Source organism: Pelmatolapia mariae, linkage group LG5, assembly GCF_036321145.2.
Source record: "Pelmatolapia mariae isolate MD_Pm_ZW linkage group LG5, Pm_UMD_F_2, whole genome shotgun sequence".
Classification (NCBI taxonomy): domain Eukaryota; kingdom Metazoa; phylum Chordata; class Actinopteri; order Cichliformes; family Cichlidae; genus Pelmatolapia; species Pelmatolapia mariae.
In genome coordinates, this window is record NC_086231.1 from 5,856,412 (window position 1) to 5,997,678 (window position 141,267).

The window sequence follows — 141,267 nt, forward strand, 5'->3', positions numbered from 1 at the left end:
AAGAAAAGCCATGCACGAACTGGTAAATGGCACCCAGCAAGTAGGCCAGCAACTTTTGATTGTTTTACATTTTTGGTTATTCTGATATTTCTTATTTTTCCCAAATTATTCTCTTCTAAAATGTCAGTAAGCAACCCAAGATGATGCTTTCTGGAATAAATCCCAGATGTATATTGAGGCGCAGGATGAAACCATCAGCGTGTCTTAGCTGACCCCCCAAGTAGATTACATGTGCAGGACACAGCAGGAGTCAGAGTCGAGAGCCCTGAAACAACAGCCGTGACGGCACATCTGCCAATCTGTGGTAGAGCTCGAGCAACGTCAGACTACATTTGTACAAGCACACTTGAATTCCTGAGACTTTAAAAACGACTGAAAGTCAGTAGGAAGATCAAAGCATTGGAACATTCCTGCGCATTAGGTTCACCTGTCAGGGCACCTAAAGATATCATCCATGGCTTCAGAGGAGGGTGGTCTGCTGGGAGCTTCATGGTGCTGTCTAACCCCCCAAAAAGTTCTCCATGTGTCATGCTGAAATATTCAGCATTTCTGGGATCATTTGGATGAGTTCTCAAACTTTTCCAGCCTTAGTCACTTAATCACATGAGAGTGTGCAGTGAGTAATTCTATAGATTGATGATACTGCTGAGTAATCAAACTAAAATATTAAAATTAGAAGTCTGAACAGTAATTCTAATATTTGCATAAATGGTAAGTTTGAATGTTGAGACTGTACAATACAAACGTAATATTTACCTGCAAAAATATGTGTTTATGTATATATCACTTCCACTGCATGTTATGTACATATGTACAATTCTTTGAGTGTATTTATAATACATAGGAACATAGTCATTAGTAGAAAGTGATTTGTATACTTGTGAATTCCCCCACTCACTGTGCGTACAATGAAATTGTAGGTGTAGCAGTGCTGTGTGAACTATCTTGGAAAAAGTGGGTGATTAATAAAGTCTATGTCCACGTCTCCAGTTATTCCACATTAAAAGGTGTCAAAATTAATTTTGAACCAGTCTTTGCATCTAATAAATATTAATATTTGACATTTTTGTTTGAGCAGTGACTAAAACGTCAAACTATAGACATTGTTTCTACAACATCTGCTAAAATGAATACTTCTCATTTCAGACTGATAAATTGTTTGAAAATTGTAAATTCAGATTTTTATCTGTACTACTCCTAACTTACTAACTTACTTGATCACCCTATATCCTTAACAATAACTTTATATGTATCTACTTGAACATGCACTTGAAAGTCAAGGAGAAGATTGAAAGCATATGCTCATTTGCACATTTAAAGACTGAGTGCTACCTTCTGAAGTGTTATGAATGCACTTTTTGAGTAATATGGTTCCTCTAGCACAAACCCGTGTTAATAATGTTTAATGCAACATCATTTCATGCCTGTGAAGTTCCACTTTGCATGCATTAGCAGACTAAGAGAGGGCAAGACTTATCTTCAGCTATAAGCGCTGCACTGCAAAGGGGCCAGATGTTAAATCCCTAATAATTCGCCCTAGATTTAACTCTTGCATTTATCTCTCTGCCAAATCTGGCTCTGCTTTGTGGCTTTAAGATGTAGTCTTTCATTTCCAAAAGTTCGGGGTGTTTATGTGCTACTACAAATGACCGAGGGTTTCACTAGCTTCAGCATGTGTGACTGTGTATATAAAGAAGTCTCGTGTTTCTTGTGGGAACCTGCGGATAGCTGCACTGAGTGACGATTCTGGACTTTTAGTTGCTGACGATTATAAAAAGTGAAACGTGAGCGCATTCCTGAGGGTCGAGGTAGAGTTGTGGGGCTGCACAGCTGAGGGGTTATTGAAAGACAAGTGCTCAGCAGGAAATTAGCCTGCAGTAGGATGCAGAGAGGTCACAGAAACAAGCATGCACACGCTAAAGTTCATGGTCCACACTGCCTTCCCAATTCACCTCCCCCACTCATAAAACCATCCACTTATCTCTTAATGTGATCATCATGCATGCCATTATATTGAGCATTAAATCACAGTTGACTGTTGAGTTGTAACATGACCCCGTCTTTGTGTTCTGACCCCTCCTGAATCTAAGCGCTGCACACTCTCTGATTTGTAACGTTGCAACGTTACTGTGCTGCACTGCATTGTGTGCCCCAGATTTGGGGTAGGAGCTGTGTTGTGAGGCTGTGAAAGAGCGACAGCTGACTATCTGGGACCAGAAATAAGAGGGGGGGGGGGGGGGGGGGGTGAGTGGGACTTGGGCAAGAGGAGGAGGAGGTGGTGGTCAGATAGTAAGCGTCCACTGCTGGGATCCCTGAGGAAGACATGGACTACATCTGCAGCTGTTGCATGAGCACATGCACACGTGTTTGTGCACGCACACGCTAACACACAGAGATTATTCTTTTATTTCAAATGTACCTGATGTCCCTTTTTTTTAAAATCTATGATGCTCACTGACCTGTTTGTAGAGTGTTGTGTAATGTTCTAATGTGTTTTGGGAGATGGCACTAAAAGAAGAGAGAGATAATATTTATTTAAACAAATGGCAGCAGATTAACTGGATTTCACTTTTATAGATTTCAATCAGACATAAAGATCAGAGAATAGCTTTTTTTTTATTAAGAAAAAACGTGATGAGAAGAAATTTCAAATGGAAAAAAAATCGTGTTAGTGCTACATAGTAATTTAAATTAAAGCAAGGATTAATTTAATAAATTGCGTCATAAAATTACCAAAGAAATTGGTGAAAATGCCGACAACCAATGATGATTTCTTGAATTAGGTTTTGACCAGTTGGGAGTTCAAAAATAAGCACAGTAAATTCAATTTAATTCAGTTCAATTCAGCTTATTTATCTAGCACCAAATCACAACAACAGCTGCCTCAAGGCACTTTATATCAGGGGTCTCGAACTCCAGGCCTCGAGGGCCGGTGTCCTGCAGGTTTTAGATCTCACCCTGGGTCAACACACCTGAATCAAATGACTAGTTTATCACCAGGCCTCTGGAGAACCTCAAGACATGTTGAGGAGGTAATTTAGCCATTTAAATCAGCTGTGTTGGATCAAGCACACATCTTAAACCTGCAGGACATCGGCTCTTGAGGCCTGGAGTTGGACACCCCTCCCCTACAGTAATACAGAGAAAACCCCTACAATCAGATGACCTCCCTATGAACAAGCACATTGGCAACAGCTGTGTAAAAAGCTAAAAGTGTCATATTTAAGAAGGTGTAACTAGTAACAATTTTGCCATTTTAGTTTAACATCTGACTCATTTAAAACTTTCAGTGTTTAAATCCGTTCTGCTCTGTGCTCATAATGGTGCATCAGGGCTATTACAACACTTTCTCAGTTTTCTAGGATTACAGTGAGGAAAAATGTAATATTCTATAAGATAATGAAGTGGAAAAAATGCTTAATAAAACAGAAGCGGTCATTTGTTTGGCTTGAATCAACAGAATAATGTTCAGCCACAGAATATCATGTAAGAGAGTTATACTCTATAAATAGGATATAAAAGCCCAGGACCACAGTCGCAGTAAGAACTGCTTTCTTTTCTTGGACAGAGTGCTCGGGGACAGAAAGATAAACTGATTGATGCAGTTTGATGTGCGTCTCATAAAAAGCATCTCAGGGATTGAGCGTCGTGAAGTGCAGAGCAGCAGAGTTCATGTTGACTTTGCTTATTTATTGAACAGGCTGATGGAGTTATGGTCCGAATTTAGAATCAGTTTGGTGAGGAGTTGATGCTCTGGCTGGAAGTGACTTGCCGGCTTTCCCCTTAGTGAACCTGTTAGACACACAGCACCAACTTACTGTAGTGCAGATGTAGAGGTAAATAAAACCAAATCCCAGAAAATCAGTTCTGTTAATCTTAATGTACCATTTTCAGTGGGAGAAACATTTCATCACTCATATGACGTCTTCAGCCTACATTTTCAGACTTTCCTTACTCACATTATTGAACATGCATCAAGAACTGTTTTCTTCAGAAAATGGACATATAAATAAAATAAAATAAACATATATTTTAATGGTAGCAACAATCAGAGTTAACGTGATGCTGTTAGAACTCACTCAGGTGAGCAGACAACGCATATCCCAAAAGGCCATTGCAGGGACCCGTGTTTGAGTCAAGCATTTACAGAAATATAAAGAATGCTAACTATTTTTTTTTTAACATCAAAACATATTGTTTTAATATAAAATAATATATTAAGGGGTTCTATAATATGATGTTATACAAGATTATATGACATATTTTATCAGATGTTAATTGTCATGGACCCTGTGTTCTTTGTCTCAGTTATTTTATGTTAATATTTGGGTTCTTGAATCAGTTTCATTGTTCTTATTTCAGTCAAGTTTGGGTTCCTGCCTCATGGTGTTGGTTGATTTCCTTTTCATATATTTATATAACGCAGATATTTCCTAGTTGATTTCTTTATGACTATATTCTCAGATTTTGTCATTGTTAACCTTTGATGTCCAGTTTGTAATTTTACTTTAAATCTGATTGTGTGAGTTTTAGTTTATTTCGCCTCCCCGTGTTTCCTTATTGTTAACTTTCTGTCTCTCTGGTTTCCTGTTTTTATTTTGGTAGTCATTTTTCTCTCGTGTCCTCTATTTTAGTTTTTATTGTGTGCCATTACCCTAATTAATTTCAGCTGTATCTAGTTTCCAAGTTGTCTCCGCTTCCATTGTTGCCTATTGTGTCTTTACAGATCGAGCTGGTTAGTGTTCTTGTGCAGAATGTCTGTAAACTTGATCATGTTTACCTTTCATTATTTTGATTTCTGCTGTTTGCTTTATGTTTTGGACAAATTAATGCCTCTTGAATCTTCCATTTGTTTTCTCTTCCTGCGACACACCCTTTCATTAATTGCCTTGAATATATTATAACTACTGTGTCATAATGTATTAGTTAGCATTACAAGAAAAGATTTACATGGACTGTAATTATATTGCCCAAACATGTCTAGTTTCCGTGTCAGTTCTACAGTAGAGAAAGATGTTGCGCAAACGAACACACTGATGCACAAAAGCAGCATTTCATTCTGAAAACAGATTTAATTTACAAAGAGTCAGTGACAGTTTTACAGTGCACATGACACAAGATCACCACTGAAGGTTCGCAGAACCTCGATGAAAAATATCAACAACAGTGCTGAGAATTACACTCAGAAGACAGCTTTAATAGGAAGAAATAAATGTTACAGTTACATATATGTACTACGTGTCATGACATCTCAGACTGCACTTTATGGCAGAAGAAACTGTCTGTGTGTGTTGAACCCTCAGACTGTGCAGTATATGTATTGACCTGATTACTGAAACAGAGACAGCACCATATGGATCAACCGGCCAAGACACTCAAAACCACCTCTGAGGCCTAATCCCTGCTGGCTAAGATTATTGGTCTGGTATCACATCAAAAACTGAGTGAAAATAATGTTTTTTTCCTTTAATATTAAGTTAAGAATATCAGATTGTCCTTGCATATCAGTGGTCCCTTAATAATAATAACAATAAAAAAACACGAATCAAGAGTGGGCAGTGTCGTCTGTGACCTGAGGGAGTTTGTGAAGGAAGCTGTAGTTTGATTTGAACTGTTATGGTTCTGCTTGAAATGAAAAATACTGAAACTGTTTATTATGGTACAATAGAATAAATAATGTAGATTAAATATGACCTCACTGGTTTGTAGTTTAAGTACAAGAGCTGTAGCAATGTTTACACAATCAGCTGTTATGGTGACATTTATCTGTGCAGAATAATGAAAATCATGCGATGGGATATTACAGTAAATGAGTCTTATTGCTGCTGTTTGATGACAAATATGTACAATGTTCTGTACATTTAGCCTGTTCGGTTTGTTGTACCTTTCACAGATTATGGGTCCTATATCTGTTACAGCCCTGTAATGCATTCGCCTGCATATATACAGTATATAACACAGTCAGTTAATTCACAAAGCTCTGGGATTAAAGAAGCCCATTTTGCATCTTTAAGCTTGTGGCGAACATACTTTACATAATGTCTGAGTACCAGATGGCTGTCAGTTAGTCAGTACTTGGGGTTGGCTGTGCCATCTTTACCCCCTCCTCTCTCTGCATAGCAGCCCACGAGGACTTTGGTTGACTCAACATTTGCCATGTCTACATAGCAGAGAACTAAAGAGAGCGCTTCCAACATGACAGCAACCACAGCATTTCTGATTACGAGGGACAGATCTCAAAGTTTAATGTACAAAGTTTGAACTAGTCATGCACCGTATTGCTGTTATGCTTTTAAAGCAAGATAAAATCAAATATACTGGAAACGCATTCTGAATGTGGCAGTGCTTTCTCCTGTGTGGCATTCGCTCCCTGAGCAAAGGTGAACAAGACGAGTTCATGTAGTCATGAGTTTCCAGGTTGTTACAGCCATTTTGGAAATAAAAAGGAAGCTGAGGACTCTATGGTGGCAGTGCGTTCAGTAACAGCTGTTTGTAGCATCATTTATAAAAACAGTAACCATGCAATTCAACAGTTGGTGTTGCTATTTATAGATGCAAAGGAGTGCAAAGAAGTGTGTCCTGTAGAGCAGAAGTGGAAAAAGTCTGCATTAAAAAGATTTAAATTGATAGTGACATTCTGAGAATGGTGTACCGTCTTTTAGGAGAACATGAAAATCCAGTCATACATGCACACGTGTGAAGGAGTTTGAATAATACAAAAGTTGCAGCATAAACCCTAAAAAAGTCTCATTCTTTCTCAGACGCGTCGCAGCATACACTCACACGGACACATCAAACGAGGTCTGGGTTTTTGGATTGTCAGACGAAATGTTGCCCTGATAATCTCTCAGTCGCAGGAGAAACACGATGTGGGTGTGAATTTAGTGGTTCATTTTTGGAAGATAACTGTGTCCAAGCCTCTCGTTCATTCACGCTCCTTTATCACAGCCAAAATCCTACAGCACCTGTCACACGCTCAGTCTGGCGTCACTGGCAGTCTGTTGGCCAGAGACTCGCTGTCAGACCCACACAGCTGTGTTGTAGTCAAACAAGGGCTGCATTTTCTCCAGACCAGTCTCTGGCTGCCTTCTGTCTAAATAAATCCCTGCAAATGGCTGCTGGTAAAACTGGTGCAAGTGTTGGTGGTGGTTCCTCTCTGTCTCCGGAAGATGCATACATGTGCTGCTTTTGCCCTGCTGTCCATTCGCCCAGAACGGCAGGTAAAAGCTGCCTTTTGAACTTTTGGGAAGCAATTTCTTCTGCCTTTTAAAGAGGTCACCCTCTGGAAGCTCAGGAGCCACCCAGCCTGGCCTCTCCTTGAGCAGCTTGTCCCGGTCAGGCCGGACACTTCGCAGGAACTTCTTGAAGATGTTTGTGGTGAATGAGAACTTTTTGCAGATCTCCTGTGAGCGGCTGAGGCGTAGAGGGTGAGCTGGGGTGTCTGGTCTTTCTGTCCCACCATCCATTCTCTCCTCTCTCCTCTTTGCCCTTTCTTCTTCTTCTCCTTCCTCCCTGTCCACCTCAGGCAGGTCTAGCCAGTTGCCCACAAGGTCTGCAAATACATTGTCCCCCAAAACTAAAGGTTGACGGTTGCGACAGCGGCTCATGAGCGAAGAAGTCCAGTCACCGGCGTCATCTGTGCTGTCTTGGGAGTAGTCGCTATCTAAGGAAGGACCCTCTCTTGAGAGACTGTACAGGATTCCAGGCAGGTCCACTATCTGTGCACGACGGGGACGGGGATGGCTAGGGTAGGGCTCTGGTGGAGGATTTCCCACAACTGGTCCACAGAAATCCACTTGAGGGGCAGTATATCCTGACCACCTTCTCGGTATAGACTCCAGGTCAGTTTCGCTTCTTGCATTTCTTGCATTTCTTGAGCTCCGTGCACTTCTTTGACTTCTTTCACTCTCGCTCAATAGGCTGGATGACGAGGAGGATGAGGTTTCCAGACTGCTTCTGTTTTCTGATAGACTAGTCGAGTTTCTGCTTTCCAAAGACTGCCTTGAACTCGGCATGTGATTCGGGCTGGGCTCCTCAGACATGGTTTGTCTGATACAGCAGCTCTGATCCTCTCCTGAAGCTGATGCTGCTGCAGCTGGTGGCTCTGCAGCAGCAGTTGAAGCCGTGTGGGGCATACCCCGGTTAATAGGCCGCCCTGAAATGTCAAGATTTTCTAGTGCCGTCTGGACCTGAAGGAGCTTGAGTTCCTGAAGGGCTCCCATCATTGAATTCATCTGAGCATGGAGGCCATCTCCAGCTTCTTTCATGGATAACTGCAGAAAGACAGAGAGAGAAATAAAGATAAAGGACTGATAGCGGTATTCACATTTACATTTGTGTTTCACACACACAGACAAAAAAAATTTCATTGCACAAGAGCAACTGACAATAGTCATTCATTCCAGCAAATATTAACAGTTATTATCCCTGATAAAAAATGTGCCAAATCCAACATGGATCTATCTGCTGCGATGACCCCCTTATGAATAATGGAGCAGCGTAAAGAAGCTTATTAAAAAGATAAGTTATTGTACTAAGCCTGTTTTTTGTCTCTTCACTTGTGGGTTTCAGGGTATGCACCTTGTTTAATTATGTGGTCATGTGACCTAGTTTTGGATGACAGGCTGGGGTCCCATATGGCCAGCGTATGAGAGAGAATCCAACTAGTGACAGCTGTAAAACACACTTGCTTTCATCTAAAAAAAACCATCTATAATTTCCTTTTTACTTCCTTTCATTTGATTTATCATATCTGCTTTCTCCTCTGAGCCCATTGTATTTGTGTGTTCTACTCTCTGTGCAGCAGTAATCATCCTCTCTGCTTTTAACCTCCTCCGCCTCTCTTCCTGTTCTCATCTGTTTGAAAGCCTGCGTCATGTGACCTGGACTAACTGTCTTCTCCTGAAGGCAGCCACACAACCCAGAGCCAGCATCCTAACCCGTGTCTTAACTTGCAGCCTTGAATCACTGCATGCCCTCTGAATAACTGTCTTAGATATTATAGGTTTCTCTGCTATGATTTCATAACATGCTACTGATTGACGAATGAAAAATAAAGCATCTGTGAAAAGACATGAGGAAGCATGCAAGGAATTTTGAAAAATTAGTTCACGAGAAATTTTGGTGAAAATCTTGCAGAGCACACCTTCAGATGAACATGACTACATTTCCATAGAAGATGCTCTTAGTCAACCAACAAAAACAAATACCTCTAAACTAAACTTAACTTATAGTAAAATATGTTTACAGGAAATATTTCCTTCAAATAAAATAAATTGCTACTATGAGAATAAACAGGCAGCTGTAATAAAAACCTACACCTTACCTTAAAATAAAATTTTTAAAAAAGCAGCAGGTTTTGATCCTCCTGTCTGCACCTCAGTCAGCCCGTCACTGTCTCTCACCTTTCAAATGGATCAGTCTGACTGCCTCTATATGTATCCCTCTCCAATGGAGGAACACCACTGGGTGTGACAGCCAATCACCACTGCCCATCTAGACTATAATCCCCAAATACAGTGTGTGTGTGTGAGGGGGTGGATGGGGGGACTCACTCAGGCGGAAATGGAATAACAATGAAAGGAGCAAGAGGGGTGGTGAGAGTCAGCCATATGAGCAGAGATGGAAAGGGTGGGGGCAAACGGGGAGGAATCCTTTGCCATATGTTTAGATGTCGAAGAGAAAACTGTTGATGGATTCAATTATGAATGACACCATTAGAACATAAGAAGGGGATGCAGAGGGCAGGAGGTTGGATGTAGGTGCAACAAAATTAGGCTGCGATACTTAGATCTCCAGGGAACAGTGATTATGCTGATCCTGGGTGGGAAAAGTTGCTGCATAGTGCAGTTGGCATTACAGCATCGTAATCAAAGCTTCTTATTACCGTGTGAGAAGGGATATGAGTTTTTTTTTAATGTGGGAAAATTGACAAATGTGACAAATTCTTAGACAACATTTTGATTTAAAAAGTAAAACACAAGGCATAAAAAAATGTGTGAAATGTATGGAAAAGTCAGAATTGCTAGCTCACAATATGCTAAAGTTTTGCCTTTTTTAAGGCATATAGTGTTGCTCACTTTGTTAGTCGACTACTTCATCCCAGAATGTGACATCAATTCCTGGCCATTCCTCTGGCACCATGTTTACATTTAGAGAAATGTCTCAGCAACTATTGGATTGATTGTCATTAAATCTGGCACAGGCATTTACTTCACAGGATGAAGTTAATTACTTGCAGAGCTACCAACATGTCAAATTTTTAACATGCCCTGGTTTTATAACCAAACATGCCACGCTGTTCACATCAGCCTCAGCTTTATAGAGTATGTTCACTGTTAATTAAAAGCTTCAGAAAACATTTTGAATGCGATTAACATTTAAACCTACTGAACATCAGCATGTTGTCACAGAGTGCTTGTCCGCATGCCCCATTTAGCTTAGACACCACTGTGTCCAAGTGCAGCATCTTGGAGTTCCAGTGACCGTGCAGAACCTTAAAGGAAGTTCATGGTTTCTGCATGTCTGTAAATGTCTGCAACACAGGAATTTTGCTGTCTGCTCAAGCAGAATCGGAGCAAGTTCACCAAAGTGCACGTGCTAGACATTTTTTATGCACAGAATAAATACAGGGCAGCATGGTGGCATGGGGGTCAGAACTGTTGCCTAACAGTAAGAGGGAGCTGGATTCGAATCTACCATCTGGCTGGGCCCTTTGTGTCTCCACGAGTTCTCTCCGAGCCCTCCAGTAATTTTAAATTGGACCTATGTGAGTCTGAGTTAGCCCTGCGACAGATTGGCGACCTGTCCAGGGTGTACCCCACCTCTATAATCAGAAGAAAATGAATGGATGGATTATAAATATGACAACATCTGCTCTGCTTTCATTTAGCACTTGCACAACTTCAATAATGAATTTACAAAATTTAACCATATCAAAACATTTTTGGAGAAATTTCATGTGTCACACAGATGCAGTGATTTAATTATTGCAAACTATTCTGCATATTATGTTCTTAAATTATTAATGAATATATAAAATAGACAATCTTTCCTTTTCTTTCTTTTCTAATATACATAGAACTCATATTAGCTCACAGTGTCATAAAGTTTAAAGAGCAAAAAAAATCTCTTCATTGAAAACACTGGTTTATTACATGTTTGTCATTCATCCAGTTTGGACAGTCTACGTACACTTGAAGCACAGTGACCTGGCTTTGACACCAATACACTATCCTTTACCATCAGCAGTAAATCTCTGCATTAAAACACTTGGCTTATCACTGACATATGGCTGAGTAGATGCATGCGGGCGTGAATAACCTCTAAGATCAGATAATAGGCCTATCAATGCACATGCGGGGATGACAGGCCTCTGAGCTTCCCGCTGGCTCGCTAAATTAGGAAGTGAAGGTACATGTAATTAGCACAATCAGGTTGTCTCTTGTCTTTGTGCCTTTCACATATGGCTGACTTCATTAGCTGTAATTGTCTGCGTCCTGGGAAAGGCTGGGAAAGGGTGCATAATTATGGTTTACTTTCTTACACAAGAAAAGTCAACAAGACTTGAGGCAAAAAGGGAGTTATGTATTTATCATTGCATTTTTGGAGCCTTCAGTAAAGTTTATCCCAGGATCAGGATTGCTTTAATGTATTAAATTTGCTTTTGTAATATCATCTTCTAGGTATGCAGACTCAAAGAGCTGCACCTGTTTACACACGCTAACCTCAAACACTGCAGTTTAACATTCACGTGCAACTTTTCCATTATCCCTAAAATGCAGACACTCCCCACAGTTATTTAAAAACACAGTGTTGTTTACTGGCATTTCTATTCTAAGGCAATATTAATAATTCATACTATGCTCTGGGGAACAAACAGGGGAACAGCAGTAAACCAAACCCTATTATTCTACCTTTAACATGCCAACTAACTCCAGGCACTCCGCTGCCATTTCAAAGCTGAACTTTGTGGCCCAAATATGTCAGCCTTTTCATCCCTCATCCGATATCTTACTCAGAATGCCAAAAGTGACTTAAAAATGTTGTCCTGCGGCGGTTTCTTGTTTAGACACAGATGTTACGGAAATCCTAAGATGTCTCACTTTTACAATGTATGAATCAGCCCAGGGCTTGGCAGACCTGAGAGGACCTACATGTGCACCTTAAGGGTTTAAGGACAAAAACGGAGATGAGAAATAATGTCTGTCTAATCTAATTTAACAAGAGAACTGGGATGAAATTGGCGCTGCAGGGAATTGTTGTACTGCCCAGAAACACTTTAATCATTAATGCAGTCTTGTGAAGTTTGGTTAAATCTTCTTTTTTTCCCCTTATTTAATCGAGAAAGTATGCATTTCTTTGAGAATTTGAAAAATCTGAAAGAAATAAGACAAACATTTAATCCCCCCCAAACCCCCTAAACCCTCTACTTTCTCTTCTGGCTGCAGTGATGTTAGCCAAGGAGACATAATTGCCAATCAAGGGCTGAATGCTTCAGAGTTTAAGAACAAAGGCTGGCAGCCTTTATTTAATACTGAATAGAGGCTTATTAAAAAGTGCTGGGCTATTTAATTAAGAGCTTTAAAAAAAAAGTTTATAGGTGATTCTTTATTTCAGAGCCACATGTCAGATCTTTCTAACTGTGAAGACGCTTCTAGAAAACCATTCAATATACATGCAAGTGAATTAAATACCGCAAAGTATAAATAAATCAGTGCTCCTGCTCTGCTGTCTGTCAAGATCAAGTTCTGCCTTGATCATGGTTTCGGTATTACCTCATGTCAGTTATGGAGGGAAAAATAAATGCGCTGTGCAAACACACTGAGCTCACACATCCACGCAAGTCCAGACTTGCCTCAGTAGAACGAAGTCAGTGTACTTTTTTAGAGCATGGATGCTGTGTTCAGATTATTAGGAGGAAAATAAACCCAAACAAGGAATCAAAAACAAACTAGTGCTCTATTCTGCCTACAAAATGCAGGCCATTCACTGTTGTTGTTTGTTAGTAGCTGAAGGGGGGAGGCCAAGGTTATCAGACCCAAAAGGTCTTCCTGTTTGGAAGGCGCTGACCAGCAGCGGCATCTATAGTGTGTACTCCCCTTCCTCCACCTCCACCCCTAATTAAATATGAATGGTGATCTGTGTGGGTCAAGGACAGGAATGGGTTCTCTGTCTGGGGGATACACACAAGGTCTCTGTGGCTGAACTGCTGTGGATGGCCCCGAGGTCACGATAAAGAGGGCAATAAATCTGCGCAGCATTTAGTGAAAGAAATAAATTACTATGCACATGGCAATGAATGCCTCTTTGACAAAAAAAAGGTTATATGGTGACTCTGTTTGGCCCGTATGTCCTCTGGGTTGCATTCAGGAGACGAAGAAGTGTGAATGATAAGCATAAAAGCCTTCTTGTACTTTAATTTTAGAAGATGTTCTCATTTTTAGGAAAATGTTTTGCTTCTCCTCCCTACTCAGATAATAGAGCTGTCTGTTTAAGGTTTAGCAAAACTATCTGCAACACTTAGGGGTAAATGAAAATGGGGAACTAGGTGAACCACAACTTTTAAAATGAACCAGTCGAGAGCAAATATAACTGTTTGTAGGTCCTGCTGGCCAACAAAGACTCCCTGATGACCTTTTCAGAAAAAGGGAGGTGGTTTAATAGCTTGTTTCCTGCTAGAGCTCATTTATGCCATCGCAATTGATGCTGCCGTGGGAGATGTAGGATGATTAGGATCCATATCATCATCTTTGGCAGATGATATTTGGAGACGGTCTGGGACCCAATCTGTTGTTGTCCTGGCGGGAACTCCTCACTGGAAGCAATAATCGTCACGTAGAAGCTCGATAGCGCAGGAGTTGACGTCAGCATCTCGTGTGGGAGCAGTGAAAGTGCTCATCCAATTCTCAGCCCCCCTCTAAGATCAAAAGGAGCGCTAAATCACACAAGCATTTCCTAAAGAAAATAAATGTGGTCGCTGATGCTGGGTTTTTTTTTCTGTGTGCATCATCTAGTACATTTTTCAACTGAAAGTGAACGGCTGTGCAAAACCTTTAATGCAGTGTTTTTTTAAGCCATTTAAAAATGTGCAGCTTATTTACAGTTTTTCAATTTGGACTTTGAAACATTTTGGATATTTATACTTGTACTATATTGGATTGCTAAGTTATAAATGCCTTTTTGATTTAAAGGAATTCATCTTCAGTATTTTTTATATTGTATTTTCATTTTTAAAATACTGGAAATGCTTATAATGACCGACTTCTGTAATATGAAAGTGGATCTAGAGAATTCTCCAAAAGTTGATTCTGTTCATCTGGACGTAGCATATCCAAGTGACTTCTTCAGTGCCTGAAGAAGTCTGAAGAAGTCTTCAGAGACTGAAGAAGTCACTTGGATGAGTGACGAAACGTTTCTCCCACAAAACGCTATGTCCAGATGAACAGAATCAACTTTTGGAGATTTACTTACCTGGATTATTGAGCATGGATCAAGAAGATCTAGAGAAGTATCTCTTAAATCATGTTTTTAGCTTTTGACCACTTTTGACCCAAAACCCTTGGATAAACTTACTCTACTGAATGACTGTCAGCGTTACTGGCTAGACAGTAAACACGGAAAGGCTAATTGCTGCTGAGGGGAAGGTTAAATCCCTCAGGAGATGGTAAAGATCAAAACAGAGCTGAAAGATGAGCGAATTGATTGGAGTTACTTTTATCTGGAGGTCAGAGAAAAACAAAATCTTAAATTCTAAAATTGAGGTGTTGGCTGTTGTTTAAATGAACAGCTGTTTGATAATAGATTTTTCAATTTGTGGTTTGTTCTGAACCCTCAGTGCTGTATATATGTCATTTTAAAAAGAACAAATTTATAAATATAACCTCAACAGATGTAATGCAAAAGTCAGAGCATAGAGAATACTGATCTATACCTCACACATTGTTTCCAGTGAACGTATAAGGTAAGGAGGTCAGGACTCGATCTTACACTAATAGGATTGCACGTGTGGTCACAACAGCAGCATTCACTTAACTTGTTCACTCTGCATCCAAGAAAAAAAAATGGCCAAAATAAATCTGATATCTTGGGCAGTGATTTCATTTTCCATTCTGTGAACCGTGAAAAAGCCGGTTACGTGTGCAGAGTCATAATGATAAACAGGCTTTGTTAAAGGTTTGTAGCTCAGTCTCAAACACAATGATCACTCACACAAACCCCACAGCTGCCACCAAGAGTTGGTCCAATTTTAGCCGAGGGGAAGGAAGGGCAGTTTGGAGAACGGGAACCACAGGGGGAGACACAAAACAAACGGGCTTAAAGTTAAGCCACAACCCTGCTTTGTGTACAGCTTTCGGCTCCAACGCCCAAAAGGTAACAAAGAACTTTCCAGAAGACACAACAGGCTTGGCATTCGGGTGTATTTCTCTCAGATTTCATGACTCCGTGGTTGCTGGCTTTGGTGTTGAATTCCAAGGTGACAGTCATGTTTGAAATTCCCCTCAGGTGTGAAAGAGAAAAAGGGGGCACGCTGCATGTGAAGTCGGCTTCAGCGGCGATGATATGAAACGCTCTGATTTATGTTTTAGTGTCTGACGCTGCTAACCAGGTGTGAACCTTACATTTAGACAATGTGAGTCAAAGACGTGTCACCGTTTGCATTTTCAACATCAAGTAGGCAGGAAGAGCTTATGTTTTCTTTGTCATGACTGTCTGTCTGCTGCACCAATCATGAGTCATGCATAGGCTTAAAATGATTTCATTGTTGTCATTACAGTCTATCCTCAGGATTTCAGAGGACTCTTGTATTTCTTTTAAAGAATAAAGTTAAACGACTGTTTTCAGTTTGAGTCACACAGGAAGACAGATGGTGCTATATTCCTGACTGTCAGGTTTGATATTTAATGCATTTGTTGTGATGGACATGGTCAGCAGCTGAAGAAATTAGACCCCGAGCTTTTCAAGTTTGAGGGTCAAATTTTCAAGTGTGACCTGTCTGTACCTCCCACAAGGACTCACACCCTCAACCGCTGACACAGTGCCCACACTTTCATATCACACTCCTGTAGTAGAGCTGACAGGGCATCAGGGTTTGGGTTTCAGTGTGTCTAGCGTGAAACACTGAAGTCATGCTGGCATTCACGTGACTTTCGTATAGCCTTTGAATGCCACACTCAGGCTTCTGTGTTGCTACAGACACAAACAAACTCAACTATGTAGATTTTCCTGTTTCATTGTAACTTTTTAGTCAGGAGTATTAAAAATATATCAGGTAAAGGTTTAAGGGACTATACTATTATTTTTGCTTCTTCCATTCAGTTGCCATTGTGTGTAACGTTCACTGCATGCCATTTTTCAAGACATGCACAATCAGCTTAAGCTCTTACATGCATTTTTCTACCAGCTTTTGCCTATTTTCATTCATATCTATATGATACGACATACAGCTAGCAGACATTTAAAACTTAGCCTGGTTCCAGCCCTCATACAACTGACATTTGTGCTCCTTACCAACTTTTTTCTTCCAATTCCAGATGGAAAGTAAGAAAAAATGTAAAATGGACACAAAAGGCTGATACTGCTAAACACAACCCAACACAGAGAAAGAGAAATGGCATATTTCTTTGACTTATGTGATAAAAGTAAACTCTGCAAAAATATTACTACTGGCCTCTGCTCTGACTGGACATAATGTTGGCAAGATGGAAAAGTTACTCCCTGCTGAATGGTTGGGATAAAATCTAAACTATCCCAACAGAAAACAGATACCATAAACACAGAGGCTATAATTAAGTGAAAGCGATATCTGGTTTGATTGGAAAGCTACATTACTTTGCTGTTTTTGAGTAAATAGTGTTATAATGCAGTTAAATCAGTCTGGACTGCATTGCATTGCAAACAAATGACAAATGTGAATACGAACTTGATGTTGATTGTGATGGATTGTGTAGCTCGAGTTCTGTTGCTTTTATGCTGCACGGAAATGAATGAAAACACAGCAGGAAAAAACAAAACATCATGCAAAATGGTTTTTGGAATGATTTAAGGTCATGCTGTTTGTAATAAGTGTTCCAAAACATGCGTAACTGGTATGGTCCAAAATTGCTGACTTCAAAGCCACAAATTCGCAAGAGATGTCCAGGAGCCGCTTGACTCGGCATCACAGCTGTAAGTCGGCTGTTAGATGTTTGTGATCTCTGTGTTGCTGATAGAGCCGGTTTTACCACTCTCCACTGAACACTGGATGAAAATCAGTCACAGTGGAAAGGAAAGTGACAACCTTGGCATAGACACCCCTTATTTCTGAACAACAGATTGCATCCCACATGGTCTTGAGAGCAGGGGGAGACTGCCTCAGCTTTTTAACTGGCATCTGCTCCCTGTTCTCCTGTTTGATCCTCGGCATGGCATGACACTTTTTCTATTATGTTACCAAACTGCGATGTGGCAGCCCTAACACAACATGTCCTTCTGGCATCAATGTCAACTCCCCTTAAATCTCAAGTGCCACTTCACAGACGTGTGGCTAATTTGGAGCAGCAAATCATGAAGTCACAGAGCAGATTAAGCTGCAAAACATGCAGCCACGCAAGGCCTTTCTGCAGGCCAGTGGCTGGACAAAAAGGGGGGAAAAAATCAGTCGCTGCTTTGAAGATGATTCCAAATGAAATCTGTGCCAGTTAAGGCTCCTCAGAAAATGGGTCTACAGTGTGTCACTGCCAGATGATTTTGGGCACGAGGGTGAAGCTTACAGATTTTGTTTTCACATTTCAAAGAAGAGGAAAGAAATGGCAGACTAAATGTACTCACATCAAACATGGTAGATGAGAGGAGACATGAAAATATTAAATAACGGAGTCTAACAAATTCATTTAGAGCATGGAAACGTGATGAAACTCAATGTGACTGCCAATTTCACTCACTCCCCTGTGAGAGCTGGAGCTCCGAACAGTCTGTTGCAACACATGATTAAATTTACTACAAGGCACCAAGAATAGTGTAAACCTTAAATCGCTTTCTTTCAAGAATCCATAACCCAGCGCAGAGTATTTATGAGAAGAAAAAAACCGTCTTGAGCTCATTAAGCTTAAAACATCTGTCCCAGATGCGTGGACAGAGAGGAGGGAAGTGTACACATGCCTCTGGTGTGCTCCGAGCTTTAAGCCCACCAAGATTAATGCGATTTAAAAAGACACACATGCTCCCTCAGCTGAAAACTAGACTCCAGAATATTAGACTTGGAAATGTAGAAATGTTTTAGGACACATAGTGCGCAATAAAGCGACATTTCTAAATTTAAAATGTGAAAATTGTTAAATATTTAATGTAAAACGCGTATAAGCGGTAAAAATGCTCAAAATGCACACGAATAAAGTAAAACAGGGGTCCAGGGTAACAACACATGAAGATACAACGGAACCTACCAGCTCTTGCTTCAGTCGCCTCAGACACGCATCCATGTTTTTGCTTTCTTGTTTGGCGAGCCGCTGTTCCATTTTTCTTTCTTTCTTGCTTTTTTCTTGAAAGACAGGAATTCAGCTGAACCGCTTCGCCAGTCCCTGCTCGAACATGACTATAGACGCTTTAAGAAGAGCAGAAAACAATTGGCAATTGAAGATGCGCAGATCCTGCTGAGGAATGCGCGCGCGGCTCAAAATGACGCGAATCCCGTGGTTTAAATCCTGATGACGAAAATCTGTTTACTCCCCAAAAATTAATAAATAATACAAAAATGATAATGAGCTCCTTCTTGTGGCTGCACCAACAGACTGGGTCCGGGTTTCTCTCTTTCAGTGGCCGCTGCTTGGCTGCTGTCAGTGTCGTGTGTGTTGCTCAGCCTGTTTTTTCCCCCTGCTGCTATTTTCTCATTCAAGAGGAGCGCTTACGTTGGCCATCCAATTTCCTCCAATGAGCGAGCCTCTCAGGGCGGACTGAATCTCATTCAAGCCAGGATAAAACGCGGATCCATCATTTACTATGTACGAGCAGAACTGTCCACAGCAGCACAAAAGAGAGACCGACCATCTGGAAATATCCAAATAAAGGCTGAAAGATAAGATAGTTGGGTTTGCTGAAAGAGCGCATTTTCCATAACACAGACAAATATATTCAGCAGTCCTTGTTGCATTACACTGGACTGAAAGAGGATGTGTTTAAGAGAAACCATACGCGTCCATAGGAACAGTTTCCTGGCCACCTTCGCTGCGCAGAGAGGAAACACCTGAGCTGTGGGCTTTTGTTGCAAGACACGGTATGATTAGAATAAGGGAAGGAAGTATTGCACATACAAAGAAGCAAGTTGTTGTAAACATTCCCTGCCTCGCAGTATAGATTGGATTCATCTGAAAGTTTGTACATGCAGCTCGTGTTCCATTTGCAATCTAGAGATGCCAAGAAAACTTGATGAGGTCTCCTTTACTTCAAAATGATTTACTTTATATGACAACTACTATACCAAAGAAAGCAAAAGGAAGAAACTTTAGGTAACTTACATTAACAATAAAAAATAAGATTATTTATAATGAGGAAGAATTACATTCTTCGTAAAATCCCAAGAGGATGCTAAATGGTGCATGGTGTCACCAGCTGTCATTAATTTTATTTTAATTCAGTATTTCCCCCTGTGTGATTTATACTTTCAAACAACTTCCCCCAATGAATAAATGAATAACAATTAGAGAGATACTCCGTGATTTTGAGTTTGCGTGGTTATAATGAGCCAGAATTGAAAGAAAATCACCAGTCACCCGTTTTGTTTTCTGCTTGTTCATCCAGTTTCTCAGCCAGGGATGAGCTTTGCCTGACATTCAGGAAACTTTTTGCCCCCTGACCTGCTTTTGGTCATGTTGAAGGTTCAGTGTCTTGCATGACGTTGGTGATGCTTCCCAGATGGATGCAGAGAGAAAGGGGAGGAAGCAGCTCTATCTCAGATTCCAAAAGCAATGAAACTCGGAAAATAAATAAATCATCTGAGTCTGACTCAACATCTGAGAGAAGAGCTTTAACTGACTTTTATGTTTTATTCTCGTATTCTGTATAAACATTCAGTGTCTGGAAATGATAACAGAGTCTTCTTCTGTGTTTTACAGCAGATTTATTACTCTGTGTCTGTTCAGTGTCATTTTGACAGCAGATTTAGACCTTCATTGATTTTTCAATTAATAATAACAATAAAGAGCAACCTATTCCAGATACAGGATGTGATCCTTGCCGCCCTCACTCTAATCTGGAGGGAGTGTTGAGAAACAGTGTTGAATCCAGTTTCTGTGAGATTACTAAAAGCCTCTTTGTGATTTCACAAACATCTAGCCTGTCTCCTTCTGACCGACATAACGCAAAATATTGTCTAGACAGTCCTGATGACTAACTTTCAAAACACTCTATTGATCTAAAAGTGAACACACGATTGTCCTAACAACACTTTCTAATTCAGTTCAATTAAATTTTATTTTACTATGCCAAATTACAACAACAGCCTCCTCAAGGTGCTATATATTGTAAGGTAGACCCTACAATAACACATACAGAGAAAAACCCAACAATCATATGACCCCCTATGAGCAAGTGCTTTGGTGACAGTGGGAAGGAAAAACTCCCTTTTTAACAGGAAGAAACCTCCAGCAGAACTGGGGTCAGGGAGGGGCGGGGCCATCTGCCATGGGAGAGAGAAGGAAGACAGGATAAAAGACGCTGTGGAAGAGAGACAGAGATTAATAACAAATAATGATTTAATGCAGAGAGGTCTATTAACACATAGTGAGTGAGAAAGGTGACTGAATAAGAAATACTCAATGCATCATGGGAATCCCCCAGCAGCCTACACCTATTGCAGCATAACTAAGGGAGGATTCAGGGTCACCTGATCCAGCCCTAACTATATGCTTTAGCAAAAAGGAAAGTTTTAAGCCTAATCTTAAAAGTAGAGATAGTGTCTGTCTCCCGAATTTGAACTGGAAGCTGGTCCCACAGAAGAGGGACCTGAAAACTGAAGGCTCTGCCTCCCATTCTACTTTTAAATACTCTAGGAACAACAAGTAAGCCTGCAGTGCGAGAGTGAAGTGCTCTAATGGGGTGATATGTTATTAAGGTCACTAAGATAAGATGGGGCCTGATTATTTAAGACCTTGTATGTGAGGAACAGGATTTTGAATTCAAGTCTGGGTTTAACAGGAGAAGCCAATATAGGAGAAATATGGTCTCTCTTTCTAGTCCCAGTCAGTACTCTTGCTCCAGCATTTTGGATTAACTGAAGGCTTTTCAGGATCCTGATATTAACGAATTACAGTAGACCAGCCTAGAAGTAATGAATGCATGAACTAGTTTTTCAGCGTCACACTGGGACAGGATGTTTCAAATTTTAGAGATAAATTTTGCCCAAATGGAAGAAAGCAGTCATCCATATTTGTTTAATATGTGCATTGAGGGACTTTCTAAGCTTGTAATTGTTTGGCTTTGCTGTGTATTTAACATGAGCTGATAAGAGTATCAGTTTCAGGCATGTGTACAAACTTTACTCTGAAGCCTTTAACAATTTTGTATGTCAACAAATAATTGCAGTAACAGCACTGTTGCATCACAGCCCCAGGAAAGGAAGACCAAGAGTCACCTCTGCTGCTGAGGATAAATTAATCTGAGTCACCAGCCTCAGAAATGACAGGTAAACAGCACTTCAGATTAGAGCCCAGATAAATGCCACACAGAGTTCCAGTAACAAGCACATGTCTACATCAACTGTTCAGAGGAGACTGTGCGAATCCTTTATGGTCAGACAGCTGCTAAGAAACCACTACTAAGGAAAAGCAACAAGCAAAAGGGATTTGTTTGGGCAAAGAAACACAAGGAATGGACATTAGACCAGTGGAAATCTGTGCTTTGGTCTGATGAGTCCAAATTTGAGATCTTTGGTTCCACTTGGCGTGTCTTTGTGCGACACAGAAAAAGTGAATGGATGGTCTCTGCATGCATGGTTCCCACTGTGAAGCACGGAGGAGAAGGTGGTGTGGCCTTGCTTTGCTGGTGACACTGTTGGGGGTTTATTTAAAATTGAAGGCACACTGAACCAGAATGGTTACCACAGCACCCTGCAGTGACATGGCCATCCAGTTTGCGTTTAGTTGGAGCATCATTTATTTTTCAACAGGACATTGACCCCAAGCACACCTCCAGGCTGCGTAAGGGCTATTTGTCCAAGGAGGAGAGTGATGGAGCGCTGCACCTGATGGCCTAGCCTCCACAGTCACCTGACCTAAATCCAATCGAGATGGTCTGGAATGAGATGGACTGCAGAGTGAAGGCAAAAGGGCCAACAAGTGCTCAGCATCTCTGGGAACTCCTTCAAGACTGCTGGAAAACCATTTCAGGTGACTACCTCATGAAGCTCATCGAGAGAATGCCAAGAGTGTGCAAAGCAGTAATCAAAGCAAAGTGTGGCTAGTTTGAAGAATCTACAATATAAAACATGTTTTGAGTTATTTCACACTTTTGGTTTTACTTCATAATTCCAAATGTATTCGTTCATATTTTTCAATTATATTTTCATATATATATAAATTTTCATATATATATAAATTTTCATATATTTTCATATTTTTCATTTTCTGCAGCATCCGGTCCCGTACCAGCAGACTGAGAGACAGCTTTTTCCATCAGGCCATCAGACTGCTGAACACTTCATAGACACCTCACCCTCACTACTGGAACTTCAACATTATGCACTTCATACTGTATATAAATACCACTGTTTTGCACATACCAACCTCTGTATATTTTATATATCTTATTTTATTGTTTACTTTATTTCATTTGTAAAACATGTATATACATACTATATACACACTCAAACACACACACGTAGAAAAACATATTTAGTATACACATTCAGTAATGTATATACCTTTACATATTGTACATATATTTATTACTTTTTAGATTAGCCATTTTTATATTTTGCTTGTATCACATTATTGTATTTTGCACAACTCTGTTGCTTGTGAAGCTCGCACACAAGAATTTCACTCACATGTACTGTACCAGTGTACCTGCACATGTGATGTGACAATAAAAGTGATTTGATTGATTTGATTTGATTTCATGCCTTCAGTGAGAATCTACAACGTAAATAGTCATGAAAATAAAGAAAAACCATTAAATGAGAAGGTGTGCCTAAACGTTTGACTAGTAGTGTATATTAGAAATAAAAAATTAAATTAAATTATCTCAACCAATAAATTTGTTGGTGTTTTTCCTCAAAATAAAATGAGTAAACTATAATCAACTATAAGATCCACTGTATAAGAAAGGGTTTGAAAGGGTTAATTACCACTACTGTGGAAGCCCACCTGTTTTCTCAGTTATTGAAATACTGATTTCTATATGAATGATCTGAGAACACTCATCATTAAGAGTTTTTTTTTTTTTTGCAGTGCCAGACTAAAAGGGACTTTTTCTCCTGCATACCAGCTTTAGTCAAATGTTTTCAGTCACATGGAAAAAAATGACTCCATCAAACTTTCTTTGTGCTTGCAAACTAATTTTTTTTAAAGGAAACTCATATGAGAATGAGTGTACTGTCCTCCTCAGGACTGATATGATGACACATGTGTCTATTTAACATTTAGCAGGCTGGTTCGTGATCAAGCAGATTCATAGCAAATGTGATCCAGACCTGCAGCTGTTTCTTGTTCACGAGCCTACTTCCTCCCAGCTGTCAGCATGAGCATACACTAGATAAGGCAGCGTCTCCTCAGATCACTCAGCACGGCAACACAGGCTACACAGCGGCAACTGTCTAACTGCACATCAGCACAGAAAGTTTTATGATCCTCACTGTGACTCACTTACTGTGATGACTTGTTTTGGTTTTTGCGTTCAGGCCAAAAAGGAATTTAATCACTGAGAAAAGAAAAAGCATAACAGTATGTGGATTGTGACTATTGTCATTAAAAAATCAGAACAATAAGCCAATTACAGAGCTGCTCTGCTGAAAATAAGACACTAAAAGCTAAACCATGAAGCTAAAACATACTGCACATCCATTCATCCATCCAGTCCAATGCAATCATGTGCATCTCTTCATTTTAAGTGGCCAGAGACTTGTTTAGCAATGAAAGCAGTGAAAGATGACTTTTGATATTTATAGTTGCTTTGTCAGCAGCTTACCACCTCCAACAGAGCACTTATGTGGAAAGCTACACAAAGGCTACTGCACATGTTACTACAAGTTGTGCCTTTGGATTGCCTTTAACCAAATGTACAACATTTGAACAAGTTTGACTAACAAACTCTCTACATGTGCATGCCAGTGTGCAAAATCCTGTAGGACTCAGACGTTAATCACACTAATCATCTTTTCTTTCAAATAGCTTCTGATAGTTTTTAAGAACTCCTACGCTGGTTGAAATCCCACTATTATCAAAACATAAGATGTAAAATGACTTGCTGAAGTCAATCAGTGTAAACTGAGGGTTAACTGTGCCATCAGAACCAGTCATCTCTCTTCAAAGCTCAAATAAATTATACACCTGGTCTTTTAATGGTGGTATTGTGTGTGTGAGTGCGGTTCTCTCCGTGTGTTAAGTTACTTCATTTTACTGAACTGCACAAGATGCATGGTTTCATGTTTTGCATTATAAACAGCAGGCACAGAGATGATGTAATATCTGCCAGTTACTGTGAAAACCGGTAGAAATTTAAAGCTGTTGTTCTAAAACATGTAATAAAACCACATCGGCACTCTGAGCTGACAGGTTATTTCTTTGGACCGCGGCACACAAAGGAGCTGATGAATGATGTGTTTGTGAGAAGATTATGTAACTTGCACAACTTCATAATAACAGTAACAACAGTACTTGCATAATTTTGTTAGTATTTGGTAATTGTGATGTTTTTCTCATAGATGTAGAAGACAGTTTTGTTCTTTTTTTTTTTTTCAAATTTCACTGGTTCAAAAGCCTCACAGAATAACATTTTCTTTTTCTCTTTAAGTTGATTTTATCTGTAGAAAGATTTCATTTTTCATGTTCCCAATTACTACTTTAGTTTATTATCAAAGTTTGCACAAATATGGGAACTGTTAAAATGTGAATTATGTTTTATGAACACATCAGTGTCTTAATTAGCAAAATAAGCATGGAAGATTTATCTAGTTTAATAAAAAGGACATCAAAATGATTACATTTTATACTACATATGATCTAAATAGGTCTAAATTAAGGGCTAATATGTACTGTGATAACCAACCATTTGGTAGTGTTGCATGGTCTACCAAATATTTTAGTGCACTGCCATCTAAAGGCTCGAATGGATAATTACAGGGCTCGCGGTAATCATGGTTAAAATTAATTAATCATGATCTGCAAACGATTTGGTCCAAATAGTTCCACAGCTCCGTTCTCAGTTCTCCAATCCAAGCATTAAAAGGTCACTTTTCCAAAACAGCTTGGAAGCAATTTGATATGAAACATCAATTTTTATTTTTATGTCTTAATATTTTCAAACGTTTCTATAAACTGTGCCATAGACATCATCAATCACTGGATTAAAATAAAAAATAATAACCTAAGAATAAATTAAGTTCTCACAGGAGCAGGGTGGTGATCCACATTTAACAGCAGTATAACACACTGCTTAGATATTCAAAATAATTCTGCTGACTATCTCTTTTTAGTCTTCCTCCTTCTTCCTCTCTCCCCCTCTCCCTCTTTATTCTTTTGTCTCAGTCTCTGTGGAGTTACCAAAGAGTGAATGTACCAGTAAAACAGATTTTATAACCCAATTAAAGGCTGATATGCATCACTTTATAACAATATTCTGATATGAATATGAGATACTGCTGGCCACTGAAATGCAACATCCCTCTGACTCACTGGAGCTGTACTGTACTGTTAAAGTAATACAATTAAAGTAATAAAATACATTAGTTCCTTGGCAAATAGCAGTATGGCACCAGACTACTGAATAAGAAAGCTAAAGTTAGCTCATGGTCTCTATCTAGCATACATTAGCTAACTTTTTGGACACTATTTAAAGAACAGATGTACATCAGAAGACGTTTTTCACATCACAGCAATTAACCTGCATTTTAAGAACAATTTGCACTTCAGCTTGCAAATGTTAAGATAAAATGTGTTTAAAATTAGCCTATGAAATTACATCTTCATCCTCTTTCAGCAGCAACACAAGCCCTATTTAACAATTTATGTTTTCATTTATGTTTACATCATGACAGCGAGAAAACTAGACATTTAAACCTGATTTCCTTGTAACCTTTACCTTCTGCAATAGACAAGTTGAGAATATATATAAAATTAGAGACATCAGTCAGAAAATAATATCAAAATACACTATTATTGCTACTATACCTTAGTTATTTTTATGGGTGGTATGTTGAAATTTAGGGGTACCAGAAAACAGGGTCTAAACTCACAACTGCCTGTACCTAGTGCAAAATCTTCCTAATCTAGTAATGCATAAAACTGAAGTGGCATTTACTTTAATATTTTCAAAGCGGGTTTGTAAAGATGTGTTTGTTGGATATGTTTGTGTTTACTTCAAGCAGTGTTAGTCATTGAGTTTGAGTCACGCAGTTCTTCCGTGTGCTGACGTCAGTCACACAACCACTAATGGCAAATATTAAGCTTCAAATGGTTGTCAAGACCACACGTGTGGCTGAGAGTAAGCTGACATCAAAACACTCGTGCACACATGAAAGAGGTGTTTTAGAAAAATAACATGACTCAAACAGCATTTTAACGTAATATGATATGTAATTTATGCAGCGTTTAAATTCTGTTTTTTAAAGCATTCCTATCAAGTCTGCTGCTTTAAGTGACGTGTTTACTTAACTGGGCTAGTTTTATCATTGAATAATACCCCATCTGATTGCTACAAATTAAATTTTGTTTCATAATGAAGCACCTTCCCTGCTAAAATCACCACATGCTGAGTAACTGGCTGTTTTATAACAAATAAATCCTAAGAAGTGCATTAAAATAAATGAACTTGTCCTCGGTTACTAAAAGATTTGTTAAAATGAAAAGTTTTCTGTATCTGCTAAAACTCTGCAAGATTAAAAGAACATTAAAACGTTGTTGTATTAAAATAAATGTGGTCGCATGATCTTAGATACAGCCTACAACCTTACCCATTGAATATATTGCATTAGTTTTGGTGATAAAATATTTAATGTGTGTTTGGTAATATGTTTAGTAAACACAGTAGCATCGATTCTACAAAGGCAGATTCATACTTTCATCTCGTGAGGCATTTACTAATGTGCAGACAGATTCATGTTTGTGGTTATGTAAAATATTGAAGGGTGTAATATTTTGGCAATGCTAATCCTGCTTTTGAGAATATGAAGCGTACATGAACAAACATTCAGTGGTTTTTAAAGCTCTATTTTATAGTCACAAGAAGAAATGTGGTGTTTATTCACAACAAAATAAATGTAACTGACACAATAAACGATTCTGCAGAATATTGGGTTGAATAGACTTAATGGATAAAAGTATCCGGGCACATGACGCTCTGTTTTCAGTCCTATAGCCATGCAGCTATGCAGTCTGCTTTCACAAACATTTATGACTGAACAGGCCGTTCTCATTACATTTGAGTAATACCACACTAGATATTACACACTAGATATTACATGATCAGCTGTGGTATTATTGCAAAGTGGAACCACAGCAAGTCAGCCATGAAGTAACAGACCATAAAGTTACAGACTTTATATGGGGTCACTGTGCCAGTGCCGAAGTGTATAGTGTGCAAAAGTCCGTGTATGTATGATGCATACATGGGCTCTGCTTGAAGTCTGTGAAATACTATGTCAGTAATTCCACTTTTACAAAGCTCGACTTGAGTTGGAGATTTAAGTTTAAAATATAAGAGATGATGTGATTTATTCCTAAATTTAAACAAGATTGGGCTCATCTTGAAATTCCAATCTGTGTAAAATGAAACAATGAAACCAAAATAAAAATGCAGATTTCTATGCAATGCCAAGATACTGGTGACGGGAGCGAGAAGAAAGACAGCATTTGACTGTTGTGGCAGAGTTTAATTTTCTGACACTTCATAGTTCTTATAACAAACAAACTGACAGAATACCGTACACACAGCAAACAGACAGAAAAAGCTCAGTTCAAAAGATAAAAAGAATAAGAAACAACACAAACAGCAATGCCAAGACTTTTAGAAAACAGACCTCAACAACGCCTTTGAAGTAAAGTCCATCAGATAATCACAACAAAAATCTTCATATATGAGTCACTCTGGTGTGAGAAAGGTGATTTCTCTTAATATACATTTTTAAAAAAGGTGAACGTGGTCTATGATGCTGCAAAAAAGCCTTAATATGTAAATACTGTTTTAATGGTAACCAAGATCCAGCTTATGAACACCACGGCCGAGCAGATGCTCAATATTTCCAACAATAACGAGACAAAAAATGTCTAAAGGGTTTGTTTTTGTAAAGCAGCATAAATAGTACCACTACTTTGTTGTTCTTACAAAGGATGGAAAAGTGACCATTTTCACACAATACTTTCACCTCGTTGTTAAAACGTGACAAAATACAGAAATGCAACACAAAAATATACCAGTACAGCAAAAAAGACCTCACTTGGTACCTCATGATTGAGAAGCACATTAAGTTAAATAATCAAGTTCCACGTTAACAAACCAAACCAAGAGACAAATAAACACATTGTGTAATTGATACAGATATCTATAGCACACTTGGCACAAACTATTCCAAACACGCATCTACCGACTTCAAATGTGCAACAGTGTGCAGCAGGTAGGTCTAGAAATGATATTTCAGTGAGGAGTAAGGCCAGAAATAAGTCCTACACGGCTCAGCTCATTTTCTGTCATTTTGATTTAGTGTTAGAAAGTATCTCTGCTGCCATCCTGTGAGCATCTCTGAGACTGACCGACTTATTAGCTGCATATTCTTTAGAATGAGTTTGTTTTTTACCTTAAAAACAGCAGTTTGACAAAACTATGCCAACTCCAGGGTCACTTACATGTGCTGTTTATCCTGCTCAGAAGCTGGTATAATATTGGTTTAACTGGCTTTCAAGATAAACACATTTAATGTAAGAAAAAAAACTATGTTTAAGGTGGAAATCACTGAAAACATTAAGTGGATTAAGTTATTTTATTTTTCTAAATGTTTTAGAAGATATGAGTTGTGCTTAGTGTCTTATGAACAGCACACAAATATTTCAAGTCATCAGTGAAATCACATCTTTTCAGAGACATTTAGGGAAGACACAGAGGGCTACAAATATGTCAAAAAGAAAGTAAAAAAAAAATTAACTCAAATTTTTAAGGTAAGACAGAATATCCAAAAAAACAAATAATTTTTAGCTCTGGGTATTTTATCTACACTTAAAATATTTTCAAATATTCATCGGATTTCGTTTTAGTTTTATAATGCCGAACCGAACACGAATACGTTCCATTCCTGTAATTGTCGAGTGGTGCTCAACCTTCATGGCATTCAATACCCAAACGTTCATGATGAACATGCACAATATTATTTTCCATTTCAGTGTCCTGCTCAACCTTCAACCTGAGTGGCAGCAGCACAGCGGGCATAAAGCGTCAGTGCGCTATCAAATTCATACAAGCACTTAACCACAATTTATTTTTTAATATGAATTTTGTAGCTTGTTTGTCAGGATAAGCCTGGCAATATTCTCTGGTTTTGTTCCATAAGATGGCAACAATGTAACAATGAATTTAACCTAGCCCAGGAATTCTCAAAGTCTGGGCTGCAGCCCACTTGTACCCACAGTAGGTAGTACAGGTGTGCTGTGAGAGGTATTTTATAATAAATAAAATTTAACCTTATTTTTAATTACAAAAAATTAAGATTTTTTATGATGGCTATTTAAATGTAAATATCTTATCAATTCATGCCATGCATGTGACCTAATTTGATCTGTAAAGTTTCCCCAATGTTGTCAATGGCAGGAAAAAAGGTGAAATGCAGTGATTTAAAACCGGCAAATCAAGAGACGATCAAAGTGAATCTGTGCAAACACAACGATTTCCAATCTTAAGTTGTGAAAAAAAAATTGAGAATACTTTTTTTTGATATTTGAAATTAAATTGTGGTGTTATTAAGATTGGAAATTGCTACAGTCACACCAGGAAAGAGTGCTTGGAGAGCATGACACCAAAGATATTGTGAGTGTGTGCAGTTGACTTGGAATCTTGCTTCCTTCAAAATGGCTTTTTCAAAGATGGGGGACCAGGTCTGCAACCCCAGTTGCTGTCTTCAGTTTGCTGTCAGTTTGTGACAGAAGGGGCTCCAGTTGGCAAATTGTGAATCTGTTGCTGTCTGTTGCAAATCTGTTGCTATCTACATACACAGAAATTTACACTCAACAGAAATTTAAATGAACTACTTACATTCAGAGTCCAGTTACAACCTTGTAGACTCAAAACAGAAATTCTGAAATTTCTCCACAAATAGTGATGTGATGGTTGCTGCAGGACAGCGAAATGATATAGATGCAGCTTTGCTTTTATTTAGGAATACAAGCAGTTGGCAACAATTTGTGTTAAAATCAACTGCAAAGAGATGAGGCACAGATGAGTCCTGCACAGACTGACTCAGATTGATTGCTACTTGTTGGCAATCTGTCTACATTTATAAATTAGACGGCAATTATTTGCAAGCTTTAACCAGTCTGTCTGAGAGTGACTGGAGTCAGTTTGAGTCAGACTGTTTGGACACAGGTTGCCTCGGAGCAGGTAACCTACACAATCACCTTACGATCAAAAGTGGCCACCCAGTTGGTTTTTGAAACTACCTGCAATCGGTTGCTGAATGCAACAGTTTTACTGTAGTGTGACTGAGCCATAAACGATACTTCATTCTGGGACACTGTCGATACAATCATGTTATTCAGTATCCTGGCCTTACTAACACTTGCTGTTATACTGAAACCAAATGTTGTAGTATTTCCCCTCCCAAAATATGCCATGTTATATACCTTTTATTATTTTCCATCACTGTTTCACTGCATGGCTTGTTTCTTCTTTATATTAACACGTCAGAACCCTCATGTACATTGTCCTTCTGCTGTACAAACTACTGCAACACATATATTAATCTGCAGGAGAAAATTATTTAAAACAAGTTATTTTCTTGTGTTTTTGTAACACAAACAGTTAAGATTAGGATGAATGAATTTCAACTAATCAAGTGGTTGGTTTTGGTCTTTTCGTGGGATGTACTGTAACCTCAACCTTCAACATTAAATTACACATTTGCTTTATAGTAATTCTCCGGTCAGCTCAAGGCTGAGAACCACTGCTCTGTTTCAATGCAGTACGAAGACCGTCAGCCTTCAGTCCACATTCAGTGGGATTTTTTAAATACAACTAAAATTACAGTTTGGTTTGAGGAATCAACATAATGTATCGATACAATTATCCAACGAAAACAAAGAAACGCTGTTTCCAGTCTGCAACAAATGAAATACACATTTCAGGGATGATATTAGCAGCATCAGGCATGGCGACTTTAAACTAAAACAGTTTATGTTTCTCAAAATACTATAGACAATCACATAACACAAACATGACCAATCAAATTCAACAGCATTGTTCTTCAGTATTTAATCCAACAAATCTTCTTTTTCACTGTGAATTCACGTCAAATTTACTGTGAATTTGTGATGGTCAACAGGGTTTGCTGATGTTTCTGCCAGTTGCACAATATCGTCAGTTATTTTCCACAGTACCTGCTGTAAACCATCTCCACTGCTGTAGGAAACGTTTAGAAATGCAGCAGCTCTCATCGTATCTACAGTACATACACGACATGACACGAGCGTGATTCTCAGGTCACATATCTACAGTCCTCTACCTCAATAATGTCTCCATAACTGGTGAGTCCTCTGGAGTACACCTCTCTTCTCACTGACCCTGTATTAGGGAACACGGTACGTCCATGAATGTAGTGTTACCTGCTTCCTCCTCCTCTTCTTTTCTTCCCCCTGTTGGGGTGAGTTACATCTGTCAGCCACACAGTCACAGAGCCGAGACTTTGACGATGTTGGCGCCAGCTGAGCTTGTTGTGGTCTGAATGCTCAAGGGTGGTGGGTGACTTGGAGGTTGGGGCGGCCTCCGCTGTGGGGGCCCGTGGAGCCCATCTCCATCAGGGGTTAAAGCAGGGGGTGTTGGGAGGCTGATGATGGCTGTGGTGATACGGCCACTTTTGCAGTTGATCCTGCTGCTCTCGTCAGTTTTAAGGTTGAGGTTGGAGCGGCTGTTAAGTATAATTAAATGTGGTTAATGTCTAGTACAAACAGTAGTAATTGCATATGTAATTACATCATTTTTTAAGCAAAACATGTTCTGTAATTTCTATAATGTTTTTGTAAATTTGGGCAGAAAATGAATGCTGGAGAAATTTATATACCAAAGTTTTATCAGTTAACTGCACTCACAGTCAGCTTTATTATTTATGCCTAAACAAATCTTTAAAACAACATTTTATGACTTTATGGACAGAAGTACTGGGCCACCTACACATTACACCTACAGGAGCTTTTATGACATCCCATTATAAATTCATAGGCATTAAAATGGAAATGGTCTCCCCTTTGCAGCAATAATGGCTTCTACTCTTCTGCAATGACTATCTACAAGATTTTGAAGTGTGTCTGGGAATTCTTGCCAATTCAACCGGGAGAACATTTGTGAGGTCAGACACTGATGAGGGGTATGACTCACAATCTCCACTCTTGTTCATCCCAAAGGTGTTTAATGGGCTCTGTGTGGGTCACTCAAGGTCTTCAGCACTATCAGCTGATCATAATGTTATGGCCCATGCTTTTCGCACTGGGATACAGTCATGCTGGAACAGAAAAGGGTCTTCCCCAAACTGTTTTTTTCAACATTGAAGCATAGATCACTCCAAACCAGACCAGACCAATCCTAAAAATAAACAACCCTGTACTTATGTTTATTTATGTGAATGTATATGTCTAAAGTAGACTGTATTAGTGGCTCCTTATTTTCTTTGTGATTAGAATTGCCATGTCTGATAGCCATTGGAATTAGGGGCCGGGGTGTAGGAGCCATTTTTGGGTTAATACCTTATGTGGCCGCTAGAGGTCACCTTTATGTGTTGTTCTTGTAAAGGTATTTAAGGTAGACGCACGTAATCAGCGTCAGGTGTGTCGTTAATTGTGAGAAGGCAAACAGTTTGTGACCGCTGCGCTGTTATGTCAAGATGATATTGGAATAAAGAACAAAAAGGACAAGATAAGTACTGCTGGAGTTATTGGACTGTTTAATTAATTCATACATACCAGTGACATCGCGTCACCCCCCCCCCCCCCCCCCGTTAACGACCACCTCAGTGGCTTCAAGCGTAGGCTTAGCCTCTACAAACCCTATAACGTAATTCGGTGGAGGAGGGGTCTGGCATTTGCCAAACCAAGACTCATCCGTCATTCTGCCTGGAACTCCACAGAACATATTTCCACTGCTCCAGAATCCAGGGGCAGTGGACTTTACACCACTCCAGCAGACGCTTGGCATTGTGCTTGCATGCTGCTCTCCATACGTGAAAACTCATTCCACGAAGCTCCCGTCAGACAGTTTCTATGCTATCCCAGAGGTTTGGAACTCTGCAGTTATTCAGTCAGCAGAGCATTGGTAAGTTTTAAGCCCTGTGTGCCTCAGCACTTTGTAACTTTACGTGGTCTGACACTTAGTAGCTGAATTGCCGTGGTTCCTAAATGCTTCCACTTTGCAATTTGCATACCACTTACAGTTTATCGTTGAATATTAGAAAGGAAGATATTTCAGACAGACTTGTTGCAACAATGATATCCTAGTACCGTACCGTGCTCAAATTAATTGAACTCTTTAGAACGACACATTCTTTCACAAAGGTTTGTGAAGGCAGAAGTCTAAATGCTCGATTTTATACATCTGTAGCGATGGGACTGAAAACACCTGAAATCAGAGACCAAGAAGTGTGACCAAATACCTTTGTCCATATAGTGTATCTAGTGATGCATTTGAGAAGTAAAATATGAAACATGTGAGTCCTTAAAATACCTTTTATTTTGAGTGGAATTTGTGTAATAAAGCTGTACAAAACTAAAATGACATTTTTAAAAGTTAATGTACTCTGTTAGTTAAAAAGTATAACTAATTTCTCAAAGATATATTTTATTTAATTGGATTATTTAAATGCAGCTGGATTAATGTTGACAATTGCCTATTCAGATCCATCTATTAAATGTCTAGAGTCGGGTGAGGGTCTTCAAAGTGTACCCCCAGAGATGTGTTTTGGAGTGAAAGAATAAAACACTTGCATACATAAAACAGTTTCAATGGCCAAACACCAGGAGTTTGAAATTTTTGCCAAACCTCTGATGCTAGCCCCTACATCTGTTTTTGTTTCACCTGGCGGTGTGCGACAGTGGGTCACCACACTGTATGTGGATGGCACTGAGCTCCTGCAGCGGGCCCTGGTGTGTTGAATGGGTGGTGGGCAGGCTGGTGTTAGGCAGAGGAACATTTCTCTTTCTCTTTCGACTACAACAGGTACGTGTGGAGCTGTCATGGCTGGATACAGAGGGACTGCGTGAGGGATAGGTCTGCAGAGCCGTTTCCAAACAGTTCTGCTCGTATATCTGCTCGTCCACAAACTCATGAGCCTGGAGAGAAAAAGATGAATGAAAAAAACATGGGGATAGCAAAACAGCAGAGAAGAAAAACAGCAGTCTGTAAATAGGCTACACAACAGAGTTATAGGACTTGTTGCCCAGTTGTACTTCACTTATAATTTTACAAAAGGAACCACACCAAAACAAATATAATTTAAAGAAATTATAAAAATAACCTTCATCTTATCATACAACAATCATGCACCTGGCTGATTTCCTTTATTGGCTGCCTGGATAACACTGTCAGTGTTTAATACAGATCTTAGCCAACATCTTTTGCAACAGTAGCTTTAAAGACTTTACAGTGGATGCAGATTTGAGACAAACCTTTACATGATGATCTAAATCCTGTCCTGTCCTCAAACTGTAGTACGAACCAGTGTCTTCTGTGTCTTGTTGCACAGGTCTGCACAGGTTACCATAGCTAAACTTCAACACAAGTATACCACAGACCAGGTTTAAGTGAACTTAGGGGTAGTTACGTTTAACAGATACTCATAATTTAAGTTCAAGAGTAGTTTCATCCTCATACAGAGACTAAATGAATACATAAATGTCCAACATTATGATGTACAACTGTTAGCTTGAAGCCAGAAAGTTCTAATTCAAGCTCGACTGACTATCACAAGTATAAACTGACGTATTCTGTCTAACAGGGAACCTTAAATTAAATGTGATTCAGTACTCAAAGGAAACTCATTTAAATGTTGAAATGAATCTTTACTTCATTGTCATGCCTGAAAATCTGAACAACTGTGTACAAAAACTCAGTTTGAATAAATATAAAACAATATAGAAATGTGAAAAACAGTGACAACATCGCAAATCACAGTAATACATTACAAGCGACAACACAGAGAAAATAATAAAAGAGAATATTCCTCTGTCCAAATACACACTGGTGTGCCGTCAATGACGCCTCATCTGTGTGAACTGCATGACAAAACTGTGGTGGGCGGTTCAGAAACCAGGTTCACTGCAGTGTAGCTGATTTGGCATAGTAATATGCCAAATGTAGTTTAGGGTGCAGCTGAGTTGTAAAACCCTGCAAGTTCCAGTTTTTACAGACCCACTCTAAACCCCACACCCACAAAGTCCCATAACAACTGTCAACCTGGCGTGCAAACATTATGACATTTTTTTTAATTTATTTATTTTACCAAGAATGTGTTTTTTGCTTCCAGCTGAACTCAAACCACAGATTTGAGAGCAAGGAACACCTTACTGTGACAATGACAGACATTTTTGGCAGCAGCAAAATGCCCTAAACACCTTTTTTCATCTGTTTTGGGGGAAGTTGGCAGCTACATGCAAAGTCAGTGTGAAGAGCAAGCTTCTGATAAGGTAACATTTGGAAAATCTAAAAAAGTTTCATCGCTAGCTTCATTAATGTTAGCCAAGTTTTCAGCCATAGCTATACAGTGGATATGTATATTTATAACAGAGAGCACTTACTGTTGTTTTCTCCAGACAGTGCAGTAGGTGGTGGTGTTGGCTCTCTAACAGAGAGATTGACTTCTGGGTCAGCTTCTGCTCATCCTCTTCTGTACCCTGATTGTACACACACACACACACACACACACACACACACACACACACACACACACACACGAACACAGTAGGTATTAGTAGGTATTATGAAATTATTCAGGAAGTTGCCCTTGGACATAAATCTCTAAACATAAAGACCCAGATGCTGAGATTACTCTTTGATATTTACTCAATACTTAATACTTTGAAAATGAACTTTTAGTAATGAAGTAGTAATAAAAAGCCAGAGGTTCAGTTTCATCTGAACTCTTCTTGTTCATGTTTGATGAGTTTCTCCTCATTTCAGTTATGAGCAGGTAGACAGCAGCTCCTGCCAACTGCTTTCAAATAATTTACTTGTTACATAGTGAACCACATTCCTGTTTGGAGTGAATTGATCCCTTATCTTTAGGTCTGCTTAGCAAGTGGTTTGTCCACTTTCTCCAATTTGTAATTTATTTCCTATTTTGTAGGTTTAAAAAAAAAAAATCCACAAGCAGCCTACTGTTTTTTTTTTCTTTGATTTGTTTCCTTGTTGAAGCAAGCAGCAAAATAACTTCCAATTTCAGTTTATTGAGCAAACAACATACAAATTATAAAACCGTGCTACTGCGAATCCTCTAACTTAATTGTCTAAGTAGGTACTGCTGAGTGTTATTTGATGCTGGAGGCAGCTAAACAGTTATTGATGTCAGAAGCTTCAGAAAGAAGAGAGATCGCAGAGTTTGAGGAAGGGGAAAAAACCCCACAGAAGCAGAAACTTATGGAACCCTTTGTTGGTATTTTTCCTAACAGGCTTAGTTTGAAATTCAGCCTTTAATATTCCTTTGTCTCAAAGTAACTGCAATTGCCAAATAACATGAAAACTGAAAATGATTAATTCTCTCCCCACACTGTTCATTGTTACTCAGAGGATTGGGGTAGGAGGCGAACCAGCCCAAGGACTCTCATTCGGATTCAGGGAACATGAACAACACCGTCATGTGGGCACGTTTTCTGATCGCTGGATTTGTGCATTTACCCTCTGGCAGAGGACCTATACACATAATATAGATACAGAGCCAGATTCAATGGTCTTTCATGTAAATAAAGAAGCTGACTTTGTGAAGTCAGTAAAAGGAAGCTAATCACGATAACCGTGCTGCTAATGAATGATTGGACAATAACTAAATGTGTTTTTTCCCAATGTATTTGTAATAAAAAACTCACCCTAAAGCAGTGGTTCCCAAACTTTTTTTTGTTAGGCCCCCCTTTCTTTTACAAGAAAAATCCCCCCCCGCAAACACATCCTCTAACCACACACAGCCATATTTTGTTTTCAAACTCCATTGCATTTAGTACATTTAGTAAACAATTAAACAAATACAAGTAAACTGCAGTAAATTACAGGTAGCAATGAAATAAACTACTAACTCTTTTACGTCCACATCTACATGGGTATTTTTGAAAACGCAGCTGTTTCTATGCGTTTGGGCCTTTCGTCCACACGTAAACGGCGTTTCGAATCACCGAAAACGGAGATTTTTTTAAAAACTCAGGCTACGCCCACACGTACACAGGTATTTTTGAAAACGCAGATTTTTCTATGTGTTTGCACCTTTCGTCCACACTTTGGGAACCTCTGCCCTAACGTATTCAGTGTTATTCATGTGATGTCCCAAACTATAACAGTAATAATGAGATGTGTATAATTATGTGAACATCTCTTTTTGAGTAAATGAAATAATCCAAAAATGAATTGTCTCGATTAAAGATGTATTCAGGGATGCAGGACTCTTTTTATAGGTTATTTTATTTAATATTAAATGATGTATCAATTAATTTTGTTACTTTGTAGCAACTCAATTTATTTATTTCGGATTCAAGGTCTTCTACCATCTGGGCATTTTTCAATATCCTCAAAGCGGATGTGTGACCCAAATGTCAAGTTCCTGGAGATGTCATTAGAGGGCTGTGATTTGTCAGTCTGGCCATCGAACTGATGTTGTAACTGCACTATTCAATCACATATTACCATAAATAGGTGTTCAAATCAGTTAGAGAATGACATTAATGCTCTTTATCCAATGTTAAGTTACTTCTGTATTCTGGAGCTGGTCTGGCCATTGCCTCAATGGAAGTGTGAAGGGTAATATCAGTTAGTTTGGCATTTAGCTGTGAGTCAGGTTCAGGATGCCGTGAGTTCAGGATATATAGAGTGCTATGTGCTGTGGCCTCAGTCACACAGGCCTAGACCAGCTGGTCACCATCTGGCAATCACCGGTCATGAGGATTAAATGTGTATTCCTTGAATACGCCTCACCTTTGTCACAAGGTGAAATAAGTCACAAAGAGGTTTACACTGAAAACCTGCAAACACTTGCCAACTGCTCTCTCCAAGCGGTAGTGAAAACAGAGAGTTGTACCTCAAAGTAAAAGGCATAACTTGACTTTGAAGGCAAACTTTCTCCATTTTTGGTAATAGTTAGGTTATAATTGCAGACAAGATTTTCTATACAGAACACAACAGCAGTTGTTTCAAGGCACTTTATACTGTAAGGTAAAGACCCCACAATAATACAGAGAAAACCCCAACAATCAGACGACCACCTATAAGCAAGCACTTGGTGAGAGCGGGAAGTAAAAACTCCCACTCCCAAAACTACCATAACTGTGGGCGGCCATGGCAACCTGCTAATGACCAAAGCCATCCGAAAGAGGTTTTCGGCGCAGCATCCTCTTTGCAACCAATTTCACCAAGTGACTCACAACAACCTCCATGCACCCAGTTTTCCTAGTGACCTGTGGATACTGGATCTCTAGGCCTTTGTGATTGAGGTCTAAGCTAGCTGTTGAATCACTACAGCAGTGCCTCCCTCTAAAGTTGGGTCTGCTTGTTGTCACTGTTTGTTCTATTATACATATGTTGAATATAAATAATACAATTGTGAAGCTTCCCACCTTTTTTTCCTTTCATTTGCTGAGTAACCAGTGAAATAATAAATATAGTTTTATTTAAGCTGATGTCTGAGTTGTTGCATACTTCTATAGCACATTGATCAAGATGGTACCTAACTCAGATCTTATTCAAGATTCAAGATTCAAAGTGTTTATTGTCATGTGTGCAGAAGAAATAGCATTTCTCTGTGCAATGAAATTCTTCCTTTGGTGTCCATACACAAATGCCAAGTTAGGTAAGGGTTAAAGGAACAAGATAATAAAGATAAAAATAATGAAAGATAAATAAGTACAAAAATAAGTAAGTGAAGACAAGTGAGGTATGCAGATGTCGATGTAGATGGATGTACAAAGGAGCTTAATATGCAAAATGAACTTGTGTTCAAAAGTGTTCAAAGTGTCCTGATGTACAAATCGCAGTTGGGGTAGGTCAGCTGTTCAGGAGTTTTATAGCATATATTCTGGATGTATGCTGCTGTTTGAAAAAAAGCCATTGTTTCTTAATAACAATTAAAATAAATACCTTGTGTTTCACCTTTTTGAGCTGCCAGACAGATAATTTAGACTTATTTCAACACACTTATATGTATCCCTACTTTCTGTAAAAGGAAAAAGTTATTTTTTTTATTTTTTCTGAAATGGAGATGCTGTAAACCTTCAAAAATAAATGGGTGACATAAGGTGATTTATAATACCTATGAAAAATTTGATTTGGTCTAAGCGCATTATCAAGACTAGGAACACTCAGTTCCTGGGGTGGAAAGTGGATCATTTGGGAAACCTGAAAATGTGCTAATGCATAGCTGATGGCATGGGAATGCAGGAAGTACAAATATATGTATATATACATATTTCAAGGCTTGATGGCATCAAGTAAATGAGTGATCTGCTCATTTATTTTATATATATTGTCCTATCTCACTACAGCCTTCTTTTTTTGCGCGTTCTTGTATGTGCTGATTTTTATATAAGTGAAGCTGGCTTTTATGGGTGTGTGGCTTCTTTCTTTGTTTCTTTAGTGCATGACGCACCATTCCTCTGTGATACTGTTTTGAGCAGTTTTTTATAGATTTAAATGACTCCAGGAAAAAAGAAAAGATAAGAGATAAAGCTGTAATGCCTTCGTATGCAAGATTACCATAAAACTCAACAGGATTATCAATACCCGTGATCTAAGTAACAAATAAAAAAGCCAAGATGCAACCAGACCCCGAGTGAACTTCTAGTCTAAATAATGACTGTGACAGAATCAGTGATTTTTGTCATATATCTCCACTCACTCCTACCTCGGACCCACGCAGCGTCACCGACTGTCAGAATTGACACCATCGTAATTTGATGCGCCAGGACTCTGGCAGCTTCATCACAGACACGAAAAGGAAAGGGGGGTGCTCAGTGCTCACAGATGGCATTTATATGATAATTCTAACCACTTGCAGACACCCATGAGCTTTCACACTGGACTTTATTAGGTCCAAATGGATTTTAGTAACCATCTGCAAGGAGGGGAGTGTGTCACTGAAAACACGAGCGATGGTCTAGATGGATGGGATTCAGGCAATTTGCTCACACATTACCTAACACATTTTTCCATGGTGGTTATAAAATATATATACATATATATTGTATAAAAGAGATGAGTAAATGTAGAGTGGGGGATGATTGATTCAAAAAGTAGAAAGTTAGCTGATCTTTACGCGCAGACATGCATTACAGTAGAGTAAATAATTATTTATGTCCTCTGAGAGAAACAGACCGATGCATGTTCTTAGGCTAGGCATTAGAAACTGAATTTCGAAACTACTTCCAAGTTAATCTCTATTGTCTCCACTGTTTCATTGTTCAGTGGCTCCGTTTTGCTTTGAAGCCTCCTTTAATGCACTAACAACCTAATTATCACCAAGAGCGACTCGACAAGCAAGTAACAACAATCTTACATCCTAGATAACCTCAGCTTACCGTTTTCACAGACACGGATTAAATCAAGTCTCAGACTGATGAACAAAAAAAAAAAGCACTTTGTGTTATTACACAGATAACACTCACATGGAGCATTATTAGCCTCTGCTATCACCTCTGCCCTGCATAACAACAAGAATGTAATGACTCCAACTTCTTCTTTTATAGCCTCTAAATTACTTTTAAATTGTTCTCTGTTTATTTGACAGTAATTGTTGCCACTTTGCTTGTGTTTGTGTACTGCAGATGTGAAGTTGTTGCCTCCAAGCTATTGAGTTGCAGTGAACTGAAATAATTAGTACATGGGCGTTTGACAAGGAACAATATGATTAATACTGAATTACAACCTGCTGGCATTGCACCATTTTTAATGAGCACACTTAAAACAGCTTCCAAGAAATCATCGCGCCCACTTTGCCGTTGGTGGTTCTTTGCATTCAGAGGGTCAGGGGTCTTTCTCACCGTCAGCTCCAGCAGTTCATTGAGAAGTCCGTTGCGTTTGCTCTGAAGGAAGGCGTTGGCGCTGCCGGACTTGGCTATTCTTATCCTAGCCAGTCTGGCTTTCTGGGTGTGGGAAGAAGAAGAAGTCACAGCATCAGACAAGGTAGGCGGGAGGTCGGAGAAGATGACTAATACCTATTTAATGATGAGAATCTGCCAATTCATCACACAAACTCTGTAGTAATTTTCACAGCTACTACATGACTGCTCTTATCTCTGCATTTTCAAGTTTGTCTCTTTCATTATATATGACAGAGACTGCTGTCATGTTCTTGTGTCTGTAACATGCTGCTACTGAGTATGTCTGTAAGTCGGCACCCAAACAATGCACTCATTTGGGATTGCTGAAAATTTAATTTCAAGTCTGAATTGAGCATAAATATGTTGTTATCTAGCTGCTGCAGATTTTTGCTCACATTTAGCTGAAATCCCAGTAGTGATGTTGGGCGATAAGGCCTGGCTCAGTTTCCAGTTTTTCCCAAAGATGCTGACTGAGGCTGAAGTCACCAGCTAGAAAAAGGTTTTAGACAGCAAATTCTACAATAATGGCTTGTCTTTGTGTTTGGGGGAAACATGATAGGATTTCAAGTTACTGGAGGCTTATACCAACTCTAGATTAAAGGTGTGCACGAATATGAGGACCTTTAAACAGGTTTAAAACAGTTAAATAATATGTAAATACTTTGATCATTTTTTAGTCTAACACAGTGCTCTTTTTAAATATATAAAGATCTCTTATGTTTTATAGAGAAAACAACAATCAAAATCATGAAAGCAATTCTTGGGTAGTTGTAGCTTTAATTGGAATGTCTAACAACAATTTTGCCAAGGCAGTGTAGATTGAATCAAAAAGCTTTTTTAATGAATGTCTTCTTTTAACTTTTTATTCTTTCATCTGTAACTTTAGCCCTTATATTTTCTGATTCTTTACAGCTTCGCTTTTTCTAGTTTTTCCTTCCAGTCCATTGATACCGAGTTGTTTGTTTTTTTTATAATTCATTTTATTTGGATCCCTGGAAGAGCAGCAAACTCTGACTAATCATAAATAAAGAATGAAGAATCACGATGATCTCTTTGAAACTCCAATTTTTGGCAGAAAGTTGTGAGACTTTTGAGTCTGAACCCTTCAGATTGATTCTTCTAAAACAGAATAAAACTAAAGAGTCGGTCCACCAAGAAAAACAACAACAACAAAAAATGGGCTCAAACTAAGAAAAATATAAATGCAACACGAAGCCAAGTCTTGCATTTAATGGTGCTGCGAGCACAAATTGATAATTTGCTGCATTAGTGCCAATTATGCCCATGAGAACCTACTGAGTTCACAACATTGCAAAGCCTGTTTGCCAACATTTATCAGTTTATTTTATTCCCTTTCTGCTGCAGCAAAAAGATAAAATTGCTTTAAATGACAGATAAAATAATAGAACAAAGGAGACAGGAAATGAGAGAGACGTTGCATTAAGGATTTCATAAAATGAAGAGGATATTATGACAACTGTAAGGTGAGCTTTATCTTTAACCTCACCCCACTGTGCTCTCTCTCTCTCTCACCCCCTTTATATACATTTAAGAAACAGGAGATACTGAAGAACATCTGCTTTCCAGACATGATTCAAAAATAATATTTAGATGCTTCAAAAACTGCCTGTCAAACTTGTGAAGTTGTATGAAAAGCTGGAACCTGAGAGGTAATAATAGTGCTTGTGTATGTACGTGGTCAGTATGTGAAGCAGGGGTAAAATGGGAGGATCATTGACTGCTTCTTTCTGCAGCTGAAGAGTGAATGAATTAGGAACCAGTGAAATTACCGTCACAAGCTGCCTGGCTTTATTATTGATCAAAAAGTACTACTTGACACAAGAAAGGGAAAAATATGAAAGAATAAGCATCTCTGATTCTTCTGTAAGTGCAAAAGGTTGCGCTGAGCATCTGTGATGAGCTGCTGAGCCCAAACAGTTGTCTAAGAAACTTTTACTTTAAACACATGAAAACTCTGCTAAAATCCAGAGGTGTGATTGAGTCTCATTTAGTTCAAGGTCAAAGACAGTGAGAAGTATTGAAGCAGATTAAGTCAAACTGGTTTAAAATCAAGTCCCTGAATAGTTGATAAAGGTATCACACATGGATCAATATTTGTCTACCTGCAATAAAAATGATTTGTTTTCCAACTGAGCACTGTAGTGTTCATTTTTATGCTGTAAACCATTGTGTATGCTCTTGAACGAACTGCAAACCAGGCCTTTTAAAGGTCAATTTGCTTTTGATGGCCTTCAAATCCCATTGATTTGAAAGTGTGTCTGAGCCCCAGAAGGACAGAATGAATCTTTCATTGAAATATTAGTGAAAATGTAACTGAAAATTCTCTACCAATGATAATGAATTTATTGTTTTGTCCTACAAAACTCATCATCATGAAAATGCCAAACAGAAAAAATATGTTTGCCACCAAATAATTTAAAAGTAAGTAAAAAATGTATATAAATATCTGAAACAAACCGAGGTGCCCAATCCCAGTCCTCGAGAGCTACTGCAGCTTTTAGATGCATCCCTACTCCAACACAGCTGAATCAAATGGTTAGATTACCTCTTCAGCATGCCATCAAGTTTGGCAAAGGCCTAATAACAAGCCATTCATTTGATTCAGGTGTGTTAGAACAAGGACGCATCTAAAAGCTGCAGGATGGTAGCTCTTCAGGACTGGGATTGGGCACCCCTGTGTCAGCTTGTACCCATGTTCACCACAGTACCTGTCATGGTCCTGGGTCTGTGACTCAGTGTTTTGATTTTGTATTATTATTTTTAGTAGTCTGTAGTCTCTTCTTGGTTCATGTTTACTAGTGTTTTGGGTTCTGTATTTCTTGCTCTTAGCTTTTGGTCTCTATGCCCCTCATGTTACTCTGTGTTCCCTTTGTTCTGTCAGTGTATTTCCTGCTTTACTTTGAAGGTCTGTGTCTGATGTTAGTGTATTGAGATTGCATCCTCCTTGTCTTGTCATATTCATTAGGTTCAGCTGTGTCTCTCTTCTGTGTGTAGTTTCCTCCTTGCCCTCTGTGTGTATTTACAAAGTGTGTGTTCTCTTGTGCGCGCCACTGGTCCATCTGTGTTAACTCCGTGTTTTCTCCCTGTGTATCTTATCCCGTGTTTGCTCTGCTCTCCGTCTCCTTCAGGTTTCAGATTTGTTTGTTTGACCCTTAGTTTTTCCAGTTCAGGTTTTCTTAGTTCTAATAATTTGTTACGCTTTTAAAAAAAAAGATACAACATCTATGTAGTGTCATTGACTTTGAAAACTCACATTGCTTCCTTATGAGAAATTAATTTTCGAAGGCATGTTTCATTATAATACAAAAGCCTCAACCTTTGGACAGATGGCCTCACATTATCTTCAAGCAATCTTTTCATATGATTCAAGCCATCTTGTAATCAATGCACAAAAATGTCCACTGTTACTGTGGCCAAAAAGCTTCTATCTTTATCCATTATTCCAAAAAGTCTCTGCGTACATGTTAGCAAGCTGCAGTTTTACTCTAATGTTCATTTTGAATAGAAAGAACTTTTTAATGGCAAGCTTCACATGCAGGTTAAGTTTGTGATTCTCTTTCAGACTATAAATGCGTGCATGCTAATAGCAACAGGTGCAAGCATTACCTGCACATCCTGTAATGAAATCTTACATTATCCGAGACTTCTAGTCTAGCCCTAGACAGACTGGCATTTTTTCTCATGTTGTTGAAAATCTTTTCTACTTCTAGAATATTTTCCTTAGACTGGAATGGTTAGTTTTTTTGACCTCAGTGCCAGATTCATAAATATCCCAAAGGTCTCAGGAAGCTCTTTAGATGTAGGCATGATGATGCCACACATTTCAATAACAAACAGAATAGAAGACACTGGATGTTTGGTGTCACATATCATTCCCTAAGGAGAATCTTACAATTGGCACCCAAGCTGAAATGTGATTGATCTGTTTTACCTTCATTTAACCAGGAAGTTCTACTGAGATCAAATTTCACAAGGGATTCTTGACCAAGGTAGCAAACATTAAATACAACCTCTACAACATAATATATGGCATACAAATACCCACAACATGAAGCGTAAAACACAAGAGAAAAACACCCACAGCTCTAATTCCCCATATTCCCTACAATGCTTTTAAATTCACTAGTGGCCTCTTTAAGCTTAGGTCTTTCTGAAATTTTATGTCATTTATATATTCAAATTATGAAAATGATTAAACATTTTCTGTGTTTTTCATACAGCTTTAATCTAAAGGAGCTGTTTCAGAGTTGGTCATATGTTTGCTTGTTCAAATATGTTGAAAAAGTCCACGGAGTTCAATTGATATACTTTACTGCTTTATTTCGTGACCTTAAGATACTACTGTAAAATAAAACTGAAAACCCCAGACATGATTAAAGTCAGAGATTGACGATAGAAAAGATAATTATTCATGTCAATTCACTGTAAGAGAATGTGGAATCCATACAGCTACGTCTGAATGTGTTATTTTTATGGCAAATGCACTCAAAGCGCTTTATACAGCATCTCTCAATCACACAAGCACTTTCTAACATTCTCACTCTAATGAATGCATTGTGAGCAGCTCGAGGTTAAGTATCTTGGCCAAGGATACTTTCACAGGCAGACTGGAGGAGCCAGGGATAGAACAACCAACCTTCTTCTTAGCAGATGACCTGCTCTGCCTCCTGAGCCAAAGCCACCTGAATAAACCTCATTCTTCTATTAAAGTATAAAAATTTGGATGAAAGTATCAAATACTTGATACTTTGTTATTCTGATACATCATATACCCTCCATAAAAAAAAAAAAAGCATGATACTGTAGAAGGGGAGGAGAGGTTACGTTAAAAATCCCTCAAAATCCCAAAAGTTGAAATTCACTAAACTCAACTTTAGAAGTAAATGCCTCCTAAAGGGTGATGAATAAGTATTTCATGGCTGGGGAAGTTCTTTAAGAAATTACTCTAAAGTTTGGTGTGCCCCGAACGAGCCTCTTCAACATCCTGACTAAAACCCAGTCATGATTGTGGTGATTTTACTTCATCGGTGGTCTCAGTTGACCGCACAAATCAGACCTATATGCTCCAACATTACCACCCACAGTCTGACAGTCAGACAGCAGAAAGGTTCAAAATGTTCACCTCCAAGACAAGTGAGCCTTGAAACTACTGCTATATAGAGCCCTCTTCCTGTTTTTTCTTTCTTCTACCCCAATCAGACCACTCTCACACTTCTTCCTTCTGCTTCCTCTGTCTTCTTTTTATTCCCTTACTCTTTTTACTCTTGTCAGACCTCCATCCCTCTTTCCTCTCTTGCTCCCATCGTCTTGTTTTGCCCTCACGTCTCTGGTCTCAGGACTTTTTTCCTTAACAACCTGCCATCTCTCAGTGTGGCTCCACTTGACTTTGCTGTCCCATTACCGGTGTGACCTCAGTCCATTTACTGCCTCGACACTTATCGGCACTCTGACTGCACTGTGCTGCAGTGCTGATTTGCTGAAGGAATAAAAGAGGAACCTGTCTTCGTCCTCTGCACGTTTGGTTTTCAAATTATTGGGGAATTAGGAACATTAGTATCAGGGCAGGGGTTGTTTCTGTGGCTAGTTATATCCTCAGTGGGTTACTGAACTTCAAGACAGACTGTACTTTGCACTGAGGCATACACTCCAGTAGTTAGTAGGCAATAACTATCATTAAGCCCAATTTGGTTTCTCTACTTTCTATTTAATGACTGAGAAGCTACGATGGATACACGAGAAGACCTTTTTGTAAAATCAAATCCCCTGATGACTACATAATTGTAATAGGAACCGAGAGCAGTGTGTGGTTATAGAAGAATGAAGACGAATGAGATCTGGAGTGAAATGGGAGGCCAGGAGATATAAAGTAATAAAAGGAAAAGGAATTTTTGAACAGAGTTAACAGATATTTCCCCTTGATTTTTCTTCTTATTGTTTTAAGTTATATTAAAGGCAGAAGAAGAAGAAATTACTTTATTAGATCAAAAATAGCTCACTGGGGGACACTATACAAAAACCATGAGCAGTAGTCCATAATTTTTTAATATTTTGCTGGATAAACAATGAATTGTTTCACTGGTTTATTGAAACATGTGCCAGCATATATATACAGCCATCTTTATTCTTCAGTACAGCCTGAACTCTCACAGGGAAACCTTCGTGTAGTCTTCAGGAATACCCCCAACCCCCCAGAACATTTAAATCTCTTGGCTGCCTTTTGTTCCCAGACTGTTCTAGCTAATGTCAGGGTTCAGGCTCTGGGCATGCTGGTCTACGACTGATAGTGTTGCTTAGTTTTTCTGCCCAGATCCCCAACACCACCTTTGACAAGGTCCCCAACACCACTTGCTGAAATGCAGCTGCAAACCACGACAGAGCCTCTGCTGTGTTTAACAGATGACTGTAGACACTCTTGTGCTTCCTTTGTACATATTGACAATCATTTGAAACAGACAAAATAAACTCAGCTATGTTACAACCTGTTTCCTCTCCTGCCATTATCTTCTGAGTACAAATTGTGAGTCTCCTCTTGTCCTTTGTCATGTCCTCCTTCATGGTCGTGTGTCCTCCTGCTTTGTGTTTCCTGGTGTGTAGTTTTGCATCTGCATCTGGGTCTGTTTTTTTGCCTGCTACATAACTGTCATATGTCAAGAAGAGCTTCTTGACAGCCACCCTTCCACCATTTCTAATGAGGCTTCGGTGAACAGTAGATGGATCAATTGAAGGGCCAAATGCATCTCTCAGGGCTGGTGTCGGTGTCTTGTGCTATTTTCTAAGGACATGACTTTGACATACTGTTCATCTGCTCTTTCAGGCCTGCCACTTTTTCTTTTGTCCTCCACTTATGCACTTTTATCATTTTTTTACCGACACACTGCACACTAAATCATCTAAATAGCAAAAACACTATTTTATGCTAATTAACCATGTTGTCTTTAGCATTTTTTAAATAGATTTAACTAAAGAAGTAGCAAGAAATTATATATTTTTGGGATAGGCTCTTGTTTCTTGTGCCTAAAATTTATAATCTAGAACTAGTTTTTGTTGCTAACGTGTATTATGTGTAAGCACAACACTGGCTCATCCCTTGAGTTAAGTGCCTTTTTTCTGCTTGAATGATTCACAGGTCAGTGTTAAGAGGCTTAAAAAGCAAAAACATTCTATCTGACCATTTTCAGAGGAAAGACTGGACTGAAAATGAGTGAAAAAGCAGCCAATGACCAAGATAAACTAAAGCTTCACAAAAACACCAACGTGTGTGAGGGATATTATTGTTGTGTAATAGGATTAAATCCATTAAAGCCATGACTAAATGTAGCTTGTCATGTTGAAATACCAGAACAAGTTAATTTTTCATTTCCTATTAACTGCAAGGTAACAATTTTTTTAATACATTACCAAGCCCAGACCTACTTTCTTTTTTAAAATCTGTTTTATCTATACGTGACTTACATTTATGCTAAATTACTATATTAAAGCCACCTATAGACCTTAACTCTAATTGCTGAATCAGATTTCTTTCTAAGCACGTTGGCACTTCCGTGTTTGCTTACATTTTGTTGTCCTGTCCGTTGTTTCAACTTTGAACATTAGTTTTTAAGCCTTTAAGCTTTTAAAATGTGAATAATGGTTTACTTGCATCAGGGATTTCTATTGAGGGAAGATCCTCAACGACCACGGCAAAAAGCAGCAATAAAATGTTATTTCTTTTTAATTATCCTTTAACAGCTTAATAATGTTTTTGTAAATTAATTCCTCATTGAGAGTGGGCTATGTTTCCCAGAGAGCCTCCTCACTGCTTTAATAGGCACTATAAGCCTGAAAAGCATCAAAAAGCTAAAAGAACTTCATTAGTGTGAAGAGTTTATGGTCCCTTTGTGGTCTAAAAATGTTTTACAACCACTGAAAGATGATATCTAAAAAAAAAAATCCTTCAAGATCAATATAAAAGCAACTTGCACAACAAATGCATGGGAAAAAAAAGCTGCTGGGTCATGGAGTATATTTGGTCAGCCCTACTGTCAGTCGCTGTTGCTTAGCAACAGTACGACCATGCCCACTTAAGCATGTCAATATCAAAACAATAGACATTCTGTCAATGAACAAGTAACTACGCATCTGTTATGAAAGTGTTACAGAAGAAGTACTGCAGAGGTTGTATTTTCTGTATACCACATCAGTGGGAAACAGTGTTTTAAAGTAGCAATGACACAATAAAATAATTTAGTGCGTCATATTTTTATGAAACATACACAACTGGGCAGCCTTTTGAAAATATTATGAAACCAGATGTAAGTACACAAGGTTTTTCTTAATTTCTTGAATGAAAATATTACCGAGACTGACTGAGGTTTGATCTAACAGGATAAATCCAACTTCACCGGTTCACCAATTCATTGCCTCTATCAGACCTATTTTACTCAGAACTGAGCCTCACTGGACTCAATAAAGGTGCGAGAGAGCTCATGCTGTTGTGTTTGAACTGATTGAAATCAGTATATTAATTAGAAAACCACCCATCTAGGATTCTAATATCAGTAAGGATTCAAATCACACTTTTCCCTCCTCAATTAGCTATCAGCAGCTGCTCTCTAACTTAATAACGCTCTTATCTAGCCCCATAGAAAGGTCAAGCCTACTGGGGGAATTGTAGTGAATGGCTGGCTAACATTTGGTACTTAGTGTGTGTCTAAGAAACACACAACTTGTGTGTGAGTGTGTCTAAAAGTATGTTAAGTTAATGTGCATCTGAAGGGCAACACATTTCTTGTGTGTATGATGGTGCTGAAAAATGTGGGATGAATTATGGTGAAGGACATTCATTCGCAAAGCAGTTGTACAGTTCCTAATTGGGGTCAGTCCCTTTCACCAGCTCCTTTTGTTAAAGTTGGTAAAATACCTGTGTGTCTTTCATATGAACGAAATTCATCTGTCATCAACATCTTTAAACTCACATCCATTATTTTAATGATGTGAATAAAACAAAAGGACCTTCAAAAGTTTTTTTTCCCCATTTTAGAAATAACTATTAGTACCCGCACATCCAAAAGTTTTACTCAACATTTCATCCTCCCATTTATTCTCATTAACTTAATAATGTGTCATATTGCACTACAACTTTGGCCTTTTGAAAATAAAGAGCATGCACTCCTCTGGTAATATGTGCACACGATTTAACACAGCCACTGATTTCAGCCACACATATTCCTTGTTGTCCCTGTCAAAGCACATGAGATAAAGACACTAACTTGTACCTTCTGAGCACGCCGTTTATCTGCTCTCTGGTTCTGGTGGTAGATGCGGCTGAAGTTGGAGACAATGACAGGGACGGGCAAAGCGATCACCAGGACGCCACTCAGGGAGCAGATGGAGCCAAAGATCTTTCCAGCAATTGTCTTTGGCACCATGTCCCCATACCTACAAAAGGAGATAAATGAGAAAGGTTAGGAAAAAGATGAACATTGATGCATAGTTTCAAATGCACTTTACGGTGTAGTTCTATGCACCTGTTTTAATGTGTTTTGAATATGTGCATGAAGAAACGAGAGTGGAAATGCCAGCAGAAAAAAAAGAAAGAAAGAGAAGAAAACACTTTGTATAAAAAGTCCTTGCTCTTTGACTGATGTGAAAAAAAGCTGGCATATTAAAAGAAAGGCTATAGTTTTTGAATACACTTGACATTGTGGTGCTTGCTTCTGCTACTGTAGACAAAGCAGCAATTCACACTGCCTGCCACTCATCAGAAAGGTCAAAAAATACAGAATAAACACTGCAGTGGAAAACTGTAAGGACTCCCTTTTCAAGTCTGGACTTTTGTTACACATCACTATAGCAGAAAAAGTGGCATAGTGTTCTCACGAGCCAGAACAATGAATGAATCACCTTTATATAGGCTGCTAATAAACATTGCAACACAGTAAGACAGTCAAATTAAAAAAAACAAAACAACTGCTCATGATAATCTAAACTGGGAAACTAAACACTTGGAAAACACTGGGAGACCTGGAACATGGAGATACTGGGTGGGTAAACAGATGCTGTGACAACTGACCGGGGAAAACACAGACACACTAAGGGATGATCAGGGAGAAGGAAACACATGGGAACACAGCAGGAACAAATGTGCACACAGCGAGACAGGGGAAGCAAAACTGAAACAAGGCACATGAGACGAGGGACTGACAAAATAAAACAGGAAGTAGCACGCATACGACATGCAAGCGTGAAATTGGGATGGGGATAAACAAACATGGGAGCACACGACAGACGAAACACGAGAAAGAACATGGGAACAGGTAAGGGAGACAGAACACCGAGACATGACTGGGATGAGAGAGGGCAAAGGACACTGCGATGAGAGGGGGAGACACAGAGAGTAACGAACATGGAAACAACAGATTTAACATGGAAGATGCTGAGGACAAAACAAAAAGACAGGTGTAAGAAAACAGGAGGAAAACACTAGACAAGAAACACAGAGACAGGACTCAGGGAACAGGAAAATAAACTGATGACTGATGACTTAAAGTAACTAAACAAGAAAACCCAACATAAAAACATCCAGAAATAGGCCTAGTTCTCAAACTCAAAATGAATTTAGCAAAATTAAAAAGTCTAAAACACAAAATACTGGGTCACCGACCCAAAACCATGACAGTTACATCCTGTCAACGAGCTTAATGAAGGCCAAGTTTTTTTTCATGGTAGTAAATAAATAAGCAAATTCATTTTCTATTTTCCATTTTGTGTCTTAAAGAAATTTGCTCAAAACTGAATTATGCACCTTGAATCCAGTGCAATTACTAGCTCCGCATTGCAATTCTCAACCTTGAAAATTGAATTGTTAAGGCAAGTGCCAGAAACATTCTTGTCATGCTGTTGTTGCTTTGTCTGGAAGCTCTGCATATTTATATAATTTATCATTTAAAATTGTAGTTGTGAGACTCTACAGTTGTCACTGAGAATGGAAAATTGTCACTTTCACTAAAATAGTCGCTCGTGGCTAAAGTGGGATATATGCTTTAAACATGCAACTGATAAAACCTTTTAAGATGCAGTGATTTATTGAAACATGGGCAAACATAAATTGAAATACAGAATATAAGACAAAAACAAAGTCTGTACAATTCCAATAAGCTTGAAAGTCAGTATTTGGTATGACCAGCTTTGTTCTTCAACACAGCCTTCTTCGGGAAAAGTTCTCCAGGCTTCTGGAAGGACATTTGAAGCTCTTCTTTGGATATTGGCTGTCTTTTGGTCTGTTCTCTCTGAAGTCACTCTTAAATATTATATATAATGTTGGGGTCCAGGCTCTCAGGAGGCCAGTACATGAATGGTAGTGCTCCATGTGTGTGTTTTCTCTCCAGACACTCTATGCTTTTAAGGGATAGGCAGTGTTGGGGATCATTGTCATGCTGAAAAATTAAGTTTTCTCTAATCCAGCGTTTTCCACATGGAATTCCATGGTGGATCAAAATCTGACAGTACTTTTCTCTGTTCATAATTTCATCAGTTTTGATACGATCCCCACCATTTGCTGAAATGGAGATTCTATCTGTTATAGATAGCCGTAGACATTCACTGCTCTCCTGACCTTGGGGCGTATTGACAGTGACTTGAACCACAAATTTAAATTTTAGATTCATCACTCCACAAGACGTGTTCACACTGATTTTTTTTGTGTCTTGCTTGTGAGTAATTTGGCATTTCCTCTTTTTTTCCCTCAACAACGGTTTCTTCTGGCTTCGGAGATTAGTCAGAACAGCAGTATAACAGTGAGTGGTTTCAAAGCCATCCACACGGTTCAAATCCACTCACTGGCTGAGACCTTCTCTGTGGCGGCTAGCCGTTCTCCCTGTGGCTTCATGGGTTCCCCCAGGTATTCTGGCTTCACACTTCAACATGGATGTTAGGTTAAATGATAAATTAGCCATAGGTGTGAAGGTCTGTCTCCCTGTTAGCTCTGTGATAGATTAGTAACCTGTCACGGGTGTACCCTGGCTTTTACCCTACGAGAGCTAGGATAGGCTCCAGCCCCGTCATGACCCTGAACTGAATATGGGGAAGAAAATGGATGGAAAATGTAATCAGTGGGCGTTCCATTAATATGTAAATGACCTTGAGAAAAAAAGCAAATCTAAGATGGTCAATCTAAGATGTAAGTAGCACAACTAATGGGAAAGACAAGTTAAAGTAAGTGAGCTACAGCTAATTTTAAAGCTAAATAAACCTAGAATACCTCATGTAAAAATAAATCAATTCAGCTATAATTCTGAAAAATCTGCTTTTGTCATATGTTAAAAATAACACAACCAGTGCTAGCTAAAAGTCCTTAATCACATCAATGTTGCTGCTCTGAACCTTAACCCTGTCCTTGGCCACAAAATGAGTGGAAACAACATCACATGCATGCAGGAACATTAATTATTTCTGTCTTTACACTCATCAATTTTCAGATAAATTATAAATACTTATTATTAAATGAAAAAAGTACAAGAGTACTGAGCTCTGTACAGCTAAAGGGAAATTAGAAGTCAATTGTTCTTTCTTGGTCCATTACTTCTGGCCCCCCCAAAAACACACAGTATTATTACCTACTGTTAATATAAAAATGTCTAGGTATTTATTACTGATTTACTACATCAATAATATGTAGTTATATAATTTTGGACATGGCATTGTACAGAAGTCTTTGCTGCTTTCCCTTTCTTTGTTCCCTATTTTAATGCCTGTTGTCGTCTGCTTCTTTTGGGCCCCTGATAATTTGATTACACAGGTGAATGACTGCTGTGACAGGTGGACAGAAGCAGAAAGATAGGACCAGTGCTATCTATGTGGCTCAGACCAGGCATAACAAAGCCTTGCCAGTGGGATCTGAGGCGAGGAAGAAGCCAAGGTGTACTCTCTGGTGAATGCTGTGAGCCATGATGGCATTTGGGGCAACAAATTGATTTAATAACGGACTTCAAGGACGTGCTTGTAAGTTGGCGAGAAGAGACACAAAATCATCACCTGGAGAGGATACTTACATCGACTTTAAGTACTGTGACATGAAACGATGTTCACCAGTGTTTGCTTGTGCACTTTTTTTGTGTAAGAAGAAAACAGAGAGGACTATGCTGCATATAGTACCTCTGACCTTGGTCAACCCATTTACATAAGAGTCACTTAAAAAAGGCTCAAGAACCGAGTTGATTTTAATCCTCTAGGCTTCACTGGAACACTTGCACTTGTCAAAAGACCCTTTTTGCTTCCTCTCTGACTGTTTGGCCTCTTTGGCTCCCGAGTTTCCTCTCCACTGCATTCTCGACACCAAGAGACCTATGACAGGTAAGACCCATGCACTGTTGACCACTGGGCCTCTTGAGGGATGCTCTTTGCCTATCCACCTTTCTGACTCTTGTTTTTTGACCTAAAGCTTCCACCGTGGCCTGCTTTCCTCGCCGAAGAGCAGTATAATACCAGTCTTACCTACCTCCTGCTCGCTACCCACAGAATGAAGAGATGAGGGATTATCACAAACCCAGCCGTCTGCTCTGCCTGAGTCAATGCGTGCAGGTAGGGAAGACTATGTTTCTCAAATCCTAATTCAAAATGAGTTTCCATTTTTTCTCTACACAGTAAAGATGAGGACAGATGATTCAGACCAGAAATAACAGAAGTAATGTCAGAAATAATGATAAAAAAGAATTGAACAGACTGCTTTGACTATCTCCTTTTTAAATGAAAGATTTATTAACCACACTGAAATAAATTGGGAAAAACAAAGTCAATGTAGTCACTGCCAAGTTTAGTGATTTTGCAGAATTGCCATTAAAATTTTAAAATTCATTGTGCAATTTACAGTACGTTTGATTCATAGAAAAGGATGTGGTGATTTAAACCAGTTTCTAGAGTTCATGGTAATGAATTTTTAACACTGCTTTGGGCTACCTGCATGTATCTAAAGTAAAGGACTCAGTGGTGAAAAACCAAAGAATACTGAGCTTGTGTTTTATCCATCCCTGTCAAAATAGAAAACTTCAAAGGCATAGCAGCATGAAAGTAGGGGACAGGTTTAGCTATCATCAATTATGATGGCTCTCTATGAATTATTATTTATGTTCACATAAGAAGAATAATACATTTTTGTTGCTCTTCATTCACCAAACTGAATTTCAAACAGCTCTTTTTTTCTTTGAGGAAAACTTTCTCTCATGATGTTTCCTAGCAGGCAGGTTGACGCGTACTGCAAGCAGAGAAGAGTCAGAAAAATGAAGGATTATTAACAAACGATGGAGAGATGACCACAGGGCTTGTTGTTATTGTTGCTGAGTCCTGCTCCTGGCTGCCAGACAATGAGACAAATTATTTCACAGTTCGCTTCGCAAGCTGTCTGTCAGCTGATGAGAGACGACATTCTCCTGGCTGTCTCCGACTGCTTTGTTGTAATAATGTTTGACACTCCTTACTCGCTACGATGTGTCAAATATCATTACGACTGCGAACTGCATTACTGTGAAATATTCAAAACTTTGTTCTCTGCAGCGAGTTAGCTCACATCAGGCCGTCATGTTTCAAAGAGAGAGTGGTGCCTAAACACTTAATGAATTAAGGGTTGTGGTTACTTTTGTGCTGGCACCAATGGATTTTGACCTCGCTTTCATTATGGAGGCACCCCTTCATTCACAGTGATGACTGACTGCTGTGCAAAATAGAAACGTACTTTGTAATGAAAAGGTCCATTCTGGTGGAAATGTTTTTTTAAACTTGCTTCCAAATAATTGCTGATGATTTGACTGGATCAGTCTGAGGGTGAAAAATTATCTACAACCGCAGAATGTTGCATATCCTCATGTGCCAAAATGCTCCATAAGCTGCGTTTAGAACAATTTTATCTGTGTGTGTGTAAAAACTCAGCCACCTCATTAATTTGAATGAAGTCACTTTCTTCTTGTGGGAGATGGTGCCAATACTGTACAGAAGTTGTGCCTAAACACTCAAGGCTGCAGCAGATGAATTTGAAGGGAATGTATTATTTTTCCTGTTTACTCGTGTGATGTTCAGGCATAAAACAACTGCCAGCATGAAAAAAAAATCCTACCTAATGTTGCAGTATTATAGAGAGTTTTGGTGTTTGAATAACAGAACTGTAATTTTTCAGTCTTTTCTGACTGGATTTGTTCATATTTAGTTTTTCATATTCTTATTCCTAGCGCTACTACAAGGATAATTTAAAATATTTTATAGAGTATATCTCAAAGGTCAATCAAGAACTACCAAAGAACTTAGTATTTTCTCTCATTTGAATCCCTGTCTAGAGGAATCACATGACTCCAGTAATAAACAGTATATCAAAAATGTCATGTTAGGCCTCATTTACACAGGACTAGAGACCAGTCAGCAACACCTTCCAACCTTCGGTTAGGCCTAATATTTGTATTCAACCACTGCTTGGTGGTGCTTGCTGGTCGTTGCTGTCACTAGGTGAAAGTGGTTGCAAAAAAGGTGCTGCACCATCATTGCTTTGCTTACTGGCAGGCTACCATGGTAACATGTAGGTGGATGGAAGACGCTGACTTATCTGCCAAAAGTGGCAAACTACTCGCTGAGCGATAGTGAAACTTGGAAAAAGTGTGACACAAAGCTGAATGTAGAATGTTTGCCTTCGGTTACCGCATTTCTATTGCTGTAACTAACACATTTCAAAAGCCATGATTCACTTCTGCTTGGGGAGTACCTGGACAGTTTGCACAGAGCATGCACACTATGGGCAAACGCTGCAATCTGCTGACAAAAAAGCAATTGCAAGGAGGTTTGTGGTGCAGCACCATACACCTGTATCCAACCAATTTCACTTAGATGCTGCCAGTAACGACCATTCGCCAACTGGCCAGTGAATAGACATGTTTCTCCAGTGTGCAGCGGTAGCCAAGAGCCTGCCAAGCGATCTCTGTGGCCTAACGCTTCACAACCTATTTCTGAGATCATGCTGTAAACATAATAGTTTGCCAAGCAAGACAATTTAAAACACTAATGTGGCTGGACTATCGTAATTAACTTTTACTTGGTTATCCTAAAAACTCATTGAAAAGCCTTCAGTTCATCCAAAATACTACAGAGAGAGTACTAACAGGGACTAGAAAGAGAGAGCATATTTCTCCCATACTGGCTTCTCTTCATTGGCTCCCTGTTAAATCCAGAATTAAATATAAAATTCTTTTCCTCACATAGAAGGTCTTGAATAATCAGGCCCCATCTTATGTAAATGATCTTATAGTACCGTATCACCCCAATAAAACACTTCACTCTCGGACTGCAGGCTTACTTGTTGTTCCTAGAGTGTTTAAAAGTAGAATGGGAGAGAGAGCCTTTAACGTTTAGGCCCCTCTTCTATGGAACCAACTGCCAGTTTGGATTCCGGAGAAAGACACTCTACTTTTAAGATTAGGCTTAAAACTTTCCTTTCTGATAAAGCATAGGGCTGGCTCAGGTAACCTTGATTCATCTCTTAGTTACACTGCAATAGGGCGAGGCTGCTAAGGGCTTCAGAGAATGCATTGTTTCTTTTCACTCACTATGTGTTTATATACATTAATGCATTTAATTATGAATTATTATTAATCTGTGGCTCTCTTCCACAGCGTGTCTTTAATCCTCTCTTCCCCCCAACCAGTTGTGGCAGATGACCACCCCTTCCCTGAGCCTGGTTCTGCTTCCTGTTAAAATGGAGTTTTTCCTTCCCACTGTTACCAAGTGCTTTCTCAAAGGTGGTCATTTGTTAGACTGGGTTTTCTTGGGGTATTATTATAAGCAACTGTTGTTGTAATTTGATGCTGTACAAATAAAATTACATTAAAAAAACAGAAATTAACATGTCTTTACTTTTAGCATTTGAGACATGTATCAATTTCCATGGTTGTTTCATAAAAAGTTGCATACTAGCAAAGTTTCACATCTGAGTGGAGAAGCAGACTGGGAGATAGAGGGAAATGTGACAGCTGCAATTTCAAATGTTGTAAGTTATAAATCTCCTCACTCAATTATAATCAATTAAACATCCAACTCAGTCAGAAAAGAAACTTCCAAAGGTGTACAGGCCATGCAGGCGCTTATCTTCCAGATAAGCATTCATTTGAGTTTTTCTTCACCTGTTAAAATGAAATAAATCAAGATAAAAAGATAATCAGTGAACTGATCAGTGACAGGTTGACTAAATGGTGTAGTGAGGTACAAAACACAGCAGTACAACCTTTCTCTGGTTAATGGACATCTGCATCAGAAGGACTCATTTCCTTGCTTTGTCCTCCTGCCTCATTTTAAAATTAAGACAGTAGCAGGTGGGAAAAATCATTTATTTAGTCTTGTGTTTAATCGTTTGAAATTGCTTGTTTTGGACTTTATTAAAAGAAGCTGCTGTTGCTTCAGCAACGTGTGACAGGAACATCATGATCCAGATAGTTATGATGGATATAAAATCAAAGAGATTCGAATGGACAAGCTGCAAAAAGCCACTATTGTTGCTGAATGGCTTTGCTTATGAAAAGCAGACTTTGGCACAGCCAAACCTCCATTTGGAGGTCCAACATTGTTACAGCTGTGATAAAGAACATTTAAAATCATTATCACAAGAGGAAACAGGCCGAAACTAGTTCTTAATTATACAGGGCCTGTGTTATTCTTGGTTTGACAGTTTACTCCGAGCTTACACTTTAATTTATCATTCCTATTTTCTATTCATGAAGATTGATCACCTCTATGGGAGTATCTAGAAAAATACGCTGAAAATCTGTAAAACAACCATTGTTGCTGGTCATCAATCAGTGCACACACTCTCACATGGCCCACTCTTAGCAATGAAGCCAGCACCAAGTGCCAAAACAAAACAAGGAAAAACCCTGCAATTCTCGGAAAATTTCCACCTTTGGAAGCTCCTTTCAAAACCAAGTCACAGCTATAGAGCCACCAGTAAATAATTAAATAATCTTATCTGTCTGTCTGTGTGTCTGTCTATATCTATCTATATATACACCACACACACACCTCAAACTAACAAAACTCTGGTTTTAAATCTCTACAGCAAGAGAAGCAAATCAAAACCACCTGGAAAACACCCAACAGATGCAACTTATGAAGCAGTGGAGAAAGTGGCAGCTGGGCGGTCACTGAAGGATTCTAATACTACCTGCAAAGTGATGTAAATTGTTTCTAATACTGCAGCTGAAGTGATTCCCAGAACTGATTTAATGGACTACTCTAAACTAGCAGCATATAATAAATAAATTACACCTTGATGCTGGCAAGACTGCCAAGTCTTTTTATATTGTGAGAGGAAAAATTAAAGAGAAAAATGAACTTCAAAAATTTTAAAGCCTATTTTTAACTAGAACTCATCTCGGTGCTTGTAATGACACGGAATGCAGCACTTGGCAAAAAAGGGCTCTAAATTTGAGTTCATTATTATTCAAGAAATTCATTACACGTTGTAAACAGTGAAATGTCTCTGTTGTCCATCTGGAGCAATTAATTTAAAATTAACAAGTCATCTGTCAGCTTATAAACAGTTTTTCAGGTGGTTTCCATGGATGAAAAGACATATTTTATAATATAAGCTTATTTTAATTCCACAAAGTGAGACCGAATTCATTTTCTAGAATAAAGTAGCAATTTTGAAAGATAAGGCAACAGTGACAGCTATTATTACCTCATGGGAAACATTGTCTTTAAATCTGCCACATGCACATGTAAAGTTTTGAAAACAGTAATTTGGATGGATTATCCTTTCATGTCTTTAAAGGATTAACTATAACAAATTTATATAAATCTCCTGCACATTTGCTAAGCTGCTCAATCCTGATTGCTTTTGGTAAGAGGCACACGTTTGCTGTGTGACAGCGCAGGTTAACACAAGATCTCTGCATGATGTTTACATAATCTGCCTTGAATCTGAATAGCCCTAACAGTACGCTACAAGAATGAGTGTTGGATAATCTCATTGTAGATACAAGTACACAGCTTAGAGAATGTCAATCCACTTTGTCAGGCACTCCAACAATCGCCTAAACAAAGACACAATGAGAAGGCCCTCTTTCAAACACATGAAAGGACCAGAGCTTTGTGTTAAATAAAACAAACTATCCTGTCATAACTGCTGCACTGCGATAATTGGACACCACCTGGAGGCTGGTGTAGCAGGTGAAAGTTGAACCAGCAGAACTTTTCTGTAAATCTATTTTTTTCTGTCTTAAATTTTGCCATTTATTTTTATATCATTTGATTATTTTAGTCAACAGCTGTTGCTTTTTAAGTGCGCTATATAAGCAAACTTGAGTTGACTTAAAAAAGTATTTTTTTAACACTTTTGTTTTCTTTTTCTCTCAGTTTGCCAAATCTCTGTATTTAAAAAAAAATGTACTAAAAACAAATTTATAATAATCTGAAAACATGCTTTACTCGTTAGAGTATGAGCTACAACTGTGCGAGGAACTTAAAGATGCTAACGTTAACTCTAACACTGCATTACACATACTACACAATGTCAATAGGCACAAAAACACGCTAATATTTGCTGTATGAAATATAAGATTGTATAAGGGTTACCCTTGGGCTTTTTTATACCATTTCAAGTAACACTGCTTCAGTGTTTGAGAACAGATCATGAAATAGCAAAGCCACACGAATAACTTAAAACACTGCTGAGAGATGCTGTGTACTGGGAATGAATAAAATTACCGCAGTTTTCTTTCCCTGCAGGTAAAGCAGCATTCACAGGTCAAACAGCACCCTGCAGCTCCACCGTGATCATGTTTGTTGCTCTCTCTTTCACATTTCAGGACACATTTACGACCCTTTTCTTTTCCCCTCATCAGTGCGAGGCCAACCCTGAAACCAATCTGCCCTACTAAATCTCACAGAAGTGAACATGAGAAATGGGTGACTTGACCATCTATCCAGGGGGACTACAAGCTTATACAACCTGCCGTACTGATATTCACAAGCAAGCTCACCTTCCTGTTTTCTACTAAAGGCAAACAGGAGACGGTGCGATAACAACGGAAACAAGCACTAGGAATGAAAAGGGAAAGGGAGGGGGTGGAATGGGATTAAAAATGAGGAAAAGAAACAATTTCATGTCTGTTCTTATACACACAAGCATGTGAGAGATGTGGGATATTAGTTCGTGTGACCTCCTGCCACTGGAAAGAAAACACCATCCATCATGACCTCTGTGAGCTCCTTTTCAAATTAGAGGCTGGTTCATTTTAACAGGGCAAGTTAACATTAAGGACAAGCTAACCTGCCAAAGTGGGCTGATCAAAATGGCCTGAACAATAGTGAGTTTATTTAAAAGCACCAATAAAGAGGGTTCAACTATAGTTCAGCAGAGGATGATGTATGAGATACCAAAAGCTGCACAATAGCTAAAAATGAAAGTAGAGAATTAAGCGTTTTGTTAAAGAAAAAAAAATCTTTATTTACTCACAGAAAAACTTCCTAAGCAAGTACTAATATTGATTTGCACTACCCAGTAATGTCACTGTCATTTTCTATGTTGTTCATTTCTTTTTCCTTTCCAGTATTCTTCTGTTGGTTTGTAGTATTTGCAGTTATAGTGGATTTTTACAGCACACCACAGATTTATAGCTGCATTTTGACATACTATGAAGACTTAAATCACTCAGGATACAATCTGGGTTTTTTTTCCTCTCGATCTCATCAAAGCCTTACAACTACACTGCCCAGTAAATAACCTCTGACTAATCATTCAGAGATTCAATGCAAGTGGTAGAGTACAGTAGTCTGAAACAGCCTGAAAACAGATAAAGTGTGGGCTACAAAGGTCGAGGAAGCTCATTTCTTACTCTGAACCACAAGGTATTTTAATTAATTTAGCATTTTGCAAATTTGCGTTGCATAAGAACATAAGAAGAAATGCTTTGCTTTAATATTACAACCCTGTAAGGCATGCCCAGCTGTACGCCGCAGCCAGGTTGCCAGTCCAGGTCTAACACAGAAAGACAGAAAACCATTCACACTCCTATTAACAACCAATTAAGGATCACCAGTTAAACTACCACGCATATTTTTGTGCAGCGGGCTAATAAATCAAAAATGTCAATTCATGTGAATTATTCCCTCCCACAAGGGAGGCTCTTGAGTCAGGGACCACTAAACCGTAATAACAATCACACACTATTCTCTTAATTTGAAATGCTCTTCTTACCAGTGCACCAATCACTATTAGTTCCTCCCACAAGAACTGAGCAGCACTATTGAGTGATGGTTTCCTTTTATGTTGCAGTGACAATTTGATGCATCCAAAAGACTAATCCACATTTGGAGAACAGGCCCCAGGTTGTCACTGTCCTCCATCTGCTTCCTTCCTTTTCATCCGCTCTGTTATTCTTTTTTCTCATCAATATTTTTCAGTCACCATTGTTACTCGAGACCATGCAGTTCTGAAAAGTAGTATTTCAGTGTGCTCAGTCAAGACATTTGCCTTCATGCTTAGTGGCCATGCTTCAATCTAAAAACGTACCATTATCAAAAAGACTTATTAATAAGGCCCAGGTAGAATTTTGATTGTTCCTAAGAGATGCTCTACACACATTTGTTACTTTACTGTTGGTAGGTTTACTGATTATGACGGTCATCCTATTCTCTTTTTTGTCTGGGAGACTTACAAAAATCTAACCAGCATTAACAAATACGTTTTATTGTACAACTTAAACAAGTGTAGCATGAAACATATATTTTGTGTTTCTCCTCCATCCTAAAGGACTATATTTCTGAATCCTATATTCTCTGTTTGTTTCCTCTTGTTTTAGACTGCACAGGCTTCTTTGTGGAGTTCTCCCTGCACTTTTAGGGAGGTCTCATTGACAATTTTAGCTACACAATCATAAGAAGAAATGACGCATGGTGTCCTGAGGATATGACAGGAAATTCTTATTTGCTTTTTTTTTTTGTATTTCACTCTGCTGTAGAAATGCAGAACTGTTTGCAGCTCTGAGAGGTTCTCAGTCAGTAGAACATTCTGAATCACTAGTGTATCAGCGGTGGGCAAGGGAACAGAATTTGTCTACTTTCATTTACAATAATATAAAAAGTCCACACAGAAATAACATAAAGCCGCTAAGCCTTGAAGAAACAGAAGACCTTTTCAGATGTCTAAACATGCACATAAAGCACGATGTCATTCAGGAGGCTCTGCTTTAACTGGCTTTCATGGAGTTCTTCCTAATGGTGAACTGAGAGTTTGAACTATTGCACTATACAGTACGAGTGCAGTGAATGACAGATATACTTACGAGTGCCAAATGATTAAAATTTCAGCATGTTTTGGATGCTTCAGGATGATGAAATACTGGGCAAAAACCAACTGAATGCTTGCAAAGACTTTAAGTATTTTAATCAAGGACTTATGCTTTTGAATGCCAACGCTTCAAATCCTTTTGGTATAAAACATCTTTACCTTGTCTGACAAGTCAGAGCATTGTTGGAGCTCTCTTTTCTATTGAGTTATTTCTTTTACAGACAAACAGCAACACGAAACTCAGACGAACAGCTCAATATTTGGGGCTTGATAGCCTGTAATTGTACTGGATATCTACAACACCTTACAGTATTGTTATAATACTTTAGGGTGAACTATGTTGTTTCTGTGAAAGTAGATGTGACCAAATAATCCTTCGCTATTTTATTCAAAAATTAAATCCGGTCCTTGTTTACAGTGCACAAATATAATGACTTTTCCCTTTATTATATGCTCTTATATGTTAGACAAACGCAGCCAACAATTTTAAATCACAAACTTTTTTTTATTTTTAAATCTTCTACTTCTCTTCCTCTTCCTCCTGGCCTTAATCACCATCACCACGGGTGTATCCAGTGGAGGGAGCTAAAGCTTTTGATCAATGGCTCTTGAATTTTCGCCAGCATGATGTGATGGAATGCCACACAATTAGCAGTGGATCTGGGGAACTTGCCTCCTGTGTCATATCAGGGGCAAAGAAATGAAAATGTGGCAATTAATAAGCAGGAAGTCCTGTTCTGTCATTCATTCCCCAATGGCTCAATCTGGTAATTCTGTGACTGAGCTCCATCACTGAAGATATGACACACTCTCTATGCAGTGACTGTGCAGGGACTAGAACTACTATCAAAGAATAAGTGGATATAAATGCAGTGACAAAGCTAACATGGTGATGATTAACAGCTGCATCACATTCCCATGGTCACCATCTAATTTTAGTGGGTAAGAGTCATATTATTAGTTAATTAGCAATAAAAACTTAATTAGAACTAATTGTGAGACCATTAGTTTTGTGGGTATTTAAAAAAAGTAAAAAAAATGCGTATACAAAAAACAAAACTGCTCTCTCTAAAATGTCTTAAAGATATAAAGATTTCACAAAAAACATAAAATTTAAGGCTGATGAATCTTTACTAATTGTTAGTAAGGATGAAAACCACACTAAAGTGGATAAAAACTATTCCTGTTAGCGTTCATTTCGTTAAAATGACGTTAGCGCCATAACTGCATTAATGCGGCAAATCTTTGTTAGCCAGTTTACACAGATCGCCCCGTGCGTGGGGCTGCAGGGCGTCAACGCATTAACAAGCTAACTGCTCTAACGCGTTGACGCCATGCAGCCCCACGCACAGGGCGATCCGCTTTAACTCGCAAACGGAGATTTGCCGCATTAATGCGGTTATGGCGTTAATGTCATTTTTACGAGATTGGCACTGACAGCACTAATAAAAACATAAACTAAACTCAATATATTGATTGTTTTAGGAATTTCATGTTTTTGCTGGAAAATAATACTTTATATATTCACAGTATAGTAACCACACAAGCAGTTAATGGGCCTTTTTTACCAAACTCCAGGTTATTGTGGAGAGTTAGTCACAGGCTATCAGTCTTATACTGCTTAGGTAAAGGAAGGGTTACTTATTCACTTAAGAGCTAGTTTTGAGATTCAAGACAATATTTTATCAGGCTGGCGTGACACAATATTCTTCAAGAGAACGTCCTGATACTTTTAAACAAGTATCAGACTGTAGACAGACAAATACAGAAGCATTACAAAAACTGAAACAACACAGACAACTTAAAGACCGGGGAAGAACTTGGCAGGAAAAATCCAAAACTAAATGAGAGGAAACAGAAAGTAGGGAGCTGCTATCCACCCAGATGGTAAACCAGACGCAGCTGATGACTAGCAAGTATGTGTGTTGAATGGTTTACTGGATTACGGCCACCGTTCTGGACAAGACTCTCCAAACAGCTGCTCAATACAGGTCATCTTCAAAATAAAGGATTTTGACCATTAAAGGACTATTTTCACAAACTCCAGCAGAGAATTAAAGCCCCTCTCTCCAGGCCAATGACTTAACACTGCACCTTTGCTTCATTTGGTATGTGGGCATCAATGGAAATAAGTCCTAGGTCCACACCCTGCCCTCCCTGTGAAAGCGTCACCTGCTAGATAATGGGAGCCATGGGTCCACACTGTTGAAGCCAACATAGTGGATTGGGAGAAATAAGTGGTCATAAAATGCATCCAAAAAAAAGAAAAAAAAGAAAAAAAAAATCCTGCAGCCAGGTGTAAGCTTTTAATACTAAACAAAACTCACAAAAAAGAACAGATGGATTGACATTTATGGAATGCTTTTATTGCACTGACATCATCAACTCTAGTAAGGTTATCTGCACTTCACCTGTCTCCTCTCTGCTCTGCTCAAAGTCTGTTGTACCATGACAAACAAAGGGAAGCAGAAGAGCAAGAAGAGGAGAAAAATAAAATAGCGACCACCTTACTGAAATGAAAAAAGCGCCTAAAAACAAAGGACTTTATCAAATAGCTAATAATATGTTGCCAATGTTAGATAAACCTTGTTTCCTATCCCCAATTCTGACAAGTTTGTCAGGGGCAAAGAATTTATTCTTTAGGTCTGTAAAACCTTGGCTGTCTGAATCCGTGTTTTATTGGCACAGCACAGCGCAAGGTGGAATTACACAGACGTGGTTTTGACTGCCTGTTTCGATTATGTGAATAAGGTCACTAGAGTGGGTCTTTTCAAGAAGGAATGCAGTAATATTTCATGCTTGGTTGTCTGAATGATATACTGTGTTAAATAATAATAAATAAAAGAAAAATATCCCTATGTGATGTGACAAGAATGGCTGGTGAATTTTAAATCCACAATGCTGCAAAAGGAAAACTGTCAAGATGTAGCAACAGGAAGGGCTTGGCAGAAGAGACAGCACTGAGATCAATATCATGAAGGCTCGCTGCAGAGGTGTAAATCAGTATTACTATAAAGGAGCACCTGCACACTGTGCTTGTTCAAATTTCCAAACAGTATATTTTACCAGAATTTACTTCCCTCCTCAGTTTACCTCTGTTTGGCTGAGAAACTTCCTACTGATGAGCCAGTACTGGTTGCATTACTCTCCAGTAACACACGTCTCCCTTTCCACGTGTTTGCCTTTACTGGTGGTATATCCCTTCTCACGTTCAACCTCCAATCAGCTGTCTCTCCCATTAGGTTCCATTAGAGAGTGTGAGATGAGAACATAAATGAAAAAAGCTTTCTTTGGGATCTTTTTAAAAAGCCTCCTAAGTAGGTTAAATGAGAAAGTAGGCTGCCAGAAAGGCTCCAGAGACCCAAGGAGCTACTGTTGTATCACTCGAGAGGAGTGGCATCCCACTTCAGGAGTCTACATAAAGAGATAGAGGATGGGAAAGGAGAGATGAGGTATTTGTGATGAAGCAGTCTGAGCGTAATTGGCCTCAAATGTATCAGCTGGAGTGAGGAGATGGCACACGTATTGCTTTGAGCAACACACAGTATCGATGTAGGCAATTCATTTAGGCTCCAAGCATTATTATGATAATATCTTGGAAATAAAACGACTCCCTTGTTAATTTTTTAAGGTTTTTTGGCCCTTGGCGGTTCTGTGGTGGAAGCTTCTGAAATATTCCTTCTTAAGGTGGGAGAAGCCACAGTCTATATGTGGCTTTGCAGCAATAGAAGACTCCTCTCTGGTATCATATAAAATAGAGAAATATCCTATGCATTTGAAATGTAAATTTCACTTCCATAACATGATATCCCATATACACACTGCTGGGATGAGTTCCTTTCATTGCCAGTCCTAGATAAACAAAGAAACACATATATAAATACATAATTTTTTTCCAAAGATTTTATCTTTAGGCATTTTCACTTATATTTTGGACAGGAGCTTAGTGTAGACAAAGGGAGAGCCAAGAGTTGCTGGGTGTAAATGTTCACAAAGAGGTATACTGTGATGCTGGCGACCAAAGAAACCTTTTTGAATTTCCTTTGGTCACAGAACATTACAAGTGCTAAATCAGTGACTAAAGCATATGAGACATGAATTTATGCATTTTATTATTATTATCACTAATACTATTGTTATTTTTCCCCAAAGCCATCTATCATGAGCAAAACATTAAGCTATAGTTAAAGGAAAAAAAAAGATGGCATCAGAATATTTGAAGAAGATGGCATAACATAAAAATCTTATATGTGCACAAATCAAGTGGAGATAAAGGTGATAGTATTTACAGACTGTCAACAGGATTGTTTGGAACACCTACTTCACTCACAATCCACCCAAATAAATTCCAGCAAAACAGAAAGGAGGTGCTTTAATGAGATACTTTAATTAAAATCTGGAGACAAATATGGAATCTAATTTACAGGTAAAAACAGCAGTTCAGCAGAGTTTTTTTTAAAGGGATGCAAAACTAATGACAGAAAAGGACTACGTGTAGAGAAAGAAATGACAGCTTGAACTGTAAAAACAGCAGTTCAACAATTTACTGAAAAAGTACTCCTACTCATTCAAATTCCTATTCACATATTCACTGAAGTTGTATAAAACTGAATGGTTAAAAAGGCTGGACTAAAAACTTTTTTGAAAAAAATGATATAAAATACTTGGCCTTTGCGTCCAATAATGCAGCAAGAAACTGAAAGAACAGGAAATATGATTTTATCAGGCATGAATACAAACTGATGGTAAGTGAGTTTTACGGAGGTCAAAATGTATAAAAAACTGTTTCTGGAAATTTCATCATGAAGTCAACCTTGGAAAGCCTGAGGAGGCTTTCCAAGATATGCAGTACTTCAGCGCTTTTTCATTAATATTAGAAAAATGATTCACTCCAATACAAAAATGACTGACAGATATAGTTTTGTCAGAATAAAAGATACATAGTGTCGCGAATGTCAAGAACATAAAAGTGGTTCAACCATATTTTAGTATCATAGACACTGGAGCCATACATGAATATAGTTAGCTAAAATATGAACACAACCTTTTTTCCTATCACTGCATCTTAATAGAGATGTACACCCCACCCACAGCCATCTGTAAAGCTCATTCACAACAGCAATGACTTTCTTTCCTCTGATGTTTCTAATTAAGGAATCTGAGCTTCAGGCAATTTGTTTTCCCTTGCTGGTTCAGTAGACCGTGCCCCTACGCCGACTGAATTCACACCATGATGAAAAAAATAAAAAAAATAAAATAACAAGACAGGGTAAACTTCTTTGCATATTCTTTGAACCCAAAGTAAGACATTCAGATGGCAATTATTCCTGCTAGATTAGTAAACCTGCCTACTCATCATCCAAATACAACTGGGAGTCTACAGCGGTGAACTTCACCTCTCTGTTGACACTTTAGAGTAAAAATGTATTGAATGACAAAGTGAACACAATCTAAAAGTGGCTGGTGTGACAAAAATACAGAGAATTTTGCATTTTAAAGTTTTTTATTTTTTCTGTTTGGTTGATTCTCCCCATTCATTTTTCTCCTGGCTTCCCAAATGCAGCTGCGTTACAAGATTTGGAACTGATAATAGATTTGTGCTGTATCAAGTCTCACTCCTCACCAAATGGCAGAAACACACCAACACAGTATACTACAATAGGTAGAAGGCTATTAAAGTAATCTACTCATTCTAAAGTAATGTGTAAATGTGCAAATGTTTGACCCTAAAAGCAAGACACAGACAGCATGTGTTGTGCTGTAAGTGTCCATGATCCCACTGTCATTTTCTTTTTTCAAACAAACTTTCAGCGATTAGAGACCAACATTTGAATTACAACTAACCAACCAACAAAACAAACAAAGCTCACAACACTCGAAACTATGCAATCAAAATGCATTTTGGCATTTCAGAAACTTAAGCAAAGGTTTCCTCTTGTCTTCAAATTCTGATGCGTTCCCTTTGATTATACAAGTTAATTTCTCCAGTGTAAGCTAGTGGCCATCTCTTTTAGCCATACATAAATTGAAGGTACAGTCACTTCCTGCAGGAATGCAAAGTCTCATTAGAGTTAACTGCCTTCAGTTAACAGTAATGTTGTTCTGTTGTACACCTAGAACACACATTTTTGCTTCATAATGTACCTGCATACCAACGATATCAGTTGTAGCTGAACAGCAACATTTCAGTGTTGTTTTGGTTTTTTACAGTCTCCACATAAAGAAACAGAACGCCTGTTTTCTTCTGAACATTTCCAACATGTGTCTGGGATGTCAGGGGACCAAAGATTCAGCTTTTCAGGGTTGATATAAGTTCTCATTAACCACTTGCGCTGTAATAGCTTTATTCTCGTATTCACTAATTGCTTTGAGACTTTAAGCACGCTGTTTCCCAATCAGCTTCTTGTATGTTTTCTTCTCCATGCCTCCAATCAATCTATGGTGGTCTTTTTTATCATAATACATCAGAGTTGTGAAGAACATAGAAATTTTACCCTTCTGGTTTAGATTTTTAGGTGTGAGATTTTCAGTATGTGATAGTGCTGTTTTGGGTGTTAAAGGTTTATATTTGGATGAAATAAAGTCTCTTGAAGAAATACATGTGGGGTATGTTTAAGTTTGACATTTTATAACAGTTCATATGGATGATTTCCATTTGGGGGCTCCATGGGAGCTGTTTTATGTTAGTATTTGCAATTTTGTTATGGAAGAAGGTGGGCTGATTTGTAGGTGTGCACGTGTTGCTCACCTCTGAAATGTAGTAAACTGACTGGCCCTTCTTTGGAATGAATAAAAATAAGGGCAAATAAACTGGAAATAATTCATTAAAGGACAATAATATATATCCCAACTTTTATATCAACCAGTTTACTGCTGAAGATATTTGATGCAATAAGCTAAAATATAGACTAGAACTAGATCTGCGTATTGTAGGAAGGCTGCATCTTAAATCACCTTCTAGTTTTAAACTTTTAACTTGTGCTGAATAATAAAAAAAAACATAACACATACATGAAAAACTGTATATGTACTACATGTACACATACCTACATCGTTAACTACCAGTCAGTGTAGATTAATTATTCCTAATGCTTAAAATCTGATCTTGCAACTTGCAGGTAACAGATCAGGAAATGAGAAATAAATGAGATTTTCCTGAAATATGAGCATTTCTAACACAGCTACAAACTGTAATATAGCAGTGAAGTATAGCAAATTAGACTTGAAATTCAATATCCTTACATTAAATTATTAGAAGGAATGATTGTTATGATATTAGCTGCAGTGTAACTGATCCTTTGCTGTCAGGCGAGGTCAGTCAGCAGACATTTCAAATCAGCTACTATGTCATTAGGCAGCTAAATTGTGAAGCACAATAGCTGCACCCCAGACAAGGTCTTTGTTATAATGTCAGTTTTAGGTGTACGTTTAGGTAATTCCAAGACTATTACCATCTGTTTGTGCTTGTCGCTCCATGTCCTAGGCCTTTAAACAAACACTATTTACTTTGCCATTTCCCTGAGCAAACATCTGCTCAGCTGTGATAGGTTTTAAATATTAGGCAGAAAAGCTTCCCCGAGCTACCTGGCAGTCTCAGAATAAATTATAGTTGACATTTTCCATGAGGGTGATAATGCAGCGATTCTGTGCCACTGGAAAACAGTTTATTTTCTTGTGTTATTTACATATGGGCTTCTTCCCCCTTTTGCTCAGCTTTCCTTAATGTGTGTGTCAGCTGTGAATGAATGAATACACAGTATGAATACAGACTTGTGGACTTACCATTTGTGTCCTTGCAATTTTCAACATGTTTCTTGACTTTGTCTCTCACCTTGTATTTCATTTTAGTCTCTTCATCTTCCGGTCTCATCTCTCAATCACTCTCTCTCTATGAGTCCATCCAAGTGCAGGCAAAAGTGTGAGCAGTATGTAATAGCATGGAAATATGAGTAACCCTACAGGGAAAGAAGATGTAGATCTGGTACATGAGGAGAATAAAGATGGCATGGAGTCTGTCAAGTTTTCCTAGCTCTCCATAGCTTAAAGACTTATTTCATTTTATTGTAGCCTTTTTGCTAATGTATTTTTACGGTACACTTCTCATATTACTAAATATTTCAGTGCTTAACAAATTTCTTACACTACTAACCAGTGTAAGGTTTATACCACAGCTGCTCAAATTTAACAGTGTTGTTAATTACAAAATTACTTTTTATGTTTCTGTGGTGGTTAATCCACCAGTGTGAGCAAGCTATTTAATGGAAATTATAATTTTTAATGCTAAAATATAATTATGGTTCTTATCCATGAATTTTCAAATTTACTGTTTTATAAAATCTGAAAAACAATAGTAAAGCACATTATTATGTTTGATTAGGATGGCAAATTGCAGTTATTTACTTTCATTCATGAACAACAAAATTAGTTTTAGGTTTTGAATGCTTGATTAAGTTCCAGTGTGGCGGCTCATTTCTGTATATATAACGATTCATTCAGCTTTTTATTTTCCAAATAAATAACAATATAATTTTTTAGCATGAACCAGGTTTTGACAGATTTCTAGAACATTTTTGTTTTTACTTGTTTTTATGATAAATTGCGATTGTGCTATAGCTGTCTATAGTTATGTTAATGCTCTAATGCTAAGCTTTACCATTTGTATACAAACAAGCATGACAGTAATATGGCAGCTCTGTTGTCAACAGTTTCTCGCATTCTACCCTGCTCCACCAGTAAAAAAATCAACACTAGGATCTCACTGGGTAAGAGCCTCTCGTTGGACACCTACTGCAGTGATTATCCAATTACCACATTGGAAGACATATCCTCTTTTCTTGGAAAAGGTGTTATTCTGTATTGGAAGGGTCAAATTACTGGCTGGCATCAAACCACAATACAACTAAGGAGATTGAAAATGACCAACATTGGGTTAAGAACTGTCCAATGCATCACTGAAAACCTGGATGCACAGTGGTCTGTCATCTTTAATGAGAAATGTGGTCAGAAAAATTCTCTTGATGCAAGCATTTGGTGAAATCAGATTGCAAAAAATTTGAATATTGCACATTTCTACATATACAATGCAAAGAGAACTCAAGGGATTGGGACCAAACAGCTGTGTAGCCTTAAGAAAGCAACTTATGAATGAAGTTACTACTCCATCATGCCTAGTGTCTACTATACAAGCCTATGAGTGCAGGGTTATAGTCTGGGATTGCTTCAGTTGGTCAGATCTAGGTTCAGCAATGTCATGTGCCCAGAAAATTACGCCAGACTACCTAAATACACTGAATCACAAGGTTTTTCTATCAATGGATTTTGTTCTGCCCTGATGGCATGGGCATATTCCAAAATGACAATGCCAGGATTCATCAGGCTCAGACTGTGAAACTGTGGTTCAGGGAGCATGAGACATCATTTTCACACATGGATTGGCCACCACAGAGTCCAGACTTTAACCCCTTTGACAGATTTGGGATGTGCTGGAGAAGACTTTACACTGTGGTCCAACTCTCCCATCATTAATACAAAATGTTGATAAAATATAAAAAGCGTCTCTCTGGATGGCTTATTAAATTATGCCACAGCAAATGTGTGCCATTATCAGAGGTAAAGGCAGTCCAATGAAATGTTAGAGTGACTGCTTTTAGCCAGCGGTGTATACTGAAGCAGTGTTGTGTGACTTATCGTTCATCCCTACCTTGCTGTGTGAATCTTTACAATCATAAATGCATGTTGCCATTATGAAAAAAAGGAGACACATGGCACCTGAAAAAATCCTGAAACGACACTTTGCAATTCTTATTTGTTTCGTTTTAGCCCACGTTTAATAATGCTGAAAGAACAAGTCAAAATGTGTTTTACCAATGCATAAATCTTTTTCTCTCACCAGTCGTTATAATGATCCAGTATTAACTTTTAGAAGCTTGGAGAGTTCCTCAGGGATAGAGGATGGTGAGTCCCACCAGAGCTGGATATCTGAGTAAACTACATCAAAATTAAATAAATCTTAAATAAACTCGTAGTTAAGTGCTTTGCCTCTTCTGGTCAAATAGAGAGCTAATCAGACCTTTGTTTCAAATGCCAGATTAATATTGCACTGGACTTTAATAACTGGTATTCCCCATTCAATCAGATCAGGTGAGAATAATGCAGTTTTCATTAGTTTTACTGTATTTCACGGATTTCACCGTGATGCACCAAACCACTTTTCTTTACTGTGGGACAATCACATCACAGAGCATGTTGGGAGAAGCCAATAAACATGATAAATGAACACATCGGCACTGTGTATGTGCCTCCATGCCTCTTTCTGATTACATACAATATTGTCATCATCTAGCTGTCACACATGATGATGTGTTTGCAGGCTGCAGTTAGTGTTTGGACATTGTGGATGGAGAAGAGAGGTGACTACATGCATGATGAATATCGTTACTACCATGAATGATTAAGAATGTGAGGTACAAATCCTGCTTAATGATTACTGTAAGGTGGGTTTAATAAATTGAAAATGATATTAATTTAGATATCCACTGGGCTAACAGCAAGATTTGATGATTACAATAATCCATCAAAAAGCCTTTTGGCTTTTCATTTTGAAAGCCTTTCATACCTGGATTATTGGAGATAGTGTGAGGAGTTAAGTGCAACAGTTAAAAAGACTACAGTCTTTAACAAACCCGAGGCCTGCAGAGTTGGCAAAGAAAAAAAATGGCAATGGTCAAACTCCTCATCTGTGTTGCTCTAGAATTTAACTACTATTACTACTAATTACTATTTAATTTCTATGATTAATATGAGCCAGACAGAAAATGTTCTTGTCTAAGTGTCTGAATTACAGACTGTATATAAAACAAGAATTTCTCTTTAAAAGTGAAGCTAATGCATAAGTGCCTTACACCTGGATTCTTTCTATAGGTGAAAAAACTTCCTGTAGTTGCTAAAACAAGTCAGACTGTATAGATGTCAGCGTTAAAAATATACTGCTGACGTCATTTATGAGATCAGCACTATACTTTCCTGATAGTTGTGATTGCCGGTTTTGAGTATTTTATCTAACATCATGCTAAATTTTTAAATTAAGGTCCAGTTTATAGTAAAATAGTCAGAGTTAGGATGTGTCTTTTTTTTTAATTAATAATTTACTTATACAGCAGGAGCTCGGAAGTACTGAGCAGTGTAACTAAAATTTGTTTCAAAGTGTTCTTACAGCAAATCTGTAAAGTTTATCTTTAAAACAAACTCCAAAGTTTTGACTTAACGAATTAACCTGTCATGAGAAAAACAGCCTTTTAACCTTGAGTAACACATGCTCTTACCTTGACCTAGTCCCCTGTCGCTATGTACAGATGAGCTGCTTGAGACTTGAAGCCATGTGACAGAAATGACAGCAAAACATATTTCATTTCTGAAACCCCAAAAACTTCCAAACAGCTGACACAGCTCCTCTTGGTCACATTTTGTAGCGTCTTTGCTCATTTTTTCATCATCCTCCATCTGTCTTCATTGTTTTTGAATGCAGAGGCAAAGCCACTACCTGCTGGTAGCACACTGTTACACCACCTGGCTAGTTAGCTAGCATTATCCAGCATGCTGTTTATAAATGTTGCAAATCGTCTGCTTTATAAATTGTGAATCATGATGCTTGTCCTTTTAAAAACAATACATTGTGGAGTGTTAACTATCATTTCATTTTTCTCAATTTTTGCATCATATGAAGCACGTGCTATAAATATAGTTCTCAATTCAGCATGCTTCACAGTGCTCCTAGAGGTCAGTGCTCCAGCCCAAGCGAAAGCTTTACAAGTAAGTACATGAACCAATGGATGACATTATGGTGGCTATATGGATTATTAATACAGAGTAGTGTATAATCTGGTAATAAAGAGTACATTGTTTTTTTTATTAGCTTGCAAAAAATCTGCAAATGCATACATAAACAAAAACAAGTACACAAAACTTACACATTTTGATCCATTTCATTAATAGGACTATGGCAGCTATGTTAATATTGAACCTCTTATACTATCTATAGTGTAAGGCATTTTTGAAAATAAATCTAAGCTTTTTTTCCCCCTTTTTTCACTGCTAGGCTTCTATTTTGAAGTGTGCCAGGGGACGAAATGTCCATTTTTATCTCCTGAGATCAGTTCCAAGTCTCCGACAAGGTGGGAAGAGGAAAGCAATGCAGGGTACGCTTAATAAAGACACAGAGGTGAAATAAAAGTATGAGACTCATTTTGAACAAATCCCTTTTGTAGCTGGAGGCGTGAGGATATAAGATGAAAGAAATGCAAAGCCATATCACAAAAGTAAAGATAAAGCGAACATCTCCATATTTCAATGTATAGCAGGAAAAGGGAAACATGTTTCCATGTATGTACACGCGGCCCTTCCCGACAGCCAAAAATAAAACAAAAGACAAAGCATAACAGTCAGAAATATACTATTATCGATTCTTCTGAAGCTGCATACTCCCCCTCACGCCATGTCTCCACCATCATCCCCCTGCTTTCATCTTGCAGAAGCTGGGGTTGGTGAGAGAGAACAGAACGTGCTTGTGCTTTTCAGAGCTCTCCACCCACCGTGGTCCACAGCAGGGGGAGTCTATAACTCCAATGTACCCTCCCCATCCCACTCAAGCTCTGAGGCTTCACGTAGTACCCTTTTAGCCTGACCTCAGCCTTTAACAGCAATTACAAAACCATAAAGAGACCACCTCCCTGTATGCCATCGCATTGGACCAAAGCCTCAATTACCGAAACAATTTTAGGTGAATTCAGGGAAAACCGTCAGAGGTGAGGAAGGTAATATCTTGCATTCTGACCTCAAAGGTAAGTTAGCTGAAATGATTTCTAACATTTAGCAATAACGAGCCAACTGTGTTATATAGGTTTAATTTCAATTAAAGTGTTGTTCTCCCTTGTAGAGAGCTGTATCCCTATTTTCATTAGATATTACATGTACAGAAAAAAAATAACAAGGATGTAGCTTCCAGCTCTTTAAATGTGAAGCTAATCCAAAAGGGCATCTTTCTAAAGGTGAGAAAACTCCTGTAGTTGCTAAAAAAGGTGAAATTGAAGAGTAGTCTGGGTTAAAAAAAAGAAGTATGTAGTGTAAAAAATTAATTCTCTGTTAGGTAAATGCCAAAATAAGTAGAATTTTTTTCTCTGAAAATACAAAAAAACAGATCGACCATTTCTCCAGTTCTAGTGACACAATACAAAGGGCAACGCAGGCATGAACATCCAATAAAAGCATTTGAACTTTAAGTTTGTTCACTGGTGCTCTATTGACAGGTGAGCAGCTACAACTGAAATCAAATAACTTAGTCAACCTTTGCCAGCACTCACTGGTGCTGAGTGCAATTCATCTAGAACAAGGCCCTGTAATTTACAAATCACCTTGTTTTGCTGTCTGGGGGCATCTACGGTGTCCAGCTGTCACTGGGAGAACGAGACGTTTGTTTATAGCAATCAAACAGAGCAGGCAAAAGCACCAGATTTCACAAATTACATTCAGCCACTTAGGTGCACCTATCCTACTTGGGAAGGAAAAAAACTGCAACAGCGCACTGAGATCAAGACACTAGTGAATTCAGAGAATGAGAGATGAACCTGTTTTCTGTTGTATACACAGGAAAACAGAAATTAATCCCAGGACACACTGTAAAGAAAAAGCCACACAGGAAATAATCATTTCATTTCCTCCCTCGCCTGTCTCTTTTCAGAATTCAATTTATTCCCACTCTTAATACAAGACATGCCCCAGAGGACTTTAGTGGTCAAAATTATTAACTTTTTTAAAGAAATTGCTCTCTTCAGTATCTCTAGCTTTTAGTGTTTAAACTGTGTATATGTGTGAGAGCAAAAGGTTCACGCTTCCCTATTCTACACATACAAATACAGACACTTTTACTATGGAGCTCTGAAAACTGCAGCCATGAAAAATAAAAGCTTTTTTTCTCATTTTCAAAAAGCAGCCACACAATTAATCCTGAATTCAATAAACATATTGTAAGAATATATTAAATCCTGTGTGAATGAATGCTTACATATATTTACCGGCCAAAGTTGATATACTTAATCAGAATGAAAGGTAAAAAGAAATAGGGGTGATAGACCTTGTTTTCCAGTCTAGAAAGGCAATGGTCTTCTATATAAATATAGTCTGTTGTTAGGTTGTTGCTAGGTAACATGGTATTATAACTGATATAGATATTAACCTTTGCAGATATAAATTACTGTAGCCAAATTAAAATGATACAACGCTTTCACAAGGTGCTATACTGTTGATGCAGAAATGCTACAAATGGCTAATTTTGCCCTGTTGGCAGGTGGTTGCTAGGTGATGCTAATGTAGCAGTATGTCTTATAGATAAGAACCTTAGTGGTCTAAGATATACCTGTTTTCCAAGATTGGTTGCTCAAATCCTGATTGTGTAGGAGGAACTGGGGGAGAGATGGACAGAAAGTCACCTCACATTCAAAGTCATCTTCTTGTGCACCTCAGGACCATTTACCACAGCTGCTATGTTTGAATTCTCAGTCCTGTTATGTTTCTTTGTACCCCTGTGTTGCATGCAGGATCTCCTTTCTTTCAAAAAAGCAGTCTTTTGAATTTACACTTACGGTGTGATCCTTTGGCATTAAATTACAGTGCGCAACATGATGAATGTCGGAGAAAATGATGAGCATTCTTTCGCTCTCATTTCTCACCTGATTTGCTTCCTTTGTGTTTGAGATTGTGGAAAAAACAAACAAAAAACTGCTCAGTTTTAGCCAGATCGCCAGTTTAATGAGCCTTCAAGCAGGTAATCATAGTTTGAAACAAAATTGATTGTTTACTCTCAGCACAAGTTTGAAGTCCCTAGTGAGATTACAGACTGATCTAAAAATAGTAGCAAACTGGAAGCTGTCTGGATATGCCAGAGAGGATGACCCTTATTGGGTGATCATCCAATTCATTTTTTAGGGTCATTTTCTCAGAATGTTTCAATGACACTTTGATATTAGTCTATATTTGTTGTTACACATACATACTTTTCATATGTGTAACTATTTGTTTCTTATTTAATTCTATACACCATGTGAGGTTAGCATAACTGTAATTCAGTTGTTTTTACATGACAATAAATTGAAAATCTTGAATTGAAAATGGTGACTGTGAGGAGCTGAGTGAATACTAACTGAGGCAGACTGTAGTGTGCAGCTTCTTTAAAACTCATCCAAATAGTATGAAGTAATTTTTCAAAGCCCTGTTTTTCACTCTGTATGTGTATGCCTCATGTTCTACACGCAGAGCAGAGTGAAGCAGTCAAGAAAAAGGGAAAAATGTTAAAAACAAGTCGTAAGATGCTTTGTTTTTTCTCTAAGAGCTAACAGAACTATCATGAAATCCTTGGCCCAACCGTTAAAAAAAATGTAACATCCAATATTTGATATTTCTGCAGGTCTACAGATTCCTATCCTTGCATGTGTCATTCTGTCATACACAAAAGAGTGAAATACAGTCATAATCCAGTCGACCAAGTTCGCCTGAACTGAATATTGTCTTTTAACTGCTATCGCCCAGTTTTCACTTAAAACTTTTCACTGATTTAAGCGGCTAGGCAATTTACAATTCAGCCTGCCAGCTGCTCAGAAATGGGGCAACAAGACTGATTTTAAAATTTTGGAGCTGGAGCCAGGGATATTTATTATTCAGAAGCTGGGCATAACTTTCACAGACTAGCAGCACACAGTATTTTCTGTATCTGAATACAAAATATTTTAAAGACTATTCATAGTTTAACTCTAATTTTTAATCTTATGTATTAGGTCAAGTGGGTGCACATGTTTTGCCCTTCATTTTAGAGATTTGCAGCTGTGCGATTTTGCAGAAAGCATGAGAACACATGATTAGAAACCTAATTTCACGTCTGGTGTGACAGCTATGGCATCATGTGGAGCTTGTGAGTAGTCACAACACTACTCATAAGCTCCACATGAATGCACATTCCAACTAAGACCACACTGAACTCAGTGTTCGTGGAGGTCCCTGAAGGATCACGGAGTGGTGTGATCAGGCACTCATCTGGCTCAGCCTCTGCCTGCAGCCCAAGGGACCCAAGCCTTGTATTAATGGCATGACAGTATATGTACACTGTACTACCACAGAATTAAACTCGCTTTAACAGATGGCATATTTGGCTACAGCACTTTAATTAATACCAACGAGGCTTTCAGCTTTGAGTTTTAGGTTCATCACGCAGTCAACTGTGTTATTGTGTATTTTGTTTTTCAGCTGCTTATGGCTGATTTTAAATATTGCCTCAGAGATTATCACTCTCCTTCATCCAGAGCAATTCAAGAAGAGTTTTGATTGACTTGGCAATAACTGCACGGGAAATCATAATGAAATTTAGGCGAAATATGATATACATACATCATTTGTGTTGTGTTTTTCTCTCACTAAGGAAGAGAAGCAATTATAAAGCCAAAAGTAACAAGTATCTGAACATACAGTACAGTTTAAAAATTCGTATTTTAATATTAGATGTTTATAAAGCATGTAATTATATACAGTTTTCCACAATTAATCACACAAGGGCATAAAAACAGTTCACAGAGCCTACATTTTTAACAAATCCTTGCAAAATTCTCATTACACTGTAGTTGGTGCATTTTTACAACATCTCTAGTATCATCCATGACCTAGATTTTCTAAATGTATGGTTTTTTTCTTCTTCTGGTGATTTCACACTCTATTACAGCACTACTTATTCCACCATTACTCGGCAGTGCTGCCTGTGAGAACGCAAGTGTCTGACTCAGCAGATCAGACATTTATTGGTCGTCATTCTGCGACCTTCCTAGTACAAAGCCCGCGCACCATCTGATTGTGATCTAGTGAGAATAGAGCAGGTAATTTCACAGTATCCCACTGGCATTCACTTGTTTCCCGTTCTGCAAAGTCTGCCCAGAATTTTCAGTAGTGGGGAGACATCAGACTCGAGTTCATGTCCTGACTTGAGTTCATGTGTGAAAATAGCTTTATTTGGCTTTCTGATTTTCAATGTTCTGTTCCAAGTATTGGAAATTCAACATCACTGCAGATTCTCTCAAACTGCAAACAAAGTATTTAAACTACACACAATGACCAAGTTTCATTAATGATGCACTGATTCTGAAGGCTGTTTACCCTGCTCTTCTACATGGCAGTGCAATTAATCAAATTTTTATTTTTAATTAGAATTTTGACTTCCACCAATTCTGAAAAAAAACAACAACCCATAAAGCAATTATCCTAATTATTATTCCTTTTCGTAATAGTGCTCTTGTTTTGTTTCGAGGTATAAATGCAGATCACCTCTTTCTGCCCACTCAAGCTCAAACTAACTCCCCACCATACTGAAGCGGGTTTAGCTCAGGTTGACATAAAACGATGGAAAAAGGCCCATGTCAATAAAAATGTAATTAAAAGTTTAACAAGTGCATGACGTTTCAAAAGTAACTGTGCCCTGAGCGATGACCATAATAAATTGGTACCTCTTCATGCTGGGTCTGGCTGTAATCTGAGAAAGTGACGTTAGCTGGTAGCAGAGATAGAGAGGCTAGGTACTTTCACAAGAATACAACACAAGTATATGCAGGATATTATCAGACATGCTTTCAATTACCTGCACTGAAAGAGACAAAACAAAAAAACAAACAACTCTTCCTGGTCTTTACCTTTAAGCAAAACAGCTATTTTATTTGTGTTGTTATTGCATTTTGGAAGTCTGAGTGAGACTGAATTAGTTCAAAATTGCCACTGCAGTGCTTTTTCCTGTCATTAGTTTTACACCCTGATTGCATTTATGTCATTATTCATTAGGCTTTAAATCCAGGTTGCACCAATTATTGTTTTTCTTTGATTTTGAGAAAGAAAATGAACGTGTGCCTATGTGTGGACTTTGTTGGCACTGTGGAAATGTGGGGCTCATTCTTATACAGGTCTGCTTTAAATGTCCTAAAGTAATCAATCATATTCACTTAAAAATGAAATTAACCAGCAAGCATACATTGACCTCTAAATGCAATGCGAAGTCTTAGACTTAATGACACACGATGCTCTTTAGGGTGTCAGCCTTCCTGACATGAGCATATTAAAAGGGGTAAAGCCTGATTGTGGCTCCCTTGTGTTAAGTTGTTTTAGCATCTTACTTCACTAGTTGTACTGTTCATTTATGATAATACATGCACAGACAGACACACACATGCACCCATCTTTCTTTGCATTTTTCAAATAACAGACTTGAATGTTAACAGAATATTAGTTGGCCAACGTCTTATTGATGAGGTTGTGATTGCTTTGCCTGCAGGATGCCACCTGTTTGGGTGTTGGTGGACATCCATCAGTGATGCTGACATACACAATCATTATCATTAATGCCTTCCACTCCCTTCTCTGTTTAAACATAATAACAACATCAGGCATTGCCATGTGTAACTTTTCCTTAAGTAGAACCACATCAAGTACCTCATGACACTGCATACATATCAGAGTGTTGGCTCTTTGCCTGATCTCAGCACCACAAATGATCTAGTGAGGAAATTGATACGAGCTCTGCATCTATAGAAGTTCTTGGAGTTAAATAGCATCAATATTTTTTGCAGTGACTTTTTAGGAAAGGGTACATATCAATCTTAATGTGTTTCTGAACACCAGCTGCTTTATGACTTTACCTGTTTGCTACAAGGATCTGTTGCAACACTGAGTCATTATGTTACACATATTTTCTTAGATAATAAATATTAGATTGAGAAAATAGGGTCTAATGGGCTCTGAATGCAGAATTTGGAGCAGAAGGAGTGGGACGGAGAAAAACAGACAAAAAGACAGACACAAGATATGAGAGTTTTGATTGGTGGGCTCAATAAGTTCATTTGAAAGCCTGGAACATTCATTGTGCTCAAGTGGTCATCTTGTGGCTCATTTGTAAGAGGGCTGAGCCATCATCATCAACCACTCAACCATTAACACAATGCAGTCCCCCTGTTTCTCATCTCTGCTTGCTGATACTTGGCTGTGTGTGAATCAGAGATGTTTAAAAAACACAGAGAAAAGCTGGCCTGATCAACTAGAAGTTCTGTTTTGACCACTTAAACAGCAGATGCTGTAAATGCATGGGATCTAAAAAAGAAGTACAATGAATGACATAAAACATGTATAGGTTTAAAGTGTTGCTGTGTTAATAAGCAGTCAGGCTGCTTTAAACTCAAACCACACGGTGCTCCAAATTCATCAATGGAAATCTAGTAAAGTACTGAAGTACAATTGTGCATTACTTATATTTTACTTGAATATTTAAATTTTCCTTTTCATTACACAAAATTCAGTCAAAGCATTACAAAAGCTGTAATGTGCACAAAATATAATTAACAAAATAAATATCTTGACAAAGGCAAAGGAAAAGATTTACAGTTAGTAGTATGTGATGCTGAAGACTAAAGAAGGAGAAAAGGACTCATATCAGTTGGCTAGGCAGAGAGACTGAGCTGAAAAGGATATGCAGCAGGTTAGGCTGATTAAGGATAGAAATGGAAACGTAGTAACAAGTGAAAAGAGTGTGTTGAGAAGGTGGAAGGAGTATTTTGAGAAACTGGTGAATGAAGAAACTAAGAGAGAGAGGAGGATGGATGGAGGCGCAGAGGACTTGTAAGGAGGAAGTGAGGGCAGCTATGATAAGGAGTGAAAATGGAGTTAGCTCAGATGGCAAACCTGTGAAGATATGGAAATGTCTAAGCGAGAGGGCAGCAGACTTTTTTAATGAGACTGTTTAATACAATCGTGGAAAGTGAGAAAATGCCAGAGGAATGGAAAAGAAGTGGGCTGATACCAATTTTCGAGAAAAACTGTGATGTGCAAAGTTAGCTAGTAACCACAGATGGAAAAAACTGAACAGCCATACCATAAAAATATAGGAAAAGAGTTAGGAAGGACATAGCTTCCTAACAGTAGTATGACTTTATTGAGAGAGCTGGTGTGAATGAGGAGAATGCTAGGAATAGGGTAAGATGGAGGCAGATGATGTGCTGTGGTCACCCCTAAAGGGAAGAGCTGAAAGAATAACTCAATAGATTTCAACTAGGGGAAACATTTTTAGTTAATGGGTCATCTAGATTTGATGTCATATTACTGTTATGTTCACTTCCACAACTGAATATTGATTATTATAGATGAACCTTCTGTTAATAAGCAGTAAAGCATTTTTAAGATATCTGCTAAAATTTGCATCCCTTCAGGCTCTCAATATTCCACTTTTGATTGTTAATATCTGTTGTACTAAAATACTACAAAATGTTAATCTAGCTCATAAGATGCTTTTTGGGGCATTTTCACCTTTAGTGGACAATTTATCCCAAAGAGGCTGACAGTGAACATGGCGCAAAAAACATGTACATACTTAAAGATATTGCTGTTAAGAGGTGTAAACCTTAGAGGACTGTGTAGGGTATGGAGTATTGCTGCTCCATCTGATTTATCACTGCTGATGACTGCAGACGACGAGACTGCATCTAAAATTTAACAGAACCCATTCGAAAAGTGATAAATGGTGAGATACCAGATAACAAAAGAGAACGAAAAAGATATTTCAGCAAATAAAATACAGTTCTCTTTTTGTCAGTGGTATTATTTTCTGTTCAGTGCATTACACCGTTATACTTGTTTACACAACATTCTTACCTGTGTATATTCTAACTCTATTACTGTATCTAAAAAATGTAAAATTATATAAACGTTCACTAAAAATCGACCCGACTGATTTTCAAAATCTTTTTGTTAAGCTCACATTAAGCTATTTTTATAAGCTATTCAGCTATACATATATTCATATTTAACAGTCACATAGATGGGTCTCAGCATAAAAGAGGGTACCAATTATAAATCTTTGTCTAACTAAAGAAGTTAGACTAAATATGGAAAGTTGTGCAGAAAACATTTTGCAGCTCAGTCTTGTAAAACTATGAGTTTGACACATTGGCAGGATGAAGTCAGAATCCAAAATAAGTGGCTTCAAAATTGTTATGGATATACTTTATGTTATAATCAAAATGTAAACTGTAATGTAAAAGTTTAGTTAGATCATTTGCCTTAAAATTGATAACGAATGCCATTTTGGGGGAAAAATCGATACCTGAAAGAGCTTTTCTTATGGCAGCAGCAATACTGTTTCGGAGCCCAAACTCCCACAGTCACATTGCTTTCCAGGAAGAGCACCAAACAAGGCAGCCTGTCTATTGTGTTGAGGACAGTAGAGGAACACATTCCTGACAGCTCAAGGGAATGAAGCATTGTGCTGCTGCTTCGTCTGAAGAGACAATGACAGACGAGAAAAGGCCACAGGAGACAATTTAAACTGAGTCGGTTCGTCTCCATGGTGACTCCCCGCTTTGAAAAGCTGCCCTGGTTCTTCCAGTCTGACTTGGTGCTAACAAGATGTTATGACCTAAGTCTAAGCATAGACAACACCTCACAATGATGAGGTCTTATAGGAATCATCATGAGTTATTGGAACTTTAAAATAAGTTGGGAAATGTGTTTATAAACCTCCATAACTTTTCTTTTTAGTCAGACAATTGACATTTTAGTAAGATGGACAGTTAAAACCAGATGTTCAGTAAAGTTTAGATCCAGAATCTTAGCTGTAGACATGTTGTATACACTGACTGTAACATGTTTTTGTTATTGCATTTCTTTGAAGTTCTGGAACTATGTGGTTGCAGCTGTAAATATAGTTAAAGCCATTGAAGCTATTTAAATGCTAAAATCATTGCACTTCATTTATGTTCATTTCATGACTCAATATCAGAACATTATGAACTGTGAGAGGTTTGAGGGCATAAATGGGTGGAAATAGGTGGAATTATTCCACGTAGTATAAGTGCAGTGAACTCTGTGAATTCTCTCAAGAAGAAACATCTTTGAACACCTTGAATGAAACGATAAAAAGAAACATTTGGCTACTTTGTTATCATGAACCTAGAAGAGTCAAAAAATGGTTCAGTGACATAGTGAAGCCCAACCAGAACCAGTCTTCTGATTCAGCTTGATTATGGAAAAAGAGCAACTACCCAATGACTTTCATTTATGTAATCCAATTCTTATTCTTCTATTCTTCTTGAGTTTCCTCCTAACTGAGAACTATCTTCCAGTTCTTATGCATGCTTTCTTGCACAGACAGAACAGTAGAATTGTGTAAGTGCAGCTACTTCTGTGCAGATATACTAATGCTAACAAGGAGAGCTAAATATCAGGGAGTTTGCTTCCCTTTTCAGATAAGATGAGCAGGGGTCACACCACTGGGAGAAGAGAGAATCATACTTAACCTTCGCATACATCAAGAATGATTCTGCCAGTAAAAATCTTGGAAACAATTCTGAAACACAGCGTCTAACCAGATACTTAATATGGATGGCACTACCTTCCCCTCCGAATCTACTGTGAGGAATCTTGGAGTAATTTTTGACCAGGACATGTTTTTTTCAACACACACATTAACCCTCATCCTACCGACCTAACATGTAACATACATGGACTGCAGGCTGAGGTCCCTGGGGACCCCTAGAATTATTTAATGTAAGAAACAATCGTAATAGCAAAATCATAATAACAGCAAAACTATCTTCTCAGAGCAATATTAGTTGTGTAATACATGTCGATACCATTAATTTGTATATTTTCTAACATGGAAATCTATGCTTTTCTTCAATACAACCTGCAGCTTTTATTCAAAGTACAAAAGCTTTTTCTTTAGCCATCCTTTCCACTCTAGTATCCCTTAGTTTTCAGTAATATCAAGTAATTATTTGTGCTGGATTTACATGATGAAACCAGTCAGGGTCATTTTCACTATAAAATAACTAAAACAAACATACTAACATAATAAACACCGGCCAGCCCAGAGATGTAATCTCTCCGGTCTGTCCTGGATCTGCTCGGGGCCTCTTCTCAGCAGCTGATCTCAGCACCTCACCTAGGAGTCCAGGAGGCATCCTTGTCAGACACCCATCCCACCTTAGCTGGCTCCTTTGGTAAAGAGGAGTAGTGGGTATACAGTATTCAGAACCCCTCCCAAATGAATATATTTCTGCCACTTGTATTCACAGTCTCATTCTTTCAGTCACTACCCAAAGCTTGTGACATAGCTAGATGAAGATTCAAACGCAGATTGATCTGTAACTCAACAGCTTCATTTTCAACATGCCAACACAACACCCTCATCACTGCAGACACCACACCACTGCTCCACACTCACACTATACATGAACAGGACACGAGATACTCTCTGCTCTGTCTACAAAAAGTAATGAACAGAATCTTGGACAAAGGGCAGCCCTGCTAGAGACCAACAACCACCAAGAATGAATCAGACTTTTTGCGGACAGTGTGGTCCAAGCTGTCACTTTGGTTGTACAGGGACCAGAAACAACTAAAGCTAAACACAGAATACAGAAATAACATCTACTTTGCCTCATGCTATGCTCAGGGCATGCTGGTATATCACTAGAGGAGTAAACAGTTTCTATCTTCCCGTCATTGTTTCAGGAACAAACGTTAACAATCTTTTCAGTGCTACGTTAAGTATTTTTTCAGTATTTTTCAGAGACGTGTCTGACAGTAACAAGCTTTTTGTTTTTTTAAAACATTTTTTATAGTTCAACAAAACCTTTTGAGTTAATTTGCTATAAATGTCATACTGTCAGAAAAATACTCGCAAATATTATGTTTATAGTGCTCTTAGAAGGACAGCTAAAGTGATACCTTTTATTTTTTTAGTAAAATGTGCCAGCCGCTAGCTTTGTTAGCCCAGTCAAATTTAGTATTAATATTTATGTTACCAACAGTATGAACATTTTCAAATCACACATGTGGAACCAGTGTGGTCCACTGCATAGAGGGCTACTCTAGTATATGTAGAGTATGTGTTTTTGAATATGCTATAACTGTGGTATAACAAGGTCTACAAGTAGGTGACATATACCGGACAACAACCCATACAAAGAAAAAAGCACAATAAAGTAGTGAAAAGTGGCATTATTGTACTATTATTGTATTATTATTGTATTTTATTAAAAGTGTCAAGTTAGGGCTTATCTGTCTGAAAAAACATCTTGTGAAAAGAACACTCCTTTATCTCAACATGCTTTCCACAGCAGGACACTAGGACATTACACACACGCTTACTCGTCAATGATGGGATTAGAGAGACATGCTGTATCACGTACGTAAGAGTATGACTGCCCAGCATGCTGGCTAACTGAGTCAGCCAGGGAGTACTCAGATACACTGCACAGAAACAAACCAATGAAGAGGCACTGAGAGAGCAAAGATGCTACTGTGCATATGTCTGCCACAGTTAAGGCTCTTGCAGAGTGAACACAGGCGTCCTGCAGAGCCTCTGATCCTGTTATGTTGTGTGGTTGTCTAATAGCCAATGAGACAAACACTATTTTGAAAGAAGGTTATTTGTGTCAGATGAAAAGTTCTTGCATCTGTCTGATGGTGGCTATATGCCAAACATAATGAGCGTGCACCAAGCACAGCAGGTGAGATGACTCTTATGCGTCACTCTTTAAAGGCGAGAGAAAAGAGATAACCCTCACCCTAAAAGAGCTGTTCATGCTGTTAGACACAGTATGTACAGTAAAAAGATGGTTTTGGACGTAAAGTAGCATTGCTCCCATCCATATGATATTAAGGGAGGATGGCAAGCACATATGTCATTCACTATCTTAACTGAAGTTGAGATTAAAATTAAGAGAGTATTTTAAGAGGTTTGTGCTACTGGATTAAAAAGGGACTGCAGTCGGTAAATTACACAGATGCCTACAGCAGCTCTCCATCCCGTGGACCCTTTAAGGAAATGCTTTATTTAAAGTGCACTGTTTGTACCCAAGGCATAATCTTTCCAGTTTAATCGTCATAAGAAATTTAATACAGACTACACATGGATGTAAAGAGTGGGAAACTGAAATCTTTTCTGCCAGTTTATGCCAAAACCAAGTGTTCTACAAGTGGCACTCTGATAAATGGAAGGAGGCCATTATGATCAGGTCACCCAGATAAAACCACCCCTTGCAGAAACCTTTCTGCATAGTGACTTCAAAGAAATTTCTACACAGTTGGAGATGGTGTGCAAAGCAAGAGAATGGCTGATATATTAACTGCATGTGCTAATACAGTGCTCCTGTCAACGTGCAGGAATCTTCTGTTCTTATGAATGATTGGCAGCTTTCTGCTTTTTGGATGTGAATGAATCACCAGGATGCATATTGTTGAGCACATGTTGATGGGCAACATGTGGGATGGCCACTATTAAGATGCACATGTTGAATGGAAATGCCATTTTCTTTATAGAGAAGAGATTTTCTCCTGGCAGCCCTTAAACACAAACCATACTTATTCAATCTTTTTTGATCTTACTGAATAATTAACATTAAAGTCTAACATTTAACATGCTAACTGAGGCCTGCAGAGTCTAAGATGTAGCTTTTGGGGGTTTTGCACTTTCTCTGAGCATTGCACAACCTGACCTTGGGGTGAATTTGCTGATATGTCAACTCCTGGGAATATGTGACATTGTGTTAACACACACCTGAATGCTCCAGACCAGCACACTGCCAGAACATCTGCTTTTATCTGGCTGCAACTTACCCTTTTAATTCCCAGCAGTAAGAGTGTATTAAATATTTTACAGGATTGCATTTAGTCCTGTGAAAACATTGTTTTTTTTTCTTTCTTTTGTTTTATTTCATATTTTGAGCAACTTAATGTTTTGTGGTTCATCTCATTGCAATTTTAAATTCTTATGAATATCACAACTAAAATCAGGTAAAGTACATTTTACTCATATAGTACATATAGTATAAAACTATATACACATATAGTATTATATGTATATGTACTTTATGCATATAGTATTATTGTCCTTGCCTACTATGGGCCAGACTACCTACAGCTTTGCATTCTGCTTCTTCTGTGGGATTCATCACACAGACACAGCATATATGACATATATGACACAGTCTTTCTTGCATATGTATTTAAGGCAACTTTGCACAAATAATTGGAGTGAATATCAATCAATATCATGATGCTTTCACTTTGAATCAGTCAGGGTAGGTTTTGCTAGTAGTTACAGGTATATTAAAGGAAACCTGGTGATAAGAGTGAGAGTAGACAAAGGTGGGCACGCCACAAAAAAAAAATATAGCTGATCATCCCAAATAATTTATTTAAACACTCAATCACAATAAGTGTCAGTGGTTAAGTTGTTGCATAAATAGAGTTCAAATCTGCTGCAAGTTATAAAAGATATATTTCCCTGAGTTCTGTGATAAAGTAGGGACACTAGCTGAATACCTGAATAAATATTGTAATTGTAATGATTATTTGTTATCAATGGTGTTTAACAGTGCTAAGAGTCTGGGTTCTTAATATAGCCTTTGTGTTAAGAAAAGGTTGGTTTTTTTTTAAATCAAATATGAATAACTACACATGCATAAATGTTTCAAAAAGAAACAGTTGTAATGTTATTTAAAGTTGTTGCACACATTATATATTTAAAAAAAGCTTTATTTCTCTTCCATTACCAGAATATAAACTGTATAAACATTCTGGTAATGGAAGCTTCAGATTAACAGAGGATACCACAATAATTACAAGGTGGATTTTATTTTGAAGGTGAAACTGAAATATACTGAAGTACAAGAAAGTCTAACATTTTATAACGTCAGAGAATAAAAACAAACAGTTTCAGCTCAGTACATGATATTCTCTCTTATGCTTGAGTGGCATCTGCCAAAGACCAAGATTATTGCTTCTCAGTAAGCCTGGGTTCCATCTTCTAAATCCTTTCTTAAATTATTAAAACAAAAATGTTCAGATACTACAAGCAGAGATGTGCTCTCCAGAGGCGGCAAACACAAGAAAAATCAATGGTGGCAATCACTGTTAGATGTGAGGTGACAGCTATGTGGAAAACAAATCTATGCAATCTCCTGAAGAGTTTTATAAAGAATTGATAAACAGTAATTCACAGCAGCAGAATAAATAGAAACAAAATGGTCTTGTTTGGCACACACACAGAGCCATGAGCAGCAGCGGGGAGCGTGTGTGCACTCTTTATATTTGACCCTTTGCCACTAAGAAGAGCCATCAAATTACACCAAAAGTGCAACTGACATTGGTGCCTCATTATGGGCCACTTAGAAAAATGCAACAACCACAGCGGTGTCCAAACAAGCAAATCAAGAATACACAAAAGCATAATGAGACCAATAATAAGTTTAATAGCCCAGGAAGTAAAGGCCTGGAACTGTCGTTGAGTTCAGTGCTGAACTTCTGGGTTCAGATGAGACAGGGGTATATAGCTGAAGCTGTCGAAGAGTTAGATTACATAAAACACAGAGGACTCCATAGACAGATGTGCACACAATGACAGAACATTAATAGGAAGCTTTTTTTTTGCGCTTTCTTTTATAATTACAGTAGAATCAAGGCCATTTTTGTTGGCACATGTAGCAAATAATCAATCTGTGGTTGATGGGTTATGTGACTTTATCAAGTGGAAAGAAACATTCAGTACTGTGCAAAAGTTTTAGGCAGGTGTGAAACAAATGCTGTAAACAAAGAATGCTTTAAGAAATATAAATGATTGTTTATTTTCCCCAAATATATTCTGCAGCAGGACGACGACCCCAAACATAAAGCTAAAGTCATTAAGAACTATCTTCAGAGTAAAGAAGAACAAGAAGTACTGGAAGTGATGGTATGGGCTCCATAGAGCCCTGATCTCAAATCACTGAGTATGTCTGGGATTACATAAATAGAGGCAGAAGGATGTGAGGAAGCCTACATCCACAGTAGACCTGTGGTTAGTTCTCCAAAATGTTTGGAACAACCTACCAGGCGAGAGCCTTCAAATACTGTGTGCAAGTGTACCTAGAAGAAGGCAAAGGGTGGTCACACCAAATATTGATTTGATTTAGATTTCTCCTTTGTTCATTCTCTGCATTTTGTTGATTGATGAAAATAAGTTACATTTCTGAAAGCATTCTTTGTTTACTGCATTTTTTCCCTCACCTGCCTAAAACTTTTGCACAGTACTGTATATTCAACATTTAAGTGATGTAACAGAAGTGAAGACATTGTTTTATAATTTTGACCTCTGACTATTAACGGCTGACCGGGCATCAGCATTCTAAACTGCTCAGTCAGACAGAAGTGGAACAGCAGAACATACTGTACAGTAGCATAATGCTGCTAAAAAAATACTACACAATCACACCCAAAAGGGAGTATATGAGTAAATGCTTTTTGATGTAAAAAAAAAACAAACAAAAGTCTAAATCAGGTACACACTTACTGGCCACTTTTTTAGGTAAAATTCTTCAACTGCTCATTAACGCAAAGCCAATCAGATGTCAGCAACATTCACTGTCAGTGCATTAGGGATGTAGACATGGTCAAGACAGCCTGCTGGAGTTCAAACTGAGCATAAGAATAAGGAAGAAAGCTGATTTAAGTTACTTTGAATGTGACATGCTTCTTAGTGGCAGAAACTGCTGATCTACTGGGATTTTTTCACACAAACATGTCTAGAGTTTACAGAGCGTGGATAGGAAAAGAGAAACTATTCGGTGAGCCGCAGTTTTCTGGGTGAAAATGCATTGTTGATGTCAGAGGTCAGAGAAGAATGGACAGACTGCTTCAGGCTGATAGAAAGGCAACAGTAACTTGAACTCATTATAACCAAGGTATGCAGAAGAGCATATTTGAAGGCACAACACAATGTAGCAGATGGGCTACAGCAGCAGACAACTGGTGGTGGTGGTATCTGTATCTATCTATCTATCTATCTATCTATCTATCTATCTATCTATCTATCTATCTATCTATCTATCTATCTATCTATCTATCTATCTGTCTATCTATCTGTCTATCTATCTGTCTATCTATCTGTCTATCTATCTGTCTATCTGTCTATATGAGAGAGAGATACAAATGATGCAAGTGATGATACTGGACAGAGTCACGGTTCATGATTACTCTGTTGCTCACATGAAAAAGGAATACCAATCTTCCAGCCCAAAACTGCAATTTATTATGGAGTGCTCCGAAATGGATGCAGGGTTTTGAAATTCAAATTTGATATGCAATTTACTTGATCAATTTAGTTCTCCAGTTGGTTCCAGCTTGTTGCTATGTCCTGTTGACCACTCAATAACATTTCAAAGGCTTTAAAATTGGTGTTTTAGTTTCTACATGTTTTCCTATTTCTTTTTTCAAAAAAGAAAATATATTTTCCTGTTCTAGGAAAAAGGTGAAAGTACAAGGCCAAATGTATCAAAAAGGGAAAAAAAGTTAATTGAATAGTCAAACTGCAAAAGACTCAAAGGCTGAGTGTTGGTGTGGCAGCCAAAAAAGCTAAAATGCATGTGCTTGTGTAAGTGAACAGCTATCATGAGATAGTATTTTTAGAAATGCACTGAAACCACATTTTATTACAGTTGCGACAGTTCAAGAGTACTGTTTAACAATATTTGCTTGTTCAAATACACAAAAATTGCCTTAAACAGACTATCAGTTCAGTTTCACCTCTTTGAGCTGAAACTTTTTTTCTTGGAATGTTTTGGAATTCATAAACAAGTTCCACCCAGGCTGGGAAGTCAGCACAGACAAGGACTAAAGGTATACACAGTGTCTGAGGAAAAATAAATGCCTTGCTGATGCTTATGGCTGAAACTGCTTGGTGCGTCTATGAAGATATGTCATTTGGTCTCATCTGTGGGCCATGCCTGTGTGTATTTCACATTTATCAGTCTACTTTTTAAGGTTTTCAGCTTGACATTTTTAACTATCTAAAATGGTTTAACACATCTGCATGGTGAATTCAACAGATGCAATTCAACACTTGTCAAAAATATAACAGTCAGACAAATTTCAGCACATGGTCATTACCACTCCTGTCATTACAGATTAGCAGTAGATAAGCAAAACACACCAATAATTACTTATCTGGTCATAATGATATCTGCAATGACTCCAGCAGCTCAACAAAGGACAAAATATAGCGAGTATGAGCAAGTAAGACAATAACATGAAGGCACCGTATAAGTTCAGAGACGAGAGAAGCATCAAAAATGAAGAGACGTTACTGGAAACAGACATAAAATCAACATGTCAATTATGAGGGATGCAATTCATGCTGCACAAAACAATTTTGTTTAACAAGCCGTATTCATAATGATCTTTATGTCTATGCTGAATATAATCAATGTCATTATCACCAAAACAGGAGATTAAGGGCAGTTCTAATCAACACACTTACAGTAAATAAAGAAAAATGAAAATGTCATGAATTAATGTATTTGTGAGTTCTGACAAAATAATTTACAGGTTCATAATGATGCAATGATGCAATAATCATCAGTCAACAAAATGACGATTAACATAAATAACATTGCATCCTGAACAGGATGTTTTAGTGCCAGATGATTAAAAAACAAAAGAAAAAATAAAACAAGAAGAAGATTACCAAACGATCCTCAGTGGCTGAACATGCCCTGTAACTGCAGTAAATGCAGTTTGAATATGTAATCATGTTTGTCTGACAAACCTTGAAGAGGCTTCTTGTGGTGAAAGGACATATAGAAGTCAGCTTGGTCTGTAGATGCCAACATAATTGGCATCCAGAGCAGCTGATTCACTTCAAGAGAGATGCGTCATGTTGAAGTGGCCACAGACAGAGCCGGGCCCCTGTTTGACAGACGATAACAATTCTAAATGGAGGCTCTGACTCTATAAGAATGGTAATCAAAGCACAGCTCGAGGCTCTTGTTTATCTGTTTATTTATACTTTGAATGATATCATAGCTGTAGAAGATTTGAAAAGTAGGCAATACTTGAAAACAGTTCAAAAAACCTAAAGCAAACTATCACAAGATCAAGACTTGTTGGAATTTCATCAAAAAAGCTGTGGTTGTATTGTTTACTAGCCCAGTGGTGTATTAACCTAACCAGCGCAGACAATCTGCAAACATCATGTAAAGGCAGTAATCTGTGAGACACATCTGTTTCATTCTTTAGTATTTTTCCACTGTTTCATATTTAAAAGTAATGTCACTGTTCACTGGTGGCTCACAGGCACTTTAGAAAAACAGCACAGCTGGAGACATTAAAAAGCAAAATCAGGCCAGCTGTCAGACTGTCACCTTACAGTCCTTTTATGGCAACTGTTAGTAAGCGCGCCTTGTATTTTTGACGTTAATTGTTACATCAGCATAGCGTCACAGGCCACCCAGCTTCTATGCTGTCAAGGGTTTAAATGCTTTCACAAAGTGATGGCTTAATAGCTACAATGTCCAGCTGAGTGACAGCTTTCACATTTTAGCATCATTATACAACTACTGTATATTTTGGTTTGTTAAACTATCTCAAGGGAGCAAGTTTACACTAACAAAAGAAGTTCACTGTATCAACAATTAGCTTTCTCATATATAACTTTTTTGTTGTTGTTACATATCGTGTGGTAAAACTGGTTCATTCCTCATTTTTAAAAAATACTTGTTTTGGAATATTCATTACTTGGTAATTAGGACCAGTGTTTAATGCGTAATTACGAAATGAGTCAACATGTGTATAATTACTAATGAATGACTTCTGAAATTTAACACAGTACTTTTGACTAATGACAAACTACCAACATTTATATCAGATGGAGGGAAATTTCCAGGGTAGGGAATGCAAAATGTCAGCGGGGAGGAGTGGGGGAAATAAAAGATTCAACATCTTGAACATGTCACAGCTTCACTACAGGAGCTTTTGCAACAACTGCACAAACAAAAATCATGACTTCCTACAGGGTGGCATGATGGTTAGCACTGTTGCCAAGAAGGTAGGTGTCCTTTCCATGTGGAGTTTACATTTTCCCTGTGTCTGTGTGGATTCTCTATGGATACTCTGGCTTCTACCTACAGTCCAAAGACATGGTTAGGTTACCTGGTGCTTCCAAATCAGCTGTAGGTTTTAACGGTTGTCTGTTTTTCTATGACAAACTGGCAACCTGTCCATGGTGTACCTCACTTTTTTGGCTTTCCTGTTGAAGTTCCAACCTGGATCACTCCTATGCAAATATAAAATGAGTCAGTTTACACATTTTTCAAAAGGTTTTTGACTGAAACTATTACTTTTTCTCTTCATAAGCTCGAGAAGGCAGTGACGCTCCTCACTCCAATAAATTCATGAAATACTACTTACATTATGTGTTTGTATTTGATTAACTATGATTTTGATCTGTGTTCACATGAATGCTTTCGGAAATCACTAGTGAAAATGTGATAGTATTCCCCCAGTTTATGAAAGCATAGACTGAATAAAAAACAGGTAGAAATGATCAGAAAACTCTTTTATTACACGTTAACATGAGACATTGGTTTGCTAATGAGGCCAGATTAAGGTATAATTATGCTAATCACCACTTTGCTTTTTCAAACTGGTGCTTAAATTAGCCAGAAAAGTAACCATTCCATTGTCATTCACTAATCATGGCACAATATAAATGCAACACCCCTCTTCCATATGAATATGCTGTTTGTCCTCATTATAACTGATTTAAATTATGTAATGTTGATTACTTTTGACATCCAATCAGAAAGCTTCTTTTACTTCCTTCATGACTTGACTTGCAAGTCTGATATTGAATAAAAAATAACACTTGATTCAAAACATGTATGGAAAACCAACACTTTGTATTATTTAACCATCTGCTGAACTCTGGCTGAATATAAATTGATATTTAAAGGTGAGGTTAAAAAAAGAAGGAACTGAGTTTGTATCCTAGAGCTACATTTGAGACAGTAATGGAAAACATAAATAAACATGCTGGTGTTATTTATAATGTCAGTTAGATATATGCACTGGAGGCATGGACACACACACACACACACACACACACACACACACACACACACACACACACACACACACACACACACACACACACACACACACACACCAAGTAACATTCACTTACATATCATTTAAATTAGCTCACACAAAATTCTACAATCAGACTTTTCTAGTTCTCTCTTTGTTTCATGGATTTTTTTTATCTTTAAGGTACGCTCAGTTAACCTTGACAGTCCACTCAGATAATGTAACTGTACCAGTCCTGTTCCCCTGTCTGCATCCACCTTCACATCACATTGAAAGGTTATTAATACATTTTCTTTACCTTTTCTGTGAGCCCAAACCTTGCCAGCTGTGTAGTGAGATAAGGGCCAAGCATCTAAAAATAACCCACTTATTCGGGGTAAAGAGCATGCTGTGTCATTCAAGGTTCGTCTTTGTGTCCTGATACAAACATCTTGAGATAACTTGCAGGGAGCTATACTAGATACAATCACATCTTCTATCCTCCTTGCTCCCTTTTGTCCTTTTCTTTTTAATTTGATGTTCACCTACTTCCTTTTTCCTTTTTGCCTTTCTACTACTTGCTTTCTTTTTTCCTACCTTCTCTCATCTATCACTTCCAAATGTCACATTCTTCAGATAATTTTATCTAAAAATGTTTTCGAATTTCCAATCCTTCTTCCCTTTGTACATGTTGATTTTCCCCTAACCTAATTTTACATAATCTTCCTACACTTCCCCTCACTTTGTCGAACTTTGTGTGCCAAATTCAATCATATACACTCACTCAGCCAAGTGCAACAGACTGCTCCTACTCTCTCAGAGGGTGAGATCATACAGCAAGTAAAACATGTCATGGACAATTTCACAAACATGTGGAGCAGACAGCCTAACTTTTTTTGTGTATTTTTCACATTAAGTAGCAAAGACACAAACTTAAACTTGTTCAAAGGAGGCAAACTTGTGCCTTTGTCACAAAAGTTGCCATATGCTATTAAACAGCCATCCTTTTAGTGTTCGGTGTAAGACAATCCATAGCGACAGACAGACAGACAGACAGACATGTACACACAGTTAAACTGTTAAACCAGTGGTTCCCAAACTTTTTTTGCTAGGCCCCCCTTTGTTTTACAAGAAAAATGTTTGCGCCCCCCCTCCACGCACAAACACATCCTCCAACCACACACACCCATATTTTGCTCCATTGCGGTTTATTTCACACCTCAAAAATTTAGTAAACAATTAAGCAAATACAAGTAATCTGCAATAAATTACAGGTAGTAATAAAATAAACTACTAACTCTTTTACGCTACATCCGCACCTACACGGGTATTTTTGAAAACGAAGCTGTTTCGTCCACATGTAAATGGCGTTTTGAATCACCGAAAACTGAGATTTTTTAAAACTCCTTTTTTGCGTTTACATGTGGACGAGGAATACAGAGTTCATCACACAACATCAAAGGTATGTGCCTTTTTTCATGTCACGCTGTGCGCACGTTATTGTTTACATGAGATGAATTGCAGAATGGCAGATAGAGACAAAATACTGTTACTGTTAATCTGACTATCTTCAGGTTTTACACGCTTACATATACACACGCAGTTACTGTCCCTCCATTTAGAAAGGCAGAGGCGTCATGGTGTGGTTATTTTACATGTAGTTGTTTTTTTTCCTGTGTAATAATATTCAACATTGCTATCAATACATTTTTCAAAGAATGTCTCTCTGTGCAAAATGGGTTTTAAAAACATAAACAACTGTGGGACACTGTTTGTCCGTGATTTAGACGGGGGAACAAATTGTGGCAGGATCAGCCTGATATTATTTGTATCCCACTGTAACTTTACTGTATAAAGAGCTAACATCTCCAAAATGTCAGGAGTAGTTAGTTATTACAAGAAGTGTTTGTGAACTAAAAATCAAGAATGTGGGATACTGTTTGTCCGTGATTTGAAGAGCCCAGTGCGTGCTCCCGACCAAGGGAAAACCAGTTATGCAGGGGAGACCTACCTTGGCACTTGTGCAGGTGAAACCAAAGTGAAGATATGCTTCACCATATTTTCTAGTCTTTGGCTTAGAATGAAGTTGGTTTGGAAACATATTCAGCAATGCTTCATCTCCTGCTTTGCGTTTGAGTGGGCGCCCCGTGCTAGCTGTGTCCAAGCGGTTTTTTTCTCCCCCTTTTCATACCGTGCTCCCCTCTGCAATGGCTCTGCGTCCCCCCTAGGGGGCGGGCCCCACACTTTGGGAAGCTCTGTGTTAAACTAACATTTAAAATGTATATTCATTCCAATCCATATGAGTTAGAGCTTATATTTATATTAATATAATTATTATTAATTTAATTTAGATTCACACTGGTATAAAATGGCCTAATAAAAATGTTTACAGCTCCAAGCAAAAATTGTGATCTTCAACTCTTTTACTTTGTAGCAAATAAACAAACCACACATATGAGATGTCTTGATGCATTCTCAATCATCCAGGAAAGTAAATCTCCAAAAGTTGAATCTGTTCATCTGGACGTAGCGTTTTGTGGGAGAAACGTTTCGTCACTCATCCAAGTGACTTCTTCAGTCTCAGCTGACTGCAGGTTTCCCCAAACCTTATAAACAGTACATTTGCATAATGACTGAAACCAGCCCACTGGAGGAACAATGGGCTGTGGGGTCAGTTCCTTAATCTTAATTATGCAAATTCCCATGACCATTGATCAACAATCACTGACCAAAACCCACTGATCAAAGCCCACTGATCAATGGCCATGAGTACCATTCGTGGACACTCTTTCAAGGATGAGGATGTACACATCCTTGACAGGGAGGAACGCTGGTTTGAGCGCGGAGTCAAGGAGGCCATTTACGTGAAAAGGGAAAGACCATCTCTGAATCGAGGAGGGGGCCTAAGGGTACATCTTTCGCCATCTTACAATGCTGTGATTGCAGCCATTCCCCAACTCTCTGTGAATGGTACTCATGGCCATTGATCAGTGGGCTTTGATCAGTGGGTTTTGGTCAGTGATTGTTGATCAATGGTCATGGGAATTTGCATAATTAAGATTAAAGAACTGACCCCACAGCCCATTGTTCCTCCAGTGGGCTGGTTTCAGTCATTATGCAAATGTACTGTTTATAAGATTGGGGAAACCTGCAGTCAGCTGAGACTGAAGAAGTCACTTGGATGAGTGACGAAACGTTTCTCCCACAAAACGCTACGTCCAGATGAACAGATTCAACTTTTGGAGACACACATATGAGACAACCCATTTTTGTTTAAAAGGAAATTCTGACTTTGTGAAACACACCTAAAACAAATTTAAAAACTATATTTAATTAATGTTTTTCCCCAGATTATTCAGCGAAAAAAGTATGAAATCATCAAAAAATCCATCACAATTAGTACTTTATTGCTCGCCCTCAGGCTGTAAGCCTTAGAGGTGCCATACCTCATGGTCCGTACCTCAGGCTGTTGCACCTCTTAGGTCGTGCAGCCTGAGGTATGAACTTCTCTACTGAAAAATATTTTTCATCCAGCTGGTTCCAACTTTCTCATAATTGTAGCTGACAGATCAGCTGTAATTATTTCCCTTGGGTTACACCACTAGTGTCCCTGCAGCTCGCTAAAAAAGCAATCCCTCCATATTTTTGCTATGACTGGCACATAATCCACCTGGTTTGTCTGTGTTCTTAATTACTGTTTTATCATAGTATAAGCTGTGATCCCAGGTATTATGTTGCCTGGTGCAATGTTGCCCTAAAGGCCCTACAGGGCCTAACCCCAGCCAAATAGCTTCACCCACTTTTGGGCTCACCACCGGTAGGATCTCATCTCTTTGGTGGAGGAGGCCCAAGCTTCTAATGTTGAGAGATACAGGAAATCGGGTTTACGTCAAGGCATGGCTAAAGAGGGGTGGGTGTACTTCTGTCCAACCATTTTGGTTCGTGTATGTTAGCATTTCTTCCATGTCCATTTAGGTCAGGGAATGGACTCTGAGCATCATGTGTGCTTACAGGCCAAACATCAGCTCAGAGTACCTGGAGTACTGGAGTCTCAGGGTAGGTTACTGGAAAGTGTTCCATCTGGGAGACTTCAGTTCTCACGTGGTCATTGAGAGGGAAACCTGGAGTAGTGTGAGGGAGAAATGACCTGCACTGGCTGAACCAGAGAGGTGTATGTTACTGAACTTTGGTGTTTGTTTGTCTGTAACAAATACAAATTTTGACCATGATGGTAGTCATAAATACACTTGTCACCAGGACACGGTAGGTTTCAGGCTGATAATCAATTTCTTTTTTTACTGTGGTCATCTGTGACTGCATGTCTTGGACATCTGGGTGAAGACAGCAGCTTATAGTCTTTATGTCTATATCTCAGTTTTAGTAGTTTATAAAATGTAAACATACCAGTAGTCACATACACTTTACATTTGCATGGATCGTCTTCCGTGGCAAACAGCACATGTTTATATGTAGCCTGTGGCAGACTCTTTGTGGAGGGTTTTGTGACACACCCCCACTCTTGACTTATGACACTTAATGTGACGGCACCTCCACGCAAAACACGCAACTTGAATGGAAGTGGGTAGAGAGAGCGTGCACTATAAGTCATGGTTAAAGGAGGCCTGCTGACAGCTCTTGTTTACAGCAGAAAGACTTTTACAAGTAATCTGTCATGAAACAAATCTGAAACCTAAAAATGTAGCGTTTTCAAAATGTAATGACTAGAAAGAAAAGAAAGAATTTTGTAATAAGCTTTTGTATAAAGAAGTTTTCAGCTGTATCAATAATCATTTTTATGGCTATATTCAGACTATATGAAGAGAACGTTTTCCCCTCACTGCTTAAAAACTAATAGTGAATGGACTGCAGTATGTTTATTACTGCAGCTTAACTGTTAAAAGCAATCAGGCCTTACTGGCAACAGAGCACAAAAAAATCAGGGCCAGAAAGAAAAAAGAGATGAAAGAAAAGAAGATGAAAGAAAAAAAATTGGAGTCCAGGGACAGCAGAGAACAAGAGTGAATAGTTCAGCCTTTTCAAGCTGGATTTCTATGAAGATAGATAAAGGACTGTTCAGTGATGCCCCAACTGCTTGTTTTAGGCAAGTGGTGTCATAAAAGAACTGACTTTTGAAATAAAAATAACTGAGAAGTTTTTACAGAGCCCGTGGACTGATGGTGTAAAACTATTAGATGTCTAGGAGGGAGAGAAATGGTACAAAAAACTCAGTTTAAGGTTGCAAAACTGTGAATATAAATGTATTAATTCTTTATTTTTTATAAAATGCCGCAGTTGTTAAGACACACTAGCCAGCACTGAACACAAAAAATATCATTTTGAACAAGCTGAAGTAGTTATTACCTTTTACAAAAAGAAAACTGAATGTATCTCAGGGGTTCCAGGCCAAAAACATCCTTTTAGTGGGAGTATACTATGCTTCTCAGCATCTACAAGATTTGCAAGTAAGCAACAGCAACAGCTTCACAGTTTTCCACATCTGCTTAATTTCCAGATTATAACTCTACCTGCCAGTGTTCCTGTCACTGGATGTTTATACCTGGGTTATGCAGACGTAGGTGGAATTCTTTGACAATATTAAAAAGAAATGTAATTGGTTTAGTATTACATATCTCTGACAAGCTCGTTAGCCTTCTCACTCCTAGACATGTAATGTCCTCTAGCTATGGCATTTCATATACCATTGTTTATATCATTTTTATTTAGAAAAGCTCTTGTGAGAACTTACTTTATGCTAGATTTACCTTTAAGGTGGTATTTTAATAGGTTATTGTAAGGTAACATCTTCCAACCAAGGATAATTGCTTTATCGTAGTAAAAAAGCGAATACCCTTCTTCTCTTCTTCTGGTGCGTTTAAGCAAACATTTTTCTTAAAAGCATTAGCCTAAAAGTGAGGTTACCCATATGGAAAAGATATATATAAATCTTATAAAGTTTGTATCTGTCTTGTGTGAAACTTGTATGAAAAGCATACAAGAGTGAAAACAGATATAAGATCCCTTGAAAAATTATATAAATGAAACTTGTATGTTTTGGATACTTACTAAAACAATATATGAAAGTAATGAGAAAGTGGCCACTTTCATGAGTAAATCATATAAGCCTTATATGATTCACTATATGAAGTAGGCCACATCTTATGCAAGTCTTTTATAAGTTTTTACTATTTCTTTTCCATATGGGTAGTTTTGTACACAGATAATAATGAGGATTGTTAGTATGACTATTAATCCTGCTTCTGCATATATTGCCTCACGATTCATGCAGAAACAACACAACTTGATAATTGGATGAGCAATTTTTTTGTACACTATGCTGTGCTGCTGCTCCATCTTGAAAGAGAAATGATGTAAGCACACTGCTGGTTAAACATAGTTTGAAAAAAAAAAAAACCCTTTGCAATGTTACCTGCCAGTTTCTCTTGTTCCCTGCTGTCAAACTAGTATCTGAATTTCATATGGGACAAAGCTTTGGCCATTTTACAATCCCAGTAAGAGAAAGAGAAAAATGTCAAGAGAGTGTAGGGGTTGTTAAGCTTGCCAGAGACCACTATCCTTTGCAAGTTTAATTCCTTTTAAATGAGTTTAGGTGTTAAATGAACCCGTACTGGAGCTAAATTAAATTCCACAGCTATCATTAGAAAGGTTTCTATTAAAGAGCCTTGTGTTGGGAAATTGGCTCCAAGAGCATCTTGGCCCGATAAAGGCAGGAATACTTCTAATTTCCTACTAGCTGCACTCATTTTGACCCCAGGGGTTCTGCAAGGCAGCAAAATAGCCCATTAATTTTGTCTGAAAGCAGACTGCCATAGAAAACTACAACAATCTGTGACAACGTCAGATGATTTGTGTGAAGGAATAATCCCACTTAGAAACTAGGAAGCACTGCCTCCCAGTTCTGTTTCAGCTTGGCACAGAGATCCTGCATTATTAACAAACGTATGACATTCCACAATTAATTGACATTTATTGCTTTCTAAAATGCAATCCAACTCCCCACTTTTGTTACCAATTATCCATAATTAACTGTAAACACAATTTGCAAGTACTAGGGAAATAGATAGATTAACATAACAAGCAGAGGCTAGAAATCAAATTCGCATCCCATTTTCTTGCACAGTGATAACCACGTTTCCATGGAAAAACAAAGAATCCTTCAGATATTACATGCAGGCTTTAAAAAACTATAATACTCAGCTTCTTTTACAGACTGTTAATTCAGTCCCAACATGAGAGGCTTTGTTCTTCCCAGTGTTAATTAATCCCTTTACACATAACTGAGTGTTGAACTAAGAAAGGATTTAAGAGTTAAAATCAGGTCTAAGATTGTTGCTTTCTTTATTGCTTTCTTTATCATCACCAAACTTAGTGCTACAGACTTACTCATTATAATTTAACATTACCCTTGGGATCAGTGGTGAAGTTGAGCAATTAAACCTATTTAGATTTTGTGAAATATTTATAGGGTGCACAAAGAATAAGAGTTTTGGAAAAGCTCAACAACAACAATGTTTATGTGATCCTATGCTTAAATATTATTAACAATAACATTCAAAAAGACAAAAACTGTGTGATCTGAGCTCTTTTTTGGGACTTGTGAATAATTTTGTCAGTGCCTCCTAAGACTACTAAATAAATCAATGAATGTATTTTGCACATTTTGCAAATATCAACCTGCAGGTGTATTGATGTCAACCTGCCATAGTTAGGCTGTTGTTTGGTTTACATAAGAAAACAGCTGGTATGAGATCAGGAAACTATGATATTATGACTAGGGGATGAGGATGATTGGTTAGAATAGGTACCCCATGGTGAATGTCAAAGAAACCAGACTTGACTATTGGAAAAGGAAATCTAGCATTGCAGAGATTGGTATCTTGGGACAGAACCTTGAGAAGTCATTATTACAACATGGTTTGTCACCTGAGCCATGTGTTGTTATTGCATAAAGAACGAATCCCAGTTTTCATGGATTGCAAACACACACGCTGAACTTTACACTCAAGGCAAATATTTGCAGAGAGCAATATATGATATATACATATCAGTTATCAAGTCTGTTGCTGGTTAGTTGTTTTTTGGTTGAATTTTGCTGTTTTCATTTTACTGATTAAGTGGTCTCCCTCCTTGAAAATGTAATTCAGTATCAATAATTAACCTTTAAAACACAATTAAAGGCATGTGCTAAGTGGAAGTGCTAGTTGGATTGAGGCCACATTATGCATACTACTATTGTATTAATATTTGTCTTTTACAAAACTGCCCAGTTTCCAACTGACACACTAGTTTAAGAGGTACTTTGTCACTGCTGGATGAAAACCACAAGGTGGTACCTTCTTGTTTTTTTAATGAGTTGACACTGGTTATGTTGTTTGTGTTCTGCTGTTTAAGTGTGACTTGCCAATGCAGTGCCACAGAGACCCGGTTCCTTTCTGAGATAAAAAGTTATTCTGGAGCCTGCCATTGCAAATTTTTCACCAACCCCACCACACCTTACAGGTTGGACCTTATAGGCATAGATTTGTTCATTTGCTTTCACTTGAGTCTGTTTTATCTGGGTTTGAACTTAAATAACCCAATTTAGGTAATGTGTTTGCAGAACCTTCCTGAAAAGTTTCACATGCACCTTCACTTATATATCGGCCAACCTCAGATACTGGACTGACGGTAACCAGTGGGAAAAAAAAAAATTCCCACCTTCACGGGCAAATAAATTTACATTAGGCAATCCTTCATGGTTCTACAGTGTAATTTGAGCCTAATGAAAAATTAATCCCTATCTTGATCGATGATAAAAATAATGATTAGTTTCCTCTTCAGGTCTGCATGTTTATGGTTGTGTGGTTTAGGAATTTGAGCACTGTATTAAAAATAAAAAACTGAAGCAATGTCTATGACAGAAGTGACTTTGGCGAGTTTTGTTTGTCTTTCTACAGCCAGTTCCTATTCATTTTTCCCAATACTAGAACAAAGAGCGTTTGTGAACAGGAAGCACAACTCATCTGACCTCTCTAGTCCTGCCTTTGGCCCCTAGGCCCAGTCCACTTTATCTAATAGAGATGTTGAGCAGAGAACACAGAGGGAAGAGAGCTTAAAGTCTCTCTGAAGAAAGAAGCAGATTATATATAGCCACTGATTAAGGCAGAGATGGGAACATGACCTACATGCATAACAACATTTTCTCTCACTTTCTGCTACAGAACAAGCCTCCGTCCAGGACCAGGACTCTACAACTGGGAGAATCACTCTAATTATAACACCAGAGTCAGATTTCAATGCACACCTCATTAATATTTCTCTCATTATTGGGTTAATAATGTTTTTAGAGGTGTGGGAGACTTGGGAGAGATGATACCTCACCAGTGAACCTTTGCTTTCAGTGCACCTGTCACGCAGGTAAAAATGACTGCTTTCATGCATTGTGTCTGGATCATGTATCAGATTATAGTTGAAACTGCTAACTCCCTTTCACACATAGTGCCTGTGCTCTCAAAATAGCTGTTCCCCTGGGAGACTCATGGGGGATGAGGGGAGGATGGGGGAGAAAAAGACAGTCGGAGGGAGGAAGAGAGCGGGAGAGAGGGATTTCTCCTTCCTCATCAATCTTTCGGATCCTGTCCCACTGATGCTGGTGCCCGCGTATCCGACAGCGCCAGCGTCGGCAGGCAGCCGCAGGGAGCAGACCTTGCTGAGATTCAATCCAGATTCTTTTATCAGCCACCTGAGGTTGATTTAACACCCCTGTTCCTGGACAGTGAAAGTGGCTGATTATACAGCCAGTCAGTCCCTTTCCCCCCTCATCTCCCTCAGCTCCAGCCCATTACCCAGAACTGCTGTGCTGTGCTGTCTGGGCTCATGAAGACGTGGAGAGGGCGCAGGGAGGCAGGTCATAAACCCGACAAGATCAAAGGCAATAACTATTTATGCGTGTAAATGAATCAAAATCTGAATGTGCATATGTGCTCTTTGGGGTTATAATTTAAATGCGGCTGATAAATAATTGACAGACTCAATTATTGGCTATCAACATCAAAGACTTTGATTTTTTTTGTTGTTGTTGCAAAAGAAATTGGTAACTGAGTATTTTTTTATGTAAATCTTAATGGCTTTTTTAAAAATTCAAACCCATAACATAATAGTCCACATCCAATATTTTTGTAAAGGTGCTTGTTGTCTTGTATATTGTGTTTCCGGACTTTGTAGCAGTCTCACAGAAATATGATCGCTAACCAAATTGAATGCAGTAACCATTTCACCTTATGCTGAACTAAAAGGGTACTTCACTGAATAAGTGTATTCATCATTAGAATCACCGTGCTGAAGCTGGGCATGAGCTGTGATACTCAAAAAGTTGTGTATTTCTAACGTGACAATGTGGTTGTTGAAAGATGTCGGAATAGATCTAATAAAAGACAAGTTTAGAATTTCAGTGGTTTTGAAGCTGTTTCAATCTAGGGAGAATATTCAGATCCCCTTTGTTAATGTTTCTTTTACAACTTTGAGAAAATATGCAGCTTTAGGTTGTATTAAGGCTAAAGCTGAAATTCTATCAGAGGATTTAGACTGAATGTTTTTTATATAGTATAAAGTGTGTGGTTAGCTAGTGTACATGGGTGTTTGCTTGCAAGTTCAATGGTAACTTTATTGTTCCCAATGGGCAATTGATTTTCCTTATGTCCACACATGATACAACCCCCCTCCCCTCAAAAAACATTACCTACATTACCTAAAGATAAAAATAAAAATAAACTTACAGCAAGTTGTATATTGTGCGATAGAAACTTTTTCATATCAATATCTGCTAAAAGCATTTTTTGATAAATAAAAAATGGAAATACAAACTTAAACTGATTTGAAAACAAACACTGTAAATGGTTTTTATAGCATTTATAACATATAAATAATAAAACACAGACAAGCAAACATAAACGAGTGCAGATAGATTTTCTCAGAAATCAAACAGACCAGTTCAAACAGAACCCAAGGGAATAAAAAAACAGTGTTAGATAAAAGATTTTCTTCTCCAGAGCTTTTTATATGCATTGACAGATGGGATATTGGTGACCTCATCACCTGAGCATATGTTCCTTCAGTATGTGAACAGACTGACAGGCGACAGGCAGGAGGGAACACTGCGCCTCATGAAAGGCTGGTGAGTTTGTTCAGTTGCAGTTGTACTCATATGTACATATTTACCCATACTAATTGACATATAAGAAGCTTTAGAGAGTGGGGGTGGGTGATGTACAGGCAAAAACATTTGAACTATTTTATTTTCACCTGACTGGCTTTGTTTTTATAGGTGTGGGTGTAAGCTGTAAAAACAAAGGGTGTACTGTACTGTGTCTTTGCTTGTTCTTTGGTTGCCCTTTTAAATATAGAGTTTTTGTTAGAAGTTTACATCATGACCTTATATGTATGGTTATTTATATACGGTTAAATGTAAAGGTTATTTGGCACTTTTTTATAATTTCTTTAAACTGTTCTTTTTTCAGGGTGGATTAGCTGTACAGCATACATTTTCAATGACTCTAACAAACAATCATTGGATGCACAAGTTTGAATTTATTTTGAATTTTCTGTAATCCACACAAGTATACATACAGTCTCTGATATATACATACACCCAGTAACATACGGTTAAATGTTCATTCGCAAGGTGCAGATCAGATCAGATGATTTTAGTAGCCAGCAAGCCTTTGGGCATAATTCTGACTGGATATTTGACTTGATGAATCAGTAAAGTTTAAGTTTGATAGTGTGTTGAAAAGAATGAGGTTGGGCTTTGGGAAAGCCATTCCAAAACCTTAGCTTGTTTTATCATGAGCATGGCCCTAACCAGCACCATACTTGAGAGTTGGTACAGAGTTCTTAGGTTTAAAGCCTCACCTTTACACTTCCAAACATACCTATTGTAAGGCAATTGGCTTGTCCATATGGGCGACAGCAAATTTCAGTCAAGCTTAAAGGTGTCGATTTGGAGTAGCATCTTCCTTTGTTGGGACCCTCTCAGTCCACGGCGATTTAAAACTTGTTTCATTGTGGACAGTAATGCTGGTATTCAAGCAGTTTGCAGTTCATGGAAGGCTTGGTAGATCCTGAGTTGTTCCTGAACATCCTAACCAATTTCCTCTCATTTGGGTCTTCTTCCAGACTTCGGCAAAGTGGCGATAAACTATACTTACATGCAACTGTTTGTACAGATGATCCTCAAATCTGCAGTTGGATAGAAACGGCTTCAAGCAACCTTCTCCCAACTTGTGTAGATATATAGTTCTCCTTCTTAGAGCCTCAATGAATTCCATGGAATGTCCCATTGTTCTGAGTGTTACTCATAATATTGTTGGGTCATTAAAATATTAAGTGCCTTGACGTCTTGTGATCTGGCACTATATAAAACTAAACTGAATGAAATTGAAATTGGTCAGTCCAGTGTGTGCAGTCAAACAAATCGCTTTTATTCAGACAAAGAGAAATTGCTAGTTGTAGTCAACCATGACCACTAACGAGAAGCTAACAGGCCTTGGCCTTGGCAAATTAAAAGACACTTTAGAACATTCAGCTCCACTTATTAAAAGTTTAAATGATTGTATGTGTATATTTGAGCCTATACGTATAGTTTACCCTGTGTGGATTACAGAAAATACAAAATAAAGCCAAATTCTAGTTGTTTAAAGTCATTAAAGATATATGCTGTACAATCATTCCACCTTCAAAAAAAGAACATTTCAAAGAAATAATTAAAAAGCCCAAAATGACCTTGATGAGTTTGTGAATCTATTCTGATTTATGTCTACTTTATGATGTGTACTACTGCACACACGCAGCCCACCTCAACATAGGAGAGAATGGTGAAGTGATTATGATATTACTCAAGCTGAATACAACTCTTATAATATTTTAAGATTTACTATACAATATTATACACTATAAATATATACAATATACAGTAAATTACAAAGTAGAATATATTTTACAATATTGCAACGGATCTCAGTGTTACTTTGCCTAAAAGCACAGGGGACAATGACTCAGATTAAAATGAATATTTTACTTACAGAGTCAATAATACTAAACAGATCTTTCAGGTAATTATACAAAACCCTATGGTATAAACTATGGTATGAACTGTATGGTATAGTTTATCTTTATACTGATCTATACCCTGACTTCATACATTTGATTTGCTGCAGAATTATTTCCAACAGTATCCAGTGTTAGTTTTTGTAATAGGTATTGAATTTCAGCCCTTGAATTCAGCACTTACAAAATGATGCGTGTGTTTGCTTTGAACGTGCATCAATTGATAGTTTTCCCAATTACAAATAATTGTCCTTGGGTAGTGATGAGGGTCACTTTGCTAGAGCTGTAGATAGACTCTCAGTGTCACTGCCTATTGTGCATCACACATAATGGGTCTTTGTGAAAACACATTGTTCAGGTTTAAAATTTACATAATGCTTTCACCTTGGCATTTGTATCCTTTAGTATGTGTGATACAAAAGAAAGCACTTGTACCACACACAGCAAACCACACAAATATTGCACAGGTAAGGTCAGGCAGCCTGTCTGGCCTTACACAGCACAGAGACTAATAGGACTATTATGGTCCATGCTTGTCTTTCGCACTATACTGTATATACAACAAAACAGAAAAAAGGCTGTTTGCCACAAGTCGAGCTGGGAAATGTCTAGTTCAGGAAGTTTTAGGTCGACTAGCAAAACATGTCATTTGACTCCTGACCAGGAATCTAACCATACTTTATTTAATTTCATTTTAGTTTAGGAAAAAGGCAGAAGCTCATGACATTTGCAGTGTACTTATCTGTAGTAATCTGGTGCAGCATGACAGCTCCCACGCATGCTGTCCAATCCAGTATTTATGGTTTCTGACTCAATGATAAACAGCATAATTATTTTTGAAAATAAAAATTATTATGTCACTAAACATAAATATTTGTAGTTTCTAGACAATATAAATCCTGACAGACGGTAAAAAGCCATTTTTCTATTAGGTTTTAAACTCTATGTGTAAAACAAAACTTCCACATATAAATTAAAGCCATTCTTTGGTTCAACCAGCAGCACTAATATCTGCACAAACAATATCACTTTCACCAAACGGGACAATTCAAAGTCCTAACTAAAGCTAAGATATGGCTTTTGTAGTCAAATAGATAAATAAAACAAATGGTTAAAGTGCAAAGTTAGTTACTTTGCTTTGAATTAGAGATGATTTCCTGTAGTGAAACAAAAAGGAAATTCTCAGTGATTGAATAGTCAGTGCTACATCAATAAGGTTTCAACATCAATCAATTATTTTCATTGGTGGGAGGAACAGGCTATCTGTCCATGTCTTTACCGTCTTGAACTCATCTAACCTTGTGCCTTCGTCTCGCTGGGATGTAGGAACAGGTCATGGCCAGTCAAGCTAATGCTTGTGATTCCTCCAAATATGCCACTTTGCATTTCAAAAGCTCCCCACTAGTAGCTCTGCTAAAAGTACACTGATGGAAGCAATGGCAACCTGCACAGAGCTGATGAGCTGGGCAGCAAGTCAGACACATGAACAGCATAGAACATCTGGTCAGTTTAAAAAGAAATGTTATGGAAATGTAGACTTCATGTCAAAGTCTTGATTCTCACTTGTTGATAATTAGAAAATACATATCTTTGCGGTCACACAAATCAAACAATGTAAAATCCAACCCATCAGTTCTAGTATAGTAATAGCATCTTTCACCGTTTCTCTAAAAAAAATCCAACTCATAGAAGTTTCAAAAATATTCATAATAACTATGAATATTATTATCTTAAGTCCATTTTTCACAATTTATTAAATTCTTGAAGACTCATATCAACTTTGTCTTTTTATCCTGAAGTTTAGAGTCCTGCATTGCTTTCACTGAAATCACATGAGGTGGGAATCTTTTCACAGTTGCTGTGGAGAGAATGAAAAATGACAGAGGCCAAAAATGTTTTCAATACATATAAAATGTAGGTATTCCTTTTAGACAGACTTAAAACGATAGGCATTTCCTTTAACGTGTTTCCTGCTCACTTGAAAGTGATTTATATTCAAAAATACATTTACATTACTCGTGTGAGTCACAAAAACCATTAAAATTATTTTGTGTCATGTCATTTCTTTCCAAAACCACATTTTCCATTTACATACATAGCATTATCTACAAAGAGAGCCTGAGTGAAGAATGCATTTTTAGGAACTCGTAATTATTCTTCAATTCTGCTTCTTTAATAGAGTAGTACACTCGACCAAACTTCAGGAACACTTTTAAGTTCACCTTGCCATTCATGGCACAGAATCTCAGCGAGCTCGAAGGAAAGATTAAGAGCAGAGTGGAATCATAATAAAGGTGACAGAGGATGCCTCATGGGACGCTTTGCCTCCAGGCGTACAGAGGAAAATCTCACTTTATAATGCAGTTAAATTATTTCACGCTCGCAAACCATTTTTTAACTGAAGCTTTAGCTATGCATACGGAGCTCCTGGTTTAGCCCCAATTAGCAAAAGGAAAATTTGTTGAAAAAACAGTAGAAACGCTATTGTTTGTCCTCTGAAAATAATTAAACTTACTATTTATTCAAAGATGATTAGAAGTCATGCCATAAGAGTGTGGAGGTGGAAAAGAGTTGTTAGTTAATTGGAGGGTTATGAATAGAACAGTTTGTTTCAGTATTAGTAAAAATGTTCAAATGTTTTGGTTGTGGCAACCTAATGACACGGAAACGTTTTTTTTCTATACCAAGAATTTACACTGATCAAAAAAGAAACTACAAGATGTGGCTCTGCATGAGCTGTACATCGCTTGCACAAATACAAATCTATTATCTGAGCATCTACTTGTGTATTGCATGTATTCAAACAGTGTCTTCTTATTTGGAGAGCTCTAAGGCAAACAAAACGCCGTGAATGTTTGTGCTGATAGATAAATGCTACACTCCCCACCATTAATCACACTGGCAGTTTCAAATAAGCTGTAGCGTACTGAAGTATGGGGGAAGGCTGTCTTAATGCTCATTTGAAATGCAAAGTGGTTTTCATAAATTATTCAGTTTATTAAAATCATAAGCAACTCTGTTATAATTCTACAAACAAAAAAATACACATATAGCACAACATGTAACTGTGTGTGAATGCATTTACCTGTGTCAGTGTGCGTGTGTGGGGGTTGCATATGTCTATTACTCACCCCAGCGTCGTCATGGTGACAATAGTGTACCAGAATGAAGCTGGGATGCTGGTGAACTTGCTGGAGCTGGAGCCCTTCTCTGCATAGAACATGACCGTGGCAAAGATGATGATGGCCATGGTGAGTGAGAAGAGGAGGAAGCCCAGCTCCGAAGCGCAGCTCTTGAGTGTATAACCCAGGATCCGCAGGCCTTGCGAGTGGCGGGAGAACTTGAAGATACGAAACACTCGAAACACGCGCAGTGTCACGAAGGCGCCGCTGACATCCTCGTTGTTGGTCATCACTAGACCAATATAATATGGCAAGATAGCCACTACGTCGATGATGCTCATCACAGAGCGCATGAAGCGGTAACGACTAGGTGCGGCAAACAAGCGCAACAGATACTCCACGGTGAAAATCATAACACAGGCGGTGTCCATGCAGAAGAACGCAACAGTGTAGCGTTCGCCACATGGCATGTCTTTCTGATTGGCAGTAGCACCACAGGGCACGGTCTCCACCACATTCGTGATGACCGAGACAGCAATGAAGAACCCTGTGACATAGTAAAAGACCAGGGCCATGGTGGAGGTGTGGGGGTTTTCAAAGGCGCGCCACATGGTCTCTCTGAAGTTCATGTTGGGCATCTTCAGGTCCATATTCTCTTCCTGATCATCCTGCAGCCGCTCTAAGTTCTCCCTCTTTCTGTCCTTGTATTCTTCATAGCAGCAGTCACCGATGATCTCAGGTATGATGCCAAAGAAAGTCAGCTCCTCATCATAGGCCGAGATGCACTCGTGACGAGGATAATGGAGCTTTCCCGTTCGGTAAAAGTTGAGAATGCTTCTGAAGGCGTCAGGGTCCCGGTCGAAAAAGTACTCCTTGGTTTCCTCGTTGTAAAAGAAATCTTTCTCAGAACTGCCCAGTAGGGTGTCTGGGTAGCGGTCCAATGTTGTTCTCCAGGTCTGAAAACGACGGCCGCTGACATTGAGGATGATAAGTTCATCTTGTTTCTTGCTGTTGTCTCTTGGCGCGATAGGCATGGGGCAGTTGGCCACAGGCATCCAGCCAATTGCTGCAGCCCTGGCAAAGGGGAGCCACGCTGCTACTCCTGTTGCCATTGTGAAGCAAAGTCTTCCACACCTTCAGACTTAACTGTCCTGAAAATAATCTGGCATCTGAAGAAGAAAACACAAAAAAGGGACCGTGGATAATTAACAGCAACACATTCAGTCTTCAACCAAATGACCAGTGCTGACCATCAAGGTGCTGTATACCATTATGCCTATTCTACTATGAGTTTCAAAACATTTTTCCTCTCTGTTAAATCTCCTTTCACTTTCAGCAGTCTCTTTTTTAAATATCTGAAAATGTCATCTATACAAAATGCCACCTGAGCTGCTAAAAATGGAAACAACAGCTAAAGGTGGATGTAAAAGTTTGTGTGAAATGTAAAATCTGATTTCTATGAAAAAATAAAATGTGCACGAGTTCGACTTAGACCACAATTAATTGGTATGCATGCGAATCAAATGACTCGCCTTTTGTGTCCAAGCCTATGTCGAAAAGGAACAATTGGATGTACAGTTTAACCAACATCAGAAACAACTATAAGGCTTCTGTTCTGAGCAGCTTCATTAACTATCCTACGGTGAAAAACAGTGACAGCCAAACCTGTTGAATCTAAATAAGGAGGAAATCTACTTCAGAGTTCTCCATGCGCTGATAACGTTACGCGGTTTTCCCTGTTAGAATTTTAAAGTACATAAATTACACAATGACCTGATGATGTTTCTTTACTGACCTGTATTACCTGGTCGAGTATAAGCAAACAGCTTGTGTCCGTGAATGTTATACTCAAAACGTGACAAAAAGTGATTCTGTAACGTTCATGCATTAGAAACACCGCTTTTCGCCTCCAGCGCACGAATCGCACAACTTCCCCAACAAACGCATTTATTCACCTGATAAATGCAAATTTCTAAATATATCAGCCCTTCCAAAGATAAGAACTGAATAAAAGGGTCGGCGAAAACAGGAATACTCACAGAAAAGGAGATGGAGTGGAGAAGGGAACAAAATCCCAACTCTTCCAAACCGAGTCCTCAGTTGTAAGTGAGAAAGGATGAGCTCGGATCCATCCAGCGAGCTGAGGCAGCGAGCAACACCTCTCTTCTCCACCTCGGTCGATCGGCAGACTCCCGCACCGAGCAGAGCGAAAAAACGCGACTGAAAGCAGCAGAATTAACCACTCTGTGGGACCGCAAGACTCTGAAGAAACGGTCTGTGTGTCTGACGGATTCTACATCCTGCCTTCTTTGATTCCCCGTCACTGTTTGAAAAAGTGAAATGTGATGGAAAGGAGACGCACGCTTCCCTTCCTTCACCACAAAGTACAATGTACGACTCGCTCGCTGTGCCAGCTCCGTGTCATCAGTCCTCCTCCCCTCTGCCTCACTTTGCCATCATCTGTGACAGACTTCAACTCACTTGGCACTTCCAGTATGGTGGTGATGCACTGTAAAGCAGAACGTGACGTTGTGATGCAGGAAACTGGACTTGATTAATCAAATCAACTTTAAATCCGATTTAAAATTTCAAGTTATTATGTATTTGTTTGCTTATTATTATTTTCATAATCTCAAAATGAAAAATAAACCCTATTGGCAGACGAGAAACTTTAATTCTTCTTCTTCTTCTTCTATTATTATTATTATTATTATTATTAATAATAATAATAATTCCCCTTTGCACATATTTCATGCCATGCAGGCCTAATGTTTTACACCCGGCCTTAACCTGCTTGGTGCCCTTCTTAACGTTTGACCTTAACAAGTCCCTCGTCTAAATGATCAAATCGTCCTTTACTCCTTTCACAAACAAGCAAACAAACAGCTCGGAAGACTTCCTCCAGGCTGAAGAATTTTAGAAACTCTGCTTTTGCCTTTTCCTGTGGAGAAGAAAAAATAAAACCTTGCCTTACAGTGTCAAAGGTGTGTGCACTCATCTCCTTTTATGAAGTCAGTTATATTGCCACTTGTTGCGTTGGCATGCTGCTGACAGTTTTCTCGTGGACAAAATATTTGACAAAACAGTGCTTGTTTGGAAGGAATTTAAAAATACCTCTGTCTGTGTTGTCTGAAGAAATGTAATATACTTTTTTTTCCTTTTTTTTTACACAAATTTGCTCGAAGGTATAACGGTTAGGTTATTTCTCTGGCATAACTTTCATTTTGGAACTGTTTCTATACCAAATGTCAAGAAAAGATTGTCAGCCAATTCATCGATTAAGTGTTTGCTGGGACATGACATATATTCAGAGTTTTGCACTTTAAAAAACGGGAAAAAGTTGCATTAGAAAGCAGGAAGGGTAGCAGGCAGGTGGCAAAAACACATCCAACTTTTACCTCGGATGCTGGAACGTGACTGTTGCTCAAAACCACTTTAAAGTTTTATTTTAATTTCTTGTTTACTTTCATTTTTTATTTATGGTACAGTAGGTGACATTTTGGCATATAACTGCTTGTTAGGGATAGGACAACAACGTGTTTTGAGTTAAAATACAGCTTTTTACTAAATTAAATACACATTACAAAGCTCAGTGTTTGTTTTCAGGTACTACTTTCCATCATGAGTACAGGTGGGACACCAGTGGTGCATATTATGCAGTGATTAATACAGCAGCTAGAGGTCACTTCACTTTAAAACATCACCATGTACTCTAGGACGTAGTATTAAAAACTGCTGTCTTGTATTTTCATTTAAACAATGTTAAATTACCTTAAAGTGCATCGTGGTGTAATGTAAAAAAGTGCTGTTACATACAGTCATGTGAAAAAGACTTTTTACAGGACCCTGTGCAATCATTTGAAAGCCTGGGTATACCCCATGATTCAGTAGTTTGTATTGCAGCTAAACTACATTTAGCTGCAATAATCTAAAGTAATAAATTTCAGTTTGACTTTAACATGCTTTCACATCATTGTGGAGGAATTTTGGCCCACTTTTCTTCTAAATGTTGCTTCAGTTCATTAGAGTTTGTGAGCATTTGTTTATGCAAGTCCCACCACAGCATTTTAGGCCAGTTGAGGTCTGGATTTTGACAGGGCCATTGCTGCACCTTGATGCTTTTGCAGCCATTCTGTTGTAGATTTGCTGGTGTGCTTGGGATCATTGTCTTCTTGTATGATCCAAGTTCAGCCAAGCTTTAGTTGCTAGAGAGATAGCCTGACATTTGCCTCCTGAACACTTTGGTATACATGGTTCATGGTTAACTGAATGACTCCAAGGTGACTAGGTCCCATGGCTGCAAATCAAGATTCAAATTGTCATCCCACCACCAGAGTGCTTTGTGCTGATCTGCTCTGTATGTTTTCGTCAAGCTTGGTGCTGCGTATTATGGCAAAACATTTCCACTATGGTCTCATCTTTCTGAAGGACATCTTTTGATTTGTTAAGATGCAACCTTGCAAACCCAAGCTTTATGGCATGCCCTTTTAAGAGAGACAAGGCTTTTTCTTGGAATCCCTTCCAAACAAGCCCTACATATTCAGACTTGTTCCAGTTGTATTGTTATGAACTTTAAGATTTAACATACTAGCTGAGGCCTGTAGATTCTGAGATGAAGCTCTTTATTTTATTCATTGAATTTCATTCTAGGATACTGGCATACGTTAAACACAATGGTGCTTTTAGACCACAAACAGTCCATAAAGGAGTGTTCTTGTAATGTAGCAGCCTTACTCTTTCAATCATGCTACACTACTTGATTTATAAAGAAACGATATTGGCGTTGTGAAAAACTAAAAGTCAATTACATGTTCTGAATAATGCAATATGCCGAAAAAATATCACCTTAAATTTGTGCCATTATGGTGCTCTGTCGATGATGAGTGGTAATTTCAAAACACATAATTTGGACAGACTTAAAATACAAGCAGTAATGCAAAAAGTCTTCAGTAATAATCAAAACAGTGTGATGCAGTTTATTATACCTTAGTGATGCATATTCCTGGAAGAATTTTCTATTAAATCCAGACAACCCAGCTGACACAGAGCAGACTGTCCAGATATTTTTGTTGGTACATAAAAGCAAAGTACCGCATGAACAATTTAGAGTAGTAGCCAGCTAAAATCACAGGACACCTCTCATTATGATTTTTTTTAACACAGTTAATGTGAAAGAAATACAGGGCAGGATTATAATGCAGCAATCCAATTGTTAAATGATTTTAACTATTGGTCTCTTATACTGTACAAGAGAATAACATTAATATAAAGCAGCACCAAAAACTCTGTCCTCTATAATTTTTCCTCAAATAAGCCTTCATCTTCAAACTGTGAGCCAAAGCAGAGAGAGGGTGTCAAAGGAAGCCCTACAGAGCCTCGCCATCAGCTAGGAAGAAGCAGCAATCCCCACTAGCTACTTCTATCTTACACTTTAATCCCAGGCAGCATGGTCTGAACGTATAGACGCCTCAGGGGACTGCTGGGACTGGACGAGGAAGGCCTTTGAATGGATGGCCTTGTGTGTGGCTGTTGGAGGGGAGAGTCAGAGGGAGAAAATGAAAGGGAGAGAGAGGCTGTGTGGCTTTGGTATTAAGACAGATAGGCTATTGATGGACTCCAGTACATTCAGATATTCAGATCAAGTTCTGCCACATGATGTACAATATTCATGAATTGAGGATTTAAACTTTTTAAGTCGCATGGATTTTTCACACAGGGGTTTGCTTTTGTTTTATCTACCATGTTATGGTGCTGTGGCACATTTGTAAACCAGTTTTCCAATTTCCCTGTATAAATCTGTAAAATTTAGTTTAAAAATAGAAGTTTATGCGTTGTATGTTATGTGGTATGCACACCAAGTCAAATAAAATGTAGGTAAATGTGCACTATTGCAAAATCTATCACTGTTCCCTGCATAACAAAGATAAAAAAAATAAATGAAAACATCCAGCCTAAAAATAAAGAATAATGCAATTGTTATCATTGTCTGAATCAGAATTATATATTAATATATTTAATAATTTGACATACTATTACCTCAATCTGTCAGTTGCCTGATGATTTCTCACACTCTTTCTGTGACACGTTCAAAGCTTTAGAGAGTACATTTACTAGCAATTTTTCACAGTACTTTGCATTAACGAGTGACAGTAGAGACTTTCAAATATTCACCAAAAAAGAGTACCACATTTATTTGGATTGATTTAAATTTGACTGATATATACACACACACACACACACACACACACATATATATATATATATATATATATAAAACACCCATCTCGCCCCTGCGGGCGGTTCATCCTTCAAGCTCGGGTCCTCTACCAGAGGCCTGGGAGCTTGAGGGTCCTGCGCAGTATCTTAGCTGTTCCCAGGACTGCGCTCTTCTGGACAGAGATCTCCGATTTTGTACCGGGATCTGCTGGAGCCACTCGCCTAGCTTGGGAGTCACCGCACCTAGTGCTCCGATTACCACGGGGACCACCGTTACCTTCACCCTCCACATCCTCTCGAGCTCTTCTCTGAGCCCTTGGTATTTCTCCAGCTTCTCGTGTTCCTTCTTCCTGATATTGCTGTCATTCGGAACCGCTACATCGATCACTACGGCCGTCTTCTTCTGTTTGTCTACCACCACTATGTCCGGTTGGTTAGCCACCACCATTTTGTCCGTCTGTATCTGGAAGTCCCACAGGATCTTAGCTCGGTCATTCTCCATCACCCTTGGGGGCATCTCCCATTTTGACCTCGGGACTTCCAGGTTATACTCTGGCGGAAGGGGTTACATGAATAGGATGAGGGACCTATGGATATATATATATATACATATATATATATATATATATATATATATATGACGCATAGTTGTTGGTGACAGATGAGCTGTTCTGAGCATTTCAGAACCTGCTAATCAGCTGCTTTTTCCACACACAACAGAAAAAGTTCTAAAAAAGAGAAAATATCCAGTGAGCACCCATTCTGTGTGGGAAAATGTGTTGTTGATGCCAGAGGTCAGAAGAGAATGGCCAGAATGCTTTAAACTGATAGGAAGTTAACAGCAACTCATTAGAACCAAGAAATGCAGAAGAGCATCTCTAAATGCAGAAGAGCATCTCTAAATGCTAAACATATCAAACCTTGAGGCAGATGGGGTACAGCACAGGTGCCACTCCTCTCAGTTAAGAACAGGAAACTGTGGATAGAATTTACACAGATTCACTAAAACTGGATAAGAGAAGATTGGAGAAATGTTGCTTGGTCTAATTTGCTTCAATTTTTGCTGTGAAGTTCAGATGGTAGGATCAGAATTAGTCAAAAACGACATGAAAGCATGGATCCATTCTGCCCTGTATCAGTGGTTCAGGCTGCTGGCAGTGGTATAATGTTGTGCGGGTTATTTTCTTCACACACTTTGGAGCCATTAATACCAACTGAGCATCATTTAAACACCACAGCCTATCTGAGTATTATTACTGACCATGTCCATCCATTTTTGACTGTGTACCCATTGTCTCATGGCTGCTTCCAGCCAGATAAGGCACTGTTCCACATCATCTCCAGCTGGTTTCTCGTACATGGAATGAGTTCACTATACTCTAGGGACTAGGAAGAGAGAGCATATTTCTCCTGTTTTGGCTTCCCTTCATTGGCTTCCTGTTAAATCCAGAATTGAATTCAAAATCCTGCTCCTCACATACAAGGTCTTAAATAATCAGGCCCCATCTTATCTTAATGACCTTGTAGTACCATATCACCCTATTAGAGCACTTCGCTCTCGCTCTGCAGGCCTACTTGTTGTCCCTAGGGTATTTAAAAGTAGAATGGGAGGGAGAGCCTTCAGTTTTCAGGCCCCTCTTCTGTGGAACCAGCTTCCAGTTTGGATTCGGGAGACAGACACTATCTCTACTTTTAAGATTAGGCTTAAAACTTTCCTTTTTGCTAAAGCATATAGTTAGGGCTGGACCAGGTGACCCTGAATCCTCCCTTAGTTATGCTGCAATAGACGTAGGCTGCCGGGGATTCCCATGATGCATCGAGTTTTTCCTTTCCAGTCACCTTTCTCACTCACTATGTGTTAATAGACCTCTCTGCATTGAATCATATCTGTTACTAATCTCTGTCTCTCTTCCACAGCATGTCTTTATCCTGTTTTCCTTCTTTCACCCCAACCGGTCGCAGCAGATGGCCGCCCCTCCCTGAGCCTGGTTCTGCCGGAGGTTTCTTCCTGTTAAAAGGGAGTTTTTCCTTCCCACTGTCGCCAAAGTGCTTGCTCATAGGGGGTCATATGATATGATTGTTGGGTTTTTCTCTGTATTTAATATTGTGCTATCTACTGTACAATATAAAGCGCCTTGAGGCGACTTTTGTTGTGATTTGGCGCTATATAAATAAAATTGAATTGAATTGAATCAAATCAAATCAAATCACTTTTATTGTCACATCACATGTGCAGGTACACTGGTACAGTACATGCGAGTGAAATTCTTGTGTGCGAGCTTCACAAGCAACAGAGTTGTGCAAAATACAATAACATAAAACAAGCAAAATATAAAAATGGCTAATCTAAAAAGTAATAAATATATATACAATATGTAAAGGTATATACATTACTGAATGTGTATACTAAATATGTTTTTCTACGTGTGTGTGTTTGAGTGTGTATATAGTATGTATATACATGTTTTACAAATGAAATAAAGTAAACAATAAAATAAGATATATAAAATATACAGAGGTTGGTATGTGCAAAACAGTGGTATTTATATACAGTATGGAGTGAATTGAATACTCAAATGGCCTCCACATTCACTAGAGCTCAGTGCAAAGAGCACCTTTTGGGATGTGGTGGAATAGGAGGTCACGGATGTGAAGCCAACAGATCTGCAGCAAATATGTGATGTTATCATATCAATATGAACCAAAATCTCAGAGGAATGTTTCCAGCACTTTCTGAATCTATGCAATGAAGAATTAAGGCATTTCTGATGGGGATCCAACTCAGTACTAGCAAGGTGTAGCTATAGTGGGCAGTGAGTTAGTTTCAGGATTGCATGGACATTTTTTTCTCTGTACTTCAACTGCTGTATTAGTCCACAAGGAAAATAAAAAACTTCAAGGTCTCAAACACATATGAAGTATTATGTGTGCAGAAGTACTAACGGCTGAGACGATGGTAACGCTCGCTTAACTTGCAACTTTAACATACTGGAACTCTGACTTCACCTTCAAGGTCAGAATACATTTGAATAAATGAAATGATTAACAATGTCGTCTTCTTTTAAAATGAACTATTATCGACTAACAGTCATTCTCACTGATTGTTGGTTAATAACTTGTGTTTAGGAATAAAAAGAAGGAATCATTAACATAAATAAACGGTGGTAATTATGTTGCATTTGAATCAAGAGAATCCAAACTGCTTAAATGAAATTATTTAATATAAAAAGTGTGACAGAACATTTTTATTCATTGATGCAGTGATCCTAAGCTCACAACAGCATTTGAGCTTTTATCTGGACTTAAAAAAAAAAAAAAAACTAGCACAGCCTACAGCTTTTTCAGTTTTTTTGATTCTCTTCCACAGACATCATCAGTGAGAATTTTACTGCCTAAAAGGCTCAAAAACTTTTGTGATCTGAAAGAAATGAAAAGAAAGAAGTTACAGGATGTGTAAACATAAAGTGGCTACGTCACACATTCCCTTTAAGAACTGGTGAAGATCAAAGCAGAAAAGGGGAAAGAAGCACAAGCAACACAACTCTAGGTCAATGCAATTTTGGTAATATGTTGCAGATGTATGAATATATTTGATTATATTACTCTACTTGCATTGCAGATATGCATTTGCACTTTATAGCATATTTAATATTTTGTGTACAAGCCCAGCGAATGCACATGGAGATTAACTGTTAGCAAAATCTAGAGCAAGACAACTTTTCTTTTGTGAGATCAATATTTTAGTGGATGGTTCCTGACAAATAATGAATAAAACTAAAACTAATCACATTAGCTTTATGAAGTGATGATAAATTAGTGTTGTGTTGAGAGGCTGCTAAGAACTATATCAAAGGGAAAAAATTGATTAATGCATGATTGAAGCATCAAGGATAATTGATTTTATTTTAAAAAAGGATTATTTGCATCCATTTATTTTGTGATGCCATGATGAAAACCCATAACATGATATTTTCATAGTTTACTCTGCACCATCTCACACGGCACAGCTCATATACATAATATCCCTCGATATATGACCCATGATGATTGCAAATGATTTCATTTGGTCTTTCTGCCAAGCCTCAGTCCAATGAATATTAAACATGAGTACAAATGTTGTAAATATAGTGGTTTTAATGTCCCTCTTTATTTGGTAAAATCCTTTCTACAGCAATTACTACAGCCATTACACATTCATTACTGTAAGATGCATGGTACTGTTATTCAAGATACATGCAGTGGACATTCAAAAGGGAATAAAGGCAGATATTTCTCCCTTGTTGAAGTAAAGAAACCCATTTTAATAGCTGTTAAAAAGAGAAATAGATAAACAGTAGGTTGAAAGGGGGAATGAAAAAAGGTAGCAGTCAAGAAAAGGAAAAAACGGCAATGAGGTGGACATGGGCCAAAGGTGTTTTCTGATCAGTTTCAATGCATGAACAACTGGAGAAGCAGTGCAAGAAGATAAAAACATGTAGAAACGATAGTGAAATCGTGACTATGCCAAATACAAAGAGTGCATTTACAAAGGAGAGAAAGCAGCTCAGATAATCAGTTTGCTATAGAGCCAAAAAAAGAGAACAAAAAACAATGTGGGTGTGGATTAATAAATTCACAGGGACCCCAGTAGCCTTGATTGTACTTGAGTAGTCATCTTATGACTCACTTACAAAACATCAAAGCCCACCTCTCATTATCCAAAACATAAAGCCACACTACAGAGTAACAAGCATGTGAATCCCGTTCATCCAGCCTACTGCAGGGATGCAAAGAAAATGCACAATCTGAAAAGACTCATCAACTGCAGTGTTGACCAACATCTTAGGACCGGCTGCTGTGTAGCAGCTGCTCATGAAAGCCCACCACTTAGAGAGAAATGATTTTGACTCTGGGAACCTCTTAAGCTTTGAGCAGCAGAGCAAATAAACACCATACAAAAATCCTGCGTGAAATTCATAACAGCCGATAGTGCACGCACAAAACAGATTCAAATCAGGTGGGGGTGGGATGAGGAATTCAAATGTAAACGCAGTACCCCGCCATAAGGATGAAATGATGAACAGAAAGCTTTGTGGCAGAGTGTTAAAGCTTGTTTGTCAACAGCAAATGGACCCAGAAAATGCAGGTGTGTTAAAGTAACAGACAATTTAAGCAATTAGACACTAAAGCATTGATGGTAGTCGACTCTAATGGTGATGCAAATGATCCTTTCTGAAGGTTGTTTGTTTATGACATACTTCTGTGGATATTCAGTGGTAAATTTTACATTTGCATTCACCCATGTTTTTAAATTATATACAGCCTATGGAAAACCCATCAGCAGTAGGGCTGACACAAACCCATCAACTGTCACATGAATAACTCCAACCCACCATTTAAAGGACAAAGCCAACTTTGCAATCTGAAAGCAAATGTGTGAAGATGCAGAGCACTGCGTGTTTACGTGGTGAAAAAGCCCCAAGCTGATTGCACTGCATCATCAAAGCAAAAGAGACAAAACCTTGTACTGTACAATAGAGAAAATTAAGAGGAGATATAGTGATTCTACCATTATATATCATTGCCCTTCAGAAAATCGCAACGTTATCGTAGTTCAGTGCTTTAATTAAAACTCTAATGAGCACACTGGATGGTCCAAGAACTCCAAGGCTGATTTATGACAAAGTTATAAATTACACAGAGTAATGAATATTTTCAATTATAGCAGTCCTGGCTGACAAAATCATCAGCCTCAGTGCGTTCAAATGTGACAAACCTCACTCTCTGAAAGTTTAGTGTGATTTCATGTGAGAGGCACAAGAATTTTCTAATTCTTGTCTTGTATTACAGCAACATGTATGCCCACACACACGCACATAAAAACGTTCTGATAGATGAAAATGCTAAAACAGTAGGATCTTATAGCCCAACCTCCTGTTGGGTTACTAATGGTCTGCATCATAATAATATGTACCAGTTCCTCAAAAACATCAAAGCACTAAGCATTATGACTTTAACTCTCACTTTTCAAAAATGTGCTAAAATACTAAAAAATGTTGAAATTATAGTGTTTGAATTAGACTTAAATGCAAAGTAGCAGATTATTATGTATCTACACATTTGACACACACTGACAAACATCAGCATGTGTGCAAGATTTCATAGTTTTCTAATAGTTTAAGCTATTTCACTCAATTCCACAGATGTGAACCTCATGGTGGCTCACCAGGATAAATCAGAGGAAAAAAAGGAAGTTCCATATTTCATGTGAATTAACCTGTATTAAAGCAGTGAGCTGACTGGTCAAGAGACCAACATTATGTTCCCTAATTGTTCAGTCATACTAGCATAAAAATAAGCGACTGCAATCACCTTGCAACTAGTTGGCTGGTGGTCGGACTCAGGCTGACTGCAAATATACAATACAATGTATTACAACAGCATTAGATAAAATCCTATGCAAACCTCTGCAAAGGCTTCAAAATATGTCAAAAAATCTAAAAAAAATCTAAAAAATGTAAATATAAAAATATAAAAAGTTACATAAAACACAAAAATAAAAAACATACAAAAATTCTAACAGAAATTCTGAAGAGGAAAGCGAAAGACACATCATACTGCACACAGAGACATTTTCACATTCTGCAGGGATTCACTGCACAATGCATTCCCCTAAAAAATGCACTGGTTCCAGCAGTCATTAGTACAGTCATGACCTTTGAATAAAGAATATTTTTTAATCTTTTTGTCTGTGTTTTAATTGCTCTGAAACATCTGCCCGAGGGCAGCAGTTCAAACGGAAAGTGTCTACCTTGGGAAAGGTCTTTTTTTTTTTTTTTTTTGGAGGCAGCAGGAAATGTAAAGTTCTTTTGTGTAGTTACTGGGAATGGGCTTAATTCATTTCTTTCTCATCTAATCGATAACCAGTTCCTAGATTTTGATTGCCATCCAATTTACAAATGGATACAATGCCAACATGTTGCAATCGATCTGAGTTAGACTGCACCGATGTGCACTACTCACTTGCATTGCATGTCTGTGCGGTAGGGGACTCAACTACCTTAGTACCTCATGCTGTTTATATTCCTACATAAAAGCAAGGTTGCCAAGTCTTTACTGTCATTGTGCAGCAAATACGTCACTTTTCATGGAGGAATTTGGGGATTGATGTTTCATCTTAACGGGTTTCTGGATGGACTCTGAATATACTGATTTAATGTGAGGGTGGGAAGACACATGGCTTAAACTAATCACAGTAGACAAAACCAGGGAAGCAAAACCAAACACCATAAACACAAGAAGAGGGGCTGACAAAATAAAACAGGAAGTAACAAAACATGAGAACATCCATACTGGGGGAAATTAGCAACTGAATACAGGAAACACAGGAAAGGCCAAGAATAAAAAATCCAGGAGACTGTAGGATAAATCCAGGCTGGTAAGAAATTTTGTATTGCTAGATTCTGCATTGTTGATACTGAAAAAAATAGAGAGTGGTTGTTACCTTGATTTATGGCAAGTTTCTGACCTCTCCATAAACAGCTGTCTCTTGAATGTGAACAGGGACAGCTATCAGCTACTTGCAACCTAAAAAAAAATTGTAGAAAAGCACAGCAACACTAACTTTTGTACTTTCTGAAACTGTCCTTACATCAAAAGGACCATCGCTGACTGAAAGTTCAAAATAAAAAGTGTGTGTTTGAAGCAGATGGAGAGAAAAAGAATGAAAGAACGCGAAACTCAAAGAAAGCGATACACTAGCGCCAGTGTTTGAACACTCTGACCAATCAGGCATGGGTCAGTGGCCATATACTCACAATGAAAAGGAAGGTATGATGTTGTGATGACATTTAGATGATATTTTCACAGACCGAGTTAATTTTAGCTTGAAAGCTGCATGCATGCTCTGAACTTAATCAGCTTTAAAAGTCAAACACAGAAACAACTGAAATGTATTACTTTGATGAGGGCAGTGTCGAGTTCAAATATTATCCTCTACTCTAAAACAGCGAGCGTGGTTACTTTCCTGTCATTATCGAGTCATTTATTTAACACGCTACAGACTATTTTGTGAAAGACTTTATTCTGTGAAACACTTACTGAGGATACATTGCTGTAATTTTACAAGATGATTTATGAATACACACTTTAATTCACACTTTACTAGAAATATGCAGCATTTTCTGCAACTACACAAAAAAATACATTCGAAACTCACTTTACACTACTTTGTCCATGGATATTTTACCTTCCATGACTTCCCAGTACTGACTTGATGATATTACACCCAATTTGCATTGGCTATTATTATACCTCATTTATAAAAGCTCTGTCACTAACCTTATTCTGGAGCTTTAATTTCCAACTCAATTAGATTAGAGTGAAGTATGACCGAGTACTTAAAATTTTGAGACTGCTGGATTCATTTTTGGCTGTCCATTTTTCTTCCTTGAATGGAATGTGCAATATGGGGGAAAACCTTATCTAAATACCAACATCCGTTTGGCATTGATGCTTAAAATTAATTTTTTTTAAAAGCCTTGTGATGTCCTTCTGTTACTATTGTGTTCTAATTTATTTGAACTCAGTTCAGATCTTTTGGGTAAAAAAACAAAACAACACAAAATAACAACTTTTTCTCTCATTTGGCTGTCATCTTGGACTTTTCAGTGATCTTTTTACTGATGAAAATGACAGAAAATGGAGCTTATTCTAAGGATCTTTTCCATAGTGAACACTGAAATTATGGCCCGCTATCAAGACTGAAATAGGGCACTGCACAAAAATACCCAGGGCCAGAGAGACATAAACAAACAATCTTCTTCAACTGGTCTGATTGTGCCTTTGAGACAATCTGTCTGGTGAGTGATAATGGCAAAGCTAGAGGTAAACACTGCACTATATGAGCAGTCACAGCCTGCCATTTCACATCGAGAAAAAGAATTACTTTACTCACCTGAGAAGTCAAATGGCATTTATTTGAGTCCAGCCACAGATTGTACTTAGCACAAAGACCTTGATGAGTTCTAAATATCTGGTGATGGTTACTTTTACTTGGTGCTCACCTTTTAAAGAGTTACAGAAAAAATATAGTTTCACATTATTTATTAATTTCTTGGAGTATCTGCTCAGATTCTGTTTTTCTGACAGGAATATACCCCTCAAATCCCCTCAAACGGGTCTTTGATTCAGAGGGGGGTAGAGACATGCTTTGAAAGTCCTCCAGGGTTTATGTCTCTGAATCAATAGTGTCACCATTTCAACATAAAAGTGAAAAGTGCCCGGCTTTCAGAGCAATACCCCGGCAGGCTGGCAGGGATACTTCCAGCTGCTCAGAAGGTAATCTATCCTTTGTCTATTGATTTGTAACAGCCAAAATTAGTGGGTTGGATTGAAGGACAGAAAGGACAACTGTATGTATTTTATTTCCACTGAGTAAAAAATGCACATATTAAAAAAACATGTAATTTTAAAAGCAACCGAGTCACATCAAACTTTTTTTGTGTCAAAGTCAGAAAACAACAGCAAATTTTCCAGATTGAAAGAAAAATTTAATGGAAATTTTCACAGAGAAAGTTTGTGGTCTATGACCAGGTTTAATCCATGCGTTGAAACTAGCCCTTTGTCTCATGCCCCATTTAGCAAGCCATGTCACTTGTGCAGGCTAACACGTGAATTTGGACAGGGTACTTAAATTCATCATTTCAAAACATGTTTTAAATGTTCTCTTTTTCTCTCTCTATATATATAGATATATTCAGAGCTTAGGCATAATATCACTAGGGATGGGAATCGAGAACCGGTTCTCTACAAGAACTAGTTCAAAATAGTTCAGTTCCTTGCAGTTGTTAGTCTGCTTGCCTATCGATCCAGCTTGTTGGTTGTAGTTGCACTTGTGGTACAATCAGCTGATTTCAGTTCCTGTGCTGGAGGAGGAAAATAGTGGCACACTCCATGGTTTACAGCGTGGATATCAACATTGTACTTAAATTGCACAAAAGGATTGGAGCGCCATGCTAATGTGGAAACTGCATCCAGGACAGAAACAACTGTATTATGCTGCTAACCAAACTTTTATGGGCTCAAATTGTGGTCATAAATATTTTGTACTTGTAAATCAGAATTTGTATGTGTAAAAAGAATTTGTGCGTGCGTAAAAAAGATTTGAGTGTGGACTTAGCCAAAAAATACGTGTGAAACTCTGCACTCAAGTTTCAAGTTACAAGTATGAATTTTGACCCCATTTTTCTTCCTTTCATCTGATTGGCCAATGTCATGTCAATCACAAATTTAAAAATCCAATCAGAGAACAGATGGGTTTGGCTATTGGAGGGGTGCTTTATGGAGCTTCAGGTCCTGAGGGAATAAATGCCCTTTTACATGCCAGCCCAGTGTTTTCCTTCATCACCACGAAGGAAAACAGTCTGTGGTGGTCCGAGTTTGGTGATTTTTGTGTCACAAATTCTTTTTACAAATACAAATCTTTTTTACACACACACAAATTCTTTTTACACATACTAATCTTTTTTACACACACACTAATTCTTTTTACACATACAAATCCTGATTTACAAGTACAAAACTGATTTACAAGTACAAAATATTTATGACCACAATTTGAGCCCATAAACTTTGACTATTTGCAAACACCTGCAAAGACAGCATGCTAACGCTAAGCTAGCCAAGAGGGAGCCAAGAACCTAGAGGGAAAATGCCGACACCAGCCCAGCAGCTAGACCCTGAACTTCAACAGGTAACAAAGGCAGTGATGAGCAGTCAGCCTGCGGCCTCCGTTTCTACCTGTACATGTTTCTACAGTAGAATCACCGTGGCGACTGGTTTGAAGTGTCTTTGTGCTTGTTTTAATCTCTGCTTTGTGCTGTTGGCTTTGTCTTTATAACTAAATACCAAGAAAAAGATTGTGCGTTTGCTCATTAAAATAGCGATTTGTGTTGGTGTGTGGGACTGTTACCACACACCAACATAGGTTTATATTATTGGATGGTGATTATGAGATAATTAATGTCATTCTATGGAGAAAAGTAAAGAGTAGTATAACGAGTTACTTTTTCTTCGGAGTAATTAAGTAACATACTACATTGTGTGTTTTTTACTCATCATAGGCATGAATGTGGTGGTTTTGGAAATTTGAATTATTTCTTTGAAATGTTCTTGTGATTGTATGTTTAAAGACTGAAAGAACAAGGACTGGGCGCACATTTTTGAATTTATTTTCTCTATTTATTTATTTTTCGTTTTTCTCTAATACACATGGTGAAAATTATACATACAGGCTGAAATATACATAAACTGTCAAATTGTCACATGAGAGGAAATTGGTTAGGATGTTCAGGAACAAGCCAGAGACCACCAAAGCTCAAGCATACCCTTAGCTGGAAAATTGTGACTGTCCACAATGGACTGAGAGAGTGCTGATGAGGAAAGAAGCCCCAGCTCCAAAATCAACACCTTCAAGCTCGACTGAAATTTATAGTTGCCAACATTCTCTGTATTATTGTACTGTCTCTACCTTACACCATAAAGCACCTTGATGTGACTGCTATGTGATTTGGCACTATATAAATAAAACTGAATTGAACTGAACTGACAAGCAAAGATACTCTCTGGAAAAACGTTTCATGGTCAGAAGAGACAAAAAAGAGCTATCACAATGACAAAGGTATGTCTGAAGTATTAAAGGTGACTCTTTGAAACCTAACAACAATGTACCTCTCTAATTGTAAGCACAATGTAGCATCATGCTCTGTGGTTTTGCTGCCAGTGAGAGTTCACTGTAGAAAGTGGATGGAATAATAAAGAGGGAGGACTATCTTGAAATTCTTCAACTTCACCATAAATCAGCAGCTAGATGGTTGAAACTTGGACACAGGTGGACAATGATCACAAACACACATCAAAACTGGTTTTGACCCACTTAAAAGTAGGTCTGTCCCAGGAAATCAACCAGTTTAAATAAAATCTACCAGTTCTGCCAAGACAACTGGTCAAATATCCAGCCAGAGGCTTGTTAATGGCTAACAGACTGCATGTGAAAAACATGGACATGCCTCTGGGCCTGAAAAGAGAACACAATGCATACATGCCATAAACCTGTACTTTTCATAATAGCCAGCAAATGGCAACTTCTATGGTAGGGTTTTGTAGTCTTACTGAATACAACATGATGTTCATGTAGTGAATTATGATCACCATTAAAGTAAAAAATGACAAGCTTTAGGTCAAGCCCACTATTATGATTATTTTAAGTCAGATCTACCCTATGACTCAAGTCTATAATTTTTACCTTTCTACCACACAGATAGCAAGATGGCAACCATTAAGGATGAGAAGTGAACATTGTTCTGCACTCGTGTACACCATCCAAATAGTTGGATTTCATCTTATATAGTTATAAGTGCCTCTATCCGCTCTAATGCAAGCTGCATGCATGACATGTGTAACATGACTAACAAGATAACAGATTAAAATGGCGATAAATCATGAAACACATTGGGGCTGGAGCTCAGGAGTTAGAGCTGCTAATCGGAAGCTTGGTGGTTCAATCCCTGGCTGCTCCCAGTCTGCATGCCAAATGTCCTTGGGCAAGATACTAACCCCAAGCTGCTCTCTGATGCACAAATCAAAGTATAAATGTGTGTGACTGTTAGAAAAAAGTGCTTGCTTACTGTATATAGCAGCCATTTTTGCATTGTATAGTATTCTGGCTTCTTTTTTAATATTTATATTTTTCTAATATAACTCTAATTCACCTTTTCTTCCTGTAACAAGTGAATTTCCCCAGTGTGGGATTAAATAAAGTCTGTTTCTATGTCTTGTATGAGTGGGTCTGAATGAGTGAATGAGACAAGTTGTATAAAGCGCTTTGAGCGCTCATGTAGAGTAGAAAAGTCTATATAAGAACCAATCCATTTACATGAAAGACTAACCCTAAAGTTTGCAGTTACAAAAAAAGTGCAACATTTCCCCTAAACTGCTTAAAAACTGCAAAGGAATTAAAAATCCCTGTTATATGCTGTGCACGAATAGAAAGACTGACAGGGATAAGGGCAGTAATTAAAGGGGCTGGGCTTAGCAAATTGTCACTTACTGTGTGCTACTTGTAAGAGGCTGAAAGAAAGGATGTGGAGGTCAGATTTGTGGATGTAAGTTGCTTAACTTAAATGCAGGAAACTTTCCTCTTGTCACTGACCTGCGGTTAAATGTTGTGTTTATAATAATCATATGGACCATCTTTCTCCCAACTTTAACCCAACTGTAATAACCATCTGTGGATGTTTACATTTTGCACTCTAAAACTTTGCCAAAGATCATGCACAGTTTTTCTGAATCATGCATTATTAACTTTCTTGCCTGGGAATAGTTTTGAACATCAAAGTTCATTTTGATTCCTGTACAGGCAGCTGCCGAATTATGAGCCCCACAGATGGACCCAATTTGGATTAAACTTTAGAGTATTTATAAAACTATCGCAAAATCTTATCAGTGTCTCCTTGAACACTATCTAGCGCTGCAGATAAATACTTAAATGTGCACTGTGAAGCAGAAGGAGAAAGCATAACAAGCCATTCTGGAATTTTTATAACTCTGATATTTCTTATGAAGTAGATAATCTAATACACTTTTATAACATTGTTCAGAGATGTGCAAAAGCATTATATCTCCTTTGAGTTATTATATTGAATCTGCTGAAGATCATTTTCCATCGGTCACGAATAGAGTTGTCTAAAATGGAATAAAACAATTGTCCTCAATATCCATCATTAAAATTCACACTGCATACTACTTACAGTGGAGCAGACACAAGGAATTAGACTTTTGGAGAGTGTAGGAGCCATTATGTGATTAAATTACCATTCATAATTTTACTATTTTGTGCTTTTAGCCTGGATGGTTGCCTGGATAAACAGGCTGAGAGATATGTGTTTCCCATATTGTACAATAATTTATTCAAATTGCATTTTTTAAGAGTTTGAGTACAATTTAAGAGCAGGAGAGAGACATGATATCTACACAGTGTCACGGTGCCCTTTTATATTTATACCTTTGATTTTAACAGATGTGTTGCATTTGGCAGCTGCAAAGAATAAACTGCTACTTCTACTTTCAATGCAGTTGAGTTCAGACTCTATGAGTAAGAAAGACTGCGTCAAGTGTTGAAGTGAATTATTGATCCTAGCAAACCGGGTTTAGTGAAGTCCATTTCATAAGGGAAAACAACATTTTTTTTAAATGTCTTTTAGACATGATAAACCACACAATAAGTCGTATTTTGAGTTATGAAAGCATCTTAGTTTGAGGGATATTTGACGTTAAGATAGCATTCATTCCTTTCTTGTCTTGGTGACATATTAGAGCCAACTTTTTTCTTTTTTTTTTTGGCCTTACAGTGCCTCCCAGTCATCATTTGATATATTTCTTTCTGCACACATTACGAAAAAAAATCCCACCTTCAGGAAAATGAGTTGAGGCATATTCAGCTCAGACAGGGGCATAAAACAAGCCCCATGCTGATCAACATACTCTGGTTTATAACTCACAAGCCTTGATAACAAAGACTGCAGTGGACAGCCAAATTGATGAGGCTGGTTTGTCTCTTTGTGGAGAAAAGGCCTTTGTCAAAAAGCTGGTTCAAAAGTTGCACACTGATAAATCACAAACCTCCAATTGTCTCCCGTCTCTTGTAAGCCTGTGATTTGTGGCGGTCTCCCTTTTTGTCTGCTCATATTCAAGTTTATCTAAACCCAGAGACTTCTTGTTGTCTCACCCATAAATTAGACTCTTTACATCCTTCTCCAAGTAATGTTCCCAGAGTTCATATCCAGTTATTCAAGTGAAGATACACTTAAATGGCTGTGGTAAAAGGAGATTTTTGTATGACTTGGAACAAAAAAATGTCTGTAAACAACCTGCTTACATACTGTACACAGTGACTACAGAATGAAAAAACAGTTGTTAGATGTTAAATTTCACATCCAGCTGCTGCTGCATGATTAGAAAACAAAGACTCTGGTAACCATGATGGGAGTCCGCAGCGTGAAGACACATAACCCCTCTGGAGATATGCAAATTATTAATCAGGACTTCTTCAAGGTCAGGCGCTCAGGCAATTTACATTTACCATGGTCACTAGCAAAACAAATCAATTTCTAAAACTTAACCTTTTCATGCCATTAGGTGAGCTGGCAACGGACACATGCGTGCTGGTGACAGAGTAAGTCAGTAGGGGCTACTGAGAGGCTACATCCTCCCACACTCTTGAATGTGTCCTCTGTACAGAGAATCAGATGCAAAAAAGTGATAGATATGGAGCAATAGATGAATAACTAAAACCCCCACAGAAATGGGTGCCAGGCAACAGATGCTGATAACTGCTTCAGATTAGATCCTAGATTGTCATCGGCTCCCGCCAAGACTGATGCTATATTTACAGCTCCTCTCCTCTGATCGTCTGTGCCACCGTGGTGTGTCATCTCCACATTATGTCTGGCATCTACGATGGAGTGCCAGGTGTGAAATGGAGATGAAATATTCATTTTGAATACCAGCACACTTTCACTTAAGAAGGGAATAATACTGCAGAAGTAAGAGAGATTGAAGTTTTTGAAGCATATGCATTTGCGATTCAGACCGGGGCCCCAGATGTTAGGGGTTAAATATGTTTTTTTGCAGTTGTGAGAGCACTTTTAAAACATTTTCTCATGATGGAACCTGGAACTATCACAGCTGAGCAAATGAAAATTGATGTTCTTTGTGTTTCATCCAGCTATTTTGAAAGATAAAATGTGTTTTTTCTTCTTTTTTTTCCCCAGTGGTGAGCTAAATATCAGTCCTCGGTTTAGAATTGGATTCAGAATTTTACTGAAAGGAAGGATCTTTAAAAATGGTCTATGGATTTGACAAAAAAACATCCTAGTCAGCAATGATGTCAAAAGAGATAAGAGAAAGAGTGTGGGGGAAGGTTGGTGTGGGGGAAAAGTACAAAGGAGCATAAAGAACATGTGCTGACACCAAAATTTTGAGTTGAAAGCCTTTCTTTTGAAGAAGATTTATAGGACTACCAAGTTAAAGTATAAACGTATTAAATTAACAGTTTCGTTAGCAGTATTAATGGTTTATGAAGAATACATAAAGTGGGTTCCATGCTGCTACACATTATATCACTGATGTATTACAATGTTTTTTGAGTTGCTTAGGCTTAATTCACAATATTTAGTTACTTCTGCACTTAAAATAGAAAATTTCTCATTCTTTTCAAAAAATTAGCAAATGTACTATGGGGGGCTTGGGGTGAAATGGCATTTCATTACACTGTATACTGTGTATATTGTTCTACTGACAATAAAGTTCTTGAATTTTGAATCTTGAATCTTGAAATGTTTTATAACATTCAGGCAAATAACATTGGTTGTATTGTATATGTGTTATAATGTTTCTTCCCTCACTGGTTTATTCACCAATATTTATATGTTCCACTGTGCAAGTCTTCACATGCAGGATTGTCCATCTAATTGTCAAACTCCAGCATATCCATGGAAGAGGAAGAGGAGACAACGTATTATATAGTGTTGTGTAAAAGTTTTGACCTGCCTCTTACTTCCATTAACACTGTTGTGTATCAAGGCACAGAAAACAATGAAGTAAAGATAAATAATACATCTCCATAAATACAGTATCTCCAAAATAAATAAATAATGACAAGGACAAGTGTGTAAAAATGAACAGTCACAGCGAAATTATTCTAAACAAGCCCTGTCAGAGTTAAGTGATCTAATAGCAGAATGAGTAAAGGATCATAGATCTAAAAGAACTTATTCATCAGTTAAAGTCTTGCACTTCAATACTTGACCCCAGCTCCACCAAACTATTCACATCTGTATCTCATTATTTTACAAATCACTTAGTAAATATTATCAACAGCTCTCCATAGTGTGGCATTTTTCTTTTTCCTCTTAAAAGCATAGTAATCACACTGCTACTTAAGAAAAAATACATTAATGCTGGTAATTAATGGCTATAGACCTATTTCTATTCTTTCATTCCTCAGCAACAACAACTCAATGAATGCTTTCATTACATAGTATTTATGATAGGTGCCAATCAGGCTTCAGATCTAATCATTGCACAGAAACAGCTCTTACTAAAAGCACGAGTGACTGAAGATCAACAGTGATTTACAGAGAGTTTCAGTCTTAGTTTTACTTTCTCTCACTGCTGCTTTTGACACTGTTATTCATCACATTTTAATTTAACGGCTTCGTGATTCAGTTAGTCAGATTCTTATTTGTCTCTCATGATACCTGAAGTGTGGACGTTTTTATGTTTCAGTCAGCAGTTTGAGACATCCACAAGTAAAGATTCAACCAGGAGTTCCTCACGATTCTGTCCCTGGTCCATTATTCTTTAAACTTTACATGTTCCGGTTTGGTACTATCATGAAACAAAATCATAATATATCCTACAAGTCTTATCCAGATGACACACACTTGCACCTATTCCAGTACTGAGATCACTTTGTTATCTCACAGTGCAATATAGAATTACTTTTAAAATCATTTTATTAGTTCACAAAGCTCTCAGTGGTTTGGCCTTCCAGTACATCTTTGACTTGTGCACTCAGTCAGAGCTCTCAGGTCATCAGGTGCAGATCTTTTAAAAATTTCTTAGAATGAAGAGGTATGCTGAGGGTGCCTTCGGTTGTTGTGGCCCTGTTTTTTGGAACAAGCTGCCTGCTGACCTGAGATCAATTACTTCTGAACCAACAGACATAAACAAGCTCAAAACTATTTTTTTTTAAGTTTTATTTTGCTGTTTTTACTGCCTTAAGGAATGGTAAACACACACATGTTTTTATGTTCTTATCTTTAGTGTTAAGTGCATTAAGTTTACATATAATGAAACATGCTATACAGATAAATTGCCATTGCAATTACTTCCAAGGAGTCAGACTTTGAGATTTCTTTTTAACGTGCCATTTGAGGAATGCTTCTCCCGGCTTTCTAGTTCTTTAGAAGTTTTCCACTGGATACCATTAATTTTCAGTTCATTTTTTATACCTCACCATTTTCAGAGGACTGTTTTTTTTTTTTTTGCTAAGCTTAATATGGAATCACGCATAAAAAGCCACCTAACTCATATGAACCAGTGGTGTAGCTACACATATAGGGCAACTATGCAAAGAAGCTTTTTTTTCTTGAATCTATGGAAAATGCTAAAGTTTACAGGGTTTGATGGGCATAATAGTGCTTTTTGCACAGAGTATTCCCACAGAGTTATTACCAAAGATTTGGCATATCGCACTGCGCAATGTGTCCTTAAAAAAATAAGGAAACTGGAAAAGTAGATGAAAAAGGAGGCTTTTTCAGGCCTAAGAAATATCTACAGCAGATGAACAATATCTAAAAGTCATGTCCTTAAGAAACAGGAAGAAAATCCATCAAAGACCTGACACATAACCCAAGAGATGCACCTGGCCTTTAAGCTGATCCATCTTCTGTTCACCAAAGCCTCATCAAAAATGTCTCGATGGAAGCGTGACTGTGCAGAAGTCATTTTTAAGAAAGGGAAATGGAGAACAGACTGAGGTATGCCAAATAATGCAAGAACTGAACTGATACTCAGTGTCAACAGGTCTTATAGAATGAGGCAGTGAAGAGAGAGCTACAACAGTGAGTGCCTAAAGCCATCTGTAAAATGTAGTGGAGCTTTTGTCTTGCTTTTGTCAAAACTGATGGAATTATGAATGCAGAAATGTACAGTTAGAATTTGATCCACCATGCAACACCATCTAAAAATGTCTGATCAGCATGACAACGACCCCAAACACACTGTCATTTCAGTAAAAGAATACCTAAATGGGAAAACATGCAATGGAACACTATCATGAGCCCAGACCTTCAAAAATGTTCAACAATGGTGAAGCAGTTTGAAATCCTCTTGACAGAGAATGGGACACAATGCAGCCAACATCAAAACAAGAGCATTTAATCTCCTTCAAGAAGACTGTGGATCTATTTCTGAAAAATATTTAAAATAATTAGAAGAAAGTATGCCTAAAAAAGTTCAGAAGAATAAAGGTCGTCATATTTACACTTAAGCTTATTAGAATTGTATGCATTGCTTTCACCTTATATACTGTATTTCCGTGTAATTTTGAACATTTCAATAAATTGCTGCATCCATTTCCCATTTTTCTATCAATTTATATGTAAAAAATAAAGGGATTTGCAAGGAACAATATAAAAATGTAGACAATGAATGAAAAGGATAACATATGGCCAAATGAGTGAAAGGATTGCAAGCACCGCTGCTGTTCTGTTTAATATTGCTCACAGGAGGCTTATTTTTTCATCCCTGCACATGTCTTAGTGTTGATAATCTGGGTGTTTGTTTTTTTATGTGGTTTACTGTTTTCCATGACCACTGGAGGAAAATCCCCCTAACCATCATATTATCATTCACACTGATAAACAGAAATCAGCCATCCTCAAAGTATTAATTATCTGGGTTAGCAATCATCAGTGAAATGATGAGGGACAAGACTGTTAGGAATTTAAGGAGGATAGCAGGCTTCTGGAGTCACCAGTCACTCTGTCAAACTAATAAAATAACACAATGTCATTTTCTGGCAATGATTTATTAATCATAACACACACACACACAGACACATGTGAAAAGCTGTAATGCGTAGTATGGCCTTGTCGCTCATTTAAATAGTTTATTAAGTGCTGGGTGATAGTGTGTCATTTGTTTTAGAGTTATATCTATAAAATGACACGTAACCATAGGTAAACCTAATATAATGTACAGTATTATGTATTAAGTATTGTGAAATAAAAAGTACTTAAAATTATATTCATATTCAATAAAAAAATATTTATTCGCTCACATTAATAGTCCAACAAAAACCATGTTATAATATTGTTGATGATTAACAAAAGTACTGTTTTTGATCACTTCTAAATAAAAAGACCAGCACTGAGAAAATCCCTTTTGATGGTTCAATTTTAAGCCAGTAGGCTCTATACCCACTATTTTCACAACAAAGCGGAGCTAAATGAAAAACTTTGCACACTCGGTTGTTTGTAAAAGAGAGACAAGGACATGGGACAACGGATCTGAGGACACGAATTCTTCACAGCAGCCAGTCAGCAGCCTGAACAGAGCTGGTTAATTGAGGAGCCTGAAATAGAGACATTCTATTAGGGCTGGGAAGACACCATTCACCAGCAGCCTATCAGGAGAGACGATTCTCTGACTTTGCTCTCTGTATACCCTCAAGATACTGTGAGGGGAAAAAAGAGACACAGTTATCGAATAGCACAGAAATGCTGCATAGTCATAGATAGGAGGCACACTTGTGCTTTTTGTGGTATGCCCTAAAACTTAAAGCGCTTTTCTCTTTCAGCATTAGATTCAGAGTTATAGCTTAAGTCCCTGTGGCCAATAATCATAAGCAGGAGTGGATCACCAGTGTGACCTCTTGACAGCCATTAATGGCACTGGAAATAATAAAAGTGCTTAATTAGCCGTTATTCTTATCCACAGCCACGGTGAATAGCTTGTATCTTCGTTAGTATTCCCCGCATGTGTATTGGGTGATAAAGCCCCTTTTGGTCATTGTAATGTTGGCTTGCATCATGAGAGCATTGCACTCTACTGGCAGCTATTATGTATTGCAGAATGGGCTCCAGCTTTCCTCTGAGACAGTTTTCAATCTTCAGCACAATGAATAACTCACCTGATTTTCGCACACGGCATCTGGAAAGCTACGCCTGATAACAGCTACAAAAACAACGACACAGCTGTATCCCCTTTGCTATAGATTTAGAAAATCATACACAATGTTGTCTCATTAATAAGATACAAAGAGTTATTAAGGTCTGTCTTTGAAATCACGCAAAAACACAGGGAATTTAATACCTCCAGTTGCTTCCGTCTGGGGAGCTTTAAATTCTCAGAGTTTGAAACTGGCTGTTATATTAGTTCGTCTACAGTCTGAAAACCCTTTGATTTCCCAAGTGACCTCAGCAACCCTGTGACATTTTTACCACTCTTTTCAGAAAGCACTTAGACTTACTGCAGACTCTTACAGTGACTGTGGCACTAGACAGCAGTCAATAATACTGAAATCCCACAAATCTACGAGTCTTTTGCTGGAATAATTAATATTCATGGACATATCTTAAAATTCGTAATGAGGTGATATATGTGTGTGTGTGTTATATTTGTTATGTACTGTTTTAATGTGCACGTGTCACACTAAGTTGATTTTTTTCTTTCTTTGTTTTTTTTTGTGTGAAAATGAAGTATTCATGCTGTCAGTTGCACAAAGTGACTACCTTTACACTTTTGCACCAAGTTTGATTTTGAAGTATTGTACTTGAAATTTTTCTTTTTATTCTACGTTTGATCCAACATAGCAGCTGTGATTCCAAATTAGATAAACAGCACAATCAAAATGATTCATGAAAAGAATCCCCAATCCAACAATATTCATTATTGACCAATAAGGGGGAAAAATGCTTTTATAATTAATTATTCATTTATAACGGCTGCTAGAGGAAATGTTGTTGGTTCTGTTTATTTGATGTGTTTACTTGTTTTATGCTGCAGGGCAGCGCATAATATTGTCTCTAGGAGGACAATAGGTTTCAGTCCAATTCACCAACCCACTATGCAGAACAGCCCCCTCTCGAGTGTGTTAAGTATACTGCACTATTAATATTTATTTGCGCTTTTATTTCGGGCTTGCAATAGAATATCTTCCTTAGTCTACTGTGGTATTACAGTACTGAAATAAATGTATTCTGTATTTTTTGAAGGACATAACTATTGTAAGCGGAACCACATCAATGTCCACGATTTACCTGGGGAAATATTACACGCTTATTTCGAGGAGAGGACAACAAAA

At 38.1% G+C, this 141,267-nt stretch overlaps 2 protein-coding genes across 4 annotated transcripts; both read right to left on the bottom strand.

The window, feature by feature from the left end:
- Positions 1-5,057: 5,057 nt before the first annotated feature.
- Positions 5,058-18,844, bottom strand: inka2 (inka box actin regulator 2). Of its 2 annotated transcripts, none has more exons than XM_063473452.1 (2): positions 18,423-18,844; positions 5,058-8,273 (listed from the first exon to the last, which is right to left on the bottom strand). In XM_063473452.1, the coding sequence occupies exons 1-2, from the start codon at positions 18,492-18,494 to the stop codon at positions 7,020-7,022; spliced, it is 1,326 nt and encodes a 441-aa protein (XP_063329522.1). In that variant the 5' UTR covers positions 18,495-18,844; the 3' UTR covers positions 5,058-7,019. The 2 variants fall into 2 exon arrangements, with proteins under 2 accessions (XP_063329522.1, XP_063329523.1); XM_063473453.1 differs by lacking the exon at positions 18,423-18,844 and adding an exon at positions 9,326-9,428.
- A 12,848-nt stretch (positions 18,845-31,692) lies between these two features.
- Positions 31,693-115,445, bottom strand: LOC134626912 (potassium voltage-gated channel subfamily D member 3-like). Of its 2 annotated transcripts, XM_063472806.1 has the most exons (8): positions 115,181-115,445; positions 113,151-114,310; positions 50,933-51,095; positions 41,598-41,699; positions 36,165-36,260; positions 35,037-35,138; positions 34,447-34,700; positions 31,693-32,290 (listed from the first exon to the last, which is right to left on the bottom strand). In XM_063472806.1, the coding sequence occupies exons 2-8, from the start codon at positions 114,251-114,253 to the stop codon at positions 32,053-32,055; spliced, it is 2,058 nt and encodes a 685-aa protein (XP_063328876.1). In that variant the 5' UTR covers positions 114,254-114,310; positions 115,181-115,445; the 3' UTR covers positions 31,693-32,052. The 2 variants fall into 2 exon arrangements, with proteins under 2 accessions (XP_063328876.1, XP_063328877.1); XM_063472807.1 differs by lacking the exon at positions 35,037-35,138.
- Between the last annotated feature and the right edge of the window lie 25,822 nt (positions 115,446-141,267).

Bases quoted from the DNA above. Each gene is read 5' to 3' on its own strand.
- LOC134626912 (XM_063472806.1), bottom strand. From the start codon at position 114,253: ATGGCAACAGGAGTAGCAGCGTGGCTCCCCTTTGCCAGGGCTGCAGCA. The intron at 36,261-41,597 runs GTGAGAAAGACC...GTGTACAATCAG, and splicing joins ATGAACTGCTGGAGCTGACG to GGTACAGAAGAGGATGAGCA. The intron at 34,701-35,036 runs GTTTGTCTCAAA...TTTTCTCTCCAG, and splicing joins ATTTAGATCATCATGTAAAG to GCTCATGAGTTTGTGGACGA.
- inka2 (XM_063473452.1), bottom strand. From the start codon at position 18,494: ATGGAACAGCGGCTCGCCAAACAAGAAAGCAAAAACATGGATGCGTGT. The intron at 8,274-18,422 runs GTAGGTTCCGTT...GTCTTTCTGCAG, and splicing joins GGCGACTGAAGCAAGAGCTG to TTATCCATGAAAGAAGCTGG.